The following is a 144,179-nucleotide window of genomic DNA, read 5'->3' as shown; positions in this document are numbered from 1 at the left end:
TGTTGGTTTTAATTAATTTTTTTTAATATTGTGCTGACGTGGAAAATTGTGGGAGGTTTAGATGCTTCGATAATATATATATATATTTATATAGATTATTATAGAATTTGAAATGCATTTTATCCTTACACCCATTAAAAAATATTTGGGTTCAATTATGAGTATTTATACTCAACTCGGACTTGACTCACTCAAGTTGGGTGGAAGAAGACAAGACATGTAGCCAACCGCCAACTACCATGGGTTGAGTTAGATCGGGCTCTAGTGGATGATCGGTCGGCTCGGTTAAAACCTATGAAGGAGCAATGATGAGTGGAGGAGAGTAGATCTTCACCAAATTTGAGCAAAGGTGAGCAAAATTTGGCTAGATCTGAACAAAGAAGAGTATAAATCGTCGAGTTTGAGTTACAAAGGGCCAAACTTGACAGGATTTGAGCCAAAACACTGTAAAATTTGAGCGGATTTGAACAAATATGGTCGGATTCGAGTGTGGGAAGGCCTAACATGGCTGAATCTGACTAGAAGGGAGTGAAATAGTCACTAGATCTAGGTAGATCAGCCTTGTTTGAAGCCTTTTTTAGTCGGATTGGGTGGCTTGGGTTTTAAAGGAGGAAACACGCCATTTGACTTGCCAGAGTCAGTTTTTAAGAGTTGGGAATCACAACCAAATGCCGAAGGGATCGAATTAGGCCGCTGATGGTTAGTTCCAGTTGATTTGGTTGGTTTCGTTGGGTGGCTGGGTTGCTAGCTGGAATAACCAAACACAAGTTGAAATACATAAAAAGAATGTTTGAGCCTGTAGAGGTAGGCAAAATAATTAAGCCTTAAATGTTTAAATTGATTTGAAATTATTTGATTGTTAGGATTTAATTTAAAATTCTAATTTATTTCAATGAAATTTATATTGATTATTGAGAAAATTTAATATTTAGTATTTGAATATTAAATTTCATAATTTAATATTATATTAATTTAATTTTTGACAAGTATAGTTAAATTCTTTATTACTTAGTATAAAATTCATATTAGGTTATTAAGTTTCAAAATATAAATTTATATTCTTAAAAATTGTTGAAACTTATTTTATTTTTTAAAACAAATTATGGACACATTTCTTTAGATAGAAGAAGGAAAAAAAAACACAACCAAACACCAAATTGTGCATCTATTGTGTATTTGCTTATCAAAATTAGCCTTGGTTTTAGCATATCAAGTTGTCAACTCTAATTGTAAAAAGGATTTTTTTTTTTTTAATATTTTTTATACAGTAAATATTGTAAAGAATTAGCTATATAACCGAATGGGAAATTCTGGGATGAATGAATGCTTTTGCAATAACATATATTGAGTGATGCTTTTGATAGCATTTAGAATTAGGTAATCATGCAATGATAGCAAAACTCATTCGAGGACAATTATAATGATTCATTGAATACAATTGAAACCTTAAAAAAAAAAATCAAATTAATGCGTGTATATATATATATATATATATATATTAATTTTGTTAGAATTTTCACTAATTATATATATATATATATAAATCTTAACTCCTTCAAGTCAATATTCCCTCTCATTAAATCCTCAAATTCTCTCTCATATTTTTATTTAGATGTAAAACATGTGGTATTTTAAAATCAAATACATGTCAGGTTATACTTACCTAGACAGGGTAAATGGGTGATAAAAAAAAAAAATACATGTCAGGTGTCGCATATCTAGACCTAATTAAAGATAAGCATATATAGATCTAATGGAATTGCCAAAACCAACCAACAAAATCGAATCCATTCGATTTTGACACATAGTTTGGTACTCTTCAATTGGTTTTGTGCACCAAAACCTGATCAGTATGGATCGAGTGTAGGCTTAGGCTTTCGATGATTATTCAAGCCAAATTGACTGCTACCTCAACCTTTTCTTTCTTTGTCACTGATGGCCCATTATTTCTATTAGGCGACCATTTGATGTTCAAATTTACAAATCTAATGGCATGTTCTCTAAATTTGCAAGTCTAACCCTAGTTCAGATATATATTTCCATGAATTTCTCATCAACTATAATTTGTTGGTTGTTGGAGTTTGCCAATAGTCTTGTACCTCAATTATCTCAATTATCATCACTAGCTTTAACACCACCGTTGTCTCTACCACCAATGCACCTATATCTATATAAATAAATAAAATATTAATGATGTTTCATTCAAGACAAAAAGAAAGAAAGAAAGATATTTCTTCTTAATCTAATGATCTATCCCTTTCTTTTAAAAAAATAAAAAGTCATTTGATCATTAATCTATGACACCTATACCAGTAAGTAGTTAAGTACCAGTCATGCAACTGGTTTTTCTCAAATAAGAAAACAAATTTATTGAAAGCTTGAATTTGTGTAAAAACACAACAACTGTTTAGACCCCCAAATTAAAAACTGCAGCTCGGTTGATTTTACTCTAGCTTAAACTAAGTGCGGAATAGAGTAAATGCAAGTGGATAAACATTATAACTACTTTAAGCCATATTCATCAAATCATAGCAGTAAAATGAAAGCTAAAAGAGTAGGGAAGAAGAATGTAAACACAAGATAAAACGGCGATGTGTTATCGAAGAGGAAACCGAAGTACTCGGCGAAAACCTCTCCGCCGCCCTCCAAACGGTAAATCGATCCACTAGAGAATAAGTTGGAGTACACGAATAACAAAAGACCCTCCAAGTCTAATCTACCCCATGTACTCGAGCTCTCCAAGCTCCTACTACCAACTAACTTTACCAAGCCTTGTCTTCTCTAGCTCTTCGGATCACGCAATTCAACCCGATTGCATCCACCAAACAAATGGCTTCTTCCAATACTTCCCAGCAGCACCAAAATCTCACTTTACACTCAGAATGGGTGTGATAAGTGTTTGGACTATCAATCTCTCAAGGATTTGGAAATGGAGAGGTAGGAGTTGAGAAAAACCACAGTGGATCATGTAGAGAATTGTGGATATGACAATCTCTAACTCTCAAAGGTTTTGTGGCTGGGTTTTCTCTCTGAAAAGCACTCCTCAACATATGTGGGTAATGATGGTATATATAGTGTGGGTGAGGATGTAGTGGAGCAGATATGACAAAATAGCAAAACAGAATGTTTCGCTGGTATCTCGTGGGAAAGCCTTACCTATGAGACACTTGCGAAAACCAGCTGTCACCATCTTGTCATGACTTTTCACATTCTAGTCATGAGCTAAGCACATACTGAGCTAAGCACATACTTCACTTCGCGAGAAGGCTACTTGTGAGCTACCCGCGAAAACATCTTTGGTCTTCACACTCTCTTAGATACATAACCCTTACAATAAAATCCCACAAACAATACAGGGTACAAAAGATTGAACATAATTACAATCAAATTTGGCACAGAATTAAAGCCAACACAAAATAGTTGTAAATCACAACTTTACATTTATTTTCAAATGTTTTACCAATTCTCAAATATATATATATATATATATATATATATATATAGATTGAGAAGACACAAATCTATATTAATAATTAACAACTAAGTTATTGTTGAAATTATATTAAGCATATATAACGATTTTCTTGTATGAACTTGAAAATAAAAATTAGATTTACCAATCTTATATTATTAAATATTGTATATAATTTTTTATTTAAAAATTGATTATTTATATTATTAATTTCAATAATAATTTAATATCATATAAACATATTTACAAACTTACCCAATCTAATATCTTTTATACACACAAAATCTACTTTCAAGACTATATAATTTTTTTTTTGTCAAGAGTCTTTTAGCTCAACTAACACATCCTAATATTTTCAATTGAGACACAAATCTTCTTTCCCATTGTAAATATCAAATTTTATATATTTAAAGTGAATGTTCAAAATGTGTGTAAAACACCCTTGAACGTTTAGACCCCCAAATTACAAATTGCCAATTCAAGCTTATCAACAAACAATGTATGTGCGGAAAATGTAAATAAGCTACAATAGAATTGATAACATAATCTAAACCAAATAAAATCACATCCACAGCAGAAATTAAATGGCAAAGATTAAGGGAAGAGAGATGCAAACACAAAGACAACACAACGATGTGTTATCAAAAAGGAAACCGAAGTCCTCGGCGTAAAACCTCTCCGCCGCCCTCCAAGCGGTAAATAATTCACTAGAGAATCAAGTTGGGATACATGAACAGCAAAAGACCCTCAAAGCCTAATCTACCCAGTGTACCTAAGCCCTCCAAACTCCTACTCCAACGAGGTTACGTCGAACCTTTGTCTTCTCTAGCTTACCGGATTCCGCTAAGGTCTCAAACTATAGACCATCCTCACCCCTAGGTTCTTAGAACCTAGGGAGATGCCATAAGACCATTAAGGATATTGGCCTTAAGATGTTAGTAATTCAATACTATTTTTTACTTATTTAAGTTTATTTATCATCAAAAAATAATAAAACTAACAATATTCATCCTAAGATAGTAGATAACAATAAATAACAATAACAGTTATTTATGTTTGATAAGGGTAATTCTGGAGGTTTTAGGAACTCAAGGCGAAGCTGACGGGCCTAATGAACCCGACAACCTTGCTTGTGCATCAATAAGTAACGACACCATAGGGCCGATGGTATCGTCCCAATGCCGACGGGTTCGCCTTGATTGAGACGACTAGAACACATAGATGGAATAAGAAGCTGACAGAAGTAAGCCTATGACGGGTTTGATGTGGCTTTACTTGGCCCCCACGCATGAATATATAAGGAAACATCTTGTGCTCCTTGACTAACCCTAATCGAGGGGCTTCCTACAAGGAAAGTATCCCACAAGATGCGCGCATTAATGAAGATCTTCCCCACAAGGAAAAGCCCTCTATGCCAAGAAACGAATGTCAACTCTACACTATTATAAAAACCCCAAAGCCCTCACAAACCAAGGTACGCATAATTTTCCCCAGCTCTGACATTCTAGAGTTGTGAAAGTTCTCTGACTTGACCTTCAGAGGGTATTTGGTCGATACCACACCGGTACTCTCTACAAGGTCTTCTTTGTTTTAGTTTCGTAAGTGTCTTGAGCACGTAAGGACTGTGTGACTAATTGACGATTTTTGGCATCATCAATTGGCACCATCTGTGGGAAAGGACAAGTTGTAAGCCATACTATCTCTTCCCAGACAAAGAGTTGCATGGTACTTACTCGCTCGATGGCAACCACCAACAATGCTCAAGGAGACGAACCACGCACCATCGCGCTCGAGAGACAGGTTTAAACCCTCACCACTGCCGTAGAGTGCCTCACCAAGCAAAACCATGATCTAGAAGAGTAGCTGCGCCAAAAGAACGCGGGGCTTAACACTCAGGAAGAGGACCAAGAAGGCACCAACGCTAAGAGAAGGGACCAAGAATGGCTAGAAGGTAGCAATGCCCCAAGCAGACCAAAGCGACAAGACATGAGTTGTCCATCCATCATGGATACGACTCCACCCCACATGGTCGCAGAGATGCAGATGATGAAGGAACGAATGGACTTTATGATGAACACCCTTAGAGGACGGGTGTCTAGCGACCTCGATGACCTGGTCCATCGAACTAATTCACCATTCACAGCATTCGTCACTTCATTCCCCCTTCCACTAAAATTATGTATGCCACAGTTGGAGACCTACGACAGATCTAAGGATCCCCTAGACCACCTGGAGTTTTTCAAGACCCTGATGCACCTGCAAAGAGTGGCGAACGAGATCATGTGTAGGGCCTTCCACATTACGCTGAAGGGACCCGCAAGGATTTGGTTCAGTAGGTTGACGCCCAACTCCATTAGTACCTTCAAGGAGTTGAGCGTCTAGTTTGCCTCACACTTTATCGGGGGACATAGGTATAAGAAGTCTACTGCATGTCTGATGAACATTAAGCAATGAAAGGATGAGACACTGAGGTCTTACATAACCTGTTTCAACAAAGAGGCCCTCTCAATCAATGAAGCTGACGACAAGATACTTGTGGCTGCATTTATGAATGGATTATGGAAGGGAAAGTTCCTGTTTTCTTTATATAAGAACGACCTAAAGACCATGTTGGATGTGCTTTATAGGGCCACTAAGTACATGAACGCGGAAGGCGCACTACTGGCCCGAGAAGAGAAGCCCAAGAAGAGTGAAAGACAGAAGGACGTATGATAAAAGATATAAGAATGATTATGGGAGGCATTGCGGCCTCTAGTTCATCCAAAAAGGCCCGTAAGACTTACCTCAAGATGTTTCAAAACGTCCAGCTAACGGGCTTCGCCCCAAAGATAGCGCGGATCGACAACCCCATCATCGAATTCTCAGAAGAAGATGCTTGACATCTCCGCCACCCGCATGATGATGCATTCGTGTTTAGCATACGGGTATAAGAATACAACACACACTAGGTCCTGGTTGACAACGAGAGCTCTGCTGACATCCTCTACTACCTAGCATTCCAACAGATGAGGATTAACAAAGAACAGTTGGTCAACTCCCCACTCGTTGGGTTCGGAGGGACTAAAGTATACCCCCTTGGTGCAGTCACACTACCCGTTACAATTGGTGACTATCCTTAGCAAATCACTAAAGATGTTACATTCCTCATTGTCGACTACTCGTCCACTTATAATGCCATCCTTGGACGACCTACCCTAAATTCGTGGAAGGCCGTAACTTCGACCTATCACCTGATGATCAAGTTCCCCACTGAGTACAGAGTAGGAGAAGTACATGGAGATCAAGTAGTTGCACGCAAATGTTATATAACAATGTTGGAGATGGACGATCATGTGCAGACAATGAACATAAAAGAGCAGCAAATGGTGGCAGAGCCCATAGAAAGACTTGAAGAGATACTTCTCGACAACTCCAGGCCAGATCGAACAATGAAGATCGACACCCTCGCCAGCTCAATGGTCTGCCAAGCACTCAAGACTTTTCTTAAAGAAAATCAGGATGTATTTGCCTGGAGCCATGAAGACATGCCAAGAATCGACCTTTCAGTCATGGTACATAGGTTGAATATGTCGCCTTCCTTTACACCCATTCGTCAGAAGAAGCGGGTGTTCGCCCAGGAACAAGATCGAGCTATAGTGGAAGAAGTCCGCAAGTTACAAGAGGCAGGATTCATCAGGGAAGTTTACTACCCCGACTGGCTGGCGAATGTGGTGATGGTCAAGAAAGCCAACAGGAAATGGAGAATGTGCATGGACTTTACAGACCTAAACAAAGCATGCCCCAAGAATAGCTACCCCCTTCCGTGGGTTGATGTACTAGTAGACTTTACGGCTCAACACCAGTTACTGAGTTTCATGGATGCTTTTGCAGGTTATAACCAGATCAAAATGGATGAAGTGGATCAAGAGAAAACTTCATTCGTTACCAGCCAGGGCCTCTTTTGCTATAAAGTGATGTCATTCGGCCTAAAAAACACGAGCACGACATATCAGAGGCTTATGAACAAGATGTTTGCACATCATATTGGAAGAAATGTCCAAGTCTACGTTGACGACATGCTGGTAAAAAGCCGAAGGGAGGACGATCATTTGCATGACCTCAGGGAAACCTTTGACACCCTTCGCTCTAACAACATGAAGCTCAATCCAGGCAAGTGTGCATTCGGGGTGACGGCAGGAAAGTTCCTAGGGTTCATGGTATCTTAGAAAGCTATTGAGGCCAACCTAGATAAGATCCGGGCCATAATAAAGATGGCACCCCCAAAGAACGTGAAAGAACTACGAAGCCTTAATGGCAAGGTAGCCGTGCTGAATTCGTGTCAAGGGCAACAGATAAATGTCTACCTTTCTTTCGCATGCTGAAGAAATCTTTTGAGTGGACGACCGAGTGTCAACAGGCATTCGAGGATCTGAAGGCCTACCTCTCTTCCCTGCCATTGCTGAGTCCCTCAAAACCAGGGGAAGAATTGTTCCTCTACTTGGTTGTATCCCCGGCCGTCATCAGTGTAGCCTTGATCAGAGAAGAAGACTAGGTGCAAAAGCCTATGTACTACGCCAACAGGGCACTTCATGGTGCAGAAGAAAGGTACCCATCAATGGAAAATCTCACCTTTGCTTTAGTTACAGCAGCCCGCAAGTTCAAGCCATACTTCCAAGCCCACATGGTGATCGTCCTGACTGACAAGCCCTTGTGGCGAGTAATGAGCAATCCTAAAGCCGCCAAACGAATGGCGCTATGGGCAATAGAGTTGAGCAAGTTCGACATATAGTACTGCCCGCGTACTACCATTAAGGGGCAGGCGGTTGTTGACTTCATTGCGGAGTTCACTAACATGGAAGGCCAAGGGACAGAAGAGTATCCTCAGTGGAGTATACACATAGACGAATCGTCCAACAAACAAGCTGGTGGAGCAAGTATTGTACTTCGTTCGCCAGAAAGGGACGAGATTGAATGCATGGTTCGTCTCAACTTCCCTACGACCAACAATGAAGTAGAGTACGAAGCTCTAGTAGCCGGACTAGATCTTGCTAAAGTAGCAGGGGCTGCAAATGTGGTTATTTATTGTGACTCCCAGGTCATCACAAACCAAGTAAATGGTGATTATGGATGTAAGGGCGAAAGGATGAAGAAGTACCTGGAGCAAGTAAACGGAAGGGTGGACGACCTACAGGCCAAGATTGTTCAAATCCCTAGAGGAGAGAATGAGCAAGCCGACCATCTTGCCAAGGCTATATCAGTAGAACACATGATCATTCTTGACAAGGTACTTTCCTTTGTTTAGTTTTCACCACTAAATTGATGTACAAGAGATAGGTTCTGAAAGCAATTGAACAACCCCATTAGTCTCTTACTTAAAAGACGACACATTACCAGACAGTAAAGAAGCCGCAAGGAAGCTGAAGGTCCAAGCAGTATGATTCGTTTTGATAAAGGACGTCTTGTACAAGAGAGGCTTCTCACGCCAGTACCTAAGGTGCTTGAGCCCCGAAGAAGTGGACTATGTCATGAGAGAAGTCCATGAAAGGATCTGCAGGAACCACTTAGGGTCGTGGTTATTGGTACACAAACTAATTCGAGCTAGATACTACTGGCCTACTATGCTGAAGGATAACCAGGCTTATGTCAGAGCCTGCGACAAATGTCAAAGGTTCAGCAACGTCATCAGACAGCCAACAAAAGAGCTCATCCCAATAACGGCCCCATGTCCTTTCGCTCAATGGGGATTGGACATCATGGGCCCATTCCCAATAGCAATGAGACAGCTGAAGTTCCTAATAGTCGTTATAGACTACTTCACCAAATGGGTAGAAGCTGAAGCCCTGGCCACCATCACAGAGAAGAACTTGCGAAGCTTTGTCTGGAGGAACATCATCTATAGATACAGGATCCCTAGAGTCTTGGTCTCAAATAACAAGAAGCAATTTGACAACGACTCTTTCAGGGACTTTTGCTCACAGTTGGGAATCAAAAACCACTACTCTTCCCCCGCCCACCCTCATGCCAACGGACAAGTTGAGGTCATGAACCAATCCTTGCTTTAAATCATTAAGACTCGGCTCGAAGGGGCAAAGGGTATATGGCCAGAAGAATTGCTAAGCGTATTATGGGTATACAGGACAACTGCCAGAACGCCTACAGGAAAGACGCCATTTCGGCTAGCATACAGAAGCGAGGCAGTAGTCCCAGTTGAGGTCAGACTCACAAGCTATAGGATGGACAACTATGATGAAAGAAGGAACGGCAAGGCCATGCGTCTACAGCTTGACCTAATGGACGAAGTCAAGACGGCTGCCGAACAAAGACTAGCGAAATACCAGGACCTCATGTCCAAGCACTACAACTCCAAAGTCAGGCGCAAAGACTTCAACGTCAGACCTCATCTTGATGACAGTAATGAGCGCCACTAGAGATCCCTCCCAGGGAAAGCTTGGTCCTAACTAGGAGAGACCTTACAGAATCACTTCATGGCAGAGGAAAGGCACCTACCACCTGGAGACGCTAGACGAACAGAAGTTGCACCACCTATGGAACACCGAGCATCTCAGGAAATACTACTAGTATATGACAGCATGAAGAGCGACACTCCTCATTTCCAGTTTATTTCTTTTAGTTAATTTTTACCTATAGTACTTTCTAAGCCCAAAAGGCAGGTTTTTATCCTTTTTAAGAAAAATTTCTTACCTATGCATGCTTTTACAATAATAAGAGGAGTTATTCAGATATGACCTGTGTACTTATTTGTCTCTACAAAACTACTTTTATGACCAAGTCCACAAGTGGATGAGTTTATTACAAAGTCTACAAAGTGGACAAATTGAATTATTTAAGTCCATAAGTGGACGGGTTCAATGAAAAGTCCAAGAAGTGGACGAGTTCATCCCATAAGGATGCCTTGAAATTGTCCACTAAGTGGATGAGTTCATCCCATGAGGATGCATTAAAATTATTCTAGTCCACAAATGGATGAATTTAATATTAAGTCCACAAGTGGATGAGTTCGTTGCTGGGTCCACAAAGTGGATGGGCTTATCCCATGAGGATGCAAAAAATTTATTCAAGACCATAAGTGGACGAATTTAACGTTAAGTCCACAAGCGGATGAGTTTATTGTTGAGTCCACAAAGTGGACGAGTTCATCCCATAAGGATGCACAGAAATTGTACAAGTCCACAAGTGGACGAGTTCCTTGTTAAGTCAACAAAGTGGACAAGTTCAATACCTAAGTAGACGAGTTCGCCAATCAAGCCTACAGGTGGACGAGTGCACCAAAGTAGACGGGTTTATCCTAGTTATTTACCAAAACCCCTTGAGACAAATACATCCTAACATATAAGCACAACGATAGGTGGACATGCATATCAAAAGATAAAAGGTCAACACATGATAAAAGAGACAGATGTAAAAAGATAAACCATAAATAAAGCAAAGTGTTTACAAAACAAAGCCCAAAAAAGGGGCACTTAACATTGTCTGAAAATTAGACGTAATACATAACAAGTTATCATTAAAAGTAAAAATCTAAACTAAGAAGGTCGGGGCATCCTGAGGGTTCTCATCGCCTTGGGAGGCCACGGCTTCTTGGGCTGCTTCTCCCCAGGGGTGATTGATGCTTTCTTAGAAGGATGGTCATCCTTCCTGTCAGCCTTCCTTTTAGGCGCCCCCTTTCCGACGACCTCAGGGGTTGACGAAGACACCCCTTCTTTCCCCTTCTCCACTTTCTTACGCGCCGCTGCCACCCTTACCAATGCCCTCTGTCTGACTGCCTCCATTTCTGCAAAGGACAAGTGACGGGAGTTAGACAAAGATGACAAAAAAGAAAAAACGACGGAAAGAAATAGGTAATGACTTATGCTAACGAGAGTAAGTATTTAATCTACGCATTGCAGGCGTTGGCTCTAGACCACCACAATAGGCATGCAGCATATCAAGGGTAATCAGATCCCTACACTTCCATTCCTCAAATGGGATTTCAAGAACCCGACGTATGAAGGCTTCTTGCTCGTCAGTTATTCATGGACAAACATTGGTTGAAAAAGGGAAACAACGACATTAAACACTTAACGAATAAGGAGAAAAAGTAAAAGGAAAAACCGATGATACTAAACCTGGATCTTTGACAATAGCCCAAGTATTGTCGAAGTCATGGGGCATTGTAGCCCATTGGATAACATACCCAGTTCATCCCCTAAACAAAGAAATATATGCCCTTCCAGTTCCTATTAGAATCAGGCATATCCGACACGAGCCTAAGTCCTTTTTTCCATGCAGTAAAGTGATATATCCTTTAGGACAAGACGATGTGCTGGGGTCTATAGCACCAGAAGAACTTGTCCAAAGAAAGCTGATGGTTCCCACCACTAAGACGACCCCATAAAATCTCAGCTCCTATAAAGATCCTCCAAGCATTTGGAGCAATCTGGCTGATGGACAATCCAAGAAAATTAGCCAACTGACTGCGTAATGCCATCAGTGGCAATCTTAGTCCTGCTGCGAACATGGCATCATACATGCCAATGTCCACAGTCTTCCCCGAGTAACACTTCTCAAATTTCCCAGGGAGATAGATTGGGATATGGTTAGGAATTTGGTAACGATCCCTCAGATTCTTAAAAATGTTGGCCGTCATCGTTGGTTTGAAGTCATTGACGGTCCACATTTTAGGGAGGATAAATGGACGGGTATGCCCATCCCCAGGGCTTCTTGAACTTCCACCTTCGAGGGTTCTCTCGTCAACTTCATCCTCGTCCCCGTCATCCTCTCCCTCCTCTTCTCCCTCATCACCTTCATCCTCACCCTCATCTACCTCCTCTTCCTCACCTTCCTCTCCATCACAACTTTCCACTTCCTTATTAGGAAAATGGGCTGACATTTCCCGCTCTGACGGCCAGGAAAGGCCCTCCTCAAGCTCATGACTTGATTGGAAGACCTCATCGTAGCCCACTCCCTCACGAACTGATAACTGCTCACCCATCGCTTCTCTAGACATCTATTCACTTACAAGCGACGGAGGTATTCTAAGAACCTAAGTTGACGGTCTTTCTAAAAGAGTTAAACGATCAACCTGAAAAAATGAAAGTAAAATATAGAATAAAATAGAAGAAAATGTGACTTACGAAGTTAGCAGACGGTTCCTCGAGAAGTGACGGCCTTAGCAAAAGGACGGCAACAAGGTTAGCAAGATGACTGTAGCAAAGTTCTCAAAGTGATGAGCTCTCTCTCTAATGATCAGCAATTATGAAATAGGAGAAATGAGAGAGGAGGTGAGATATATATAGGAAAAAGAATGCACAAGAGACGAAGCGATGCCCTTGCTCAGAAACAAGGCCAACCAGCTTATGCCACGAGTTCTGACATTTAATATTGACTACTCGAGGCATCATCAATCCCTTCCTTGTTAAAAAAAAAATTTTAAAAAAAAAAAAGGGCTACAAATCAAACTCCATAACCCGTCAACTAAAGTTGACGGGACCATAGAGTAGGGGGTAGCTGATAAAGGTAATTCTAGAGGTTTTAGGAACTCAAGGTGAAACTGACGGGCCTAATGAACCCAATGACCTTGCTTGTGCATCCGTAAGCAACGACACCATAAGGTCGACGGTATCGTCCTAATGCCGACGGGTTCACCTTGAATGAGACGACTAGAATGCATAGACGAAATAAGAAGCTGACGGAAGTAAACCTATGATGGGTTTGACGTGGCTTTACTTGGCCCCTACGCATGAATATATAAGGAAACATCTTGTGCTCCACGACTAACCCTAATCGAGGGGATTCCTACAAGGAATGTATCCCGCAAGATGCACTCATTAATGAAGATCTTCCCCACAAGGAAAAGCCCTCTATGCCAAGAAACGAATGTCAACTCTACACTATTATAAAAACCCCAAAACCCTCACAAACCAAGGTACACATAATTTTCCCCAACTCTGGAACTCTAAAGTTATGAAAGTTCTCTGACTTGACCTTCGTAGGGTATTTGGCCAGTACCACACCAGTACTCTCTACAAGGTCCTCTTTATTTTTGTTTGCAGGTGTTGTCTCAAGCACGTGAGGACTGTGTGACTAACTGATGATTTTTAGCATCATCAATATTTAACAAAAAAAAGAAAAAAAACTGCAATTAATTGATTAAATTACTTTGACAACCATGGGGGAGGTTGTGTTTTCATATAGAAAAATGCTATGCCCACAACATTTTTACAACAAATCTTAAGTGATAGGTTGTCAATGGTTGTTATGGGTGGGCAAAAAAGTAATTTATGTTGTGAATTCAAATTAAAACCAATAACAACTTACCACCTATGATTTGTTATGAAAATATTGTGGACATAGCACTTCTCTTTCATATGTCCTTCCTTACATAAGCAACGATATCCCTGGGCATTGTTGGGAAGGAGAACAAAGTTCCAATGTTGCCATAGACATATCTTGACAAACCTTCACTTGCTTCACACTTTTTTTTCCCACCACACATTCAAGCACCACAAACTAACTAGAGTATCAATTATCAACTGATGGGTTAATGTTGAGGTATATAGTGGCATAATGCACATATTGAACAAGTTTGGATCCATTAAGAATGCATAAATTCATGAAACATCACTCAGCAAATCATTACTTTTATTAGTTAAGTCCTCAACAATCAAACGTAACTTTTTGAGGTGCTTGAAAGTACAGGTTAAGTAGCATTCAATACCTAAGCAAAAGCCATCATCTGAAACCTAAGCAAGAGCCATCATCCGGATTGCTTTCATTTGAATTTTTTAAGGTTAATCACACAATAAATCCCAATTAATTAATTAGCCATTTGATAAAATGCATGGATATACACAACAAACCACAATAAATCCCACAAGCATACTCATTAAAACATGAGGACATGTTTACAAAGAGAAAACCCATAAAGGGTAAAAAAACTATAGGGCCTATAGCACCAACCAATCCACTACTATGAATACTTGTGATACATTACACTTTCAAAACCCTCCAAGCTAAGCAATGGAGATTGTTTGTTTTTAGACCCCTTAAAACACAATTGAATTAACCTAGTTAATTAGCCAAGTGATTACTTAGTCCAAATTCCAGATCTAGGTTAACACACAATCATATAATCATATCAATGTAAAGTGCAGAAAATAAAGAACACAAAGATATGATGACCCAGGAAACTAAACCGGTAAAAACCTGGGGAGGATTTAACCTAGCTATCCTCAAAGTAAACTTGAATCCACTATGAAAGAATCGAAGTTTTACAATAGCGACTTAGACCTCTAACATCCTATTGCTACCCACCAGTAGAAAACTTACTGACATGACCACGTGATAGCTCCGAAACCACGGACTCCTTCTTTCTTGGATTCTCCAGCAAGTACAAGCACTCATGCTTGTGTATCTTTAAGCTGTTATTACAGCAACTGAATGATCATCAAGTTCTTGAATCGAATTCTCCTTCTTGATAATCCTAAGTATGTGTGAAGGCAAATACCTCTAGATCTCACAAAAGATTCACACACACAACAAAAGGAGCAACCTAAAACATGGCTAGGGTTTTCCCTTTTATACTTAGGGCAAAACATAAAACCCTACACGTCATATGGGCTTAGGGCTAAGTTGGAAAATTCTGTAGAAAAATGTTCTGCCCGAATTTCGATCGGTCGAGTCTAATTCTCGATCGATCGAGCTAGGCAGAATCATACTATAACTTCTACAGCAACTCGATTCCAATTTTACATAAAACTCATACACTTTGAGCAAGTCTAAACAAGACTATAAAACTTGTTTTGATCATGGTTTGCCAACAATACAAATTAGAGTTCTAATACATTAGTTCCTAAGTACTTAGAACTTAACAAACTCCCCCTTTGGCAATCCATGACAAAACACAAACTAAAATGCTCAAAGTTTACAAAGAAAAGCCCATTACACAAATAATGCTCATTATAACAAATCCAACCTAACTACTATCTATCAGTTGCAAGTGTAGACGGTAGCACGACTGAATTAACCTGTATATTTCCTGAAACACTTAAACAAAACGCATAAACGCATGTGTGGAAAATACAAATAAAACACAACTAACTTCTTGATTTCACATAAAACAAAATAAAGACATATATCATGAATAACTCATAAATATAAATCAATAAGCAGTGAAACAAGAAACATATAAACAAAAACAATGTATCTCCCCCTATCAAAAAATACATCAAGAGCCAAAAAAATGTAAATACACAATGAAGCACCTAGATACAATCTAAATAACTCCACAAGCTCCAAAACATAAAAAACTCCTCCTAAAACAAAAATCTCCTCTACAAACACAAGTATACTCCCCCTTTTTGTGACGGAATGCCAAAGGACACTCAGAATCCATCATCAAAAGGAGGTGGCGAAGGCGAATGTTGAAGATGCTCCAGATCAGCTCTCAAAGTACGGATCTCATCAAGCATGTCCACCAAAAGCTGACCATGAGCCGCCTGAACGGTTATGACAGTCTCCAACGTATGTCGAATGTCAAAATCATCCGAAGCAGATGGTGAAGGAACAATAGCAGCAGCATCATCATCAACAAGATTAGCAGACGCCTCACCAGAAGTAGTACCTATAGTAGAAGGAGGAGGGAGTGCGGTACTAGAAGGCTCAACTTTAGGACGTTTAGAGCTCAATCTTAACTGAGCAGCCCTCTGCCTAAGAAAGGTGGCACCTATGGGAGCTACAATATGAATAGACTCAGAAGCAGGGAAATCCTCTAACCCTAAATGTAACAAAATCCGTTGAATGAAAACCAAAAAGAAGAGAGCGTGACCAGTGGAAGCACTCCTATGAACTTTGTTTAAAGAACGAAGAAACAGATGAGGGAAACTAATAGGAGCATCCATGACAAGAGCGTACAAAAACACACATCGCTCAAGAGGAATGGCGTGAAGATCAGAAATAGGCCACAAAGAATGACAAGCTTTCCTAAAGAAAAGATAATAAATCTCAGTGAGCTCAGGAGTGGTGACCCTAGGATCAGAACCCCACTGGATGGAAGACCCAGTGATGTATGACATGATGTCATCCAAGAAAGAAGACTCATCATAAAGATAGACAGGGTCCTAAACCACGGGTACCCTAAGAGCAGCAGTCACTACCGAAGGGGTAATGGTGAACTACACCTCGTATCCAACACTTAACTAGAGTGTTGGAATCATAGACGTGGGTAGAGAGGTTCGAGTAGAACTCTCTAATCAGGGTAGCAAGAGGAGGATGGTCTATGTCCAAAAGAGGCAACCAACCCCTACGCTCAAAATTAGCCCTAATGGCTATATCAAGCTCATCTAACAACACCTGACGCTCGGCCCAAATTTTTCTCTTAAGGTTTAGCTTCAAATACTTCTCTTCGTTTTTCAGGCTCGGAAACCTCTCACTATCAAAAGGTGGGTTAGAAGAAGTGGAGGCAGCCCTATTGGCTCTAGTTTTCCTAGGCATGGTGCTAAGGAAAGGACAAGACACACAGAAAAGAACCAAAAGGAACAATAAGAAAAAACCAAGGGTAGACTGCAAGCCAGCACAAAATATATATATATATATATATATATATATATATAGAAATAGCAATCTATATGATGCATTAACAGAAAAAATATCATGATGCATGCTCTAATGTAGTGATAACAAGTTCAATTTAAGTTTAGAATCACAAAATTGGCTTAAGCATAAAGTTTATAACAAAAAACCCCAAAATTTTGAAAAATCACTTGTTCAATTTGAACTAAATTGACCAATTGATCATCACACAAGTTATAAAATAGTTTATAATGATCAAAGTAATCAATCCAACAAGCCAATTTCAATAATTGAACTCAATTTGAACAAAATCCCCAAATCGGATAGTTTCAAGCCCTAGAATTTTCAATTTCTCACAATACATTAAATTGATCAAATTGAACACCAAAGATTATGTTTATAACATCCCCCAACAAAAACTCATTGATCAATTTCAATAAATATGGCTTGAATCAACAAAAATCCCAAAATCTAAGAGGTTCAAAATTTCCCCAAAAAAAAGCATGATTTATTGCATGAAAACATAAAATAAATGAAAAAGAAGGGGCAAAAGAGTCTTACCGGCCTTGTAGAAGGAAAACCTTGCAAAAAGTCTAGAGGAAAACGACAAAAATCTTGCTTGGAGCCTTTGACCGATCAAATAGAGAGAGAAAGAGTTTGAAAATTTTTGAAAAAATGTATGAACACGTGAGAAACTCAGTTTTTAAAAAAACTCTCTATACGATTTTCAACTCATCAAAAATTAGATTCGATCGGTCGAAAATGCTTCAATTGATCCAACATCAATCGAGCACCGATCAAAACAGACAGAGACTCATAGTAAATTTTTATCGCAATTTCGATCGATCGAAAAACAAGTTCGATCGGTCGAAATTCTGGAAAAATCAGTTTTTTGAAAAACACAGCATTATTTTGCAGAAACTCCTCAAAGCATTGAATTTTATGAAAAAAAAAAAAAATGCATGAGCATGAGATAAAATGCTTTTTCAAAAACACTTGTTTTGAACCCAATTTTCCCAAAATTAAGATTTTCAATCAAGACCCTTATATTTTCAAGCATCAAAAATGTTTTGCAAAAAACTCAAGGAATTTTCAAACTTGGTTGGCCAAACCAAAATCACACACAATAGCATGTACAAAGTTTAACAAAGAGAAACTTGTGTAGTGTGTGCAACTAGCAAAAACTTGAGATACATGTGAGATGATATGTGAATAGAAATCAATCATAGTTTCTACAAAATTCATCACATGAGTATGAAAGTGACTATCACCTAAAGGGTTACATCATATAACTCCCACATCTCCTATAAAACAAGCTTGCATTCATGTATATTTTTTTTAAAATTTGCCTCATATTGTACACACCAATTTTATTTAGAATAGAATTCATTATAGCCCAATAATGTACACACCAATTTTAATTATTTAAGCCGAGGCTACACCTTATGTTCTTTTTGTGCTACACTTTCTTGAGCACAAAATCTTACGATATGCACTAAGGTGTTCATGATTGGCTAGTAAACAGTGGTGAGATGGTTATTTATGCCTTTCTCTTAGGATTTTTTAGTCCTTACAATCAAAAGCATGTGACTTCAAAATCAAGATCATGTGATCAACAACTATAAACATCATTCCCACACAACATGTACTACAAAGTTTCAACTGGTAAAGTGCAATAAATAAGCTCATCCAAGCTAAACAAGGTACATAGACATGTTATGTAAAGATAAATTAGCCAACCTTGATTTCAAATCCAAGAAAATAATGCAAAACACAATTTGCTTCCCCTTTTTCCTTTTCCCCCTTTTTTTTTTCTTTTTTTTGAAAAGAAGAAACAAAAACAGTCCTAAAATGAAATGCATGAATGTTATGCAATGTAAGTCCTAGAAACAAAAAGAAAACAAAAAAAACAACAAATAACAATGGTCACAAAAGGTAAAGCAATGAAGCACAAGGACCATGTTAGAAAGACTCAATTTGATTGAGCTTTTTGCATCCAAAACTTTTTAGATGCACCTCGAGCATTGCAGTTCTTATTCACGTGAGAATAATTACCAACTCCAGGATTGGAATAAAGGTTTAGAGTTTTTACCAATTCACCAATAAGTACCATAGGATCTTGTGCTTGAGGCATAGGTACTTTTGGTTTTTTTGCTCTCTTAGCAGCTTGTAGCTTGTAATAGTTTGGACGAATGTGCCCAGACTTTTCACAAAAATGACAAACCCAAGCAGGCTTACCATGCAACTTGTCCTTAGAAAGGGTAGACTCCTTAGGTTTAGACTCTTTCAGATTAACCCTAATCTTCTTAGAAGGTGTGACCTCTACAGGTTTAACAGTCTCACTCACAACCTCACTCACAGGGGGTTCAGAGGAAGAAGAAGGAACAAAGTTTGTGGAATGGGGTGCAGGACACAGAGATGCTTTCTACAAAACCTAATCCAGATTTGTCAGAAGGAGACTTTTGAACACTCAGCATATGATCAAGTTTGGAATTAGCAGATCTATTAGTTTGTTCTCTAGCAACAGATAATTCAAGTTCCAAATTCTTAACTTTATCAAGCAAAAGCATATTCTCAATTTTCACATTGTTCAAAAATTCATTAGCACCAAACAGTTTCATAAACAAATTTTTCTTATCAAGCTCAAGAGATGCAATTTTCTTCAAGTCAAGATCAACATTCATAGCATCCTTTGCAGCAACTTTGCAAAGTTTATTATAGGCTTCTTGAAGATTTGCATCCTCAGAGAGTTCCCCATCAGAAGGGTTCTCTTCAACAGACAAGCTTTCACTGACTACAGCAGTAGCAATAAAAGCAATGAAATTTCCATCTTCATCACACCCAGACTCATCATCAAAAACTTCATTATCACTAAGGGTTACAGCCATAGCCTTACCCTTAGACCTCAAGTATGTAGGACATTCAGATTTCATATGACCATACCCTTGACATCCAAAACATTAAGGACCCATAGAATTAATAGAAGATTGACCTACTTTTTCTCTAATTTTTTCAGTGTTGTTAATCTTAGTGGGATCATTCTTCCTAAAGTTTCTAGGTTCAGCAATGTTCGTACCTCTTGCCCTTCTGTTATTGTTTTTAAGGAAATTCCTGTTGGGAAAATTAGACCCCGGTTGATAAAATTAACAAGTTTTAAACTCAAGTTGTTGATTAGATTAATTATGAATAAACCTTGTTAAAACAAAAAACCATCAATATCATGTCAAAATCATGCAACGGAAAAATAAATAAGACAAAATATGATGACCCAGGAAAACCAATGAAACAAACTAGTTTCACAGTAAAAAACCTGGGGGGAAACCTTCTCGAAAAGCAATTCACTATAGTAAAGAGAAGTTTCAGATCTAGTACAAAACCTTTGTCCCTAAATTCTAAAATCCCTGTAGATGAACTTACAACAGAAACCTTCTACCGCTTTAGAACCTCTGAACTCTTCAATATATGAACACCACCCTTTAATACACAAATCCCATTACGTGACTAACCAATTGTGCGGATCCCAGTACGCGACTTAATCACCAACTAGAAGAAGATTGTTGGCTGCAAAGTTCTTCACTTCATCAACAATGAAGATTAAGAAGCACTTGGTTACAAAACCCTAAAGCGTAAAGACGCAGTAGCTTCTTTCAGAGAGAATAAGACATCGGTCACCTTTTGCATATGTTCTCCTTTTATTCTCTTTTGTGACGGCCTCTAAAATAAGTCTTATATAGGTCTAGGGTTGTGAGAAAAGAAACCCTACACATACATGTCATCATGGGCCGAAAATCAGATCTAAAAATCTGAATTCCCATAACCTCGATCGATCGGGAGGTGTTGAGGAGGTGTCGAGATTTAAACTTCGACAGATACAGCTATTGAGAAGCTATCGAGGAGACAGGAGCTTTCTCGATCGATCCACCAGCTATCGAGGAGCTGTCAAGATTGTGATAAGAAACAACTTAAGAGCTCAATAGATAGCCTAGCTGTTGAGAGGAGTCGAGCAACTATCGAGCTTTAAAAAATCAACACTTCTTCACTTGATTCTTGGACAGACTTGCATGGCTTCAATACTAGACTTGAACTCTTGTTCCTTGAAGTATTAAATACATCTTAGATCTATCCAATTACAAGTAAAGTGCGTTTTGTCAAAGGATTAGCTAATTACACAAAATATGTCCCTAACAATTCCTAAAGTTCTTGGCAAGGTAAGTAATCTCTGTAGCAGAGAGATCATCATCAAATCCACCAACATCAACATCATCAACAGACTTAAGAGCTATTGATTTGAATTTGCTAGTTTTGAGTAGGTCCAACTCATAAGACTAAAGAGATCCTACAAGTTCATTAACAGGGATGGAGTCCACATCCTTGCTCTCAGTGATGGTAGTCACTTTGGGTCTAAAATCTTCAATTAAATATCTAAGAATCTTCCTAACAATTTTAGGTTGATCATAGATTTCACCCAGATTATCGGCAGAATTAACAATATCATTAAGCTTATCATAGAATTCATCAAAAGAATCATCATCAGACATCCTAATACTTTCAAATCTAGTTGTTAATTGCTGTAACTTATTGATTTTAACTGCCTTTGTGCCTTCATGCACAGTCTGGAGGATATTCCAAGCAGTGTGAGCAATCTCAACATTAGAGATTCTCTTAAATTTCTCCATAGAAACAGCATTAAAAATAGCATTCATAGCTTTGTTATTAAAAGCGGCTGCTTTTTTCTGAGAAGTTTGCCACTCACTCACAAGAGTAGTGGGCTTCTCCCATCTGTATTCAACGGAGTTCCAGACTCTCTCATCAATAGATTTCAGGAATGCTTTCATCCTTACTTTCCAATAAGCATAATTATTCCCATCAAAGTGAGTAGGAATAACCAGAGAGTGTCTGTGTTCCATGACAACAGGGGTTAAGGATCAGCTCAGAGATCAAAAGATCTACAACAAAAGAGCTACCCGCTCTGATACCACTTGTATGTTTTTAGATCCCTTAAAACACAATTGGATTAACCTAGTTAATTAGCCAAGTGATTACTTAGTCCAAATTTCAGATCTAGGTTAACACACAATCATATAATCATATCAATGTAAAGTGCAAAAAATAAAAGACACAAAGATATGATGACCCAGGAAACTAAACCGGTAAAAACCTGGGGAGGATTTAACTTAGTTATCCTCAAGGTAAACTTGAATCCACTATGAAAGAATCGAAATTTTACAATAGCGACTTAGACCACTAACATCCTATTGCTACCCACCAGTAGAAAACTTACTGACACGATCACGTGATAGCTCCAAAACCACGGACTCCTTCTTTCTTGGATTCTCTAGCAAGTACAAGTACTCGTGCTTGTGTATCTTTAAGCTGTTATTGCAGCAACTGAATAATCGTAAAGTTCTTGAATCGAATTCTCCTTCTTGATAATCCTAAGTATATGTGAAGGCAAATACCTCTAGATCTCACAAAAGATAGGGTTTTCCCTTTTATACTTAGGGCAAAACATAAAACCCTACACGTCATATGAGCTTAGGGCTGAGTTGGAAAATTCTGCAAAAAAACGTTCTGCCTGAATTTCGATCGGTTGAGTCTAATTCTCGATCGATCGAGCTAGGCAGAATCGTACTATAACTTCTGCAGCAACTTGATTCCAACTTTACATAAAACGCATACACTTTGAGCAAGTCTAAACAAGACTATAAAATCTGTTTTGATCATGGTTTGCCAACTATACAAATTAGAATTCTAATACATTAGTTCCTAAGTACTTAAAACCTAACAAAGATGTATTTGATCTCCCCACTCCTACTATCTATTTTATTTTTTATTTTTGGGGAAGAAAAGGCAATCACAAGGTCAATTCTTTCTCCTTACTAGCTTCTGGTTATGCAAGTTGAGCCATCATCTGCAAGACCAAGCTTCCTTTGTCACAAAGCTTCAATAAAGATCACCCAAGAAACCTATAAAGGGTTTTTCTCTTAAGGGAATTTGTTAGCTCTCTTACTCTTCAATATGAGAATTCTTAAGGTAATTTTGTAGGTATAGTAAGATTTTGTAAGGAGTAATTGGATAGGAACTGCATGGAAGGAAAGTAATAATTTCTCTCAAGCTGTGATTTTCACTCAACCTAAAATCAAGTGAGTTTCAGGTGAAATTCTTTGCCAATGATATTTTAAAAATTCACAACTTGCTTAGAATTTTCCCGTGATGCCATTTTTACTTGAGCTAAAAACCTGCAATAGCAACTATTTTTTTTTTAGCAAATGCACTCTCATCTTAAATACAATATAATACAACCCAAAAGTGCATTGAATACATCAAATTGATTGCAAAACAATACAATCAAATTGGTACCTGATATGCCTATTAGAGATATGTTAGAGATATATTAGTCCAATGTAATAGACCCAAGTCTAATCCTACTTTGTGTGCAAAACAAGTCTCCTACTTGTACTACAAGTTTATTAACCATAGTGTGTGTATGGTTAGTCTAGGGTTTAGCTTATCTATATATATATATAAAACCGAAGCTTTTGAAGCTTCCACAATTTTCCACATCAGCACAATATTTTTTTTTTTTTTTTTAAAAACATAAACTAAAAAAAAAAAAAAAAAAAAAAAATTTTCACGCACCATAAAACTTTTCTTTTACTCTTTAAACGCAAAACCCACTCAGTCAATACCCACCATACCCACAAACCCTATTTCTCCTAACCCCTTCTCCTTTCCCGTTTCACCCATAACCACCATAAGACAGCAGGCGGCAGCAGCAGCACCACCACCCACAACAACCGCAAACTCTCTGGGTCGAAGAAGAGCCTTTCTCTTTCTCACAATGTATCTGAGTTCCTTCCTTCCTCGCCTATCTGAGTTCCTTCCTTCCTGTCTTCCTCTCCTCACAGAACGTGGCTGCTTCGGTTGAGGTATCTCTCCATTCTTTTGCTTGATGATTTTTGTTTCCCTTATTACATTTTGTTATATGGATTGGTAGTAATGGTTTGCTGCTCGGTTTTGAACACACAACTCAGTTTCTGAGATTATAAGGAAGACAAACACACATTCAAAATTGAATCTTTATTATTGGTCTGAGAGTTTGGGTCTTTGACAGAGATATAATTGATTAATTGAGAGAGAGAGAAAAGCCCTGGAAAATTGATACGGATATGGACTCTGTAAGTCTCATCTATATCTTAAATTCAAGTAGAAATAAAACCGAACAGCAAATGAAGATTATAAATAAATTCAACAGTCGATTGCATTGCTGAAGCTATTTATTTTTTTGAAAAAAGATGCAAATGATATGGGAAGTTAATTTTTTTTGCCATTATGATTAGCAAATGATGAGTGTATCAAAAAATAAATTAAGCCACAACCTTGCTTTTCTGTTCTTTAAACAATGTAGATGTCAAGTTTATTCATTTTCTTGACTGTAGATTCTATAGAATATATAACTTTTAACTTTATACAATGAAGTTTTGCACAGTTCTAGAGTTGTTATATTTTTGAAAAAAAAAAAACTCAGACTTCTTGGCTTCTGCAGCAATTTCCTCAACTGGCAGACGGCCTATGATAGCAGCTATCAATCAATTATTCTTCATCTTAAATAGAAATGATTATAGACTTATTTAAATTTGATAAAGATTTAAATTTTAGGTTCAAATGTATAGTTAAATCTACCTCCAAACACACTGTATTCTTTACTATGTTGTTAATTTAATATGCAGTAGCATATTTGGTGATCAGCTTCTTCAATTACATCATTATAGTCCAATATTTCCAGTTGCTTTTTTTTTTTAGCAGCACATTCATTTCTTATTATGGTTTGTGTATTTGTCTCTTCAATTAGAAATAAAAATGAATTGCTTTGGAGGGAAATTCCATCGTTGTGAATCTATTCTGCTTTACTTGGAAATAGCATGACAATTGATGAGATCCTTTGCTGTGTAATTTTAATTTCTAAGAATATGTCAAAGGAGTTTTAGGGGATTTTTTTTCAGATAGTTGTCTGCAAACCATTTTTAAGGTTGCTTTGAATGTCGTGTAAATAAGAAAATACAGATCTTACTTTATTTACTTATTGTGTTTTTGGTTTGTGAGAAATTAAGAGTTATGCTTAAGTAAGCTGAAATAATGTGTGAGATTTAAAATCTTGATGAGATTTTGTAATTGAAACCCACAGTAGAGAATGTTTTTCATGTTGTTTTTTTTTTTTTTTCCTTTTCCTTTTAAGGAAGAGGGATGCAAATAAGGTGCTTGGTGAAGTGCATAACAGGAAGTACTCAGGTGTGTTTTTCACTAATCAAATCAATCACACTGAATTTATATATGAAATGGGAAAAAGCTACAATTTTTGTTGGGGTTTTTTTAGTTGCAAATGCTCGAGCATTTGAAGCGGACAACTACATATAAAAAGGTTGAACATGACTCAGTTACTCCAGGTAAGTGCCTAATTGTTATTTCCATATTCTTGAAGTGATTAATATTCTAGGTACCTGAAGGTTTTGAGAGCATGATTTTTTTTCCAAAATAATTTCTAGACCAAAAGGATTCTGATAATTTCCCTTCGCTTTGTTGGTGGCAGTGTTTGGTTAGGGCGGAAGGTTCAAAACTGTTATTCATAGTAGTGGTTTCTGTATCTGTTGTCTTTGGCTTATCTTCAATTGTCATGAATTTCATATTAGTTTTGTGTGTCCTGTGATATTGGTGTTGGTGAATTATAATTGGTAAGTGTTGATTGCTATTATCAGATATGTTGATCTCTTACTTCCCAGCCTTTGTTTATTATCAAGTATCATGGTCAATGTTTGATAGCAATTTCAAATTATCTATTAGTTAGTCTGATTGGGGGCTGCAAAAGTAGGAAATGAAAATTATGGAATTCTTCTTTTGTTTGTGAAGTTTTGCAAGGCAGGAAAGTTATGATGGGGGAGCTTTAGTTGTAGTGCTTGATAGAAGAATGAAGCAATCCAAGAGAGATCCTTTGGGATATAGTGTAGAGTCATATTGTGCAACTGTTACAATGTTGCTTGGGAAGATACAAATTCTCACCAAAACTAAATGGAATTATAGATTCTCACCAACATGTCTAACATTTGTTTGATTTGGCAAAAGCTTTTATATCACCAAAGCTATGAAGCTCAAGCTCCAATTCTTCCAACTACTAATGCCACTTGGAGAGCCTAAGCATTCAAGGAAAAAAAACAAAGAAGAATCATATTAAGAGTAGTATGAGATTTTAGTTGTAAAATAGTGTTCAATACATAATAGTAAGTTTATTGATTTTCATTTGTTCATCTTTTCCCGAAAGAACACCATCACTACAAATATATATAAAGGGCATTTTGTAAATTTAGTTATTGTTTTAATACTTTGAACCAAATTCTCATGTTGTACTTGCTTTATGGTTAGAATTGTTAGATACATATGTTTGATCGTTAGATACTCCTTTTTTTTGGTAAACAATTTCCACACCATGCTGTTGTTGATTAGTTATAAATTTAATTAAGCTATTTGTATCTTAGTGAGCACATATTTTCACGTTCTATGGTTCCATTAGAAACTTTATACTTTGGATGATATTTTTGCATATGAAAGAAAGCGTTACTTTACAATTTTAGCAAATTACTCTATGTTCTTGGTCTGCAAAAGTTTGTTCTTCCTCACTCATTTTAAAGGCTTTAATCATTTAATATAATGCTGTGAAACAAATGTCTTTGTTCTTTAAATTTAATGTAGTTGTGAATTTAATGTCTTTGATATCATTTTCATTGTCCTCACATATGTACGGTTCTGTTTGTAGGTTCAATTTCAAAGAAAGTAAAAACTAATTGTATTTTTGACCAATTTTTTAGTTGAACCTTTATTTTGAACTAGATTATTTATTTTCCTTCATTTTTAACTTAATTTTATTTAACTATCCCGTGCATCTCACGGGTTAGCGACTAGTTATATATACCCATGTTATTGTTCATTGTAACACAGGATTTGTACTACACTCTCATATAATAAAGATGTAGTTCTCAAGGTTTCCTCCATAGACGTAGGCTGTTAGACTGAACCACATAATCTTCATGTTCTTGTGTTATCTATTTTATGCATACACTTCCACATCTATTCTAACATATTTAACATAGTATATCAATGCTCATATTTAGTATGGTATCTAAGAAATACAAAGGATTTTTTTTTTAAAAAAAAATCGAATCTGATAGGGGCTTGAATTTGTGATGGTGCTGCAGAAAGAGGTTCACAGGGTTAATAGATATGGGGTAATAGTGTTAGAAGTTTGTGGTTAAATGATTAAATTTATCATATCTCAATAGCTTAAACTTTTGGGACAATCGGTAATTTAACCTGGTATTAGAGCAGGAAATCCTGAGTTCAATCCTTGTCTTCATTAAAAGGTAGTTTCAGCCCACACTTGAGGGGGAGTGTTAGAAGTATGTGGTTAAATGATTAAATTTACCATATCCCAATAATTTAAACTTTTTGGACAATCGGTAATTTAACAAATAAATCTGAAATGATAGTAGTCTTACAATACTATGCAATCTTCTAACAGTGGAGGAGAAGCCAGAAAAGACTAAGATAGTAAATAAAAGACCGAGAAAGATAGGACTGCAAATTAATGAAAGGCTTTGTGACAGTGGTTTGTGAAAAGGCAGTGGTCTTGCAGTGTGATGTAACGGTATTAGAGTGAGGCCGAAGAAGACAAATTTAGCGGAGAAACATTGAGAAAAACAAAGACTGCTCTTGAACATACTGTAAAGACAGAAAACCATGGCCACAAGAAGGTGGCTCTGAAACTATGTTTTATATTAGCATTGATATACCATGTTGAATATGTTAGAATAGATGGGGAAGTGGAAGTATAAAATAGAGAACACAAAAATTACATGGTTTAGCCTAATGGCCTACGTCCATAAAGGAAACTTTAAGGGCTACATCTATATTAAATGAGAGCAGCCCTTAAAGCAATATTAATATTAGAAAACACAAGAGCACAATGAGAATACAAGAACATAAGGATTTCATCATAATAGCCTACGTCTACGGAGGAAACCTTAAGGGCTATATCTTTATTACATAAGAGTGTAACACAAATCTTGTGTTACAATGAACAATAACATGAGAATATCTAGTAATATAAACCCTAGACTAATCATACATTAACTATAGTTGATAGGCTTATAATACAAGTAGTAAACTTGTCTTGCACACAAAGTTGGATTAAGCTTGGGCTTATTACATTAAACTAATATATCGGTAAAACTTAACACTAAGAACCCTTACAACAGCAATCAAGTTTTGCAACGGAACTTGTTGCTAGTGATGTTGTGGCTATGCACGGCCATAGAAACAGCACCAGGAATTATAGGAATAGAATTGTTGGCTAAATTGTTATGGGCTTCTTTCCACTATCATCTTTTCTTTGATTATAAAATATAATTGCTTCTTCTTGAAAATTGTAGTCTGTTTAGTAAACGTTGGTGTTTGACAACCACGCTACCATCACTATCACCTTGGGTCAGTGGCAACTCTAGGAATTTTGTCCAGGGTGTTCTTATTTCACTTTGAAAAAATTTTGGGTCATTTCGGTCTATTTCGGGTGTTTCGAGACATTTCGGTAAATACCGGCCGAAATTCAAAATTTGGCCGGCATGAAGTTTGTGCTTAAAAAAAAAAAAAAAAAAGTTCTTAAAACCAAAACAAATTTGCATTTTGCACACCGAAAAACCTCAAAAAGAAAAAAAAAAATGAAATGAAATGAAATGAACAAAAGTACCTATACAATAAACTATAAGTTCATTTGACATATTAATAAAATTATTAATTATTGTTGTTTAGTTGTTTCATTAATTTGTTTGTCTTTTATAAACTATAATTTGTTGTATTGTTATTTCATTAATTATTAAATTATTAATTGTTGTTTAGTCTAACATAATTTAATTTGTTTGTTTTTTATAATGTATTGGTTAATTAAATTATTAATTATTTATTTTCTTCAATTAATTAAATTTTCCCAATTACAAGAATCAGCTGCCAATCAAAAAATTTCACAATCAAAATACACATTACACTAAAAAGACAATTAATAATTTAATATCTTACCAACACAAACACACACACCTACACTAACCAACACCAACAGATAAGATATTAAGATAAAGACAAATTTAAAAAGTCAAAAAATCAGCCAAATATTAATAAAGATAAAGTTAAAACTTAGCAATTCAGTGGCCCAATCACAAAATCAGATAAAAACAAAGTATTAAAATTAGTATTAAAGAATAAAGAGAGAGAGAGAGAGAGAGAGAGAGAGAGAGAGAGTCATAATTTTCATTTCATAAAAAGTCATTCAGATAGAGTGAGAGAGTCAGAGAGGGAGGGAGCACCTGCACCGGAGCAGCCGAGCATCGGAGCAGCTGAGTAGGGAGGCCTGAAGGCTGAGGCCGCTGAGGCAGTGACGAGGTCACGAGGCGACGAGCGATCTCCGATGAGGGCAGTGGCGAGTGACGAGCGACGAGGGCGAGGGGCGAGCGAGCCGAGCGACGATGACGATCTGGACTGGACCGATCTCCAACAACGAGCGAGCTGCGAGTGACATGACCGATCCAATCTCCGTGACTCCTGCTGTTGGCAGTTGGCTTGAGCCTGAGGCATTGCTCTGAGGGACTGAGGCAGTGAGGCGTTGCTTGCTCTGTCTTCACTCTTTAGGTTTGCTTTAGGCCTTTAGGGATTTCTGATTTAGAAAATTAGAAGTGAGTTCTGATTTGATTTGCTTTGCAGCTCTGTATTTTTTTTTTTTTTTTTTTTAGAATCCGTGGGTTTGCCTCTATAATCTGTTGGGCTTGCCGAGTTGCCATGGGCTTGCCTCTGTTACCAAATTTTATTTTGGGCTTTCTTCATTTATTTTTTTATTTTTTTGCTTGAAAGCAGAACAATTAATTTTTTTTTTTTAATTCGAGGGTGTTCCTATAATACAGAGCAAGTATAAAAAAATTTGTAAAAAAATTTTTTTTTTTCAGGTTTTTTTTCAAGTCAGGGTGTTCCTGGGAACACCCTGACTTGCACGTGGCGCCGCCACTGCCTTGGGTCTTGTTAGAATTATGGTCACATTATTATTAAATTTATAATTTTCTAATAACCTAAATATTTGAGACAATTTATCATCATATAAATTTAAATTATGTTTGCATTTTCTCATTAAATATTTGAGACAATAAGTAATTTTATCATCACATAAATTTAAATTATGTTTGCATTTTCTCGTTTCAAAAGTTGGAATCTGATAGGCCACAAACTGAATGACCCCTTGTGATAGAAATTAATTAATTAATTAGCCAAGTTATTAATTAATCAATTTATCATGCAAAAGCGTGGTAGCACAAACAAATCACTAATAAACTAATTATGCAGCGGAAAATAAATAACACGGTGATTTGTTTACGAATGGGGAAAACCTAACGGCAAAAACCCCACCGGGTGATTTTCAAGTCACCACTCCCGAAACTTCACTATTATCACAACAAGCGGTTACAAGTAAAGGAATCCCAAGTACCTTACCAACCTATAGTTGAACCCTTACCCCAATACCTAATTGGACTTGTTCTGTAGTGACAGTTCCTTTTTCTGATGCATGACTTCCAAGTACGTGACTAACCAATTGCGCGGATCCCAGTACGCGACTTCAATCACCAACTAAGAAGATTGTTGGTTGCAAAGTTCTTCAGTCCATCCACATGATGAAGATCAAGAAGCTGCTTGGTCACAAAACCCTACGGTGCACATACACAGCAACTTTTTCAAGAGAAAGAGATGAATTAGGGCAAGAACTTCGTCTCCGGTCACAATTTGCTTGAACAAAGTTTGCTCAATACTTTTACAACTTGTGAACTCTTTGATGGCCCTTAAAACAATCATTTTATATTCTAGGGTTAAGAGAGAAGAAAGCCCAAAGACATATTCACGGATCCCAAGAAAATCATATCAGAATTCTGAAATTCTTAAACCTCGACAGATAGTAGGTGTCAAGCAGCTGTCGAGCAGGTGTCGAGCACACGGGGCTTTGAACAGCTTTTTTAAGCTTGATAGATGCAGCTATCGAGCCAGCTGTCGAGCTTTAATAAATTTGCACTATCAGCTTGTTTTCTTGGACAGACTTGAAGGCTTCAACACTTGATCTTGAAACATGGTTTCTTGAAGTATTTAAACACATCCTAAATCTACCCAAATACAAGTAAAGTGTGTTTTGTCAAAGGATAAGTCAATTATATAAAGTAGTGACATATGTTCCTTACAAGTGAAACACAAATGTCCTAACAGAATCCTATATGTTGAGCTCCACATATTAGGAACAGTTTGAAATTGCACATAAGGAGGTGTGTTAAAATTATAATTTAGTTATTAAATTCATTAATTTTTAATAATTTTAACTTTTAGAATTATTAGTAATTTATCACATCTCTCCACTCTCACCACATATAGATAATAAGATACATTAAAAACTAGTAATTGTTTATATTTTAATTTGAGATTAAATTCTATAAGAATGTGATGTAAAATTAATGTTTTACCTTTCCAATCTCAACATGTCACATCATTTTATCACATATTTAAAAATAAGTACAACTATACCCAATCAATTCTAATACTCATATAAAATCCAATTGAGATGTTGTATCTGTTTGGATACGGATGAAAACCCAGCGTTTTGCGTTTTGCGTTTCACTTTTTTTTTTTTAGAAGAGCACCACTAGTGGGATTATACACTGTTCAGTGGGTCCTGTGCATTGTTCACGGGACTCACAAACAGCTTTTTTCAACAAAACTTTTATTAAAAATGGGTCACATGGCACTATTCACACATTTAAAAATTATTTTGCTACAATGTTTTCAGTTTTCAATTTTCAGCAAAATAAGCAGTATCTAAACACACACGTTATTAGGTGTAGTAGGATGTATTGAATTTTAAGAAAAATGTCGATGTGGTAATCTCTTATTGAATGATGTAAAACATGGGTTTTACACCCCATGAATTCAGACTCTTATAAATTATATATTTCATCCAAGAGTATAATTAAATTTAAGATTGCTCAAGGGAAACATTAAATTAGACATAAACTTAAGAATCATCCTCTCCACTCTTGCTTGAGTGCAATTGTACAAAACTTGATTACCTGTGCAATCCAAACACCAGTATTCACCCCTCAAGCAATCTTGAGCTTAACTTGAGCCAACTTACAATTCTTCAAATTCTTTTGATAGTATATTGACAAACTTTCTTATTACTTAAAACCCTAGCTCTAACATATTGTAAACCAATTGATTTTTTCGCATGGAATTTACAAACCTAAAACCTAAGTAGGAAATAAAGTGAGAGAAAGTTGTTCTCCTGCCTAGTTTCTAAGTAGAAACTTTCTCTCAATTTGTTCTAACATGCTGATTTTTTGGTACAATCTTTCCTTTATCTTGATGTTGACAAAAAAGTTCGCTCTTATTAAGTGTCTGATCTACCTCTGGCCAAACGTTGGAGATGGAGATTGTGGTAGCGGAAGACAAAAAGTACAAGGGGGGCATTTGAGGTTGGAGGCCCTGCTCTTTTAGGAGCTAAATCGATTTTCAAGAGTGGTTCAGTGTTAATTGGCAAAGAACGATGAGAACAAAATTGAAATTGTAAGATGTGTGTCTGAAACCCAAAAGCGTGGCTGAGCCGCTCATTCCAGAGAAAGTGTCAAAACTAAGATATAAATGTCACATTCTTCTTGGAACCTAGGCCTCCCAATGAAAGATCCAGCCTTTTTTTTTTGGTACTACTGGACATGGCTTATTCTTTGCAACTTGCTTCATAAACAAAAATAGACTCCTCCTGAAGTTTAGTGGGGTGATCTCAACTCTCATTAGCCGTGGAATCACCCGGGACCATGTCATTCTTCCTTGAATACTATAGGGCTGCGAGATTTGCCAGTTGGCCCGTGGGGACGGGTGTACAAGTCTATTACAGACTTACAGTATTTATTGGCAGGGCGTGCTTAAACTTAAACTATTTACGTTCCAAAATTTTCATTTTTAATCTTTATGTTTGGATCCGTTTTCATGTTAACCATGTTGTGTTATTTCCATTAATAATTTGGCTATTAAATGTCTTTCATATTTAACTATTTCAAAAATTACCGTCTCTTTAAATTCTGTGGAAGGTAGTATACAGAAATTTCATTGTTGTAACCTTGTAGGCATAAAAATATATTATAGAGGGTCATATTAAATATGAATGACCAAAATAAAAATAATCCTAAAGGTCGTCAATAGGTGGGTTGGGCTGGCCCGGCCCATTTTTACTTGGCCCATAGGCACAATGGGCTGGGCATAATGAGCTATTAACTAGTTAACAGGTCGGGTCGGACTAGGCCGAAAGAGAAAACCTCAGCCCATGATCCTGCCCATGGGCAATGCCCATTTGGTCTTTAGCAAGGTGGGCTATCGGGTTGGGCCTAATGAGCTACCCATGGGCTTATGTTAGCATATTATTTTATTATTTTTATAAGGAAATAATCAATTTTTATAACGGAATAATCAATCTATTTTTTAAAATGAAAGAATTAAAGAATTTAATACTTAATTACAAATTTTTTTACAGTCAAATCTATTTAATTTTTTGTTTTATTGATAGAAACCTATTTAATTTTTTTATTAAGGCTTTAAACTATTTTTTATTTTTTTATTTTTAATAAAAAAAATGTCAAATGGTTAATTCAAATTTGCTAGACTACTAGAAAAATATATATTTAGTAAACTAAGTTTAGTACAATTACTTTGAGTATCTTAGTGGTTGAGAGAGTTCTCTTAAGAAATTCCTCTATAATATCTTCAGATCAATCCTTCATACACTTCCTATATATTTTTATTATGAATTATGAGTTATTGGGCTGGTCCAACGGGTTAAGCCAATGGGCTGGGCAACGGGTTGGGCAACTGGGCTAGCCCACCAGGTACCCATGGGCATAAAAACTAGCTCACGGCCTGACCCACTAGGCTAGTGGGCTACCCATGGACCTTAATAAAACGGGCCAAGCCACCCATTAGCCCGGTGAGCCGTCAGGTTTCTAGGTCGAGCTGTGGGCTATTTGATGACCCTTTAATAATCCCAAATTTTAACAGCAAAAGATGTAATTTAATCACCAAACTCTCACAATTAACTTAAGATTTGAGGAGTGAAAACATTCATTTCATCCAGTGAGGAAGATGATCATTTCCAACTCAACAATTAACAAAAATGTGAAATTCGGTGTGTTCCTAGACTTGGAAAATACTGAATCTACTGCAAAAAGCTTACAAACAATTCGACAAGAATATGATTGTGTCACCTCAACAATTTGTGATTGGTGATACATGTCAGTAGCTTGTAAGGTTTAGGCAATAAGGTTTGTAGTATATCTATTATCACTTATCTAGACTTGCTGCCTCCAAAGTTTAGTAAGGATCAAGGTACTCCAAAAGGCACGGTCCTTTAAAGCTATTTTTTAGTAACTATATGGAATAAAAAAGCGTGCAGCTTCGGGATGGAGATATCCAATAAAAAAAGTAAACAAATGAGAGAAAAGAAAGAAATAAGACAAGCTATAGTGGCCACATCACCGGTTTGAATTAGTTAGCCGACCAACCAATCCAATGACTCTTCCATTTTACGTCTTGAATCTCTTGATGTGATGCTCATTGAACACGTACCTGATATCATTGGCAGCATGAAAAGTGGAAACATCACCTTCGTATGTATGGGACAGCTTACTGTTATATTTACTTGATCCAAGCAGAGCTAATAGTAATATACTTCCTTGCAGCGTGTAACACTTTCAATGGTAGCATCCAAGCAAGTTGGGTAAAACGTGCAAATGAATGAATCATGACGACAACCGAAGTCATTAACAGCAATTTCAGCTACTGAACATGCCTAAATCAAGGGAGCTGGAAAAGGAGAACTAGCGGCTTCCCAGGAAAACAGTAAGGAGCACCTACCATAGCAATTATCGCCCACAATAGGACATGCACTCGCACTAACCTAGTCATGAGAACATAGACCAGTTACCACTCCCTGCTTTCAAATGTTAGAATGAGTTCCTTGGTCTCATAACCCACAAAAGACTGCCCTGGTTATTCCAGGGAAAAAAGGAATAATAACTCTAGTGCAGAATCTACTCACTAACAAACAAAACACACTCTCAACCTCAAGAATCAACATGATAGGTATAAAACCAATTAAAATGTTGAAACAAATTGGTTCTGATTACAGCTAAGAGAATTGCATACAACCAAGACCAAAAGCTCAAGTATATATATCCCACGACATTTTTCTATTACAATATAGCCACAAAGTTCCTAATAAAAAGAGAAATTCCCGCAATAAAAAAAGCCATAACCACAATCCAACTGTCTTTAAAAAGAACTAGATAATATTCACCCCTGCATCCAGAATTGCCAGTGCACAAAACAACTCCCCAGGAGCTTTATGCCTACAATTTAAGAAAACAAGAAAAAGAAGAACCAACCATCAAAAAGAGAAATGCATTATAATTCTGTACAATAATGCACAACTAAAAGAACATATTTCTCCCAAAAATGAAGAGGATAAAACAGGAAGCAAAAAGGTAGAGAAAATGATGGCTAAAATAAATTCCAAACATAGTAAATTTGACAATCAGTGTCAAAACTAACCTTGTTTGCAATGTTGCTAGAGAGCCAATCCAAACCCTCGTAAAGCCCCTCTCCTGAGGTTGCACAGGTGCTCTGGATGTACCTGAAAAGACCATGAATCATATTAGAACCACTTCGGACAAAAGATATTGTTATGAATTACAGCATTGCAACATGAACATAAAGCATACCAGTGACGTTGCCGGAGAGAGTGGAGGCCAAGCTTATCAGTAATCTCCGCAGCATTCATTGCATTGGGAAGATCTTGTTTGTTAGCAAATACAAGCAACACTGCATCTCGCAGTTCGTCCTAAAACCATATAGCATTAGATTTTAGGATGATCTTTCGTATACAAAAAACTGAAGCTGAATTTTTTTTTTAAATAATAAAGACTTTTCAAGAGTCTAATTTCAATGGGAAAAGAAGCTTTATCAAAACAAGAGACATATATCTTTGACAATGAAATTCATCCCTCCAAGTAATTTTTGCTCAGTAACAGCACAAACAGTTTGGCAAAGTCATTAATCTGGAACCTGCTCTATATCAAATACCACGTAAGACTCTTAACTACAACCAATATATTGGACCTTATGAATGAAAATTTCCAGGTACATTCAACTTCTGCCATGTGAATAGGGTTATTAATGATGCACCTACTTCTATAGCATATACCACCAAATTACAGAGCTAACCTAATGCTTTAGCTATCAATTATTTTTGGCAGAAAATTCACTACACAGAAATGGCAAACTGATAAATGCATCAATGACTATTCAATACTAACTGATAAATGCATTTTCATTATTTTCAAACAATCCTTAATTTACAAAAATCTAAATAGAACACAATAAATTATAAAGTAAACATCAGAAAACAATTATTGATAATCAATGTTACTCAAAAGTCAAAGCACATTTATTCCAAATGAAACTATACTACAATAAATAATATTGTGGGCAATATAAAAAACGTAACAAGTTGTTACCTTACATAAAATATAGGTCATATAGGCCGGAAAATTAATAAAATTCATGATGGATCACATAATCAGATAGTAAATAATAATTTAAAAAATCAATATTAAAGAGTTTCCATCATTACTAGCATGTTTATGATATATTATCATGCCATTGTATATACTATGAACATATTCACTCCAAATTCTATCCACTAATTAAAAATCCTTTTTTTATAGGTATGACTATCTTCAACCCAGTTTAAAACAACATTTTTACTCCCATCTGAAATACCTCATTCAACATCCTATGCAGTTCATCCCTCGCCTCAACAACTCGGTCTCTGTCATTGCTGTCCACCACAAATATAAGACCCTGTGTGTTCTGAAAGTAGTGCCTCCACAAGGGACGGATCTGTAAAACGAACAAAAAAAAAATCAAGATCAATCCATTATAAGGTAACTTTTTTAGGGAAAAAAAGGTGATCCCATCCAAAAGAATCAAACTTCAGGCCTTAAAAGCAAGTGAGGAACCAAAATCTAACGGTATTTATGGGCATAAAAATCCTTTCACTAGTTAAGGGTGAGACTGAAAGAAGGATCTCAACTCCATACCTTGTCCTGACCCCCGACATCCCAGACAGTAAAGCTGATGTTCTTGTATTCCACAGTCTCCACATTGAAACCTGTAAATGAAGCATATTTGCTAAATAACACTAATCCACCATAAATTTAATCAAGACTATATCATAAAAGTTTTCAAAATTTTTTTTTAAGTATCATAAATCCTGTCCACTTAATGGAAGCATAAAAAGGAAAGAATAAGAAAACAATCAGAAGAGCATCACCATATAAAACTGGTCACTTTATACATTCTCTTTTAAGTGATTTAAGTGAACCATAAAATTTTATCTTCATCAATTCTTTATATACACTTAAATACATTTAAGTGATTTAAGCATATATCATGATTGTTTCCAATCTACTGAAGAGTACTAGAATACTGAGAATTTTCATATACTCATGTAATTATGTTCCCCTACAACAAAAGAAAATCAAACAACAAACTTAAAAAGATGTCTCAGGCCTGTTGAACAACCTGTGTACTTCCATGTGCAACAAACACGACTCCTAAACTACAAAATATTTAAACACAAATGTAGATTAGAGCATCAAGCGCACAAGCCTCTTAGAACCTAGGCATAAAGTGCAAGAACGCACCTAACTAAAGTAAAGAGGTCAGGCCTTGGTACAATGGCAAGTCTCTTCCACCTAAAGGGATATATCCCAAGTTGAAGTCCAAACATTAGCCTCTCAAAAATGACAGGAGCAAGGTTGCCTACCAATCACCTCTCCCAAACCCCGCAAAAGTAAGAGTTTTATGCACTAGTTACAACCCTTTTTAATGAATAATAGCCTCTAGTAGAAAGATTCATGACATAATGGGGAAAAATGAAGTTAACAATTTTGCCCATTAGCTCAAATAAATATTGCAATTGCACAAATTTTGTAGGTTCAATTTTCTTAGATTTTTTTACGTAGGAAATTTGAAAATAATTATCAATGGACAATAAAATAGTAATTTAGTCATATAAAGTTTCGAGCATAACATTTTAAATAATTCTCATGATTGATAGAAAACAAAATTATGATAGTTATTATCAAAATGAGGTATGTCAATGAAAATAAATCCAAAAGGCAAAGTTCAAAATGCACAAGAATAATAACTTATCCTTGTTTGTGTCTTTTGATAAGCAAACAAAAAATTATTTTTTTCATATAGAACCTTAAGAATAGTATTTGTATAATAAATCAATGATCAATTTCATTTCCTTCAAAACCGAGTGGTTGAATTCAAAGATTCATATATATTATGTAGCAAAAATAAAATAAAAAGCATGCCTAAGGTGCATTTCACTAAACGGGTTTCATTTTGGCCAAGCAAAGGGCTTAGTTACACCTTGGGGTTTTGAGATTTAATCTTTAAGCGTGCCTAAACAACAGAAATACTTCCAAAAAAGAAGGCACACCATACAATTACTTCATCTAATTTCTACAACATTAAATGGGCCTTTCTAAAGTGGTGAGAACCGCAACATCAAACAACAGAATATTGAAGAAAAACTACCTGAACTAGAAATGAAAGAAGTAAATGTAAAGAGCATTATCATCACACTTAAAATCATGAACACATTTGAGTATATCACGGTATGCTAGAATCTCTCAACATTGGAAGTGTCACAAACATATATCAATTGTTAACAAAAACTACAAATGAGCACCGGAAAGCGAATCGATTGAGGAACTCACCAATGGTGGGAATGGTTGTGACGATCTCGCCAAGCTTGAGCTTGTAGAGTATGGTGGTCTTACCAGCAGCATCGAGACCAACCATCAGAATTCGCATTTCTTTCTTGGCAAAAAGCCGGCTGAACAACTTCGTGAATGTCAGCCCCATTTCTGGTCCTGGCTATGGATCCCTACACATTTTTTACACTCAGATTTAACATATCGCAATACCAATAATCATCATCAATCACAATTCGGATTTGATAAACTTTCCTCATGCAAATCTAAGCTGATAAATCTCATAATAAACATATATTTTCAACTGGATCGCACAGATCCGAGAGTAAAAGTAGTATCACCGCCATACAGACACATCAAGCACCATTAGCGAAATCAGATTCCGTTTTCGAAGAAAAATTACATGCATGCAGAACTAAAACACAACAGATCCGAATGAATTTCACAACAATACCTTCAGATCACAACAAAACCTTCAAATCGAACCCTAGAAATGAAGCGGAAATCCATAACAAAACCGAATGGAAAAAATTCACAGGAAAAAATTTCAAATCACAGAAGAAGAGATCGTATCGAAATCGAACGAAATTCAGAAAAACTTTTTTCAGAGGAAAATGAATCAAAAGCAAGCAAGCATTCACGATTATTCAAAGAAAGAGAGAAAGAAAAACGAGGCTTTTGGAATTTTACCTTCGTAGAGAGAGAGAGAGAGCTTCGCAGAGGGATCTAGTGAAAAAAAACGCTTAGAGAGAGAGAAAAAAAAATGAGCTTTACAGGAATGCGTGAAATGAGGAGTGGTGAAGATCGTCAACTAAAGGTTTGGGCTTTTATAAATCGAAAAACCAGGGGCCCTTCTGCTTTCTTTGCAGCAAATTTATTATTATTATTATTATTAATTTTTGGTGAAATGACGAAAATGACCTTGTGGATCGTGCGTGGATGTGGGGGTTACGCTGTCTGTCCAATGGGTGACAACCACGACACTAAAAAAGGGAATGCCCGGAGGACCAAAGAGGGTTCTCTTGATTTGGAAAGTTGACTGACGATAATGCCCTTAACTTTTGCGGACTTTTAGAGCATTCGTATTAAGGATACCAAAAGTAATATATGCTAAATTTTACCATCAACATACAAAAAAAAGTCACTCCATCAAAGATTTCAAATGGCAAAATTTTTGACACACAACTACAGTGAGCTTGTATCAATACAAGCTCACTGTAGCTAGATTGTAAAAAAAAAATAAAAAATCATTTTATATTTACCAACGGCTCTTTTTTATATTTCTGTCTCTCTTTCCTCTCTCTCACTTCTCTCTTCTCTCTTCCGTGGTTCATCATCTCTACTCGTCGCCGATCTTTGCTCGTCGACATTGAACTCTGCCTCTTCATTGCCAATCTGTCCTCGTCGTTGTCAATCTCTACCTCTTCGTCGTCGATCTGTCTTTGATTCACCAATCTATAATTATCACTCTCTCACACCGATCTATGATTATCTCTCTCCTATGCCAATCTGTCTTCGATTCGCCGATCTATGATTATCTCTCTCTCACGCCTTGGGTTCCAATTTGAGCATATTTTGGTGGGTTTGTGATTTGGTTTTGGATGGGTATGGTTTGTGGTGGGTATTTGTTTGATGGTTTTTGTGGTGAAACGATGGTGGTTGATGGTGGGTGGGTATGAGTTTTATGGTTTGGGTTTGGGTTTGTGATTTGATTTTGGGTTTTTTTTTTGTTTGTGATTTTGATGGTTAGGGGTTGAGGTTGTGGGCGGTGGTGGCTGTGGCAGTGGGTGTGGGAAGTGGGTTTGAGAGAAGACATACACAAAGGACAGAGGAAGAGAGAGGAAGAGAGAGATTGAGAATAAAAAATAATAAAGAAATAATATTTTAATGAAGTGGTAAAAAATATAAAACTTTTTTTTTGAGCAAAAGACGATAAAAAAATATAAAACTTTTGATATTAGATGTATTGTAAAGTGGTATGTTAAAATAGATAAAGTAGGATTTTGAGATGATAAATACTAAATTTTTTAGAAGTTTTGATGAGAATGCTCTTATTTAGTGTCCATTTAGGAACGTCTTATTTAGTTAAAAATTGAAAACTTTTTGTTAAAAATCTGAAAGTACTGTAGATAGAATTAAAAGGTAATTAGAATAATAAACTAAATAGTAAAAAAATATGGCTTTTTAAGCCAATGCCAAACACAACCTTAATAGGAAAATGTTAATAGACGCCACTTTATTAGTAGACCATTTTAGAAATTTATAGAAAAAAATAATAATAATATTTTGACAACTTTCTCTCTTTTTGATAAAAATTATGTCAAATCTTTCTTAAAATATTTTGTTAATAATTGCATGGCCCTAATTAATACAGTAAAGGGAGAGAATGTGAGTTGCCTGATGGATTTAATTGGTTAATGCGATGTCAATTTACCAGAGGAGTCATTGTGTTTCCGACTGGGAAAAAGGAGGAGAATTTTTTTATAAGAAAGTCGTTTTTTTAGTTCCAATTCAAAGTCAATTTTTGAAAGCCACAGATTTAAATAAGAAAGAGAAATGGGAGGGAAGCTCAGATGGCTTCTTCTTTTTTTTATAAGTCTAGAAGCTCAGGTTAAGTAATTAGAGAGAGGAAAAATGTTAGATGGTGTGGACTACTTAAGAAAATAAGAATCATATGCAATCACTATTACACTTTTGAAAAAAAAACATACACGATACATGCCATTTTTTTTTTGGGAAGAGGGGGGGGGGGGGGGGAATTACAGAGAGGTTTAGGGTAGTGAGATCCGCTCCAAAACTTAAGGGTCCATTTGGATGAAAGAAGGAGGGGGAGTAGAGTAAAGTTGGCTAAAAATAGACTAATTTTGAGGCAAATTTACTTTACTCTACTCTACTTCCTCTCTCTCTCCTTCAATCCAAACAGACTATAAGAGAGACAACAGTCTCTCCCTTAAGATTTGGAGAAAATCAATATATTAGTCCTATTAATAACAGTAACAAAATATTCTAAATTTTGAAAAGATTTCATTGACCAGACCTTAACTATGATTGTTGGTTAGTAAAAGCTTTTTAGGTAAAATATTGTCCTTCCTTGTTACCAAACTCCCAAAAAAAATAAACACTTCAAATAGAAACTCCAAAACATATCCGCAAATCTAGCTGTCTAGCCATACCATACACACTTTACCAACTTTCAAATTTTAGAATATTCCATTACTGTTACTAATGGAATGATCAATATGTTGTTTTAGTTGGAATCTCAAAGAAGAAAAGTATCATTTTTGAATTCAAAAAAAAAAAGGTATCATTTTTCCAAACCCATCAAGGGAGGTTTTTATAATTAACTATTTTTTAAGATAAAACACACTATTTTTCATCCTATCCATGGAAGTAAAAGGAAGGCATAAACAAACCCAAATTGAACCAAAGATGACTTCATCCTTGATACACATACAATCAACATAGGATTCATGTTACTTATTTAGCTTAGCCAAATCACTTCAAACTCAATCCAACTCAAACATACTTAGAACAACCAATCAAGAGTTTAGCTCGAGTAAGCCTAAGATTGGTCAACTTAAATGTGTGAGTAAAAACATGTACCCAAGAATCTCGCTTATAGTTACACTTACTACCTTAAAATTACCTCAACAACAAGAACCCTAAATAAAAATCACTCATAAATTGCTATCAAGTGTCATTATAAACCAAACTCTAGGTCATTATCAAGGTATGCATTGATTATCAAAAAGTTATCAACTTTCTTTCCCAAAAAGAGAGTTTACTTTAACATTAGAGAGTATGTGATCAATACAACATTGATAATTTGATATCTTTCCTACTTATTTTTTTTTTACAAGTATCCATTACCGTTGTCAACTATACTATTAATTGATCCATCAACCCCTCTCCTTTAGGCACAAAATCATGCAATATTAATTGGATCTCCTACTTTAAACCACTAGAATCCATGCAATAGATTAGAAACAAAATTTCTTCACTTTTTGATTTTTCAATACAGCCTCAGAGAGTTGCAACTCTACCTCTCTCTCCTATCCGCCCAAAGATAAATCATTTTGGAACTTAGACCTCAATAATAATGGTTACTTCATAAGTCAAAACAACTAATTCGGCCGATCCCAATTAATATGTCATCTATAGTCAACTCCAAACTTATGGATTTAAGATTTTGTTGTTATCATTGTTGTCATCCACAAGACCAATCTTGGAAAATGACTAAGAAATTTCTCTAGAAAGTACAGATATGAACACTCAAAAATGTTTATGCTGAAAATTTGCACGGAAGGTTTTGTTTGTCAAGACTACCCTTGCATCTTATTTCCCAAATGAGCCTTGCTATAGGTATCGAAAAATTCACCCCCTTTACCATTTAGTTCACTTGTATCCTACCATAATACACACAGCAATGGAGATTCAAAAAAAAAAAAAAAAATTGTTGAATTTTATGTGCCATAGACTTTTTATTCCCAAATATCAACAAAAAGTAGCCCTTTTGTGTGACATGCCTGAGAAAACCACCCTCCACCTCTTCACATAATGTCCCCTCGTTGGCTTAACTCCCATTGCCCATCCACCGTTACTACCTTCCATTTTTGAATGCTTCATATTACACTACATATACAATAAAATGTTATAACATTTTCATAATAGTTTAGATGTTAATCCACCATAAGTATAAATAAAGTTATAAAATACTATATCTAAACCCACCACAACTAAAAATAAAGGCGTTGAGAAAATATTGTGACATTTTATTTTTGGTACCTAGACTTTCTATATAATACTATATCTCTTCCAAACACAAGCTATTCTTAAACCTCCCCTCCATGTAGACCCAAAACATTTACTCTTTGTTGTCGTCCTTGGTGACCAACTGTTGTTTCACGAAAACATTGTAAAAGGTGTATCAACTTCCCCTCAACATGTCCTTGCCAATTGGATGAGAGTATATACCTTCCACAAACAATCATTAAGAGTTTACTTTTTCTTTTCTCCACCGCTCTTTCGCCACTCCAATATAGTCTCTTCCTTCAGGCTGGCACATAATATATTTTAACATTGCTGTAAGAAAACAAAGCGTTTTCCTTGCTGTTGTTTGGTGTAATCACAGAGGATACAACTCATACTTGGGTTGATTTATTTGTCTATAATGACTCTCTAGGCTGAAGCTAGAGCTGCACTACTTGCTGCCAAATGTGTTTCAGACACCACTAGATCATATTATTTTTTAGAGATGCTTTGCTTTTAAGGTCTGTTTGGATTCCGTCTATTTTTTGAAAACTGAAAACTTATTACTGAAAACACTGTAACAAAATAATTTTTAAATATGTGAATAGTACCGTAGAACTCAAAAATGCATTGATATGCGCATTTTTGTGTTTTTGGCTGGATCGTAAACAGTGCCATGAGATCCAGTCAAAAACACAAACGCTTAAAACGTGGAAACTACCGCTATCCAAACTCACACTTAATGTCATCTATCATAAATGACATTAACTCTTTTGACAATCTTTAAATTTTATTCTTCCTCTCGTGTATTTAGTTACCTGCTAATGTCTCACCTATTTTTTGGGCCCCTTTTGTAATAGATTTGGCCCCTCCCCATCTCCAATCTCCCAGACCCACTTCTTTTGGCAGGGAGAGTTTGATCTCATAATCATCTTTTATTTATCTCAAAAGTTATTACCAAAAAAGAAAAAAGAAACAAAACGGTGTATCACTAAACATATATTATTGACGCAATAGTAAAAATGATAGGATGAATTCAAATTAGATTTGTCACTTTATTTACACGTGTTACAGAGTTTCTATACATTTCAATAAAGTTATATCATACATATTTAGATTCAAACCTAAATAAGATAAAAAGAAAAATAAAAGAATTTAGATATACTGTGATATTTAGATCCTAAATCAGATAAAAAGAACAATTAAAGAATTTATATATACTGATAATCAACTTCACTGCCTTTTTTTTTTTTTTGGGGGGGGGGGGGGGGGGGGGGGGGGGGAAGGGGGGGGGTTGTTTTTCTCTCATCCTTCAGGATGACATTCAAGTCTGCAGCTTCAAAAGATCCATTTCAACCTTAAAATTGCGGCTACTAATCTGAAACTTAAAAGAGAAAGGAAAGTAAAAGAAGTGATTTCAGAAATTCAATTCGACACATCACATATTACCAAATTACTTCCCTCAAATTTTCACATAGGACCAAAGATTCAGTAAAAAATCTAGTAAAAGAGTCCAACTAGGGGGAATTTGGAAAACCCTAAACATGTGCATGCCGTAAGTGCATACAAAAAGAGGTCAGGAGAATATATACCCATACCAAACTAGTTGGTTGTGATGCAGATATAGTATGTGAAAAAGGTTTGAGATGGTCCTTATACCAAACAATATGACAACTATGGTTCATCCAAATAGAGAGTCACATATATTGCTTCAAATTCACTAAACAAGGTATACAAAGAAATAAATTACCATAATTCCTATACGGTTGTTAAAGATGATTGCTATCATATTCTCTATCCTTGTTGTCTGTCATTTTTAAGATCCATCCAGAGTATCAGCTGGAGAGCTGTCATATTCAACCAGTTAATTATAAACCCTAATAAAAAATGACAAGATTTGGTTATAAGTTCAACTCAGCTGAAGCTTGTATTTTCAGCAAAACATACAAATTAACTATAACTTAATTCATTAGTTATGCCAGAAAAACACAGGTTCATTTCCAGTAAACCTGTTTGGAAGAATATGCAAAAAGTGCAAACTGAAACTTAAAGACACTAGAAATCACCTGGCTATTTACAAATGCATTTACAATACCCAAATTGTTTCGGGGATCAGCGCCAGTATTGAGCCCACCGATGAATGGTCTCAACCATTTGAGGAAACAATGCACTAACACTCTCATTGATAAGATCCTGGAAAAAATGTATGCAGGCTTCATCATCCAAGTCTAAGCGGAACTTCTCCTGGAGCTGTATGACATCAACATTCCCAGTTAAAACACAAAACACAAACAAATGTTTACCATAATTAAAATGAGATTACAAACATAAAGAAACTCACCTTAAGGATTCCCTTCTCAGGGTCAGAGGCTATGTCAGGAATGTTGGAACCCGCCATGAGATGAAACAGATTTAAAATTAGGTTACTAGATTTCCGAAGAATGTTGTATGCCTCACAACAATAGGACTTGAACCTTGTATAATATTGACTGCAGGAGGAAAAAACAATCAGCAATTTGCACTCTTGTAAACTGATTTTGCAGCACCAAGCTAAGGGCCTTTGATGTCACAAGTTTAATGCAACTTCATCTGGCAAAGATGACATAAACAAAAACACCAAAGAGTTAAAAACTATTTACCTTTCAGCTCCACCCATAGCCTCAACCATTTCTTTGCAAAGCTTCATTGGCGGTGGAAACGGCTTGGGGTCACGGCCAAGAATGAAACCAAAATCAACATGGAATAAACGCCCATCATCTCTGAGGAGAAGGTTGTCTAGGTGCCTATGGAACAAAAAACCTAATGTCTTAAAATAAAAAATAGTGCTTCAAATTGGCATATTCCAAATGGTCCTAAGAACTGGAAATGTCAACATGCTTTCCTGGTGAACCATCCACCATTTCACAGAGCAGACAATAACAGGTACAGAAAATTGTCAATAAAAGGGACTGACTGCATTCTATTATAAATCAGGGATGAAAAACTCCGCGCTCAATTTAAATGTTGCAGCATAAAACATGTCCAATGACCTTATATATTCTACAAGCAATATCAACTGAACACTAGGAGTGGTTTGATCAAATAAGGGATCAGAACACTCCTATAAACATGAAACAAAAGCAAACCTAACTCTCATAGTTCAAGCCCAGCTCCAACTACTTCTTTGTAAGTGAAATGAGGTACTTATTTCGGTTTGAATAGGGGGTAGACCTTTTTTGGTTGAAGTAGCCATGACTTTGGTCATAGTCAGTTTAAACAAATAAACCCAGTCCACTTGCAGCCATGTTGATAAAAATTACCAAGTTTCATGACTTGCATCAGCACTAAGAAATACATGTAGCAACAGAACTTGAGACAGAAAATGGTTATATGTTTCTAATGATGAAGCATTTTTCACCTTTTAAAAAGAAATGGGATGAATTTTATATAGGGAAAAATATAAAGCCATTAAATTTTATACTAGTACCAAGCTGCACATGTAGATGGTTACAATGAAACCAACTGTAAACAATAGTTACCTGTCTCCAATGCCCAGTATATAAGTGATAACAGAGTAGCCAGCACAGCTTTTTATAAATGTTTCAAGACAGGTAGCTGTAATGCCAAATGGTCCATGCTCATCCGGATGAAACTTCTGGAGATAACTTATAATGCTACGATGCTCCGACAGAATCTGGATACCAAAAAAAAAAAAAAAACACATATCTTACTAACCCACTGCAAAATTTTACATGATACAAGGAGGATAACATATGGTCAAATATACGTGCAAGCATATCTCAAGAATAAATCAACACTGTGTAACTAAAAAAGACCAAAGAATGTTATTGCTAATCAACAAGGTAATGTTTGTGATAAATGTTCCAAAGTCACAATTTTATTTTTTGCAATGTTCAGATTCCATCTAATTTCCTTTGTGAAAATAATTGAAAATTATTAAAACATGTGCATGTGCTCGGATAAAAATTATGCCAAGAAATCAACTGCCCGGTCCACCAAAATTACAGCCACTTGTGTAATTTTTAAGCACGTAGTAGAACTGGTCTCATCATAAGCACCTAGGCACCAACAGCCTCTCATAACAAAGTCAACGTTTCTGAGGTCAAAATCATCCAAGTACGCTCAACACTAATAATTTAAAATCCCATTCAGGTTGCATTCATAAAAGTAGATACTCTGAAACATTTGTCTGTTCTAGCAGGCTATGTGCTAGTTACACAAAATCCCATATCAAGAATATGTATTTTAATATTATACAATGTCGGCGTGTAATTGCAACCTTGGTTCATCTTTATAAAAATTATATGATCAATAATAAATTTTCTTCATAAATGCAAGCATGCATATTTGATTATATAATCTAATAGTTTTTTTTCAAGACACAAATGATATCAGAGTTGATCATCATGCTCCAGGGTTTACAGCATGTAATCCCGCAATCCAAATGCCCTGGATCTTGCCTCTGATTAATGAACATGATTACAAAATACTTAATCATGTGACTAATATAAATAATTTAAAACTTCAAAATCAAGAATGACATCTATTTTCTGTTAAATGTCAGCAATTTTTGTGAGAAATTGCATCTTTTACCCATATAAAGTAACTAAAATTGACTAAAATCTATGACGCACTAACACGACACGGACATGGACATAGCAATACGATAATTTTTGAAAAATAAGGATACGACACAACATGGACACGGCAATTAAATAATTAATTAAATATTATATTTAGGCATATTTTTTAGACATAAAATACGTTTATGTCTAGAATTTAAATTATGTAAGAACTACAAATAAGTAAACTAACACCCAAAAGTAGTACAATAATACACATAAAATGTTTAGAGTACAAACCAAAAGTTTAAATAGGCTACATTCAACATCAAACTAAAAACATAAAAGGAAACCAAGCTTTAAACTTTCAAGATTACCATAGAACAACAAGTTCAACATCAAACTAAAAACATAAAAGGATAACAAGTTTTAAACTTTCAAGATTATCACAGAACAACAACATCATCGTCATCAACATAGTCATCATTCTCAACAAGACTTATCTTCATCTCTGGCTCATCTAGTGTGAGATAAGCAATCTCAAGCAACCCAGGTCCTCCTTTAGTCTAAAATAACCACAATTAAATATAAAAATACTCATATCTCTCTTGAAGATGTTTTCCTTCCAACATCACATATATACTTATAAAAAATCACAAATATTTAGTGGCAATATTTGTGAAATTCACAACATTTCCAAGAGACCAAAAAGGACAATCAACATTGATAGAATCTACCATGCCAGATTCTTATTATTTAATATTTAATGATCATCATCGAAATATTAAGATAAGAATGATGCCTTGGAAGTGAAATTTATAGAATACAAAGTAAATGGTATTGTACACAGTACTCATATCAATGAAGCAACTTCAGAGGACATAATACCTGTGCCAAAGAACGGGATGGTATGAATTCCAACATGCCTTCATCTTGTCCAGTTGCTAGAACCTTATACGGAGTTAAGTGCAGATCAAGATTTTCCAATTTAAGCAATCGATCCATGAGTGATACCATTTGAATAACCTACAGGAACCGCATATCCATATAACCTCAGTCATGTTATCACATGCACATCTGTGTGTCAAAGAAAGAGAGGGAATGTTTAATAGCTACCAGTTGGTCTTGACGAATATCATCTCCCTTCTTAAATATGATTTTGCAACTTCCACCATTTGCTGTTCGGAAAGTCAGGCGCAAGGGATGCAATGCACTTTTGAATATTGATGACTCGGATGGCACAATCCCAGTAATAAGGACATTTGGAGCCATTGGTGATCGAATCGGCTGAAAATGTGGCAAGCTAACAGAATTTAATATAACTGATAAAATTTGAGCAGCTTCCAAGAATTAATCAGATACAATAGGTCAAGTTGATTAAGCCCCAATTGTTTGATAGATGAGTTGAACAACAGGCAAAAAGATTGTTAAATTTAATAATACCTCTTCAAAATAGGTAAGTTCACTAAGAAGACCAGAAAGCAGCTGTCTAAGCTTTTCGATTTTCTTCTGAGTATTACCACGTACATTTCTTACATCTCTCATAATTGAACACAACTGAGCAGTCAATTCTGTCTGACGTACCAAACTTTGCCACAACTTAAATCCATCTTCATCTCCATTTACACCAGCTGCCAACTGTTATAAAGTAGACATAATTATAAGACTGTAGAGATGCTAAATTATACATTTCCAAAACCACAAAGACGTTCATTCATACCATCACACTTACATTGGGATGATACCATTTTCATAGACAGTTACATTTTATAGAGAATAATGTTCCACACAGCAATTGTCATGTATGACAATTAAAATATTTTCATAGAATGAGTATTTATAACTTCTATCCTTTTATATTCCTATGCTAGAAGCAGCAGATGTAGCTAAAGGAAGATATTTTCATGTTTTAGATTATTATAAGTTCTGAATACCCAAAGAAAGATTTGTTTGCATTTTATCAACTGGATACAGATAAGGGCATACATTACATATCCTGATAATAAAAACAAAAACCAATATGATACTTATCCTGATCAGAATAGACATAACACTCAAAAAATGAAAGTTTATGATCCCAAACCTTCATCATATGCTCTTCCAGAATTTCATGGGTACAATAGAAACGTTTGGCATAGGCTGGATCATGAAGCTCCACAGCAACATACCAGCGAAGAAAGCTAGCAAACTCGATATTGCGTAATGCTGTCAAAGTTCATGGGAACTCTCAGATGCCACAACAATTTAACTGCAATGTGTAGCACTTAAACATGTATACACACACACACACCCATGAGCACACACAATATACGTGAACATTACAGTGTGTACCACCTTGCACAAGGAAATGAGAAAGGCAAGATTTTATCACAAACGCGCATGCACATGCGTTGCACAAGGAAATGATAAAGGAGAGATGCTATCACACACGCATAATATGTGTACAACATGGTGCATACCACGTTGCACAAGGAAATGAGAAAGGCGAGATTTATCAGAGCGCTCAAACCGTAGAGCCTGAACCAATTGAAGTAAATAACACTGGAGCTCTTCATCATCAGCTCTTTCAAGAACACTAACAGCATATGCACGTACCTGTTAAGAGGTACTACAATTAGGCATTATCATTAAGAAATAAAATGTGTGAGATATTACACCCTCCATTCCAAATTGTTAGTCCTCTATTTTATTTTGGGATGCAAAAATGAAGTCCTATAAATTTCCTACTTATGGTTTACTTTATTTAAATGTTCAATACCCATATGGGACAGAGGGAGTCCTACATACATCAACCATGAATTATTACATCTATTTTTCTCTCTTAAATTGTAAGATTTCTTAGAAAGACATTATTGTAATAACTCTTAGTATTAACATTGATTGGCTCAGTCCAACTTACTGCAACCACATCAGAGGCCTGACTAGAGTAAGGTGAAATATTAATAAATCAGGATATCCTATCTGTGAAAATAAGGAAAAACCCTTTCTTGATCTTCTTTTCAGCTATTATGGGTGTCAAATAAATAATTCACATTGACTTTTGCAATGGCTCTACTGAGTCCAACATGCTTCCAATTAGAAAGCACAGAGCTATTATTTTTCTTTGATAACTACCTACTACAACTTTCCTGAAGGTGGAATATCAAAGAAAATACGTTAGTACCTACTATAACTGATCGGAAAAATGGCTGGCAGGGTGACATCAATCAAAATTGACACCTTTAATCCATTAGTTGAAGCACAAATGAAATTAGTAACCATATGTAAGCGCATGTATGTGTATGTAGCCATTCATAGAGAGAGTGAGAAAGGAATTCATTGAGAAAATTGTTAAACAAAGGCCTTATCTTTCAGACACGTACCTCTTCACTTTCAAAAACAGGAGATAGAAGCTCAAGCGCATCACTGACATCAATCATTACCCACTTACCCATCAATTCTAATGCCTGTTTTGCTTCCTGCACATACATTGACACAACAATCTTTTAGAATGATCTAGATCTTTGAGTACTTTGAACTTTGGTGATAGTCTATTTTAATTAATCAGAATAAAATTTTCTCATTAAAAAAAGTCATCTAAACTTGTTCCTTAAAGAAAATACAAGCATGAGAGAGAGAGAGATGCAATTTTATTGGTAAAAGATGGCATACAAAAATAAAAGTATAAACTGATGCATAATTTATATTAAAATTAGTTAACTATACAGTAATCTACAATGAAGTGTTATAATATGTGAAAGACAGTCAAATGATGGATAACTGGAGGCATACCATCAAAAGTGCAGTACCTGAGACCTGAAATTTATCCCATCTCCATTGGGGGATTATACATGATATGGCTAGGGGGAGCTTCCCCCGTTTTTGCATCATTGTGACTAGAATGGCAAATGAAAGAAACAATATAACGAAACTACTGGAAGACTAGCACACTGGATCTCTGCCCCTAAACCTAGTACACCAGGTTCCAAGTTCCATTTTGTGTCCATATCCTCAAGGTAATAATTTTGAACACAAGATTTCTAACTCAAGGGCATGAGGGAGCATATGCTATGGCACGAACTCCTTGTGTAAACTAACAAAGGCAGTGACATCACCTGAAAATTAAGGTGCAGTGAATGAACTACCTTTTTGTTCAAAAACAAGTCAGGACAAGTCCCTGCTTCATAGTTCAATCTTCTTGAACTACATTGATTTTTTATGCTAATATGTCAAGAAAGAAAGAAACATCTTAATTTTCATCTGATAATGAGTTTTTTATTTTATTTTTTATAATAAATATCTGAATGAGTATTTTTATCAGGGAATCACTTAAGGATACAGTCAAATCCTGAGCTTCTATATGTTTATATGTTTGAGGATATGAACATTCTTGAAATAACTTGTCCCGAGAATAGAAAGGAATAAAATTCCCGCTTATGAGGTCTTTCATACTGATCTTCCCCCAAAGAACACGGTTCAAAACCCACTTATAATTGCTAAATCAGCAGGGTATCAATCAACAATATAGCTAGAAGCTCTACGGCATTACAAGTCTCTTGCCTAAGGGGTAGGCTAGAGTCAATCCTATTTACTTTAGCAGTTCTCCTTTCCTGGTAAAGCTTTAAAGCACCTATCCACTATCAGCAAGGTTTCATAGGTGCATGGTGACTTCAAGTGATGATGATATTGAAAATGGTCTCAAGTTATGGCAACTTGTCAAGCACCATATTCAGACTGCTTCAAGTTAGTCGTATAGTCATGTTTTAAAAATTGGATTTTCCCTTCCTGATTTGTTTGATCATTGTAGTTTGGGTTCTTGATAGTACATTTCCAGTGTACGTGGGTCTGTTTTATTCTTAATAAAATTTTCGATACTTGCAACCAAAAAAAAAAAAAAAAGAAGAAGAATGCCACTACAAAATCTCAAAAATGTCTATAATGTGGACTGTTAATTAAAACAAGCATTTATGTCATTCAAATAATGATCTAAGTTTTCCACATTTGGAGGAACAAAAGTTAAAGATATAATAGCTTTTTCCATCTTATGCCATTACATGTAATTTGTAATTCTCTTAGAGGAAGCCTTACACACGAGCATTCACATCAAAAAATATATAGAAGATAAGTTAAATCAGAAGAAGAGTGTGAAAAGCAGATGCTGAAACAATCTTGATAAAAATCAGAGGATAAATGATACAATAAAGAAATAAGAGGATATAGATTAACCACTCTATCAATATCTAGTTCAAATTCTGACCACCACCTACCTTTCTACCCCTCTTGATTAGTGGGGGGACGCTTAAATGTACAGATGGGCCAATAATATAATAAAAGTTATACACAATAAAAGATGTGATGGAAAAACAAGAAATGAACGAAAGTAAGTCTTTAAAGCTTCAGTTATACAGTCCATAAATAATTGGGAAAAAAAAAAAGGGCTGACCTGAACATCACTCCATTCAACACATCGGAGAAACTTTGTGAGAGCCCTTTTCTCAGACATCAATGAAAAACGGAATTTCCAAAGTAGCTGCCTCTCATCTCCACTCAAAGTCCTTGTTGGTGGGTACTTCAGTATTCTTTGTATTGACCTTCAACAAGGAGTATGCAAAAATGATATATATAAAATAAAATAAGAATTTCAATGAACAAAATGATGGTAAAAAATGAAAAGAAAAAAAGAAAATCTAGCTCTAGCTATCATTTGAATTTATCCAAATGTAATAATGTGCTTTAAATGCATAACTCCAGCAAGATCCAAAATCATTAATTTTGAAGAATTTAAGTATTCTTTCACACAGGATTTGGCTTTTTGAGTCCCATGTATTACATTTTAAATACATTTCTTTTTCCTTTCAATTTGATACCTTTAGTAAAAAAAACCTTATTTAAAAAAAAATAAACATACTTTTACATAAATGCTTAATGTATTCCTAGTAGGCATGACACTTGGTTGTTTTCAGGTGATTTAAGAGCTATTTGTTCAGGACTGTATTACTCCACATATTAATATTTTTAGATTAAGGAAGATGATTTGAAGGTCTAAGTGCTAATTGCAGACTTTGAACCTGAAGTCAAACAAGAATATTAGTTCAAACCCTTCTTCAAGATAAAGAGGTCAGGCCTATCAAAAACTGGCCAACCAGGAACATCTTTCCAACTTGTTCACAATAGGAAATTAGTGTTAAAAAACAAATTAAATGCAATACCAAAACCGTTGATAACTTTAGGAAAGTACTTAAACATATAGAAAAATTTATGTTTAAACTTTTATATAAGACACTAAAGTCAGAGGCAAAGTAAAACCTGTTTAGCTTGGGCATAGTAGGGCCAAAGTTTGCCAGTTCTAGCATAGTCACATGACAGTTAAGGGGTCAAACATGATTTTCCTAAGCAAGGCTCAATTATCCAACCTAGTCAACCAAGCTTTATCCACCAACCCGCCTTAAATACATATCCACAAACAAACAACTTATTAGATAGTCCCCTCATATTTTATAAAGAATGATGAAGATGTTTACAGTTCTGATCACCTAGGGCTTCCTATAACACAAATATTATCACAATCAAATTCCTACTACACAAAACCATCATTTGCTTTGAAGTTCCTAGATTCAACCACAATCAAATATATTAAATTATTAATGTTGCAGCAGCCAAACTGCTTTCCATCAAGAAGCGAGTCAAGCATCTCAACATATATGCCTATACATGATTCCTTTTCTTTTTTTTTTCAAAGTAATAAGTTTCATTAAAAAAATAATCCAAAAAAAAAAAAAACCAATAATGTATAAGGAGGATATTGAGAAAAATAAAACAAAAGTAACCAATAATTTGAGTTTAACCCAATTGAATCTTGATGTAAGAATTTCAATAAATAAATTTTTGATAAGTAAGCTTACTTATAAATAAATAATAAATTCAAGCTTACTTTCTCTCATTAGAGCTTGGTTTAAGATCCCTGTCAATAATACCACGGGTTAAACTCCTAGCGAGCTTTAGTTGCTTGTGCTCAGAGGGATTTATCTTTCCCACTTCTGGGTCCCAAACAATAACAATTTCATTTGTTGACGTTAGAGGAGATGGTAATAAGAAATTTGCTCCTGATTCCTACATTTCCAACAAAAAAAGATTACTTCAGATTAAGAATAAAAGTGAAAATAAAGTTGCTACCATGTATAAATCTTGGATCAATAATTTAACCAAAAAATAATCTTGGATCAATAGAAGAATAGAAGATAAGAGTCAATCCACACTATAAATCTGAAATAAATTCAATTACATGGCATTTCAACAAAAAACCACAACCAAAATCCAAGTCGTTTTAAGATGTGATAAAATTTAAGATCAAGTTCACAGGTGCCTAATCTAAATGCAGGCATAATTAAAAACCTATGGGTTTTTGAGAGCTCCAAAGGATTGAGACAAGGTGATCCATTGTCTCCTTTGTTGTTTTTTTTGTTGTTGTTGTTTTTTTTTTTTTTTTTTTTTTTTTTTTGGAAGCCCTTGGAAGAATGTTGGATAAAGCTATCAACGAAGGTTGCATGTCAAGGTCGCATGTCAGGCTTTAGTGTGGGTAATTTAGGGGGAAGATCCTTGGCAGTGTCTCATCTCCTCTTTGCAAATGACACTCTAATTTTTTGTGATGCTGATCTAGATCAGATTTTGATTCTCCATATGATCCTTATTTGGTTTGAGGTAATTTTTGGTCTAAAGATAAATCTGGGCAAGTCAGAATTGGTTCCTGTTGGAGTGGTGCATAATATTGACTTATAGTTGAATGTCCTTGGCTGCAAGCAAGGTACTCTTCCAATGAAATATTTGCCTATTTGGGTCTTCCTTTGGGTGCTAAATTCAAGGATAAGAAAATATGGAACCTGATTCTGGAGAAGATGGAAACGAGATTAGCGGGATGGAAACATTTGTACCTATCCAAGGGAAGTAGAGTCACTTTAATCAAAAGCACTCTATCTAATTTACCCACATATTTTCTATCCGTATTTCCTATACCTGCTGTTATGGCTAACAGAATTGAGAAACTTCAACGGAATTTCTTATGGAGTGGCATTGGTGACAAACCCAAATTTCATTTGGATAAATGGGCTACTATTTGTTCTCCCATTTCTTCGGGTGGCTTAAGGATAAGAAAGGTAAGACTTTTTAATGAAACTTTACTTGGGAAGTGGCTATGGAGATTTGGGATTGAGAAGGATGCCCTTTGAAGGCAAGTGATAGAGGTGAAATATGGATGTGTATGGGATGGCTGGTGTACCAGATCTGTTAATGGTCCATATGGTGTTGGTTTGTGGAATTTTTTTTTTTTTGATAAGTGACATAAAGATTTTATTAAAAAAAATAACACAACCCAGTACATAGGAAATGTACTAAAGGGGCAAAAACATCAAGATACCAAGTTACAAAGATCAAGAAAAACAAGAAGGGAAAGACAAGAAAAAGATGGTAAAACTAAACACCATTCAAGTAGAGTAAAAAAGACAAGACTTAAACTCAAGAATGGACCATTCGCATCCCCAAAGCTTCTAGCATTCCATTCCCACCATATACACCACATCAAACAGTGCAGCACAATCCTCCATATATCTATATTGTGATGTCATTCGAAATTGCATGACCAAGAATCCAACAAATCCACTACCCTTTGCAACATCACCCAACAATACCAAACAAGTAAAGGACCATACTCCACATCTCATATGCTATAGATAATCTACAGATTCCCCGCACCTTTTGCACATATAACACCACTCCAGTACAACAATATGCCTCTTCCAAAGATTATTAGTAGTTAAAATCTTGCCTAAAGAAGCAGTCCAAGAGAAAAAAGCTACCCGAGGAGGAACCTTCAATTGCCACACCATTTTCCAAGAGAAAGATACGACAATAGAAGGGGAGAGAGTGATAATACCCATGGCCTTCTTTTTGACTCTATATTCTGTATGATACTGGTGATGGATCTAGGATGAAGTTTTGGCAAGACCGTTGGTGTGGTGAGACATCTCTTGCAATCAGCTATCCTGAATTGTTTAGATTTTGCTAAGATAAGGAGGCTAGTGTGGCTACACTTACGAAGTCCACTAATGGAGTCCTCTTTTGGGATGTAAGTTTCTTTAGGGGTGTGCATGCTTGGGAATTAGAGGCTACGTCAGAAATCACGGATACCATATATGGTTCTTCAGTAAGGGGGTTTGGTGAGGATAAGATGTGTTGGAAACCTGATAGATATAAGGGGTTCATGGTTAATCAGTTAATGATTATTATAGTATTTTAGTGGGCTCTAATGACTACTGTTTTCCTTGGAAAAGTATTTGGAAACAGAAGATTCCTTCTCGAGTAGTTTTCTTTGTTTGCACTGCTACTTTAGGAAAACGTTTGACGATTGACAATATACGAAAAAGGAAGGTTTGGATATTGGATTGGTGCTACATGTGCAAGTGTAATGGTGAATTGGTTGACCATCTCTTTCTTCATTGTTCGGTTGCTATAGATCTGTGGTCTATGGTTTTGGGTTTATTTGGAGTAAGCTGGGTTATGCCGCAATCCGTTGTGGGGCTACTAGCTTGTTGGCAAGGCAGGTTTGTTCATCATTGAAATAGTCATATATGGTAAATTGTTCCCCATTGTTTAATGTGGTCTCTTTGGAGGGAGAGAAATGGTAGGTGTTTTGAAGATAATGAGAGATCCATACTAGAACTCAAGTTATTTTTTTTAGGAACTTTATTGGATTGGTTGGTTGCTATGCGAAACCAATCATTCTCTTCTTTTCTTGATTTCCTTGATTCTTGTAATTTTTGTACTTGAATTGTTGACCACTTGTACACTCCCTGTGTACTAGGGTGTTCCTTTTTTGATATCAATAAAACTTATTACTTATAAAAAATAAAAATAAAATGATTCTATCCCAAAAAACATAAACTACTTGATAGAAGTAAACTCATAAAAAATACTAAGGATGCAAAGATACTCATGAGTCTCATGACACATGCACAGATAGTACAGTGTCAAAAGCAATTAAATAAATTATCAAGCAACAAATAAATTAGTGAATTGCAGATGGGCACTACCTGGAAAACAACCCGATGTTCAAAGCTACAGAAATCAACAATCAGGTACAGATGAGAACCTCCATTTTTAGAGCTTTCACGCTCTTTGATTCTCTCCTTAGCTTTAATTGTGAGGCGGTCCAACCAATCAACACGTTGAATCTGTCCCCTCTCGTACTTATTCTCAAGCTTTTCCAAGCGCTCCAACTCTCCACGCTCATGCCGCGGGACCTATACGAAAAAAACCACACTATAGAGAAAAAGATCTAACTATTTCATAAAATTAGCATGGCAAAGAGCTTGAAATGCGATATCCTAATAAAGTGATAAGAAAACCTTTCCAGGAGTAGCTGTAGGAAAGGACCCATCTGCTTCTTTTCCTGGCCAAAGCCTAAGCTTTTGCTTCCCTGTTTTGAGTTGTTTCTTGCTGTTAAAGAGAAGAATTGTTGCTCCACCAATTAATCCCTCATCTTTCTCACACGAAACATCCCAAACCTATATTCCCAGTAAGATTTAGGATAAAAGCTCGGCTATTAGGATCTCAATAGTGGGGGAAAAAAGGAAACTGATATGTATTATGAACTAATACAATAACCAAGATATATAACTGACTACACTATGATGGAAATGTAGAGCAACAAAAGGGTGAGCACTGAGTAGGACCACAGAAGATGTGGACCAAAAAAGAATAGTCATGCATCTACAACATTTACTTTTACTGCTAAAAATAAAACCTCTTGTTTACACTCTAGCGATTGCTAACAATGCAACAAAACATTCAAGGTACAGTAGAAGGCAGCCACTAAACTGAACCATGCCTTTGCCCGAATTCTTTAGGATAGCTAAATGAGTCTGAAAGGAGCATGTTCATAAGTTCACCTGACTTTATACAATGATAAATTGGAGATAACAACAACATAAGCAGATTATTGCCAACTTACTGTTAAAGCAAGTTGTGAGTGAACAGTTAAGTCTCGATATTTTGTGCTCAATGTTATGAGTTCATTCCAACAAGATGGAGGTCCGGTTGATTCCAACCTGGCATCAAAAATTAAATTCAATAGATATAAGACAGCAATAGGATTGATATTTTTTTAAAAAGAAAAATGCAATAAAATTCAATTGATACGTTAGAAGTAGCATGATTTCAACCCGTAAGATCTTGCATTCTACCAATGCCTAACAGCCTAAATAAAATTTAGGGGAAAAAATCACGAAATTAAAAGTCGATAAAACAGGAAATTAAATTACAAGTACAGCCAAACTCATGTTGAGGGGTGAAAGGGGAAGAAAGACGAGAAATGAAAAAAAAAAAATATATATATATATATATATATACATATACATATATATAGAATATGCACATTCATGTGCTTGCTTGTATACGTGGATGCCATTCTTCCCATATGACCAGCTGAGACAGACCTCACCACAAAATTGAAACCTCTTTTTTATTCCTGAGAATGAAAAGCACAAAAAGAATTCATGTAAAACCTTGTTCTTGTAGGAAGGCCAAATGGAGCACCATCAATGTACAACGTGCACTCAACATATAGCTCTGCCCTCCTCTCCTCTGTAGCGGACTCAGTTTCTGCAGGAGAAGTTAATAGCACACAGTTTAGCATAAAGTTGTAACGGTTTTAAAAAGCATTACTGTGTTGCGTATTGCTCACATCACTGATCTAAAGCATTTTCAATAGATTATCAAGCAAAACTACAGATGATAATCAGTCAGTAATATCATTCCAATTCAAATTCGAACTAGCTTGCAAAGACAGCGGATTGCAGAAAAGACTTGCAAATATTTCTTTATTAGTAATTACACATGCACCCAGTGGGTCTTGAACCCACGACCTCGCTAGAGCTTATTGACACTAATGATTTGCAAATTTGGGTACTTAAAAAAATTATTTAAATTAATATCAATAATTTAGTAGAATATGCATATTGCTCCATTTTAGTAAAAAGTAATTCATTGACCTATTTATACACTTAGTTTTTAGTATTTCTTAACTTAATTTTTGCTATTATGATACAATAAAAAAAAAAATTTAAGTTTTATTACATTTTTCAAAGAAGTAATTAACATTCAGTCATTTATTGAAATCTAAGTTGGGGCAATTGACATAAAATTAGAGAAGATTTGAAATCTAAGTTGGAGCACTTGGCACAAAATTAAAGTTGATTAGCTGAGTCCTTTATTGAGCTGAGCTTCTACTCTAAATCTAATTCGTTAGACCCAATAGCACATAGAAATAAATAAATTGTTCAAAGCACATGAAACAATAATAAATAAATAAAATTCAATTATCCCCAATAGACTGAAAATTTTCTGGGTAACCAAACGGAACATAAGAGATGTAATTATTGAAGAAGAAGAAGAAGGTACCTGAATTGGTTGACTTGATTGGGGGCAAAATACCTTCCAATTTCTCAATGGAAAAGGTTACTGGGAGATTTATGTCGCAGGACAAGAAGAACCGGAACTCGTTCCCGCTCATATTTGCTTGCTTGCTACCTCTTCCTCTTCTTGCTTTGATTCGTTATATTTGGTTTTTGATTTAAGGTATTTGAGTTTGAATTGGTTTTATTTTGGGCATTTGGGTTTAAATTGGTTTGTGGGGATCAAGATTCAAGAGATGTCTTGTTAACGTATAGAACCGAAGTACTTGCGTTACGTTTTTTTTTTTATGTATATATTTTTGGTAATTAAGGAGATGGGCCGTGGGCGGGGAGAGAGCCTGAAAGTCTGATGTTTAGCAGACCATCCCAGCAGCCCAACAAGCACCGTCATGGGCTAGGAAGTTAAAAAATATATATTTGTTTACAAAACTAAAATCCCGACAAGGGAGAAGTGAGAACCTTCAAATAAGTAAAGGGAGTGTGATGGTTACTTTATAAATATAAATTTTTATAGATGGGAGGCAAAGGTTAGTGGCGGAGTCAAGTTATGACCCAAGGGGATCAGGGTTCCCCCAAATCTTTTTTGAATTCATAGGAATGTAATTTACGAATTTGACTAGAAACTATTTCTTCTTTTCGTCTGACTTCCCTTTAGTACTTCACAAATTTATAAGTCCAAAAATACTTTACTATTTGCTCTAATTCCAAGGAGACCACATGTGTATGGTTTTAAAATTATACACTTCAAAAGCAAAAGGTGATCTCTACAATATTTTCACAATAAATTATGAGAAATGTTATGTCTATAATATTTTCATAATATTTTTATAACAAATTTTAAATGATAGGTTGTCATTGGTTGTTATGAATGGGTAAAAAAATACTTTAAGTTGTGGATTCAAATTAGAACCAATAACAACTTACTACATATGATTTGTTGTAAAAATATTGTGGACGTAGCACTCTTCATAAATTATAATTGGCAAGTTGTTATTAATTCTAATTTAAATTCAAGATTAAAATTAATTTTTTTGCTCATTAGTAATTACCAATAATAACCTATCACTTAGCATTTATTATGAAAATGTTGCAAAATATTGTAAACATGGCATTTTTTTTTAATATTAAAATGGCAATAATATTTTGTTGAAATGATAAATATACTATATTATATAGCATATGTAGTGGGGTAAACATTGGGCCTTATTATAAATGCTGGGCCCATTTCAAGCAGTGGCCTAAATGCAGGAAACAAAAACAACATAGAACGGCCTGTTCTAACAATAGATATAGAACCTCGGACTATTAATCAGGCCTAGTCCCTTTCCTAGCCTACTTCCAAGGTAGTGTCCAAACTATCAAGGTAAGTCCTAGCCTAGTTCCGAGGTAGTGTCTGAACTACCGAGGTAAGTCCTAGCCTAGTTTAGAAGTAGTGTCCAAACTACCAAGGTAAGTCCCAACCTAGTTTCAAGATAATGTCTGAACTACTAAGGTAAGTACCAAAGAAGATCAACTTCACCAAGGAAGCTGTTTGAGATTTCCAAATACTTCCACAACCCTTGCATTAAATGAAGGTCACCTGCCTACCATCACCGTATTTAATGCAGAGGGACAAGCCTGAATAGTAAAAAAGACCCTAGAAGTCTCCATCCATGATGAATAACCAAAAAAGGAGAGTCCGATAAGATCAGAAATTATTCAGGTGGACGCTTGAATAGTAAGAAGAAGCCCTGGAAAGTTTCGTTCATTATGAAAAACCAAAAAAAAAAAGAGCCCGATAAGACCAGAAGTTATCCAGGTGGATGAGAACAAAACATAAAAAAGAAGGAAATGACTCATATAAAGGAAGAGAGAGAACAAGGAGAGAGACACATAAAATACTAAGTGTGAAACATAAAGAGTAAAAATTGTAACAAAAAAGGAGGATATGAATAAGAGTTTTCCTTTTTTTTTACATACTTGTGTGAGGATGAGAGAAATTCTGAATTCTTGTTCAAACTTCCCATTACAGATTGTTATAAGCCCATAATCTAAATTAATTGTGTTCTTAGCAAAGTTATTAAGCTCGGTTTAATTTCTTGCCTCCACAAATATGATCTATTATTATAAATTTGACAAAAATATACAATTGGTTATTCACGTATTTGTTTTTATACCTTCAATGATCATAGCATTTTTCTTATAATTCTATTTTAAATTATTGTATATAGAAAAATCCTATGTACATAACATTTTAAAAATATTTTCACAATAAATTTTAGGAGGTGGGTTATTATTTATTGTTATTGATGAGTAAAAAAGTAATTTCAGTGGTGGTTTCAAATTAAAACAAGTAAGAAGTTGCCACCTAAACTTTATTGTAAAAGTGTAATGAAAATATTGTGAATATAACACTTTTCATTGTACATAATATAAATATAGCATATACGGAAGAAAATTTTATGTTCTCATTTTAAACTTGGCCCCCCCAAATACAAATCCCTAGCTCCGCCACTAACAGAGGTCGAGATTCAAATGTCTAGGAGGGAGTTTCATACATAATTATGTCAATTGCTTTTTAACTATATTATGTCACAATAGTTGAAGAGCAACTGATACAATTATGTGGCATTCTTCCTCATATTTAGTTACCTTTGACAACAATTAACACAAAAGCGAAAAAAAATTATATCTTTGTAAATTCACAAAAACTAATCTTAATCATTTAGATTTCTTAACTCATTATATAAATATATATATATATATATATATATATATATATATATTATGTATGGAACTAACATTGTAGTGATTTGAAATGTGATATTCTTGTTCAAATTTAGTTGCTTTTGCAACAATCAAAACAAAGGAAAATAAATAAATTTAATAACACACCATCAATGATGTAAAAAAATTAATTGAAGGATATTTGAATTTTTATTTTATTAAAACAATATTTGCATTCTTAAGTAGGCATAAAACATGCCTATATGTATCAGTCATTATATCATGTAAACACATATAATATGATCAAATCACTAACCACTATTATTGTCTTTATATCTTGTCTATAAAATAAAACACTAAAGATTACAAATTTTAGTAAAAAAAATTATTGAAATATTGGAGGAAACTAATAACAAGTTAGTGATATTTGTGTTAGTGCGATTTTAAAATGCACCACATATCGAGAGCTCAATTAGTTATAATAAAACCTAAAGAGCAAAATCCATTATTTTATCATTTTTTATTTTTTTCGTTTGGTCTTAACTTACGTGTTTTGTAAGAGTTTGATTTCCACAAGAAGAGTCTAAGTTAACTAAAAAAATCAAAAGAGTTTGATTTGCACGTGTTGAAGCTGAAATGGTAGTTCAACGACAAACAATGAAGAAGCAAAACAACAACAGTAACAAAGAGTTTAAGTGTAAAATGGCAAAGACGAAAAAGCTAAACGCACCGTTTGAATTAGTGGAGAGTTGGTTACTTATTCTGCTAGGTGTCATTGTATCATTGGTGGATAGTTTTGAGAGTTAGTTATTGAATTTAGGCGCCAAGTTTTAATCTTTGTTTTTCATGTATATAAGCAGTTGTAAGCTAATTATCTTGTAACTAATTCAATAACAGTTTCTTGATTAGTAAATGCAAGTTTTCTTTTCTCTCTCAAAGCTTTCTCCAAGTTCTCTGTGATAATCTGTTTTTACATGGTATCAAAGCAAATTTTCCTTCACTTTCCTTCCTACCAAACAAAGTTTTCTTTCTGAATTAGATTTTTTCTTAACATTCATGGCTTCAGATTCATCGACTGTACCTTCGTCTTCAATTGTACCACCTACAAGTGCAGTTATGGCAGATGAATCTGCCAATAATCCTTTCTTTTTACCAACAAATGAGAATCTTGGTTTAATTCTCACATCTCAACCTCTCACTAATCCGGAGAATTACATGAGTTGGGCAAGATCTGTGTTTTTGGCTTTGAGTGCTAGAAACAAGTTTGGATTTGTGAATGGTTCAATTCCAAAGCCAAATCCAACCTCATCTTTGTTCAATTCTTGGAGTAGATGCAACACTACGATCCTTTCATGGCTGACCAATTCACTTAGTCCTCATCTCAAGGCAAGTGTGATGTACATCAATTCTGCAAAAGACTTGTGGATTGATCTTAAAGATAGGCTATCTCAGGAGAACACACCAAGATTGTTTGAGCTTCAAAAGGAGATTTCACACTTGGTTCAAGATTCACTTTCGATGAGTTCCTATTTTACCAAATTCAAGACTTTGTGGGATGAATTTGTCAATTATCAACCTTTCACAGTTTGCACTTGTGCTTGTGTTTGTGTTTGTGGTTCTAAGTCATCTCAGTTAGATGCACAACATAAAGAACATGTATTTCATTTCTTAATGGGCTTGAATGATAGCTATGGAAACCTCATTGGGCAAATCTTGCTCATTGAGCCTTTTCCTTCTCTTAGCAAAGTGTGTTCTTTGATTTTGCAAGAAGAGAAAAGAAGGAGTATAGGAAATATTGTTAATATGGTTCAACAATTGGATGTTGTGGCAATTTATGTGAATAACAATAGATCTTTTCAAGGAAATCAAGGTCATAACAAAGGTGGTGAAAAAGGAAAGAATGAAAGACATGTTTGTACTTATTGTGGTTTTATTGGGCATAAAGTAGATAAGTGCTATAAGTTCCATGGCTACCCTCCTGGATACAAGCCTAAAGGGGGTAACAAGCCAATGGCTAATCAAGTTTCAGGCAATTTTGGGTTTGATGCTAATTCCACTATTCAATCCATTGGATTGCCCAATTTTGGAGTCCAATTTGACAGCATGTTTCAAAATTTGGTGAATACTCCTCTTGGTGTTCAATCTGGTTTTCAGAATACTGTTGCAAGTACACCTTTTGGTGTTACACAAGGTGCATCTGATAGTTCTTTTGGTGGTTCTTTTCTACAGCAAAGTCCTCAATCTTTTCAAACTTAATGCCCTATCTCTCAGGCTCAATGTGAGCAATTACTCACATTTTTAAAAGGGTATATAGGTGTAGGTTTAGGCATTGGCACTCAGACCAGTCAAGTTACATCTGTCATAACTCCCAATACCATTTCTACCCCACTACAGACATCTGCACCTGTCACACTTCAATCATCCTTGCCTTCTACTTCCAATTCAGCTTCTTGTTCTTCTAATTTCTCAGGTAATCCTTTTTGGATTCCACCTAATTTTTCTCATTCAGTTTTTTCTGCTCAAGTAGTAGATAGGACTGCTTATAAATCTAATTCTTGGATTATAGATACTGGAGCCACTAATCATATGATTCATTTAGTGACTCAACTTACCTCTATTACTTCAATTGTCAATACTTGTGTCTATTTGCCAAATGGGGAACAAGCCTTAGCCACACATGTGGGCAATGTGCATATTTCTTCTACTCTTGTTTTGACTGATGTTTTATGTGTTCCATCTTTTGGTTTTAACCTAATTTCAGTCAGTAAACTTACCAAAATTCTGTTTTGTTGTCTCATTTTTCTTGGTCATTGCTGCTTTATTCAAGACCTTGCTCAATGGAGCATGATTGGTCAGGGTAGAGAAAACAATGGCTTGAATTTGTTGGAGTCTTCCAGTTAGCAAAGCTCTTCTGCTCTTACTGTTGCTACTAGTCCTCTTTCAGGCACAGATTTATAACATACTAGATTAGGCCATCTTTCATTTTCTAAACTTCAATTGTTGAAAAATGTTGTAAACATTGATATTTCTAATAAAGCTCCATGCTGTGATGTTTGTCATTTCTTTTAACAGAAAAGACTTCATTTTTCCATTAGTAATCATGTATCTTCTACCCCTTTTGAATTGATTCATTGTGATCTTTGGGGTCTTTTTGCTACCTACATTGTTGGAGGTTACAATTACTTTTTTACTATTGTGGATGATTTTTCAAGATGCACTTGGGTTTATTTTCTCAAACCTAAATCAGATACTCAAGTTTTACTTCCAAGTTTTGCTAATATGGTTAAAACTCAATTTACAACATTAAGACCATTAGAAGTGATAATGGTACAGAATTTTACCTTCAAGACTTCTTTCACTCCAGTGGTATCTTGCACCAATTATCTTGTGTTGATACTCCTCAACAAAATGCCATTGTTGAGAGGAAGCATCAACATATACTTAATGTTGCTAGAGTATTGAGATTTCAATCTAAGGTTCCCTTGTGTTTTTGGGGTGACTACATTCTCACTGTAGTCCACTTGATAAATAGGGTTCCTTCTAAATCTCTAGGTAATAAAAGCCCTTATGAAATGGTTTTTCATACTCCACCATCTTATACACATCTTAGGAGTTTTGATTGTTTGTGTTTTATCTCCACCTCACCTAATCATAGGCACAAATTTGCACCTAGGGCCAGGAAGTGTGTGTTTTTGGGCTATCCACATGGCATTAAAGGCTACAAAGTATTAGATCTTAATTCCAATTCTGTTTTCATATCTAGGGACATTGTTTTCTATGAGTCTATTTTTCCTTATGCATCTGCTTCTCATCCTTCCACTTCTTACTTAGATGACTTTGTTTTTCCTTATGCAACTTCAGATGTTCCTTGTACCACTGACTTTGGTTCTCCTTTATTTCTTCCACTACTCATGATCATTCTAATTCCAATGACACTTCTATACTAGTATCATTAAATGCTCCTAATTCTGTTGTTTCTATCTTAGATCCTACCCCATTAGATGATCCTAATGCTAATACTTCCATACCAAACCCTATATCAAATTATGATTCTGTTATAATTCATATTGATCAACCTATACAGCCCCAATTAAGAAGATCCACTAGACCTCACATTCCTCCATCTTACCTATCAGATTATTCTTGTAAATCTGTTAGTGCTAAACCACAATCTGGTTTGCCATATACCATTTCAGATTTTTTTGAGTTATTCTCACTTGGGTCTTTCTTTTAAGTCCTTTGTTCTAATAGTCAGTGCTACTCTTTTAGAGCCTGCCTCCTTTCATCAGGCTGTTCAATATCCTAAATAGATGGCTGCTATGGACAAAGAGATTGAGGCATTGAAGGTGAACAACACATGGACTTTAGCTCCTTTGCCACCTAGTAAGACTGCCATAGGTTGCAAATGGGTTTACAAGATCAAGTATTTTCCTGATGGATCAATTGAGAGGTATAAGACTCATTTAGTTGCTAAGGGATTCACTCAGAAGCATGGTTTAGATTATTCTAAGACTTTTTCCCTAGTTGCTAAATTTGTTTCTGTTAAGATTGTTTTTTCTTTAGCTGCTGTGAAAGGGTGGTATTTGCATCAAATTGGATGTTAATAATGCATTCTTGCATGGTGACTTGGTTGAGGATGTATATATGTCCTTACCACCTAGTTTCCATAACAAAGGGGGGGGGGGGGGGGTTTGGTTTGCAAGTTGAATAAAAGTCTCCATGGTCTTAAGCAAGCTCCAAGACAATGGTTTGAGAAGTTTTTAGCTACCATTTTGCAAATGGGTTTTGTACAATCCAAATCAGGCTATTCCCTATTCACACATTCACAAGGCGCTTCTTTCACTGTACTCTTGGTTTATGTTGATGATATCTTGCTTACAGGAAATAATCCCACTTGTGTTACTGCTTTAGAGAAGTTGCTTAATGATAAATTTGGTTTAAAGGACCTTTGTTCATTAAGGTATTTCGTGGGCTTAGAGGTTGCAAGGACTGGTGCAGGCATTAGTTTAAACCAAAGGAAATATGCCTTGGAGATATTGAAAGATACAGGTTTTATGGGCTGCAAACCTGTGAAATTTCCTATGGAACAAAACTTAAGGTTGTCTAAGCATGAAGGGAAACTTCTTACAGAACTAGGGATGTATAGAAGACTTATAGGAAGATTGTTATACTTAACTTTGACAAGGCCTGATACAACATATGTTGTGCACAGATTGAGTCAATTTGTGTCATAGCCTAGAGAACCTCATTTGCTAGCAGCACACAGGGTTCTTCAATTCATCAAAGGTTCATTAGGAAAATGGATTTTCTTCCCTAGCAATATAGAGTTGCATATTAAGTCCTTTTGTGATGCAAATTGGGTTGGATGCCCTAATACTCGTAGGTCTCTCACAAGATATGCAGTGTATTTGAGGGATTCTTTGATATCCTGGAGATCAAAGAAGCAAGGAGTGATGTCTAGGTCCTCTACAGAAGCTAAGTACAAGGCAATGACTAGTGTAGCTTGTGCAATTACTTGGGTAATGCAACTACTTAAAGATCTAAAGATTGAACATCACAAGCTTGCAATGCTGTTTTGTAATAATCAAGTAGCATTGTGCATAGCTGCAAACCCAGTTTTCCATGAACGAACCAAACACATAGAAGTTGATTGTCATTTGGTTAGGGACAAAATTTTGGAAGGGAAAATAAAGACTTTTCATGTAGCAACCAATTCTTAAGTTGCTAATATATTTACTAAGGCTTTGGGTATGGCATTGTCTACAAGGTTGTTAGGAAAGTTGGGATTGAAAGATATTTTCCAACCAAAATTCTTGAAGGAAGCTAGTTCAGTTAAAGTCACAGAGTCTAAGACACTGGACTTAACGGGCAGTGTTGAAGCTGAAATGGTAGTTCAACGACAAACAGTGTAGAAGCAGAACAACAACAGTAACAAAGAGTTTAAGTGTAAAACGGCAAAGAAGCAAAAGAAAGGAAAGGGTTAAACGCACCGTTTGAATTAGTGGAGAGTTGGTTACTTATTCTTCCAGGTGTCATTGTATCATTGGTGGATAGTTTTGAGAGTTAGTTATTGGATTTAGGCGCCAAGTTTTAGTCTCTGTTTTTCATGCATATAAGCAGTTGTAAGCTAATTATCTTGTAACTAATTCAGTAACAGTTTCTTGATTAGTAAATGCAAATTTTCTTTTCTCTCTCACAGCTCTCTCTGAGTTCTCTGTGATTTTCTGTTTTTACAGCACGAGAAGAGTCTGCGTTAATTAAAAAAATCAAAATCTATTTATAGAATATCCATTAAAACCATGGGCTATATAACAAGATTCTTGAGCTCTACCTTTTAATGGAAAAAGATTTATAACTCTTCCAAGGAAAGAGATTCAAAATTCAAAGATAAAATCTCTAATTGTTGTGTTCTCTTGTTTGGTCTATATACCTAGCCATGATAATAAATTTTTCTATTTTACTGAAATTTGAGATTATTCTCGATGGTTAAAACCGAATGTTCAAAAGTTAATTCGAATTTATTTGATTCTATAAAGAAATAAAAGAGAAAAACCATAATACCCGATGCATGACCATTAACTAAACTAGTCACATACTCGTGCGTTGCGCGTGATATTTTTTTTAGAATGGTCTCATTAAATATTTTATTAATACTATAATTTTAGTTATTAACCATTGGTTTTTCAATAGTTTTTAAGTTAATAACCTTAAATATACATTTTTTTACCTTTATACACACGCGCGCGCGCGCGCGCGCACACACACACACATATAGTGAATCTTTACACATACCTTTAAGAAAACTCTATATATTTCACTTTTTTGGATGCGTAAAATTATAAACTACTATTCCATAATGATAGTGGCTAATTAATTTTATATATATTTTTTAGTGATCTCATTTGTAACGTTTCTTACCATTATATTTACTAACTGATGATTTGCATAACAAAGACGATAAATGAGAGGTAGTATTGTTCATTAGATTTTTGAAAGTAATAGTGTATGAAAATTATATAAATAAATAAATATATATATTATAAATAAGGTTAAATGAAATGTCAAAAAATGGATTTTTAAATTTTCTAACTTTATTTCTTATGTAATTTCTATTGCTATCAGAGAACATCTCTTTTTTAGTTAAGATTAATATGGTTTCCATAGTTAGAGTTTGATTAGTTTTAAATTTGAATTTAGTACTATGATTGTATTTAATTGTTGATTTAATTTTTTAAGTGAATTTAACGGTTTATGTTACTACACTGTAAAGTTTTTAATGTTCTTCACATGATAATCTCTATTTTATTTTTTACTTCTCCTTACAACCTCTTTGTTTTCCAATCAACGATTACTAATTGATGTTTGGTTTTTTTTCTTTATCTACTCTTTATTACTTTGTATTGGTTTTTTTCTATACCATCTCTCTCTCTCTCTCTCTCTCTCTCTCTCTCTCTAAATTGGCAATCTATCATTTTCCAAAATTTGATGATAATAATTATGACATTAAATATGCATTATTAGTTTTTTTTTTTTTTTTAATTTAGTGTTTCTAACTTGATTTGTTTTGTATTTCATTCTTCCTTTGATGCATTGGGTGTGAGAATGAGTGTTTCCTTAGCATTGCTCCACTTAATGTGGACAATTTTATTTATTTAATTTAGGCAAAATATTATATTTAAAAAAATTTTTAAATAAAAAAGTAGTGGAAATATAAATAATTTAATGATATATATGGGGGATGTGACTGAATTTAAATGTTAAATAAAATGATATGAGAAAAAAATAAAAATAAAATACATAACAATAAACACTAACATATCCAAATAATTATATGTAATATAATAATAGTACATTCTTATATACTGTTTTTAATTATTTATAATGCAATATGATAATATTTAACAATCAAAGTCATAAAAAAAAAATTAAAATACAAAATTAAATCCCATCAACCAAAATAGAGTTCTAAAGAATACAAAACTATATCAAGCTAAAATAGAGATGCAAGAAAAATAAAAATCCACCCAAAAATTGAGGGAGAAAGAGTGGGAAATATCCAATTTTTTGTGAGAGAAAATTATGTAAAGAATGGAAGAGTGAATGACAAATTTATACTAAGAAGATGATAATAAAAAGAAACAAAATAAAGGAAGATAAAAGGAAAGAGGAAAAGTGATATCAAGGTAGAATGTTTGGGGAGATGAAAAGGTAAAGAGAAGGAGAAAAGTTGGAGAAAGTGTAAATGTTAAATAAAATGAGAACAATTTGATGAGCACAATTTTCTTTTATTTGAATTTAAGTAAAATATTACATTTTTTATTTTTTAAAACAAAAGGAGAGAAAATATAAATAATTTAATGATAAGGAGGATGTGGTTGAATTTCAATATCGAGTAAAATAAAAGAGAAGAAAAAAATAAGAAAAATTAAAAGATATAACAATAAACACTAAATTATCCAAATTATGCTATGTAATGGAATACTATTTTATTTTTATATACTATTTTTAATTTTTTATAATGTAATCGGATAAAATTTAACAATCAAAGAGAAAATAATAATAATAATAATAATAACTTAAAACACAAAATTAAATTGTATCTACCTAAATTAGAGTTCTTAAAAACACAAAAATTTATCAATCTAAAGCAGAGATGCAATAAAAAATAAAAATCCACCAAAACATTGAGAGAGAGAGAGAGAGAGAGAGAGAAAACCTTTTTGTGAGATAAAACTATGCAAAGAATAGAAAAGAGAAAATAATAATAATAATAACTTAAAACACAAAACTAAATTGTATCAACCTAAATTAGAGTTCTTAAAAACACAAAAATTTATCAACCTAAAGCAGAGATGCAATAAAAAATAAAAATCCACCAAAACATTGGGAGAGAGAGAGAGAGAGAGAGAGAACCTTTTTGTGAGATAAAATTATGCAAAGAATAGAAAAGAGTGACAAATTTATAGTAAGAGGGAAGGGATAAGAAGAGACAAATAAAGAAAGAGAAAGGGAAAGATGAATAACAATATTAAAGTAGAGGGTAATAGGGAGATGAAAAGGTAAGGGAAGAAGAAGGGTTGAAGAAAGTGTAAATATTTAAAAAATAAGTGAATGTAAAAAAAATTATAGGAAAATTGGAAATAAAAAAGAAATATATATAGATGTTAAAACCGACAAAGATGAATATGTAAAGTCAATAATCTATTTATATATATATATATATATATATATATATATTTATATTGTAAAAAAAATAGGAATATATAATAAATAATTATTATGCGGTGAATGACGTGGCGATGAGGTGATGCAATAGGAGCTTAGCAGTAATAAATGCCATGCTTCAACTTTTAGTAATATATAGATTTTTCCTTAACTTATGTGTTTCAATGTATGAATTAGATTATGAAAAGGAATTTTTAACTACAAATATTAGTTTCAAAAATAATTATAATAAATTAATGGCTATGTCTTAATTTGCCTCTTTAACAAGGAATAACACAAGCAAAATCAATAATGGTCGAAACAGAAAATAAATTGGGACAAGTTATAATATTAAATTTCTACCATGTAACAACCAAAGAACTCCACAAAAATGGCCACAATACAATAATACCTGAGGTTGTCGAGGAAATAGGAGTGCAACATTTCTACCAATTTCCTGCATAATGAGAACACATTAGTTGAAAAGTATACAAGGAAAACAACAATGAGAAAAATGGAAGCAATTATAGCCAATGTGGCTATAAAAGTAAGCAGGCAATTACACTGACTTGATGAACAAATATTCAAGGTACTTGGAGCCAGCATGGCCATCATCAACTGCATTAAGAGCTGCTTTGAGCACCCGAATTGCAGTTGGGCTGTTTCTTAGAATCCCTTGACACCATTTAATCTAATCATGAAATGACTATATGATTTTCTTTGTGTAAGCTCCGCATCCCAGATGTATTATAAAACAAAATCCATAAGGATATCCATGTTCATGGACTCATAGTTCATGAGAAAGGGCATCTTACGGATGCTGTACCTCAACAATTTTCAGGTTTTCTTATACTGGAAATGAACTCACCAGTACAACAATGTTTATAAGTCCCATTTTATATACTTCGGAAGCTGTGTAGAACCTTGCCAAAAACCGCATCTCACGTGTATTTTTAGGGTCAATATGTTTAACAAAATTTGGTTTGCAAATTTATAAAAATTTAAAATATAAAAATAACTCACTTAATTAAAAACCTGCCAAATGAGTAAAATTATAAGTAAACCAATGACAACATAAGGAGCAAAGCATTAGAACAATAGTTGTTGTTGTAGTAGTTTTTTTTTTTTTTTTTTTTTTTTTTTTTTTTTTTTTAATACAAGATAAAAATTTTACTCTAACTTTATTTAAGTGTATATGCATGTGAAACTCTCTTTAAGAGACTTGAACTCTGACCCTTACCCCCCACACCCCACAAGCATTTATACTTGTGAAGTGACAATCGCATCAAGGGCTTACGGTGCTAACAATAGTTATTTACTAACATTAAGTGACATTTGGTGTTGTAAAAAAAAAAAAAAAAATTGTTAGTTTTGAAGTCCTAGTATTCCGTCCTTTAAAAATTGAACAGCTGAGTGGTGCCAAATAAGATATCTCTTGTGAACCATGACTGAATAGTTCTAGCACACCAATCAACAATTCAGATTTTCGGCAAATCCCTATGTTCAGAATTCAGCACTATTATTGTGAAACCAATAGATGTGCTGGTGCTCTCGCTCGACGGGAGCTCTTTTGACACAAGATTTTGTTGTTCTTATGGAACCTCCTGATATTTCCTTTTTGCTTAGTCTGGATGCTGCTGGTACCCTGTATGATCAAAGCATTAGCTCGATTTCTGTCTTCTTTTTAGCTTTTGAATGAGATCCCTCTTTTACCCAAAAAAAAAAAAAAAAAACCTTAGGACCAGTTTGACCAAAAATAGCATTAATTGCTCCAATGGTTAAATCACAGACCATGTGTAACACATGTCCTCCTCTAACAGCATAACCTGCCACCTGATTTTACTATTTAGGATAGGTGTGAACTGTGAACAAAGTAATTGATAGGTAGCAAGTCTGATGGTAAGGAACTGTTAACCTCATACTAAGTAACACTGAAGTGCACTAATATATATATATATATATATATATATATATATATCATAAAGTACACAGCTCAGTTACATCAGGAGTCCATGAGGTTGACAGCACTAAGTCTAGATGCAAAGTGGAATGAAGCAGAGTATACCATTGCTATCACTGGCTTTGGAAGACGACGAATCTGTACCTTGTAATGATTAAACCAAAAATTAGAAGACTGGCCATGAAGCATTTGATTTTTTTTTTTTTAATCAAGGCTCAAGGGTTACAATTGGAAGCAATATTTAGGGGTAATCATGAAGATTCATGCTCAACCAGGTTTTGGTTGGGGGATCAAGGCCTCAAGGGACTTATGCAAGCACTAAATAGAGTCAATAGGATAAATTGTGTTAGGATAAACCATATACCTATAAATCTAAAACATTAAGACGACCAAAATTTTCATAATCAGCATAACCATCCTTGGTTCTCAACACCTGGTCACCACCACTATAAAATGCCTTCGTTTCCTACAGCATTAAATCATTAACAACAGCAAATCAATACAGGTTCCATGGACATACAGAATATCAATATAATTTATACATTAGTGGCACCAACATCCAACATATTCATATTTTCAATCCTGCTTAGAAGGCAAAAAGACTATTTGTTTTCCTTGATAGATAGGAAACACAAATACGTCAATAGTTTTCAAACTGGGCATGCAGGTGAGTAGTCTTTCTCATGCCCAAAACTTGCAGACATATCTTCATTCATTTCATCTTGAAGAACAGCCCCCCTTCCTCAACACACAGACTAATGAGGAAAAACCAATCGAGGTTGTATCATGTTAGCTTAAAAATTGAATTAATTTTGCAGAACAAGAAGAGACTTGATCACTATCAGATTTTGTGGTATGACAACTATCATCCCACACAAAACATAGCTAATACAAAATAAATATGCAAGTAGGATCGGTACACAATCACAAGGACTTGTATTTGAGACTACTTTGCATTCACTAGAGACGACAAGAAGGTAGACATGAGCAAGGTGCATGGTTCTGAAGTAGTATGACAATAATAGTACTCAATAATTTCATAGTAAAGCTGGACAAAGCCGAAAATAATAGTACTGACTAAAGACAACCAGTGGGTGCTACTATTGAGTTTGATCAAAATAAACAACTTAACAAACTCATCTCTCTCTTTTTCTATACTCCAAAAGCATTACATGAAGGGCCAACACAGCATCCTTTAGCAATGCATGAGATCACGATGGTCATTGTGTTGCCAAAATGATAGGCACTATACATACCCATGTCACAAGGGCTAGAAATTGAAGTAAAACTGTAAAAGAATTTTATGTTTTTATATAACCACTAAATAGAATTAAACAATAATGGAACTCACTAACAAACAGACACTAGAATTGACAGATACTAAACAATCAGGTGAGACAAGCATATATAGACGAATGGCCGCAAAACATAGGTACAATTTCTTTTAAGTGTTGTACCTTAGTTTCCCAATTGGATTCAACAATGTGATTACATTGACCCAAACAACACAAAATGTGTTATCTTCTCACAAAAACAATTAAATTTAGGCAAAAAGCACATTTTAGTCCCTACATTTTCAGGCGATTCCCATTTTAGTCCCTGCCGTTACATCAGAAACGGATATTGCAGACGTGGTAAACGGCAAAGTTAAATAATAATAAACTAATGTCCACGTGGCCTAAATTAATAATAAAAAATGTTTTTTAATGCCACGTCAGCATCTAAATTAAAAAAATTAATTTATTAATTTTAACTAAATAAAAAAATTAAAAACAGAATTAAAAACTAAAAATCTTATGAATTGAGATCTAAGTGTGCCTTGAACAAGAACAACAAGAACACAAACCCAAATCCAAGAACACAAACCCAGAAATTATTTAAAAAAAAAAAAAAAAAAAACTAATCAAAGCCAGAAATTCCAATCTCAAAGCCAACCCACAACCACCAAAATAAAACCCACAACAACCCAGGCCAAGAAAATCAACCCACAGCCATAAACCCACTAATCACTATTTCCAAACCCAGCTATAGTAAACCAAAATCCCATCACCCAAAAAGTAATTCTTTTAGACAAAAAAAAAGAAAAAAGAAAAAGAAAAAAGTGGAACAACAATGAAAACAACATCAACAACAATAATAATATCTGCACTAAGACACTGTAAAATCAGATCGAAAATTATGACAAGCAAATAGGAATTAAGAATTACTTCGACATATTCCAACATTTTTTTTTTTACCAAGCTAAGATTTTCGGAAAGTATCTTTCAGTAGAAACGATGCCGATTTCACATGTTCGTGAAATGTGAAGAAATTTTACAAAGAAAAATAGTATTTAAAATTAAAAAAAAAAAGAAAAAGGAAAAACCTTGGACTTGAAGTTGGAGGGGTTCAATTGAAGGACTGGAGAAGAGGGTCCGTACAGTGCTTCAAGGAAGGGATGTTGAGATTGGCGCTGGGCAGGCGAGATCGGCGAGGTGGGTAGGCGAGATCGGCGAGGTGGGCACTCGACTCCATAGCCTCCGACCCCATACCTCGCCAATCTTGCCTACCCACCTCACCGATCTCGCCTGCCCAGCGCCGATCTCTCTTCTCCCTTTCATTTTTTTCTTTCTTCCTCCACTCCTCACTGATCTCGCCTGAGTTTTTACTTTCTTTTGCCGATCTCGCCTGAGTTTTTCTTTTGTGGTTGTGGGTTGATTTTCTTGGCCTGGGTTGTTGTGGGTTGGCTTTGAGATCGGAATTTTGGCTTGGATTAGTTTTTATTTATTTATTTATTAATTTCTAGGTTTGTGTTCTTGGATCTGGGTTTGTGTTCTTGTTGTTCTTGTTCAAGGCATACTTAGATCTCAAATCATAATATTTTTAGTTTTTAATTCTGTTTTTAATTTTTTTTATTTAGTTAAAATTAATAAATTAATTTTTTTAATTTAGATGCTGACATGGCATTAAAAAACATTTTTTATTATTAATTTAGGCCACGTGGACATTAGTTTATTATTATTTAACTTTGTCGTTTGCCACGTCTGCAATATCCGTTTCTGATGTAACGGCAGGGACTAAAATAGAAGCGTTTTTCAAGATAGGGACTAAAAGTGGTAAAAATAAAATTTAGGGACTAAAATGGGAATCGCCTGAAAATGTAGGGACTAAAATGTACTTTTCGCCTTAAATTTAACAATGTGATTCATTGACCAATGCATACTTTTGGTTGAATTTAACTGCGAACCTAAAATGTGAACATAAGGAACTATAAAGTCTATAATTAAGTTTTGTATGTAGATGTTGCAATCTAGACTAGCACGTAAAAAATACTTTGATGTGCAAAGTTAGATTAAGATACCTTCCAAGTAAGAATGATAACTCCCACTGAACTATCATTCCTCGCATCATCAAATGCACGACTAAGCTCCTTAATTGTCAGTGGCCGGAATGCATTTCGTCTCTCTGTCCTATTACTAGTTATCTGCTACAAACCACAGTGAGACAGTTACAAATTTAAGAATTCAGTTCCATAACAAATGCTTGACCTTTGCTATCCCTTCGCCAATGGCTTTCTCGTAGATAATGTCAGTGAAGTGAAACTCATTGCCGGACTCATCATCACAAGCAAGTGGGAACTTCACTATGGATCCTATGGTAGCTGTCGTTCATGGAGGTGTTACATAATTCAATATTTGAACCAAGTAATTGGAGGCAAATGATCGAGCGGAATGAAATGGTTGGTCACACAAGCCATTCTTCTTCTCGCTGTGTTCAAGTGCTTCTCTGCAGTGTGTGCCATTGAAGGAGATAGAATTAATTGCTCTGGTTTTTTACTTATTGAAAATGAGAGTTACTGTTGGGGTTGAGCTTGATGGCTCTTGTTGCAGAGAAGATGCTGGTTTAGATTTCTAATGACGGACATCATCGAATAAGATAAGGTGCATTGATGGAAATGGCATCAGCTTTCATCAATTTTATCTAAAGAAAAAAAAAAAGTTCAAATATTCATTAAACTTGGTGAAACCAATCAGATTCTAAAAAATAAAAAAGTGTTTCATGCATTTAGAAGACGTAAGACATTTTAGTCACTTTCAACTAAAAAAAAAAAAATCTAAAATTGATAGAAATGTACCGAAAATCTTTAAAATGACCGTCATACCATTAAAACCACAAAAATGACAAAAATACCATTGAAAACCTCTTAATTGTCTAAAACATCTTAGAAACTTTTATTGTGAGAAAAATACTCCTAAAATTTCTAAAATAACTAAAATACACTTAAAACCTTTAAATATTCTTAAAACATTTAGAGTCTATTTAGACACCCTTTATTGCTGAAAACTAAAAATACTATAGTAAAATAATTTTTAAACATGTGAATAGTGCCGTATAACCCAGTTTTAATGAAAATTTTGCTAAATTAGACAACTTGTGAGTCTTGTGAACAGTGCACAGGACCCACTGATAGAGACGCAAACGCGCTGAAATGAAATTTTAGTGCAATCCAAACCCACTCTTAAAATGACCAAATTAATCGTGAAACTTTTAAAATGACAAAAATACATTTAAAACCTATAAAAGGATGAAAATACCCTTAATTTTTTTTAAATGATAGAATTCCCCTAAAAACCTCTAATATAATATGTTTAAAATACCTCTAAAATCACAAGAAAAAAAAAGGAAACACCCTAAACTATCAAAATGATGAAAATATATCCTAAAACTTCCAAAATGATCATGGGCTCATGGTATGCCTCTAAACTTTACAAGGAACACAAAAACAATTCAAAGTGTCATTTTTTAAGGTTTTAAGTGTTTGTAATTATGAGAGAGAACCAAATTTTTTATTTAAACTTGTGATTTTTCATACATGCCAAATGCTAAAAATATTTTTTACAACAAAAACATCACATCGAAAACAAATTGTTTTCCTTGACAAAATACATTTTATACTTGAGACATTGTTACATGAGATGAAAATTAGGTGTAATTACTGGAAAAAAAAAAAACCACTTTTATCTATTTTATATAACCATTTTATTTAAAATTAATAAAAATTTTACCAACTAAGCTAACTTGAATATGCAAAAAAAAAAAAAAAAAAAAACCTTTAAAAACAACCAAGACAAAAACAATTAGGCGCATTTGGTATGTGTGTTTAAACAACAATTTTCAGATTTTTTAAAAATATGTGTAAATAAAAAAATGTGTTAAAATTCGTGTAATATTATTTTAAAACTCAAAACATATTATAAACAAATCTACCATAAACCCCTAAACAGTACATGCAGCGTCAAAATGGAAAATTTGAAATATATAAAGAGATGATAAAATGAAAACAACGCAGGCCAAAATCATACAACCAGAAATTGACATCTGTACTACAAGTCGTCGGTGGAGGCGTGATTTCACCGCCCATGAATTGAAGGCTCAATTCTCAAAGCCCTCAAACGGTGCCGCATCTAAGTGAAGCCAATTGTAGATCAAATATTATTCGAGTTCGACCTCACTGGCTTCTGAGTTCTGACTCTGAGAGTAGCGAAGAAGTCAAAAAACGGTGGAAAAATGTCACATCACCTTGTTCTCAACCCAGCTATTCGGTACTTCTCAATTTCAATTACTCCGAATTCTTTTATTTTTAATACCATCTATCTATATTCTAAAGAGAAGCTTTGATATATGCATGTATGAATTCGATTTTTAATTTTTTTTCATTAATTAATTAATTAAATTATGATAATGAATTCGCTCATTTCGTTTTGGTTCTCATATTTGATCTTGTTTGTTTATTATTATGTAATTTGTCGTGGGTCACGGTTAATTCAAGTAATAAAGTCTCTTATCGGGCTCGAAACGCATAGACACTAAAAACTAATTGATTTTTTTGGCTTCATGGTAAAGGATGTCATAATTTCAAATATTATTGTGCGTGTGTGTATAACGTATTTTTTGGACTCTGTTATGGATTCTTAACTGACTATACAAGATCAGTCACATGTATTTTTTTTGCCATTCTATTCTATTTGAGATCATAATCACCTTAATTGGCACGTTCTTTTTACTACTACTAATGTTATTTTAGGTATTTCTGTACTTTTTTGTTCCCTTGACTTGAATCAACTTACATTTGCTCTACTATCTTGTGTGTATAATGTATTTTTTTGGGATCGGTTATAGATCCTTAACCGACTCTTCATGATGAGTCACATGTATTTTTACTGCCATTCTCTTCTATTTGAGATCATAATCACCATAATTCGCACGTTCTTTTTTACTACTACTACTACTAATGTTATTTTGGGTATTTCTCTCCTTTTTTGTTCCCTTGGCTTGAATCAACTTACCGTTCCTCATTGGTACGTTAATCTCTCTCCTTTGCACGTTACCAAACTCTCATAAGCGGCTCTCTCTCATCTTTTCATCCATAGGGACCACCCTATTAACAATTAAGCGATTAAATTCATCATTTCCAATCTGCTTGCGCTTTTGGGATAAGTGCAGTTTATTGTGGTAGTATCATAATAGATGGTCTTGAGTTCATGATTAAATTCACCGTTTCCCATTGATTCATGAAAGTTGTTGTGATATTACATGTTACTTAACCATGGGTATTGTTTCACAAATGCATGTAGCTTTGTTTGCTCTATTTTGATGGTGATATACTTGAATCTGGATATGTATAGAGGATATTCTTTTATCGCAAATTTGGATAGAGAAATTTGTATACTATCTCATACTTTGGAAATCTATTATAACAAAGAAGCTTGACTTATACACTATTATGGGACTCCAGCTAAAAGCAATGTCTGTATACTCTCTCACAATCTGAATCTATATAACCATGCTAGAGAAGAATTCGTGTAAACTAGCACTGTCATGATATACATGATTTACCTAAATAGCTAATGGTGCGAAAGGGGTCTGGAACTCATGCCAACCACACAAGTAACTACACCGTGAAATAATAAATCTTTTTGAGCTCAACAGAGATCATGATCGGATTGAATCCGGTTGCTTGATGGCTTGCCTATCTGTAAACAACCAATTGGCGGCATGGTGGGAGTCCTCAACTCTCCAAAAGTCTGCCAGCAGAAGGGATCATACATGTGGTATTTCTCTTGCATCGGTTTTAGCTGTATGGCAGTTAGTGATACATCCACACATGGTAGACTGTCGCTACAAGCAAAGTGTACGGGCTTAACTGTGTATGTCCCTCTTATCCTTTCATAATTGATTCCTGATAGAGCTACGGCTGATGTTTGGTTGCTGCATTTGCTTTTGTCACAATAGTATTGGTCAATCACAATTGGGAATTCAACTTCAGAAACTTGAATGTTTGAGAACAGTACCCCCTGCACAGAGCCTGATCCTCCCTGCAAATTTAACATTTGAAATCATGAGTCAGAGATAAAGGTGGCGTATGTCTAGCATGTGTAACAAGTAACAACTTAGAGATTATATTTGGCATTAGGAACAATGTGTGTTCATCACTCAGATGGTGTTCTTGAAAGGTCCCCATATTTTGATTGGAATCATTTTAAATTATGGTGAATATCATTGTGTTCTTGGAAGGTCCCATGTTTTGATTTGTTTGGTAAGCATGGTTCAGATATTTGGATTATGGTGCTGGCTTGTTTGGAAGGAGCGGAATAGATGCACTTTTGAAGATATTGGAGAGCTCATTGGATCAATTGAAAACTTTGTTTGCCCATACTCTTTTTAATTGGTCCTGGGTTTGGGGTTTCACACAGTATTCTTCTATTTTAGAGTTTCAAGTTTCTCTTAGATTTTTCTTTTGAGATTGCTGTACTTTTTGATCCTTTGTGTTCATATTCGTGAACATAAAGTATATTTGATTTTCAATAAAGCTCATTACTTATGAAAAAAAAAAAAAAGAATATCGAAGTTTTCATAGTGGTCAAATTCTTGGAAACTATATGTTGAACTGGGTCAAAGTTAAGAAACGTGAAAGTTCTAAAATTCACTTGTAGTCAATAAAAATGGTTGAAACTCAAAACCTTCATGCTAACTTAAATTTTCATAAAAAGGGAATATATTGGCTGAGCCATTTTAGCAACCAACAAAAGATGAAGTGCTCAGCTTTCAATGTTTTTTGATTTTATAAAAGTTGGATCTGCCTCTTTAAGCAGAGTCTTGATTTGTTACTTCTAACTTGAGTTTTCCAATCATATAGAATGACAGATGGTATCCATACCTGCCATGTCTTGATCCTGACACCGTTCATTGTGTTGTGCATAATGACATCTCGGACAGTAATGTTTGAGACGCAGGCTTTGGTGTTATCCTTTCCTAGACTTCCAATGCTGATTCCATGCCCTGGCCCACAGTTGACATTGTGTATGTATACATTTGAGCATCCAGTTTGTATAGAAACACAGTCATCTCCTGCACATGTCATTCAGGCATTTTATAAGTTAAAGTCAGCTTATATACATGACTTAGTTATGTTCATTATCCTTGTCATATCTGACATCACATTTTATTTTACATTCAGTGCCATGTATAATATTTGGGCTTTTAATTTTATATGGATGCTGTCATTTCATGCTCAAAGGATTTGCTATGGAGAGCTAAATTTAGCTTATACTGGATGTAATGACCTTTTTTAGGTCCATTCTATGTTTTCTAGGTTGGCCCTGTTTTTAACTATAAATAAACAAAGGGAAGAAGGAATGGAAGCCAGAAGTTCTACTTGCTGATAAAAGACAAGAAAAGTTGAGAAAAATACAACAAAAAAATTTTCTTTTATCTGTAGGGTTCAAGACCTAATCCTATACTGGATGGTCCAGTAATGGTTCAGGGCATGACATGTGTCGTATAATAGGTGGCTGCAATGCTTGAAATGTGAGAGGAGCCATGTCCTAAGCTATAAGTGGTCAGAGATTGTTGCCCTTAGCAATAAGGCTATGACAAGATAAGATTGTGCCATGTTTGCTCATGATCCTATCTCACAGATGTCACTTACCAAATTTTTTTTGTCTGTAATTTCTATATTGGCATCAAATTATTTATCCTCAAATATTTGACTCTGCAGGTCATATTCTTCACCCTACCTCAGCATGTGGTCTACAACATTGACTAAACAATTATTGAATAACTTAATTATTCATGTAGAAGCAATTAATTACCGCAAGCGAGATTGCAGCTGTAAATTAGAACGTCTTTTGAGCCCTGTAGGTGGATTCCATCCGTGTTGGGACTGTCACCGGGAGATGAGACGCTTATATCATGGACCAGCACTCCCGTGCAGTAGTCAAACTTGAGGTGGCACTGTGGACTACTTTGAATTGTTATGCCTGTGACCGTCACATTAAAACTCCCATAAAACCTCAGTGCCTGTGCAATAAAAATGCATCATGTTAAAGGATTGTATGGTCATGGAATATGCTTGGAATTTAGAAGTTTTGAAATGGTTCTCACAGTTGGCTTGATGCTTGGCATTATCCTCCCAAGGTTGCTTCTTACCTACCACACAGTTGTACGAGATGCATAAATGATTAGCTTCTGATAATTGAGACAATAATTGCAGGGAAATATACAAAGTGAGGGAGATTGTTACCGGCATTGGTGGATTCTCTTCAACACTGCTGTTTAATGGGACAAGAAGTTTTATTTCATCATCTATAGGATCATCAAACGGGGCGTCTTGCCACCAGACTGAGCCTCTTCCATCAATGATACCATTTCCCTGAATTGTAATTCCTCTCAACTTTGTGAACTCAAGCCATTGTAAGAGACCTTTGCCCCAAGCATTGGAGTTTGTTGGAGCAATGATCGTCCCATCTAGCTGAGAAAAATATACTCTCTTCAGTCTTTAATTTCAATTGTCAGTCGTTGTTTATGCATTACTGGATGGTAATGGTAATGGTTATGGAAGACAAGATCAATTATCAATCACAGCTACTACTTGGGATGATCACAGGTGAAAGGTGAAAGCATTGTTATAGTAGTTAGTTGGCTGGATTATATATTTTTGTCTATGCAATTGACTATTTTCATGCAAGATAAAAATAATCATTCAGAATTTTACAAGGATGAAACTCTTTCTGAATTTTACTGGTGGATATTGTTTTGACAAGACATAAAGATAAGATTTCAGTTTCATCCTTGCTCTATGTCCTGTCATCCTGTGTAGTGTGTATATAGGATTTACACAAGTATCTACCATTGTACCTTATAAATTTGTAGCACAAACTGCCAGTGGAAAGGGTTTGTGTTACCCATTGTAAGTCCACATCATGTTCAGTTTTGGACACAAACAGGGCACAAACCTCACCGCATTAAAAATTGTCTCTTGTTCTACAAGAAGTTAGAAGATGTACTATTATAGATTTTGAAATTTGTACGCTGGAGTGGCCTTGAGGGGAAGGGGGACCTTGAGGGGTCCAAATGGAAAATTGGGGGGGGGGGGGGGGGGGGAACCCTAAACACTCCCTTATGCCAGTTTAGTAATGGAGATATCAATACTTGAGGGGATGTAGGCATGTAATAATTATCTTATATATTGAATATATGCATCTTTCATTTTGCTGCATGTGAATCCTATAGTCATGTGAGACTCATAAATTGTGAAAAGAATGATGCATATATTCGATACTTAAAATATTATCTAGTCTCATAAAATGTTTTAAGTATCTAGTCTCAAGAAATGTGAAAAGAATGATGTATATATTCAGATACTTAAAATACTATCTAGGAGACAAGAGATAGGAGACCATAGACATTCCTTTCAATGCATGAGAGGCCTTAGAAATGGGATAAGAGATCCTTCATGCTCATACCCCCCAAGTATTTGAATTCAGAATGTTAACCCAATAAAATTACTCCTCTATGGTAGAGAAATTTTATATTGTGTTGCTATTTACCTGAAACACTATGTTTGCTTGACAGTACGGACCAGAGAATGAGATGGGTCCCACGAGGAATTCATATTCTGCTGGAACGACTATCATTGATGCCTCTATTTTACACGCAGCTGCCCATGCAGCTTGGAATGCCTGCGATGCACCATAACAATTTTTTTATGTGTTAGTTGTATGACAGTATTAACAATAACTGATTTTCTAAATAATACGGTTGGTGTTCGTGTGTGCAGAACAGTATACAATAGTTGTTGGATTCGTGAGTTCGTGACCCAACCCAACTGTCATAACGGGAATCAATTTTTTTTTCCCTTTGTGGGCCCCACATCAACATGCTTTGGTTTGTTCTTATGTCTTTTAGCTTTTTGTATCTTTAATTCTTTTGGTTTATTGTTTAACTATTGGGACCTATACATTTTTTCGATCGAGAATAGTTACAACACACTTATCTATACCACCCTTAGTTTTTTTAAACATTGATTACTACGTACTTGTTAGTGTGTATTCCGTATACGCTAATTATTTTATGTGTTAAATATCAATATACTTCGAAAATATAGATAGTGCGTGTGAAATTATAGTTTATTTATATTACCCTTATTTGTTTGGACATTGATTACTACATACTAATTAGTGTGCATTCCGTACACACTTGCTATTTTATGTGTTAAATATAGACGATATGTGTGAAATTATGGACATTATATGTATGGAAGATACACTAACGAGTGAGAAAATATCTTCCCTATTTGGTTTTACAAACTCATATGAAAATTCAGTTTGCTATTGTGCCCCAAATGATCCTTAAAATCACCAAAGCAACTTGCATTGCACCTTAGATGAAAAAGCTACAATGAATTGCCCATTTTCTATATTTTTTTTTGTTCAATGGTAATTCTGTCATTCCCCTGAATTTTCTTGCAAAATTGAAAATTTTGTAATTATTTGAAAAAAAAAAAAATTCGCGAATATTTGCATGTAAACCATATATATTACAAAGCAACATTAGACATATTTTCTTTAGCATTTGATGAGAATTGGGAATCACCTTCGTGTCATCTGTGCTTCCATCACCTTTGGCACCAAAATCTAGCACGTTAAAGGTGGTAGAATGACCGGCAGGCGGGTTTGATGGGAACTCTTCTTTTGGTTTAGGAGTTGGAAGCGGCGGAGCTTTTGGTTTATGAGAGTGAGGAGGAGATTTTGGTTTAGGAGTAGGAAGCGGTGAAGCTTTGTGAGGAGGAGATTTTGGTTTAGGAGTTGGAAGCGGTGAAGCTTTGTGAGGAGGAGATTTTGGTTTTGATCCTCCACTATGGTGGTTATTACTACTTCCTTGACTCTTTCCTTTCTTCTTAAACAAAGAAGCCGAAATACCTCTGCTATGCCTCCAATGCTTGCCTCTTCTAGCATTGCAAGTTTCAAAATTTGATGAACAAAGTATAAAAGCAATGAAAAGCATGAATGTGAGGCTTCTTAAGCTCAAACCTCTCATCATGTTTAGCACAAATGTGTGTGTTTGTGTGTGTGAGAGAGAGAGAGAGACAGAGAGGGAGAGAGAGATTCTTCAGATAGCCAAAATGAGTGATGGTTGTGTTTAAATAGGAAGAGAACTCCAAAGCTGAACAGTATTGTGCAGACATAAGCAGAGATAAAGTTTTGATATTGGTATAGGCATTTACGTTTCATTCTTTAATTCCTTCATTTTTTTTTTTCTTTTCTCGTTTATTAATTATCTTGTTATCTTTTATGTGAATTTTGGTTGGAATTTGTTTTAGCTCAACAACAGGGTCCCATTTAGCCACATGTCGATATGTGATTGGCATGTGATTCATCCATTTTGTTTGACCCAACACGTCGTTAATCAATTATCAGTATATGCCAAGCTTTGTGTTTTATATTTTTGTTTTTTCTAATGATAAAGTAACTCACACACATACTAGATAGCAGTACTAGCAGGATCATGAACTTGCGGTCTCACTCTCACACAAATACTAAGGATTGGATGGAATGCCAGTTTATTGACACATATAGACTTTGTTATCATAATTCATAACAATGAAAGCCAAATGTACCTATCGTGGTATGAGAGTTTTCATTTTCTTTCCAGCTCAAAGCTTGACACAACAATCTTGATTAAGAAGAAAGTTCATCATAATAAACTAAAATTTGAAGGAAAAAACCTTTCATTCCATTATGAAAATAGTGTGGCTCACCAATTGTGGATTAGCAAATGCTTATTAATTAGCATATTCAACTTTTTTTTTTTTTTTTTTTTTTGGTTCTATATTTCTATTTAAGAAATTATGTAAATGAGTGAAGTGCACACAATTTCTTCTAAACCATACATCGATGAAGTTTTTTTTGCCCCTAAGTTTTATGTTTCCCAAATTTTCTTTGGCATTACTCATATGATATACATATTTTAATGTTATTTATATAATAATTTAGCATTGGATGTAAAAGCCAAAAAGCGGCACGTGAGTGGGTCTAATGTAATGAGGTGTCAAGGGCCGGCACTGATTATAACAGCTCTACACGGTCACATGCACCCTTCACGGGCTAAGACTTTTTGTACTTTGTCTTCTTAACCCCGCACCCATATGGCTAAGAAAAAAACTTGAGGCTGCTTTGTTATCACAAATGTGAAGTTTTTGTTTCTCCTCCCCTATTCCCTTTTGTTCAAGCAAAAAAATTCCTATTTCCCAATGATGGAAGAAAGAGAAAGAGAAAGAATGTAAAAAAAAAAAAGTAACTGAAAGAAACTGCCTCCGAGAAAATATGTGGCTATCTAAATTTTGATTTTTTTTTTACTAAAAAGTGATATTGTTTATAATAAATCATAAATGATAAGTTGTTATAGGTTTTAATTTGAAAAATTCAAACAATCAATAACAACTCGTTACTTAAGTTTTGTTGTGGATATAACATTTTTCATTATACTTTTATAACAAATTATAAATGATAAGTTGTTATTGATTTTAATTTAAAAAATCCAAACAGTGAATAACAACTCGGTACTTAAGTTTTATTGGGAAAACATTATGAATATGCTGTAACATTTTTTTTCCAATACATAAAAGGGAAAAATAGTATACAGCTCGAAACTGCCTATGGTACTTGAAGGAAACCTTCATGCGCCCATAGTTTTGCTGTATGATGTATTATTCATTCAATAATAGTAACCAAAAATAAGATACAAGTGGTATGGTGTATATGTCTAATCAATAATAATTTAATTCAAGAACTTTTTTTTTAAGAAATAGCCTTTTATGTTTTCAGATCACATGTTTAATATACCTGTTTGCAGAGTACAACTCTGATGAAGAGATACCGATTAAAAAGGACAAACAAGAAAGATTGTGATTTGTTCTAGCAGGATTCAAAAAGTGGTGTACTTTTATAACATCAATTATGTAAAGTACGGAAAAACTGTGGAATCGGGCTATCTGCTTTTGAAGATTGGGATTTGAGTGAATTGAACGAATAACCCTGAAATCTTTGTTCATCAAAAAGGACCACTTAAAGTGTTTCTTTAACCTACCAGGCTATACCACAGTCACATGAAAGTGCAGTCAGTGAGTTGGAATCCTAAATTAATCCGAAGCTAAAGCTGAGATTTCTTACAGCTCAGAACTCAGTAGCAGTGATTATGTTGCTACATTATACTGTGAGAGAGAACATAATCACATATATAATTAACTCAAAATCTTGTCTTCAACTCACTATTTTAGTTGTTTTTTCCATGCGTGTACAGAAAAAACAATTGATTATCGACTTTCCATGAATGATCACAGATCATATAGACATTTGTGATATGAGATGGAGATTTTGGTTGTTTACTATGAAGTGTTGCAATAAGAGCACTAGCATATGAGGATACAAAAAAAAAAACTCTATTCTACATCTTCAAACACCACTTTATTTATTTTATCATTTCATTTTATAACTCACCCAATATCACCGTTTCTATTTTTACATAAAACTCATTAAAATAATATAAACCATTCTATCAAATAATAATATAAATATAAAGTGAGTGAGACAAAAAGTGAGAGAGAAAGAAAAAAAATTGAATAAAATATATTATTTTAGTTTACAAACTCATAAATAGTAAATTCTACATATAAGAAACTATTCACACGTTGTAAAAAAATTTAGGTATACCGTATACATTCCTAGATGGAGCTCTTTTTTAGATGTTCGGTGGCTATTTTAGCAAATTGGGGGTTTTACTCCCGCAAAATGCTCTAAGGATTTAAGAAGGTTAGTCAAACATTAAAGTGTAAATGCAATATTACTTTTCCTGTTTATTTGAGAATGATATGAAATTTTGACCAAAAAGAAAGAATAATATGACATAGGTACCCTCTGAAATTAGAAGAAAAGGATGGGAATGCGCAGTTGGAATATTTTATGCAAACATCATCATTTGTGTTAGTTTCTTTTTGTTCACTCAGAGCTTCTGGAAAAATCACCAGGCCCTGTTTTCTGTGTGGAAATACACCTCATTTTTCATCGCCCTCCAAGGTTTCTTTCTTTTGAGTCTTTGACCTCTCTGCCACCAGTCACTTTCTCTCAATATAAGAATCCACATCAAACATGATCTCTCTCTCTCTGTGCTTGTGCTTCGACAAGAATCCCCATGTTTTGATTTGTGGGAATTCCAAAGGGATTGAACCCAAAAAAAGAAAAAGAAAAAGAAAAAAACCCTTCTTGTTGAATATTGTTGATGATGTTATTTTTATTTTTATTTGTAGTTGTATTTATTTTATACATTATTATTTTTTGTAGTTGTATAGTAGTAGTTTTATTAGTAATTGTACATGTGATTTGTAAATATATATAAGAAACAACATAAATAAATATAAAAAAATTGAAGTTTTGAGGCTAGACAATCTTTGCTGCTTGCTCAGCAATATACCAGACTTCTTAGAACATCCACAGCAATGGAGCTAAAAAGTTACTTTATCTATTTTTAGCTCCACCAAAAGTTACTTTATCTATTTTACCTACACACATGCTGCAGCAGTGGATTTATTTTAGCTTTTAACACAATAAAATAATATAAACATCACAATAAAATAATATAACTACTACAATAAAATAATCCATCTCACTATAATAAAATAATATATTCACTATACACAATTATCACAACCACACACTCCACCAGCAACAACCTTCATGTGACAACCACAGCCCACGGCAACAACCTTCATGTGACCACCACCAACACAGCCACAACCATAACCCAACACAGCCCACGGCAAGAAAAGAAAAAAAAAAAAAAAAAAAAAAAAAATCAAACCACCACCAACACAGCCACAACCACCAACACAGCCCACGGCAACCACAACCACAGCTACCAAACCACCACCAACACAGCCACCAAACCGCCATTTCAACCACAATCCACAATCACAACCAAACCCAACAAAAAAAAAAAAAAAAAAAAAAATCAAACACCCAAAAACCCAGCAATCCAAAACCCATGAACCCAGAATTCCCGCCGTCGCCGATCATGGCGTCGTTTTATTGTTGCCTTGACCGAGCATAGAGTTTCGATGGGTCCGTGGCGCGCTTGAGTTCGATGAAGGCGAGATGGGTCAGCGGCGTGGGACGGCAACTGGGTGACGACGATGAAGATCGATGATGAAGATTGACAATGATGAAGATCCAAAATGATGAAGATCGGAAATGGCGAAGCAGAGAGTAGACGAGGGAGAGAAAAAAAAATGAGAAGGAAAGAGGAAGAAAGAAGAGAAGCCGGAGAGAGAGAGAGAGAGAAAAGAAAGAAAAAGGAAAAAATATTTTTTTAATAGAAGAGGAGAGAGAAATTTAATAAAATAATATTTTTTTCTTTTAAATGTTATGAACAGTGCACATCTATTTATAAATGTGCACTGTAGTAATGGAGCTAAATTTTTTAGATTTAGCTCTACTGCTGCAGCAAGGTTTTTATGTTTGTGGAGCTAAATTTTAGCATTATAGTATTATAGCTACACTGCTGCAAATGCTCTAACTATATTATTATTATTATTATTATATATTAACAGTGTTCAGAAAGTTAGTTATTGCTTTTTTTCCTGTCAAAAATACCCCTAAATTAATTAACTAACAACTTAAATATGGGGTTAAAATAGTAAATTGGCAAAATAAAGTTAGTTATTGTTTTTTTTATTGTCAAAAATACCCCTACCTAAAATTTAAAAATGGGGTTAAAATAATAAATTGACAAAAATAATAAATTTATATTTCTACGTTGAAACGCCTTCTTACTTCTAATAAACTCCTATTTTTATGTTAATTTAAATTCTCACTTTTACTCTCTAACTCTACAAAATAGGATCACTCTTTTGTTAGTTTTAAAACTCCTCCAATCTACAAAACTCACCTCACGTTTTTTTTTTTTTTTTTTTTTTTTTTTTTGTGATTAGTAAAAGTAGAAATCTCAAATTATAATAAATGAAAATTATTAATCTTTACCCAAAAAATAGAAGAGCCTCTGAGCACGCACGTGGTCAGAGGCTAGTTATTATTATTATATAGGGTCAGAAATTTTATATGCATTGCCAGCATTGGCTATGATGATTTGTTGTCGTTAAATAAGACTATTTCCTTTTCATTTGGCGGTTATATACGTTATAATAACTATATTAATCTACAATAAATTTAAAAAAAAAATAAATTAAAGTGCTTCAAATGAACTTAAAAATGAAATATGATATTCTTAAAGTGAAATTTTTATACCCTATTTGAATTTAAATATTCTGCATTAGTACTTTTGAATATATATAATTATAGATCTCTTCTATTTCTCCTACACCATGGGACAGCTCATGCGTGTTTTAATTCTTAAACTCAGTCACTTTTTTAATTCACATTAAAAAAATAAAATTAATACCAATTTGCCTTGAGTTGCATCACTTTTATTTTATTTTATTTATTTATTTTATCTCTTGTGACAACAATGAGTGAATTATATGAAATAAGACAATTAAAACGATGGGGCTTCTGAGTACGACCTTCTTAGCCGTCCTTTTGTGTTTATATGCTCGTGAACTTTGGGTCCTCTCGTGAACTCCATGCATAGATATGATTAGGGTTTCCTAGTGCTCCATTATTAATTAGGGAAAATGTTTCAGTAACCAACCAAGGCATGAAAAGGTTCGAGCTTTTAGTTGTACTACTAGATTGGGAAAAAATATATATTGCTCAGAATATTATAATGTGACATTGATCTATACTGGCAAACAATAAAGAAAACGATGAAAAATTGACAATTGCGTTTAGTCACATCTGAGAACCAGTTGCATGAAAATTCCGTAACACTTTTTTTACACCTCCTTTTCTTCTATGATAATATTATTAAGATCTAAAACTATGAATTGGTTGGACTGTTGTCATATTCAGTGTCATTATGTATCTATTGCACCAATATCTAAAACTTTATATTATAGCGATGTGTGAGGAATTGTTAATCAAGTTTGTAACTATATTGAGACAAATAATCAATTAAAGAGGCACTTTTCAAGCACCTAAAAGTAATGCAGGGCGGCTTATAAAATGTGAGTATTCTTGGATTCTAAGTTTAAGTTTTGTTGCTAACAACCAACAATTTGTCATGATTGTAGCATCATATTGCCAAGAAGTGACAATATTGTCAATATATAAGCACCATGTTAAACTAGTTACAATTAGAGTTGTCGAATACTCTTTATTTACATCCTACCTGAATTAATACTGAATATGCATCTCATGGGTAGTAAAAGCATATTTTGTTATATTGATAAAATAAATAAATTATATTGTTCGTACCTGAAGTTTAATATATGTTTGATTGTGATTCCTTAAATTAAAAAATATTCCAATTTAGTTCTGATTTAAAAAAAAAAAAATTTAAAGAAACAATTTGGTCTCTTGATCTATTATTTTGTTTACATGTACTAATGGGATACCAACTTGCCCCAAGACATCTCTTTTTTTAACGGGAATCCCATTTTTTTAATTATGAATCAAATTCAACTAAGTCTAACCACATATTTCTTCTCCCAACCAGAAAAAGTCCAACCTTAGAGGATCAAAATGGAACTAACTTTTTTTTTTTTAATAATGGGAATCCCATTTTTTTAATTATGAATCAAATTCAACCAAGTCTAACCACATATTTCTTCTCCAAACAAAAACAAAAAAAGTCCAACCTTAAAGGATCAAAATCGAACCAACCTCATAATTAATTGATCAAATTTGATTCAACCCATAGATAGATTGACAAAATTGTTTCATTTTAAAATTTCAAAGATCAAATCCAAGCTTTTAAAATTTGAAGCACTAAAATCACATTTACTCCAAATTTGAGAGATCAAAAATAAAATGACCGCTTTTTAGAGAAAAAAAAAAACTTTACCCTAATAAAAACCATCAAGACTCATTTTTAGACATAGCTTACACTCTCTCTCTTAATCCTTGATAGTTTGTGGTTGAGCGGTGACCGTGAAGGCACGCTCATCAAAATGTCATCCACCAATCATATCATATGGCCCATAACATTTCCTTCTCAATATTTTAGGAATATATATATATATATTCATGCTGAAAAAAGGAACAACAAAAACAAAAGAACATGACCGTACAAGAAATGCAACTTTTGATGAACTTTTAGTCCTAGCTAGAAATGGCTAAAACTTAAAACACACACTCCCATATATTCAAATTAACCTTTTGGAAAAGTGGTCACGGATCATTCTAGAATTTGAAGCTATAGGAAACATACTGATAATTTTTTCAAAGCACAAAAATCGGTGCAATAAATTTGATCTGAATTCTGAAGCTTCTCTCAATGGTGGGTTTTCTCATCAGTGTTGTTAATTATTTTAGCAGATTTTAATTTTTAATATATAGTTGTGGACTTTTTTGTTGTGAATGAAGCATGTGACTACATTCAGCAAAAAAAAAGAATGAAGCATGTGAATATGTGAAGGGTTTCAGTTGGAAGACCGTTTTCGCTTGTATTTTATACGAATGATCTGATCAATTGGATTCCTAAATTTAGAAAGACAACAGTGTATTCGTCCCCACAAGTTTTGTTTGTATTACAAAAGCCTCAATTCATGGCCAACAAAAAGCCATCCAAGCAATATCACGGACCACCACTTTGAGAGCCCTAATATATTTCAGAGACTTTTTCTGTTTCTTCCTCTTCCACTTGGCCTATTTTTCAATCCATACTTCTTGACCAACAGTAGTGACCATCCACCACTTGACCCATATTCTCTCTCACTTAAAAAATAAATAAATAAAATTCTTTGTCTAAGTCACATTTTTCTTTTTTCTTTTCTGAATAACATTTTATTTTTAAAAAAAATGAAACATATTTTCATCATATCACCAAATTATCTCTGTAAATTATTGTATGTAAATTGTCTATACAATGTATACAAAGAAATACTTGACCTAATACTTTTTATTTTTATTTTTTTTTAAGATAGTTACAATATATAGGTAATCTCACAACTCAAACTTTTTCTCCCCTGAACCTCCAAGTACTGCATGGAAATATGTTAATATTGAAGCTACAAGACGTTTGATAGTTAACCTAATACTTGGTAGTTAGTAGTTAGTACCAAATCTACCTCAGGAAAAACCAAAACGAGGTGAAGGTGACAGTAGGAATAAACTCCAGGCATAGCAAGACACAAAATCAAGCCGAAATATTATGAGCTAAAAAATTTACTTCTCTATAAGTAAGTGACAAAGGACCCGTTTGGTAGCCTATTTTGAGCAACCTTTTGAACATTTCAAACACATTTACACACTTTTTTCACCCACACATATAGAAAAAACACTCAAACAACATTACTCAAACTTCTCTACCAAATACCCCCAAAAAGTCCATAATATTTTATTTTTTAAGAAACGAAAGAGTTCAAGCTAGGATTGACATGACCAGAAATTTAATTATAAAAAAATTTCATCCTTTTTCTTTTCTTTCTCTGTAGCCAAACATTACCCATAATCTAAGGCACATGCAATTTCACATTCATACAATTAGCCTTTTTTTTTGGTAATTAAGTCCCAATGACAACCACAATTTCGTTTATGATTAGGGCTCACTGTGTATACACATGCACCATTAAATTTTGGAAGTTGTAATTTTCCTTATTGACGAGATCTGGGGTCCTTTCAAGTACCATCTGTACGAATCCACCGTAGAGATTTGGCCAAATAGAAATGAGAGCTGAGATAAGAAAATAATTAAAGCTTATTGCAATTCTTAATTAATTATATGTTTGTTTGCCTAGTAAGCTTGTGTTTCTTTTTTCTTCTTCTTTTTCCAAAATGATAAAAGATCCAAACCCCAGAAGGAATTATGTAATCTAATCAATGTTACAAAAAAGTTTTGGCTCCAACCTATATTCCAACTGAGGTGTGAGGTCCAATAATGCCAATCCGATATCATTTGACTGTTTGTCGGATATAATTTCTATCAAATGACAGAAGAATTACATTCACAAGTACAATGCATTGAATTCAGGATCTCTTTCAAGCTTTGAAATTAAGGTAGGGATGGAAGGCAAGGTGTTTGATATTTATAATTAGAGTTCTATCGGTAGGTTTTGATCAGGCCGGTTTTAGGCATGGTAGAGTCAAGAATTTGTCCTTAAGTAGGAGGGCAAATATAAATAGTTATTTTCTCGTAAATTATCATGGAAATCATGATCAAGATGAATTACCCTTACGCGCTTACGCCGTCAACGAACTTGTGCTAATGCTAGGACTTGTCGTAACTAGTTGAGTAATAAGTCTATTGGTATTTCTATAATGTCTTATTAGCATGAAAATTGACATGCCAATTAAGAACATGTAGCACATATAATTTAATGGTAAAATTTTCAAAATATGAATTTAATAACGAGTTATTGGGTAGTGTAATATTGATTAGAATTACACCATGTGCAATTTGAACTCAATCTATATAGGAAAAGAGTAAGTTAATTAAATACTAATTGGTGAACAAACTCAAGCTTGTTTGACAACAATATGAACTAAGTAAGTTTGAACATATTATCTAATTTGGAAATAAACTCAGGCTTAGTTCTTGTTCAAAATAAATTCTAGTTTGGGTTCATTGTAAAAAGAAATTCTATTACTTCTATAGCAAATAAACGTAGCCCGCCCTTAGGAGTTTACTGTTATGGGTGTAGGCATTAGGGCTTAACTTTGAAAGGTAGAGATGGACGGCATGGTGTTTGATATTTATAATGAGAGTTCAATCAGTAGGTTTTGATCAGGGTTTTAGGCACGGTAGAGTCAAGAATTTGTCCCTAGGTAGGAGGGCAATTATAAATAATCCATTTTGTAGTAAATTATCATGGAATTCGTCAGCAAGATGGATCATCGATCACCCGTATGCGGTCAACGAACTTGTAGTAATCCTAGGACTTGTCACAAGCAAATTAGGAGATGAAATATATAATTAACTCAAATAATATAATTTCAAATCCCCCCATAAAAATTCAATTACAATTTAGTTAGCAATTAATTATTAGCATAGATTTTTTAAGGGATAAAAAATTTTAATAGTAGTATTTACTTTTTATTTATTTATAATAATTTGATAATTAAGGGAGGAAAAATTCAAACCCTAAATGTCTCATTTTGAAAATATCAAGAGGTGTCAACTAATTGAGCTACAAGTTTCTTAATATTTGTAATATTTGCTATATTTATATATATATGGGAAAAAAAATTCAAATACTAATTAGTGAACAAACTCCAGCTTATTTGACAAGAAAATGAACCCAACAAACTTGAACACATACTAATCTAATTTGAAAATGAGCTTGGGCTTAGTTCTTTGTTTGAAATAAATTTTAAAGTGGGTTAATTGTAAAGTTCCATTACTTCATAGCAAATACGCAAGGGTTTACATTTGTGGGTATAGGCATTAGGCCAGCCTTAATTTCTTGCTTTTATTTTTTACTTTTTACTTTTTTTTTTCTCTTTCAATTATTCAATCACTCAACAACTTTAATAATTATGAACTTTTGTTATTCGACTCGGCTAATTTACCGCCTAATTTTAGGCAAAACTCTTTCCAAATTTATACGGGGGAATCAGCATATGGACCCCCCAATGGGACGGTTCGGCTTGGTCAGTGGAGTCAGCACTGGCATTTTCTTGCACCCTCAATAATATTGTATCAGATTCTCAATAATAAGCATAAAAAAAACACACACACACGTATTTTCTTCAACATATATTTTGATAAAAGCAATTTCAAGTGCATTGCAAATTTTTCCTACATGCACAATGAACACATGAAGTATATGTACACGAATAGACAATGCATGCACACTTCTCAATTATGTTAGGTAACCTGGTTACTTTGGCAATGTGATCTTCACTGCCACACCAACTCAATTATATTAGGTGTCAGCCTCTCGTGAATGCTTGCACATAAACTTTGGAATAACAAAAAGCTATTTAATAATTATAATTTTTGTTGTTGCATATTCTAGTGCATATGTTGTTTAATAATTATTTTGTTTTCTGGGTACTTTGTTAGTACCCAGCTAGGCCAACCTGTCTGAAAAAAGAGCATAGAGTTTGTCTGGTGCCTTACATTATAAAGGATATGGACCTAAATTATAAGGGACAGTCCCAAATAAAATAATAGAAATTCAATTTTAAGACAACCACTAGACTAAGATAACAAATTTAAATGGTTATTCTGTCTTGGCCTCTTGGCAATCTCTACTAGAAAATTTTGTTCTTGTCTTTCTCAATACTTCCAATCCAAATCTCATCTATATGGTAAAGACTAAAGATGGTGATCAAATCCCATTTGAATATCAAACTTTATCCTTGAACATATCTTCAATTCTTTAAATCTAATTGAAGGAAACAATTGCTTGTCTTGTTACGTTTTAGAAGTAATCAATGACATCATTAGAAATAGTCTGTATTTATTACTTCCTTTTTGGCTGATTATGCTAAAGTTTGATTTATGCAATAAAACAAAACAAAAGAAATCAATGGTGTTTAATATAAATTTGATCTTCTGGACCACTATGTCTTTCTTATACACGAACTTATTTGCAAACTTTACTCATTTGTCACTTTGCAGTGATAAGGAGTCCAACATAGACATTGTTAATGTGTTAGTTGTTCTTCATAAAACATTACTTATAGCTTATATGTCATCAAAAAAAAAAAAAACTTGTAGCTTATATGTTTATCATATCATAAATGTTTTTTTTTGTTTTTGTTAGCCCCAAACGAAGCTTAATAGGGTAGAAATTGTTACACATGGTCTCAATAATCTGGAATCTATCCCTTATCTTGTACTGGGTACTCGAATATCTCAGCGGTCCCATTTGTCCAAATTTGCTGCCAATATATTGTCTGATTGTCCCCATTCAGATTTAGTACTAATTTAGCAACACAGCTTTATTGTCTGGTAATTGTTTAAACCTAGCTTTGAAAACATAGGATTGAAGATGGAGCCCGTATGGACGAGTGTCAGCTCTAGTTCTAGGCCACTTAGGCCAGGGCCTAAGGTCCCTCGGAATATCTCCAATAGATTCTCTAAAATCATCTTTGGAGGTTGAACCAACAAAAATCAACTCCAACCGCTAAAAAATGTAAAAAAAAATAGAATAGGTTAGCTACCTACAATACTCTCTACACATGGAGAGTTATTGTTCCTGTCCAAATGAATTTTTATTATTAAAATATTCAGCCTTCTCTCTCCACTAATTAAAATATTCAATCTTTCTCTCTCCCTCTCCCTCTCTCTTTCTCTCTTATTAAGAATAAAAGAATAAAAAAATTAAAGAAAAATTGAAAAAGTAATATTTAAATGTGATAGAGAATGAATAGAGAGTCTATTGAAAAATGCATTTAAAAAATTAATTAATTTAAACTGTTTGCTCTCCAAATAATATGAAAATTTGGCTAAATTGTTAGAGATGTTCTGCCTCAAAAATTTTTAAAAGGATTAAGGCCTCCTATTGGGGGAAAAATTGTATAAAAAGTAAGTTTTAGGATAATAATTCTATATATATATAACCCTAAAGTGTGTTTTGCATTAATTCTTTCTTCCACCGTCAAGAAGGCCCAAAAATATTTGGCCAACAACAATTCAACCCAATTAAAATTCCTAAATGATTTCACCAAAAGAAAATGATTAATTAGTGTATTGATTAAGTGGATTAGCTTGATTAAATCATTATTTAAATATTAAAAAAATTCACTTAAAATTATTACCTTAAATCTGAAACTGTATTGAACCAACCTAGGCACATTTTGTTGTGATAATGATAATGATAATGTTGATGACTATGCTGATTTTCATAGTTATAACTTATAACAATACTACTATCATTTGAGAGAATTTTGTTATGGTTGGACATTGAATTGTTAAAATAACCCTCATAAAAATTGGATACAGTCGTTTCATTGATTTAAAAGTATCATTAGGATTAAAAGGTTATTTTAATTAACTTAATTGGTGTCACATATCCACCACAAGTCCACAACAAATTACTATCGATTGCAAAGGGTTTTATTGAAGGTTATACCGAGACAGTTTATAAGATGATCCATTGAAACAAAAAATTCCCAAAAAGAGATGCTTAAATTAAATCTAATAATTTCTATAATAATTTCAATCTGTTAATCTGTAGAGTTAAATATTGGCTCTCTTTATCCCAAAAATATATACTAACAAACAAAAAAAAGGTTTGCTCCAACAATACTTTCGAAACTTTTGAAAATTTAAGGTTATAACTTACAATACATTTCAACATTTTAAGTTTGGGATCGCTTTTTAAATAGTTCCTCAACTTTCAGAACTTATAATTTACAGCATTGACTATTAAAATGAATAAATGATGTCAATGTGATCCTTCGGTAAAATACTAAATTTCAAAATATTATTTTCTCAAAAAAAAAAAAAAAAATCACAACTCAAATCAGAAAATTAACAAGATATATATAGCCTGAGTCAAGGCCATGGCCATCGGCTAATTAGGATGTGATGATGTTTCCCTACAAAATAGCCTTGGAGAAAGATCAAATTATAATCTGTTAGGCCATTTGGGTTAAGGTAGAGCTGGGCCAAGATTGGGTTTCGGATTTGTTTCTCGATTTGCTTCGGTGGACTGGTGACAGCCTAAGCCTGGATCAAATGGGCCAAGTTTTCACCACAATCCTTTTTCTTGGGGCCTGAGTATACAAAATCTTGTAGGCTATGTTCTCCTTTTGGGTCAGCACTCAGCACCAGCCCCTAAGTTGGGCCTAGGATGGAGATCAGCAGCTGTGTTATTTTCCCCTAATGGGCTTTTTCTTTCTGGTTTTTTTTCTTTGGGCCAAACTATACTACTGGTGACCTAACTTAAATTTTAAAGTGATTGCTTCCAATCCAAAGGGACCAAATTAAAAAGTTGATGCATTATTACTAAATTTTAGACACTAAAAATAGCCTTGGACTAAATTTTAGATACTAAAAATTTATTTTTGCCATTTTCCTTTTTCATTTATTGTTTTGGGAGATGGTAGACTATTGCAGTATTGCAAATAATATTTTCCATTTTGTTGAACTTATTTAGCTTATCTACAATTTTTGAAGTTTTATCATTATTTTTAGGTATAAGTGTATAACTGTACTTTTGTCTAACTTATTTTTCAAGCCCAATAAACTAATGAAAATAAGTTCTCCTAAACGAGCACATTACAAAGGTGACAAATAATAAACGACAAAATACCATGTATTACCACCAAAATGTAACACACACATATATGAATTAATATTCATAAAATTGATACATTTTTTTTTTCCAGTATTATCTGCATTATACAATCTCTTTCTATTTTCTCTGAATTAGTTTTACTCCAGTATTTGTATATAACTATATGATATAAAATTTTAAATTAATTTAAAATTTGCTTAGGCACCTCAAACTTCCTCCAAGAAATCTATAGTGGTGCACTCTAAAATCCATTTATCCAGTTTAGTATATACTATAATTGTTACTTAAATATCTAGAGAGAGCCAAGTTAGAGTTCAGTGTGAACAATTTTCTCTCTGCTAGTTTCTGTAACTTCAGCCTTTTCTTCCTTATTGATAATGATATATTCTTTGTCATCCGAAGATAGGCATTCAGCTGAAGGATGCACAATTCCATAGCCAAAGCCTGTGGCAGAGTTGCAGTAGGTTTCTACTGTACCATCCTTCATCTCTAAGTCCACATTGCTGAGGACTATTTTGCTACATGGAACTGTGTCACTGCAAGCAAATTTCATGGCCTTCGCGCTCCTTGTAGTTCCACTAACGTTCTTGTAAAAGATCTGGCTTATGTTCACAGCTGATGTCTGACAAAACGAGCACATATATATATATATATATATACAAGAAATCAAAATTGTTGGGATTTTGATTAAATGAATAAGTTGATTACATAACAAGAAATCAAATGGTAGATGTTTTATAAGTGAAGAGAGGGAATTTGGAGATTGTTACCTGGTTTTGACACGAACTTGGAGAATCACAGTAGAACTGATCAATAATGATGGGGTTTTCTACATCCTGCATCCTCACATTTTGGTAACGTACACCACGAACATAACCAGAACCTCCCTATAGCAGAACATCAGAGTGAAAGGTATTTATGTTATTCTCATCCCATGGGCATTTAGATATAAGCTAAACTTTTACCATGATAAAATTTATAAAACGGCCAATAGATTCATATAAACTCTAAATGCAATTTTGCTAGAAATTGTTCTATGAACATGTAGCAACGTCTAGAGCACTAAAATATCATGTTCTATGTTTGATACCAAAAACACCGCTTAAAATTTTGTTTGAAGCAACATTTCACTTAGATGAGTGTGGAAGTCTCTACAGGTATACTGAAAACCCATTTGATTTTTTCCTTAGGGGTCCGTTTGTTTGGGGGGATTAAATCTAGCTTTATTGGTATTTTCATTCAATTACCAATAATGGATGTTAAATGATTAACCAGCATGATGTAGAGCATTACCTGCCAAGTCTTAATCCTGAGGCCGTTGGTAGTCTCCTTGAGGAATGCTGTATCCAAGACAACCTTTGTGACTATACCGGTGGAGTTGTCCTTCCCAAGGCTTCCAATGCTAAATAGAAGAATTTTGCACCAATGTAAGTAACAGGCTACAAAAGTTCAGTTACAGTTGTGTATACTAAAGTGCGAGCACAATCTTCCATTTTTGCAAGGTCCTTTTGAGATAATGGGACTGCAAAACCGTAATTGGGTAATGTCAAATCAAGATGGTACCTGATTCCATGTCCTGGTCCACAATAGATTGTCTTCATCTTGATAGCAGAGCTAGCATTGACAATTGAGACGCAATCATCCCCTGGATATTGCATCACAATCGCTCTTTAGTTTCATCTCAATTCTAGTTCTTACTACAAAAAGATGAGACAAGGAAAGATATGGAATTTTAATGAAGGAAAAAAAAAAAAAAGGATAAAGTAAGAACCTGTTCCAATTTTGCAGTTTTCCAGAACAACATTAGTTGATTCAGTGATATGGATTCCATCAGTGTTAGGACTGTCTCCAGGAGCTGAGACTTGTACTCCCGAAACACGCACAGAATCAGACCGGGCAATAATGAAATGCATCTGTTGGGCATTCTGGATAGTGAGGCCTTTTACCTTTATAGCTGAGCTTGAATCTATAGTCAGTGCCTGCAATAAATCTTGGGGAGTCAAAATTCTATTTGGTGATCCTAGTCTAATATGGTCAGCATAAAATCTTATCTGGAAATATGGTTTTAACTTGTAACTAAGAGACAGATACTTACTGTTGGTGCCCCTTTGCAAGGCTGTAATAAAAAGAAAAAAAAGGGTTAATGTCATTTGTTGAATCAAAATACTTGGCATTAAGAGAAAGTATAGTGTAAGTTCTCAAATATTACGTTTGACTTGTTCTTTTTACAAGATGCTGCCCACCATTTGCTACCTGAGCCATCAATAACTCCACCCCCTTGGAAAAGGACTCCATTCAATTTAGAAAAATCAAGCCATGTTCTTGGGGACTTTGGGTCCCAATTTTTCGGTTCATCTGGTGCTATTATTGTTCCCTCAATCTGTACGCCAAGTCAACCATTATATGATAATGACGACAAAAACTATTAATAATTGTTATAGTTTTTTCAATGACAAGACCAATGATGTATAAAGACTTTATTTACAGAAATATGAATAACCATAAAGGATTATTGATACTTCAGAATTTATGTGATGGAGTGAAGACATTACCTGGATAACTAATTTGTCTGAGCATGGCCCGTTGAATTTTGTTGCATTAACTAGATAACGCCCTCCTAAAGGCACCAAAAAAACTGATTGTGGTGTTTTGCAGGCAATGGCCCATGCTTCTACAAAAGCCTGATGGTAAAAACATTAGAGAAGAAGCAAGGCACACCATAACAGCAATAATAAGAGGTTGAACATGTTGAAGTTGGTGAGACCAGACATTAACTCTCACATCCATCTTTAATTATAATCAATCGTTGATCACCATATTATAATTTGCATCAATCATATGATGAGAATGGTATCATAGCAGCTCTTGCCAACTAGTCTAAGCTTGAAATTTAAATATAGGCTTATACAAATATTCCTAAAGAAACACATATTTACCTGGGTATCATCAGAAACTCCATCTCCAACTGCGCCGAAGCTATCCACATTCACAAGAACCTTGCTACCGCGTTCACTTGTCCAAGACGGGATTGGTGAAGTTTCCGCCTCATATTCTTCCTCTATATCCAAGTTTTCTAGTTCTTCAAGCATGTCAATGTTGTCAAATACCATGTTTCCTGCAACTCCATGAGCCACTAACAGCAAACCAAGAAAAGAAAGCAAGAATAATTTATCCATGTTTTTGCCTGTTCTGGCTGTTTTGTAAGATTGATTGATTTGTATAATTTCAATGAATACATCGGCTTATTATTTATATATGTGCAGATTAGTTTAGAAAATGATGGATTTTGTGGGCTATATGGCTTGGCTTGAAAGTAGATGAAGATGTTGCATTCTCTACATGCCGACTCTTAAAGTACAAGATAATTTTCTATTTTTCTAGTTCTTTGCTTTACTCTACAACCAATACTCAAAATTCACCAGTCATAGTGTTTATGGACTCTCTCTCTCTCTCTCTCCATGAGAAATTAATAAAATAATTCTGGAAAGGCAATTACATTTTCTGGAAACCTCAAACTATTGCAATTAAGAAATTGATGTAGACGTACAATGTGTAGTATAGCCATATTTTAATGAACCCCCAGCCCCACTTTTTTTCACCCACGCACTACACACCATAAAAAGAAAGAAGAAAGAAGGACGAAAAGGTCAAGAAGTTAGTTAGACCGAACAGGGCAATCCAAAGTACAAACTGTCCGTTTGGACATGCACGCTTAAACCTTTAAGCAAAAGAAACTCCTCTGTATTAATTCCCTATACAAGATCCAGACTAGATAAACATTTCTAGATTGATGGGAAGATAGCCCCCAAGTTACCATCAACCGCCACAGTCCTCTGCTTTGAGGATCTGTAGTAGGTGCCAAATTTGATTTCTTGGTTCCATCATTAGAGGATGCTAATATTATCAGCTACTTTTTATCTCAATTAAACTGTGGCCAATCTTCCTTGTCACCTTCCTTGCATAAGCACTCTCTTTAATTTGCATTGACGTTTTAAATTCTCCAGTTTCAGAATAGAAATTTGAAGCTTGCAAACAAACTGCAGGATCCTCCGGTTCAAGCTCCATCAAGATTTTTGCTACTCTCCTTCCCACTATCTCATTACCATGGACCCTACAACTTTGTAACAATGAACTCCACATTACACTATCACCCTTTCCTGGTGCCCGTTGCAGCAACTCTTGAGCTTCATCAAGCAAACCTGCGCGGCCTAACATATCTACCATACATGAAAAATGCTGCCTTTCAGGGCAGATCCCATGTAATGATTTCATTGAATCAAACAGTGATCTTCCTTCTTCGACCAACCCTGAATGGCTGCACCCTGTTAATGCACACAAGAATGCCACTTTATCTGGTTTCAGACCCTTTTTGACCATTGCTTGAAACATTTCAAGACCTTCTCTTCCCATTCCATTCCGGGCATACCCATTAATGATAGATGTGAAACAAATCACATTCGGTGAAGGAATTTTGTCAAAAACCAGACGAGAAAGTTCGACATGACCACATCTTGAATATGCATTGATTAGGGAACATGCAACTGCAGTATCAGATTCAAAACCTGATTTTATTGCACAACAGTGTAGTAATCTGCAGCTAGCCAAGCTTATCGAAGGAGACACTGATAACGCCTTTAGTGTCGTGGAGAAAGTGACTTCATCAAGTCCTACTCCCTCATCAACCATTAAACCAAACATCTCAACCACATCTTCAGTGATGCCACAGTGCAACAATGAGGTCATTAAGGAGTTACAACACGCCAATGTTCTCTCCAGAACACTTTCATATACGGCTACCGAACTCTCAATGTCACCACATTTCCCATACATATCTATCAAAGCAGATTGGATATGCATGCTTCCATGATCAAAGCCTAATTTTAGAACATAAGAGTGAATTTGCTTACCAAATTGAATATTATTGGACCCACTAGACCAATTCAAGAAGCCTACAAATGATCGAATCGAAGGCCTCTTCCCCCAAAACTGCATAATTGAAAATAATTTGAGAGCATCAAACAATAAACCATTATTTGCATAGACTGCAACAATTGAATTCCATGAAATCACATCCTCCACTGGAATACTATCAAATGATTTTTTTGCATCAACTAAACTTCCACAAGCAGAATAAAAATCTACCAAAGCATTAGCTACGAATATGTTTGATTCTACCCATCCAACCTTAACAGTGAGGCAATGCAGCTGCTTTCCTTCATCTAAAAGTTTCTGGTTACTGCATCCACGAAATAAATAACAAAAGGTAAGACCATTTGGCTCCACACCATCCAATCCCATTTTAGAGAACAACTCTAATAACTTATCTGATCGACCCGGACCACTGGGTTCACAATACCCACGTAATACCAAATTCCATACGGCCAAATTTCGCTCCGGCAACTCATTGAACAACTTGAAAGCTACATCATCATGCCCCATATGCATATAAAGGTCAACAAGCGAATTTCCAACAAACAAATTCAAGCTAAATCCAAGTGTAATCACCCTGCAGTGAACTTGAATTCCTTCTCCATAAAACCCTGCATCACTACAGAAACCCAAAACAGAGGAAAATGTGGATGGGCTTTCTCTTATTCCTTCTTGAACCATTTCAGCATAGAGGTAAAGAGCCTGTTTTGGAAACCCACATCTGGCATTACCAGAAATCAGCAAATTATAGGTAACAACATCACAAAGTGGCATTTCATCAAACACCTTGAGGGCAGAGTTTAACTGCCCAGATTTGATTAGGCTATCAATTATTCGGTTTTTGGAGTAAACACCCTCATGAGCATTGCTTTCACAGTATGAGTCCAACACCAGAGAAGGGGTTGATGAAAGTACTGGTATGTGATATTTAGGTGTAGAGGTTGCTATGCTTCGAACAAAGGATAGGAGTTTAGTGCTTTGCATGGCCCATGAGACCATTTTACGTAAAATGGGAATATCCGGACAAATAATATACTGGTAGAGAAGAATTATGGAACACGAATATCATCCTCACAGAATAACGAGACTTTAATCACCTAAAACCCTCAAAATGATGTTTATGCCAATTTTTTTTTTTTTTTTGATAGGAATGTTTATGCCAATTGATTTTGATGGGTACCATGAATTAAATATTAACTTTGGACCCAATGAACAGGATATCCTAAGTAATGTTTTTAACAAGTCAAAACTCGAAACAGCTCACACAAAACGACCTTTAGGCTTTTGCGAGAAAAAAAAAAAAAAAAAAAAAAAAAAAAAAAAAAAAACGACCTTTGGGCTTTTGTCTTGTTCAACCCAAACTAGCACATGAAGCAGAGTAAACTTTCTGACATATATGGGAACTTGCAGCATCCTACAACGCCTATATAAATACCCATTTTTGTTTACTTTCACATTAATTTTAACCACATTGCTAACCCTCATCGCTAGCATTTACATGCATAATTACAAGACAAATTATTATGCAAAATTTTGGGTAAAATGTCAAGATAGAATTCCAACTAAATAACCCAATTCCCAACCACTCTCTTCTTGCCCTATAACGAGGGAGTTGATGTATGAAAACCTGTTTCAGTCTTCAATTGACAAATTATCTAAGGATAATACATACACATTTACAAAACACAATAAAATTCAAGAGAAAAAAAAAATGACAGACTTTGAGAAATTGGGCAGCAGTTTCTTGACATAACATACACCTGAATTTTACATGTTGATGACTTGCTCTGAATAGGTAGGACCACAAATGAACAAACAGCAGACCACAAAGTTCATACAGGTAGGTGTTTTACAACTAGATTGGTATTGACACAAATGATTCACATGCACCAGAAGATGGCAAACAAACAAGAAATGTTCAAATAAGCACTCATATCAATAACATGTAGATGCAATAGCTTCCAAAAGGGAGGCTACAAAACGCATCTGGGTTTCTTCATCGATTCTTGAAAATAGAGGCACATGGACAAATAAAGATTTGTGACCCTTCTGTTCCGCAAAACGGAGAGAATGATAATATACATAATTGCACACAAAACGGCCGGCGTCATCTGAAATTGTCACATCAAAGTCCTTCTTCTTCAAGAACTTCAGGATTTCCTCAATGCAGCAAGAAGTCTTCAACAACCAAATGATGAAAAGTTAAAACACAAACACAGGAAAAAAAATGGAGAGACAGAGCAGAGGCATGACAAACAAAAAGTTGAATGTTTTCAAATACTCATCACAATTTTATGGTAATTATAATTATTAGTGTCTAGTTTGCAACTGAAATGATATAGCCAGTTTGACAGTGAAACTTCCTGTAGGAATTGGCAGTGCCCCCTGCTTGGTTCAATTAGCCTAGTACTTATCAAATAGGTCAATTAATCTTTTGCAAATCTATAAACTCAACCATCATAGCCACAACTCTCCAATTCCCATGGGTTGCAAAACTGACAGTCTTAAACTACATATGGTCCACCTCCTGAGAAAATAAGATAAATATTGAAAATTCTATTCTCTCCAACATTTGGTTTGTTATTGATAATGAGAAAAGGAGAAATTTTGAGAAAAATGTCACATTCTCCTCTCACACCCACCAAAACTTTCTCAATAATTGGTAAGATTTAGAAAGCAACTGCAGGGGACGATGAAAAGAAGAGCCTCAAAAAAGGGCATCCCATTGACCCCTTTACGACAGGTTTATGGAAGAAAAGATGCTAGAATTTCACTCACTCTCTCTCTCTCATGGAATCACTCAGAGAAACCAGTGTGTGTTATGCTTTGATGAAGGTGAGAGTCAGAATCATCTGTTCTTAGCTTGCAACTTCACATAGAGGAAATGGAAATGCCTTTCTGATGATTGCAAGATGCCTTGGAGTTATAGGGATTGCAATGGTTAGTATTATTAAATGGTGCAGCATCAGAAAATTAATCCTTCCGTAAAATGGTACATACTGAAGCTATTACTGAAGCTCCTGGCTGATTATGTTGTAGCATCAGAGCTCCTGGCAGATTACTGAAGCTATTTTTAGTATTGCATAAATTGCACATATTGTATATGTTCTCTTTTATTTCCATTAGGTATCTTTTAGTTTTTGTTTAGGATTATTTTATCTTGTATTAGTCCTCTAGTCAACTAGGGGTCCCTTTAGGGTGCTTTTGTTGTTTTTCTGGGGTATGCCCTCTCCACTTCTTCAGTATAACCAAAAAAAAAGAGGGGGGGGGGGGGGGGGGGGGGAAGGGGGGTTTGGGTTTTTTTTTTTTTTTTAAATTATCATGTAGAATGTGCACAAATCATGTGTAGCAAAAAGTATGTTTAATTAAATTACAATATGCATTCCATATAGTCTATGTTAAACCTGTTCAATTTAAGCCTTTTCAGTTTCATTAGATAACTTAAAAGCTTTGGATCTCCATGAGTGTTAAATTGAAACCACAGATTGTGTAGCTGTGAAATGATCCTCATGTTTTATATGCAAGTATGACTTCTATCTATTCAGCAGGTAAAACAAAGGGGAGAGAGAGAGTATGACAGTGCTTTCTCACTATCTATACTTTAAAAAGCTTTTCTAGGATCTCCATGAGAGTTTCAAATTGAAACCAAAGCAGATGGTGTAACTGTGAATGACCCTCGCATTTATGTGCCAGTATGGTAGTACTATCTCATTCTAAATTCCAGTTAGCTCAACTAATAAAGTATCTTGTCGTTGAATAAGGAATCTAAGGTTCAATCCCCACCTACACCAAAAATCAATTGGTGTCTTGGCCTTATGATAAAGAGCAATCATCATGGAGCAGGTGTTATAGGTTGAAATTCTATCTAATCTATCCAAAAACAAATGGCAGTACTATCAAGACTCTCCATTATGATAAGTATCATAGTGCCCTAAGTCCTTTCTAATTTATCCTGGGCAGTGCACTGCTTAACTTTATAGAGCTTAAGGAATCTATGTTGCCTATCTAACAGTTACACCTGAGATATAATATCAATCCCAGGACTAAATAGTTATGAACAGTTAGCTCTTTTCTTTTCTTTTAGTGCTTTTCATCAAAAGGGATCAAGTTAAGATACTCATTTACAATAAAATTTAAACACAACATTTATGCGTTTGAGTATAACCCTATAAAATATGGTCTAGAATTTCCATCTCCAATGCTTTTTTCTTTTCTTCTCTTTCCTTTTTTTTTGGGAGGGGGTGGGGGAAGAGGATGAAACTGAAACTTAATGCAATGAATTGAAATATATCATAGATTTACTGCTACTTACAGAAAATAATTTCCCAAAAACTCTTCATAATGTTCAATATTCAGCAAACTTTTTTTCTCAAGCTCAGTGAAGATGCCAAGGATCGAACTGCGGAGATATACACACCACAAGGGTGGACATGCGGGTAGGCCAAAGGAAAATCGGCAACGTTTAGCATAAACATAAATTTAACATTTAATTTCCTCTCCCCAGTATGTAAAGCAGTGAACCAATATGGTGCCAATGTTGTTACTAAGAAAAACTCATTCTATATTAATTCTATCTAACAAACGATGAATGCCAAGATACATATTTAAATCAGAACATAAAGTACCTCTCTTGCTCGAGTAGTTCCTCCGTCTTCAGATACTATAGGGATTTGCTGCAGAAAAGTACAACAAAAAACATAACAAAGAGGATAAAGAGACAAATAAATAAATTGCTACAATGGCATCAATGAAACAGCTCTGAAACAAAGAACCATGTGCACCTGAGGTTGCCATCCTAGCTCATCTGGACAACGAAAAGTGGCTTCATTTACTGCCTGCTGCTCAATGGCAAATTTTGGAGCCCCACTATTCACCCCCAAGTGTAGCTGAAGAAGAAATGAAGATAAAATGTCTTTTAAATAGCAAAGCTCAATCCAGGAAACATTGAAGATTGTACTAACATAGGCTTCTGCTTAATCAGAATCCTTTTTAACTTATCTTTGCAAACTGTTCACAGAATCATAAAATGCCCTATTAATTATGGTTGAAAATTTTGTCTCCATAGGAAAGCAATATAAAGTGGCAATGATTTAGGGTGAGGGCAAAAGAAAAGTTACACAGATATCAATGTGATCATTATTTTCAACCACGTGAGACTGCAAATGCAATGGAGTGGCTAGGTCCAAGTATCAAATATTGAAAATGCTGCATTCAACTTTGAGAAGGTTCAGCAGTTAAACCTTCCTTCAGCACCAGTGTCCTAAGTATGCTAGACTTCGGATACCCCATATAAATGAACAATTAAGGGGGTACATTATGGTTCTTTTAAATTAATAAATGCCTATTTTTTATAAAAACCAGTTCTTAATACCAACTCTTATACCATATTAGTTCATTTAAATAGGGAAAAGGTTTAGCTCCAAATTGGTTTGGAACTATCTTCCTTCAACCCACTGTGTCAATTGAAGAGACCATCCCATGTATAGTTTTAGTCACATGGCTTTTTCAATGAAAAATGTAACTTGGTTAAATAATACACATGAATACTCTTATAAATAGCCACATAGTGGGTTGGAGGAGATAGCTCCAAATGAGTTTGGAGCTAAATTTTGTCCTTTGGATAGAGGTATTTGAAGGGAATGATTTAGGTTTCAGTTTTTCTGTTTAAACAACTTAAATAAAGTATCAAAAGATAATTTATTTTTCTTGATAAAATTTGTGAATTGGACTTACGTGTTATTAATATGTGGATGTGGATTTAAATGATTAGGTGTGAGATGTTATTTCCAAATCCATAACATCTCAAGTACATTTGTTAGAGCAAAATCATCATATGCTGTTAAATTTCATATCAATTAATTTACAAAAGCAATTTTTCTTTGATCTCTTGATTTTAAATCCTCAAATCCAAAAGCAACCTATGGCAATTGAACATAGTAAATATGAAGTAATCAAATAACTCAAAAACAATTATAGACCAAGGGCACTGTATGGTGATGATAAAAGTTAACAATTCTAAAGTTTTTGGAGATACCTTTCCATGATACACTTTAGTTTAAAAACTTGGATCAACGATAATTCATATCTATTAATTCTTTTCACACATTTTGCAAGTCTATATCTATGCAGAATTTTCAGGTCAGCCTAACAACTAATCCATTGCTGAGGCATCCTAAGACCTCTTCGGAAATTTTGTTTTTTAACCAATAAGTCCCACTACCCTTATTCGGTATTACTGAAGTAGTGAATCCAACTTGTGGGCCCTGAAAGCTGTTGTTGAACAATCAATTAACCTTGGAAACCAATGTACAAAAGAAATTAATTTCTTCCAGATAAATTTCCAAAATTACAACAGATTTATAAAATCATACGGAGCTGCATAATAAAAAGTAACAACTAACCCATATGATTTGCTTGTGGCTTGAAATATCTGTTTCTGAGATGCATGATTCCAAGGTCTGGCGAGCACCATCTCCAGCAGTCTCAAGTATGGTGCAACTCCCAAGAGTAGCACCAGGTGGCAACCCTCTCTTTTCAATGAAATCCTTCAGGTTGCTAACAATTGTTTCTGTAGGATTTTCAGCAACCCCTTGGAACTTCTTAAATCCAGTTACATGAATGGTAACTGCCTTGGGTCCTTCAGATCCCATATCCACGTTTCGGACACGAATACAGTTCCCTATTTTTATCAGCACTGTTACAAAAGCCTGTGTGTGCACCAACCCCTGTAAAAGCCAACCCAGATCATGATCACTTTTAGAGAAAAATATGCAAAAACAATGCACTATCACTGGATTTCTGATAATATGCAGAAGCAAAATTTGCATCAATAAACCTCCAGACATATAAATTTAAACATTATCCCTCTACTATGAGATTAATAGATAGAATAAATGCCCAATACCCAAAGTTGGTCCTACCAAGCAGGATCTTTGAAAAGATAAACTCCCAATCACCAAAGACATTTGCATGAAGTAACCATTCTCAAGACTCAAACCCGCATTGCTTGCTCAAGACAGTTCCTATTGCACTAGACAATGAAAGCATATAGACAAACACACCCCGGGGGGGGGGGGGTGGGCTAAATTCCTCCAACCTTATCATGAAATTGAATAAGGGATAGAATAGACATTTAACGATAAACAATGAAGCCCTTATAGAGGCATTTGCATTTAACAAAAAAAAAAATCCTATTTCTTAAAGCCATTGAATCATACATCATTTCACATTTCCTGCTAATAATATATTCCTTAATAGCATTGACTGGTTCTAGACTTCTAGTTCATCATACACACAAAAACTTGTCAGATAGTAAATCATGTAGGCCAGTACAAACGCATATAAATGGAACATCTACTTCAATTCTGTTAATGCTCATATGTATTTTGATATTCAAACCCTTGAACATTCACCCATTAGTGAATCCAAGCTTGCAAATTCACACATAGTTCTTACATAAAAAAAAAAAAAAAAAAAAAAAAAAAAAAAAAAAAAAAAACACGATATCATCTACTTGAAGAGTTCTGAACATACTACTTCTACTTGGATTATGAGAAACCAAAACATAGGCAGCCTACGATGACTGTTAGTATAATAGTTAATTGGTTCAATTCATGTTTTTGAGATAAATGGTTATTTAACATGGTATTAAAGTAGGTGGCCTGACTTTGAACCCGTCTACGTGGGGGGAGTTTCGACCCACACGTGATAGACACGATAATTAGCTTTTGGTACAAGTGATAGCTTTATCGCGAGATCACCCATGAAAATCTAGTCATTTGTATCAACTACTGAGGTTTTTAAAAGCTTAATTTGACTGAAAAAATAACATTTCATTTTCCTTCAAGAAAAGGAACATATGCGCGCGCACGCATAAAGAGAGATACCTCGTACAAAGATAAAATTCATAATTCTTTAAATAAACAGATTGAAATTTAGGATTTAAAATTAAAAAAAAAAACCACAAAAGAAAGAAAGAAAAAAGAAAAAGAAAAAAAGAAGAAGATTAATATTAATTCAGCAATAGAAGGAAGTGAAAGGCTATGATTGTAAATAAGAAAGGGGAAGATTGAGAAATACGGTACCCTTAGACCTTGCTCGCGGTGGTTTCAGGTGGAGGAGAACACAACAGAAACAGACCAGCTTTATTGGGTATATTAATGGCCATGTTTTTTGGCCTACATATTTATTTAATTATGGCTGAGCATTTAGTAAAATGCCATTGGGAGGTCCGTATATTGCGAAAGTGCCACTGCATTCTGATCGTCGTCTTCTTCTTGTTGATTAGCGCAACAAAGGAGTCACCCCCGCGAAGCAGACACGTCATCAGTCTTGGCTTTATTGATGACGTGGCATAATTTCATTGGATGGAAACATCTTGGTATTTGTCTCTTTTTGTTTTTGTTTTTTTCACATATATTATTTGCTGGCGGTTGTACTATAAATAACTCAAGTCAAACCGAGTACACATGTATGACTATTCATTTAATTTTAAAACAAATATTTAGATTATATATTCAAAATTGATTTTTTTTTTTTATTAAAGGTCAAAATCTATAAGTAATATGTGCTAATAAACTAAATTATAGTTGAAATTATATTATATGAGTTAATTAGGTGTGCGTTTGGATGTGGATTAAAATTATAAATTATTTTACTATTTAGTTTATTTTTACTACTATTTATAGGTATCACTGTACTTTTTGACACTATTCATAAGCTCAACTGTACTATTTCAACTAAATTTTATCTTTATTTACAGTATTTTCAGCAATAATTTTTTAGTTTTCAGCAAAATAAATGACATTCAAACAGATCCTAGGTAAATAATTTTTGTTTACAAATTTATAAAATTAGATTTATCAAACTTGTATTGTTAACATTATGTACAATTTTTACAATGAAATGGACTATTTATGTTATTAATAAATTACAAATAATAATTTTAACTTATTCACAAATTTAAACAATCCAATCACAAGACCATCTAAGTATATTTTAGATGTATGTACATATAAATATTATATATTACTTAAATCTTATATTTACAAGCTTGTTCACAAATGCATTAATATAATTAAGCTTAAGTTGTTAATAATTGAGCTTAAATATGAGCTTGAGCTTAGCTTGTTTATTAAAAATGACGAACATAAACATTTTCTCAAAACAAACTCAAGTTATTTAAATTGCTTGATTTATTTACGGCCTTATTTGATAATAGGAAAAAAGTTGTAACCTTTTCTCTCCCTCCATATCTTAATAATTTTTAAAAAAATTACAGGAAAGTTTACCTCGCACCATAAAAAGTACGCTTAGTATCATGTTTTAAATTTAATAATAATTAGCATGTCCAATTAGTTTCATTACACGAACACATCTATACGTTTTTTTTCCCCCATTTTTGCAGGTTGCCAATAATGAAAATTACAACTATATGAATGAGAGCCTCGCCACCACTAAGCTTCAAGCAAGTTTTTTCTTTTTCTTTTTTACGTAGATGCACTTAATTTGTCTACAAAATTTATATGTGATTTATTATTAGAACAAAGTTTAGTTACAAAATTAGTTATAACTTAAAAATACAACCTCATTCAATATCTTTTTATTGGATGCGAATTTTGACAAATTCACCATTAGATTACATTTTCTTCTTATAACCTTCATGCTTGTAAAATTTCAAGAAAATCAAAAACCAATAGCTATGTCATCAATCAATTATTTAAATTGCAAGTTATTGTAGTCTAAAATTATACATAAAAAATAATTTTTTAGATCATATGGTGAATAACATCCGATTGACATAAAATTTTACACACGTGCTAAAAGTGTAAAGAATATGCCATTCAACTATGATGTTTTTCAAAATATATGGCAATTATAATTTTTTTAAAAGAAAGTTGCAGCTTTAAACTATGTTGAGGTACAAATTTTCGGGCCTTGATTTTATTGGCCCACTCACAAAATACCTACATAAGCTCACACATTATTTAAAACCCACATAAATATTTCACATATATATTACCCAAATATTCTCCATATTATTGAGCTTTCACAAATACTCTGTACCCAAGCCTATAAATTGTCATGGGCCCTCTCACAAATATTACCTATTATATCTCACATATCATCCAACTAAAATTCTCCACAAAATATGCTCATCATATCACTACCAAAATTGGGCCGCAAATTACACTATCCCCACACAAAGCCCAACATCATTTGGCTTGTGGGCAAAACTCAAAGAAAGCCCAAATTTCAAAGTCCCACTACGATGTGGCTAATTCCAAAGTTCCATTACTACATGGCTAATTCCAAAAGTCCCACTACGACGTGGCTAATTCCCAAAGTCCCACTACGACGTGGCTAATTCCAAAGTCCCACTATGATATGGCTAATTTCCAAAGTCCCACTACGATGTGGCTAATTCCAAATATCCCACTACGATGTGGCAAATTTAAAACCCACTACGATGCGGCACTATTTACAAAAACCGCTATGATGCGACACTATTTACAAAGCCCGTTGCTACATGGCAATACTTTACAAAATCTCAAAATCATTTTTACAAAGCCTAAATTCTTATTTGACATCTATTTTCACAAAGCCCAAATTCCTATTTGACACTATTTTCACAAAGCCCAAATTCTTATTTGACATCTATTTTCACAAAGCCCAAATTCCTATTTGGCATCTATTTTCACAAAGTTCAAATTATAATTTGGCATTATTTTATAAAGCTCAAATATTATCTTGGCAATTCTTTCATAAAGCCAAAAAACTAATTTGGCAATTATCTTACACTATTTTTATAAAAGCCCAAATGCTAATTTGGCATCCATTTTACAAAACCTAAAACCATTCTAGCAATTATCTTACAAAGCACAAAATGACATTTTGGCAAAAACAATTACTTTATACTCAAAGCCCAAATGTTAATTTGGCACTTATTTTTGCAAAGCCCAAATAATCTTTTGACAACTATTTCATGAAGCCCAAATGCTATTTTGACACATATCTACTAAATTCAAATACTATTTCAACATTTGTTAAATTCCCAACTCAGGGGAAATACAAATTATTCATTTCTCAAAAGAATATCTCTTTGACAAAATTTTATGGGAACTATGTCTATTATTTCCATAACCAAACTATAAAACCCATGAATATCACCCATGGCAAAACTACTCATTTTGTAAGGTTAACAAAGCCCAAGCAAGCTTATCAACAAAATCCAGTTGGATCAAACCAGCCCATAAACAAATCTCAGCAATTGAAGAACACGTGAACTGGTCAGCCAAATCTCAGCAATAAATAAACAGTTGGAGCCCCTTCCCATCAGGTCCCAACATGTCTAATCTGTCAGAAAACAGACATGTGTCCACCAGGGGATGAATCCTTCCTCCACAAGCTGAAATCTCATCATCTCTCAAGTGACATAAAGCTGAAAGTGATATGACAAAAAGCTTGGAAAGCTGGGAAAGCTTTAGCCAGCTGTTACTTCTTTCTCATTTAGCTCATTAAGTCAAGAAAACAAAGCTGCCATGACCAGACCAGTGAAGCTCCTGAAATGACACAAAATCAGCTCATTTTCATACTAAAAATATGTATTTTCTAGTTCATGAACCAAGCACATGAACCCCAAATGGGGAAACTTAGGGAAATGTGGTTTGGAGGGCACCAAAGGGGATACCAGCAGAGTTCTCAACAAGGGCTCCAAGGTTGACACCTGGCTTGGGGTGGTCCAATCTGCCCTAGGAAACTCTAATTCTAGTTGCAGCATATCCAAGATCATTAGCCTATAAAGCATGCTTTAATCCATCAGCCAAAGCTAATTAACATTTAATGCTAAAGCCAGAAACCCAGCTGTGGTTACCCAAAACAATAGAAAACTTCTAAAGTTAAGCTTACTACTCTTAGTTAAAAATCTTAAGAACGATTCTCTAAGGATTTTCTGGAAATTGAGGAAGATTTAGCAAAGATTATTTGCTAATCACCCCCTGAAAAACCCAATATAAGTGGAACTCTCCATTAATGCTTCAACAACCAACAACACACACCAGAAAAAGTTTCTACCTTAACCTCTCTGTTTAAGCTTTCTCTAAGCTTTGAAAAAGCCTCTGAGTTCTTAGTTTTAAGCATAGAAACTAAGTCTCCCAGCTCCTAACTCACAAATACTTTCTCATAGCTCTACTTATAAACACTTACTTGCCCCAGCAGAATATTCCAGCAGTACTACTATACACTCTCACTCATTGCTCATACTACTCACAAATGATTATCTCTACTCACTACATATATTATATTCATGAGCATGTCATGGCACCATAATGATCTTGCTGCGCTAGCTGAGATCTCTCTCTCTCCCTTCATCTCACACTAAGTCTTCTCCATTATTTGTTATTATGGAACCGATGATATTTATCTACTCATTTACTATCAATGGTTATGATGTGACTGTCACTATAAAGTTTTCCCTCATATTGTTGTATTAGAAGATTTATCTCCAGAGCTAACGAATGATAAGTCTGAAAACATAGATGTTTCCCTTAGTGCATAAAGTAACTAATTTCGTTTTACTTTACTGCTAGGCTATTTTCTGCAGGAGTACCTTAACAGATGGGTCCTTTTCTGCATAAACATTTTTACCGTTGGGCTGTTTCCTGCAGAAATACTTTACTATTGGGTTATTTCCTACATTATGTTTTTCAACCGTGCTGACGTGTTCGCTGTAGAGATTGTTCATGGGCCACTCTTGACAATTCCAATCTAAGTCCAATGCATAAAATATAGTGGACTTCTTGGATCTTCATCGATAGCCTTTGGGCCGTGCATCAAGCCTATCGTGGAGTTTCGATTTAGACCCTCCGACACAACTAAAATCTTATTTGTCGGGAAGGAAACTTTTTTGCCTCCGACAAACTACAACTAAGTTTGTAGTCAAACTTTGTCCTTATTATTATGCTAGATGTGATATTGCATAAAAAGATATACTTTATTGTTTTGCTAGATTATTTACCAAATAAATCCATCTCAATCCACCACATTATTACTTAGCCAAAGACATTATTTAGCCTGAGTTTTAAAGAACAAAAAAAAAAGTCTTTATCAATTGCAATTTCTTTTTTCTACCTTGGAAGTGTACCCTGCAAAAAAAATTGGCAAACTAATAATGTTTAATCCTCCTTGATATATACTATAAGCTTGTTTGCTCACACCTAAGTGCAAGAAATCATAGCAATATAATTCTCAGAGTACCGAAGTTGAACCACAAGGAGTTAAGTAAATTTAAAGACAGTGTAATTAAATAGCAATTTTGGTGAAGAAGAAAAATATTTTTGCTTGGTGACTGTTAACAATAAAATAATGACTAATTTAAATTAGTAATATAAATATAAGGACATTGGGGTGTTTCCCTATATCAATAAGAAATTCTTTGTAATCTAAAAAACAATTATATTTCATAATTGAAAGTTCTTAGATTATGAAAATTCTATGATTCAGTTGAACTAAGACAATCCAAAAATGCATGGTAACTTAGATTAACAATGTGATTAAAATAGCTTTAAGAAAAACTCATTCACTTTAAAACCTGATTTCTAATTGAAAATATGAGAAATTCATTTAGGCAATAAGAAAAATGATTGAACTTATTGAAAGCATGGAAGAAATACATTAACAAAAATCTCATTGAACAATCAACTACTTTTCCATCTTGAACCTTTGGAAAAATCACAATGAATATTCATATCGTATAAAGGAAACATAACCCCTAACCCTAATTGAGGGTTTAAGATGCCAAGAGAGAATAAGAAAATATAAGTTTTGTGTCTCCAAAATCCCTTTCACGTGGCCCACATTTAAAACCCTAACATAAAAGAAAACAAAGAAATTAAATAAACTCTTGACTATTTAATTTCAACCACTTGTGGGTTAATTTTGCCCAAATAGATATATAATAAATATATATTTTAAGGCCCAACTTTATAGTGTATATGATATGATATATATTTTAGGAGAAAATACAATGTTGGTCTCTGCAATTTGTCTATTGTGCGTTTTTGGTCACTTAAGTTTCAAGTGAGTGTTATTAGTCTCTGAAGTTAAACAAAAATGAACATTGTTGGTCCCTTTATTAACTTAGATTAAATTCTTGCTTATATGTCTAACGGAATAATGACATGACACTTATTTTTTTCCATGTAGCAACTTATTTTGTTTAAAGAAAAAATAAAACAAAAACAAGACCAAAATTACACTCATAAATCGAACCCGTTCCAAATTGCATCCTAATTATTCACCATTCTCAAGAAACTTGGTAACGTCTCGGCGCATTGTTTTATCTAAATCTCTCTTATGTTCTTAGAAAATTTATCCATGTAATCAATGGTTTTACCATTCATCAATTTCAAACCATGTTATTCAAACAATTCACAATCCCTTGGTCTGATCTGGTAGCATACAATGGAAACTCTTAATTAATAACTAAAGAGTTTTGAAATCAATCTAATACAGAAAAACCATCTGGCAGTTCTATAGCCCTTGTTGAAAAATGAATACCAAATGGAATTTACGACTTGGAAGTGAAAAATAGTAAGGCAAATACCAGATAAATTCAAAGAACGCACATCCACTGAGACTTTGGTGGACGTGACTGCGTGTTGCTGCTCCGATGTGTGTTCCATCTCAACCGAGTATGATTTCATTTTGAGAAAGTAGTCAACTACCTAGGTCTTTCGGATTTGGGTTATATTGGGGAAAAGAAGCGAGTTTGGAGTCTAATCATATGTGTGATTTTTAAATAAAAAATAGGTTGCCACAGGGAAGCAAGTTTGGATTTTAATCATATGTTTGATTTTTTAATAGAAAAATAGTTTGCCACAGGGAAAAAAATAAGTGTCATGTCAATGCTCTGTTAGACACATAAGAAAGAATTTAATGAAAGTTAATAAATAAACCAATGACACTCATTTTTTAATTTCAAGGACTAATAGTGCCCAATCGAAACTTAAGGGACCAAAAGCGCACAATAGGCAAACTTCAGGAATCTACATTGTATTTTCGCCTGTATTTTAAGATAATTCTTTACTTTTTAATAATTAATATGCATGTGTGTTTCCACTTTTTTTTTTTTTTTTTTTTTAAATTGAATTTATTTCATATTAGTTTTTTTCCCCCTCAAAATTTTGATGGAATAGTAGATCCAAAGCACACGTACATTTCTATTAGTCTTTTTTCAGTGGTGTCAAATGATTTATAATGATTTGAACATGGAGGTGGCAATTCGCATTAACAGATCAAGCTAATGTCTTGAAGATACAACCTACCAATTTCCACTTTCTAGAGCTTTGGCCTGGATCCATCTTTATTGCCTAGAGCTTTGGCTGGTAGAAATGACTAGTTGACAACATGCAGTGAAAGGGAAAATGGAGAATTGAATCTTGGATGTCATAGACATAGTAGGAGGTGCTAACTTGTTGAGCTACAAGGCTCTTGGCTAAATAATTGTATTTTGGATTGTGACTAAGATTAGACTCAATTGATTTGAACATATGACAATATAGTATTGAGTTGGAGAACTACTAGATAATGTTGATGTGATCCTCTTTGTACAAAGAATGACTACTCGTAATGGACAACTTCTTAGTTGATTAACCTTGACAAAACATGATGTCATGATATACAATACAAAAAAAGAATTTTAAATAATTAGTTTTGTATTATACATGTCATTTGAAAATGTTAGATTCTCGTTTTAATAAATTTGAATTAATTTATAGTTTATATTATTTTCTCATTATCTAGTTGTATGAAGATATTAAAAAAGTGGCTTGATAATGCTCATGAAACACATTGCTTTTAAGTTTAGGAATATCTTCACTTCATTCTCTTTCAAATGGGTTAAAAACGAATTTCAATATTGTCTTTCAAATTGTCTTTTAAGTTTGTAGTAAGTCTTCCCTCCCTTTAAATTGTATGAGACGCATTATTATACTTATAAGATTCTTATGAATAACCCAAACATTGGAATTTTACAATACTGAAAATTCTAGTAGATTCATAATTAAACCTAATATATAAATAATTACATTTCTCAGATATCACATTCTAAGGAATTTGGATGTCAAAGGAAACGTAAATTCCCTAAACCAAACAGTACCAAAAGTTGTATACAAATAAATGAACCAAACATTATAAGTCCACATTCTAGTTAGGGCTGTCTATTGAATATAGACTTCTTGCCTGGTACGTATTACATTGGTGTAATGCAATTCTTATTGATTCATCAAAAAAAAAAAAAAAAAATCAATTTCTGTAGCTTCCAATTCAATTCAATAGAGGGATATTTCTTAAACTTTGTTTTCTTCTTTCTTATAAAATATTCATCCATCATTGATCAATTCTTGTAACCTCTCCCTCTAATGTTTGTGTAAGTGTTTATTATTATTATTATTATTATAATTTTAGTTACAAATATCGGGCAAAGATGATTGGAAGGATATCATGTTTAACCTTATGGAGTTCTTCAATATGTGAACTATCGCGCGTGCTGTCCAAAGAAGGTTGAGGAATAGTACTATTTATGGCCGTTTGTCATTTCGGTTGGCAAGAAGGCTATGAAATAGAAGGCGACAGGACAGACATCAGCGCAATAGAGCCAATCACAAAATCATTGGGCTTTTGATCCTACTTATACCGTATGCGGCATCTCTGCATCTCATTCTTGAACTTTATCGCAATGTGTTCAAGTTAGAGCTTAATGACGAAGTTGGATTGCTGCCCTTGAGGCACTCCATTGCTTGTATCCAATGGATCACATTATTTGGGTGTATTGTTCAACAACCAACCTCTCCCAAAGGCATTATGCAAAGTGGCATGGTGTTGCATATGTCTGTAATGACCTGTACACACATTGGTGAAGGAGAGGAGGCTTACTACATTTACTCCATCACACGTCATGACAGGCTGAATTTTCAGATTTAAAGCTGAGTCAAGGAAGTTTGGACATGAGGTTTAGTTTTTGATCATGAGCTTAAGTCCATGAGGACAAACCAAGAACCACTATCGCAAGTTTGAACAGCAGTCTTTCCAAACAAAAATAATGAGGGAACTACATAATTAACATCTGTTTTCTCTTTCCATCGGTACTTCTCCCAGCTCTCTGATTTGGTTTCATTTTCACAAAAATTGCCTTGGCTAATACATTGAATAGGGATTCGGTTGATAAAAACTCTTTCTGTAACTGAGAGTAGTAATCTTGAGGTCAATTTTCCAGTACTGGTTTTAATTCAAAATTCTATTTTAATTAAAAAAAAAAAAAACTAATACTATTTTTAATTCACTCCAAACATCTAACACCTAAGTTGTGATATAAATCTAATATTAATTGAAAGGAAAATGGTTGATTGCTATGTGACTAAGATAATGGGATTTGCATAAAGTATATGTAACTAATGCGTACTAATTTTACTATATATCAAATATGTCCAAAGAGTTTTGTAACTCAAACGGCAACTCCTAATATTTCCAAACATGTCTAGGTTTAAATTCTCCTTCTCCTATGTATATATCAAATATGTGACAATCAGCTTGTAATGCAATGGCATAGATTGGTCTCATTTATTATATAAACTAGTTGAATTCCTGCATGATTTGCAGTGCATGTTGTTAGTTTTCTCCAAAATTTCAATAATTTTACTTATAATATTTAGTGTTCTATTTTATAAACAAACTAAGCGTTAAATAATAAAAGATATTTAGTGTTAGGACTTTTTCTCTCCTCCTCAAAGTCATAATAGTTGTCACCTCAAAACCCTAAACTTAACTTCACTTTAAGCTTCAAAAAGAGAGAGAGAGACTCACGAAACCAAAAAAAAAGAGTTAGGATTAAGAAAAAAAGAGAGAAGAACTGCTGTTAGGAGTCTCTTTTCCCTGCTCAAAACCTTAGCAATTACCACCTTAAAATCCTAAATCTAAATTCACTTTAGGATTTTTTTTTTTTTTTTTAAAAAGAAAGGAATTTGATTTCAAGTTTCTTCCTTGATTAATGAATTTTATGTTGGATTTGTTTATATTATTATTATTAATAAAATTTCAATTCAACATATGTGGATATTTGTTTATATTGTTATTAATGAATTTTATGGGGTTTCTGATATTTGCATTTCAATAGGTTGATCTTAATTCTTCACCTCAAATGCTTTTTATTTAGGTTCATATGATTTTTTGTTTTCTTATTAAAAGCTATGATTTTTTGTTTATTAATTATTTGTTTGGATTCAACATAAAAAATAATGGAATTAGGTATTATAATTTTGACATTGTTCTATGTTTTGAATTGTCTATATTGTTATTTGTAGACACTCAATTTTGTACCCATAATTTAATCTTAGAAGATGACTAGAGTGACCATTCATATACCCAAATATTTAGAGTTTTATTACATGCATTAATTCATTCATTACATATCATAAAAATTATTTTAAGATTCTAACGATCGCGACAGTATGTTTGATTCCCAAATCGGATCTTCAAATTGAAAGATATCACGAGATCAAGTTTTCAGGGTCTGCATGCATTGTATGGGGTGAAGCCGATCACGTGTGATTAATTGAAATCAATTTTGATTGGTTAATGATTAAAATTAATTAAATGAATTTTTGTGATTGGTTAAGTATTTTTCTTTAAGTGAGATTTGTTGCACGAGATTAAAACAAATAAGCTGATAATAAAGTAGTAGATTTTCAGATTCACATTCCAAGGCACTTTTGGCATAGTAGAACTCAAAATTTGGACTAGGGTGTTTCTGGCAAAGTTGTAGAAAATCGAATTTCCATTCAGCTTTCAAAATTTCAGCTTAATTTGAATTTTGAGTAAAAATATATGATCAAAATACTGAAACTAGTTCTGATCTGAAAAATCAGCTTACTCTAATCCAAATCTCTTTTTTTTTAATATTTTCCCCATACGTTTTTTGCTTATTTTTTTAAGCATTCCAACCTCTATAAATAGAGGATGCCTCTCAAAATTCAGCACACTTTTTACACTTTCTAACCCCCCCCCCCCCCTTTTCTGGCTCTTATTTTTCATTTCCCCTTGCATTAAAGGCGTTCTGGAGGCTTTTGCCTTAGGAATTTCATTTTTATAAGTAAAGTATTTTAGGTTTCAAAGAGGTAAATAAACTTCTTTCAATTCTAAAATATCCTTTTATTAGAAGAGTACGCTCATGCAAGAGGTATTCTATTTCTTTTTTCTTTTCTTCTTTCATTGTTTTTTGTTATTTTTTGATGCATGAATATGTTTAGCATGTTTTTTTTTTTTTTTTTGGTTCTTGATATATAATTGTCATGCTCTACTTGAATTTTCTTTAACACGTTCTTAGATGATTTTTTATTGTGATTCATTTTCTTAAGTTTCAAAATCTACTAATGACTATCAAAGATTTGATTTCTTTAAACTCAAAAACTGATTTGAATTTTCAGACCTGATTTTTCTTTAAACTCAAAAACTGATATGAATTTTCAAATCTGATTTTTTTTTTTTTTTTTTAACTCTCAAAATTGATTTGAATTTTTTAAATTTGATTTTTTTAACACAAAACTGATCTATATTTTCATTAAATACAAATCTGATTTTTTTAACTCTCAAAACTTATATGTATTTTCATTAAATGCAAAATTGATTTTTTTTAACTCTCAAAATAGATCTATATTTTCATTAAATACAGATATAAATTTTTTTTTTTATACAAGATAGAATTTCTACTTTATCATAATCTAAGTGTATATGTGTGTGAAAGCTCCCTTATGGAGACTTGAACCCTGGCCCTTGCCCCCCACACTCCACAAGCACTTATACTTGTAGAGTGACCATCTTACGAAGGGTGTGCGGTGGTAGATATAATTTTTTAACACAAAACTAATATGTATTTTCATTAAATACAGATCTGGTTTTTTTAACTCTCAAAACAGATATGTATTTTCATTAAATACAGATCTAATTTTTTTTAACTCTCAAGATTGATTTGTATTTTCATTAAATACAAATCTAATTTTTTTTCTTAACTCTCAAAACTGATATGTATTTTCATTAAATACAGATCTAATTTTTGTTACATAATTGCAGATTTTGAAAATTAGGTTGAGGTCTTTTCTTTTTCTTAATATGTGATGCATGCATAATGAATTTATCTCATGAATGTGAATCCTCTTTCAAAAGTATTTTTTATTTTATTTCCAACAATGGATTTGATTTTTTTTATAAAACAAAAATCATATTTTTTTTTAACTTTTCAAAACGAATCTGATTTTTCTTGATAAAATCACTCTTTTTTTACTTTACACAAAAACATATCTGATTTTTCTTGATAAAATCTTTTTTTTTTTTTTTTTTACTTTACACAAAACAAATTTGATTTTTTTCTTGATAAAATCTTTTATTTTATCCTTTACAAAAACAGATCTGATTTTTTTAACAAACCAAGTCTTAATTTTTTATCCTCAAAACAGGTCTGAATTTTCTTTTAAAAGAGACATATTCATGAGGTAGATTTATTTAGATTAATTTTTGTCGAGTTTCTATCATGTGAGCTTAACATATCATTTAACATCATGCAAAAAAGGGTATATTGGTCATTAGAGTCTAGAAGACCAGATGGAATGGGTGCCTAACACCTTCTCATTCCATAACTTAGCCCTCGAGCTTAGGATTTTTGGATAGGTAGATTAGTGTCTTGTTTTTTTTAATTTTGGTAGATTGTAACTAGGACCAAAGCTTTGTATTCTTCTACATAGATTGTAACTAGGACCCAAAGCCTTGTATGGTTTGATTTACCAAAATTGTATTGTTCTCTATTCAATCAATGACATTCAAAGTATTCTAAATATGTATTTTGTATTTAGTTTTTTTTTCTTATTTTTTTGTATAAAAAAAATAAGTGGTGAGTCCACACCACTTACCCAAAAAGAGAGGTGCCCTTCAAAGCACCCAAATCTATTTTTTGAGAGCACCTGAAGTTTTACGATCTCTCACATTATTACTACGAGAAAGTCATATTGCTACTCAAATTTGAAACTTGGTGTGTCTTCCTCATATCATGGTCTTTATTTATATATTTGTAGTTTAAATTAGTTTTGAGTGTGTGTATATCTAACTATTGAGAATTTTGCTTTATTAATTTAAGAATTGTAAATTACTTGGTAGGTTTCGGTAACTATGCACTTGCAACTCAATAACATTTAATGTTAGACAATACTTCTAAATTATGGAAAAGTATGGAAGTTAAATATTTCTTCATTTTTTGTTAGAGTCAATAGTTTTTCCGTGCATCGCACGAGTCAGCGACTAGTATATTATAAAGTTGTGCTTAGAAGTTATGGTTATGCCAAGTTGATACTGTGTTTAATTGCCATGTAGTTGCACCAAATTGCATTAATTTTGTAAATAGAAACAAAAGCTTAATTGCTATGCTATATATTACCTAATTGCCATATTTATTACAACTTTTGTGGGGCCCAATAATTTATGGGCCAAACCCACTTACTCATGGGGAGTCCTAAGGCCCAAGCCAAAGAAGGCTATGGCCCAAGCCAAAGAAGGCTACGGCCCAAGCTCAATAACATAAAGCACAAAATGGCCCGGAGATGTTGCCGAGGACAGTTCAGTCCTCGGCAGACCCAAAATTCCACCGAGAAGAGGGGCAAAAACGGTATAGGAACAAACTTGAAAGGAAATCTAAAATATATAGGAGAAGCTGCCCTTACTACCCTTCCCATACAATACTCTGCACATAACAGAGCCTTATTCTTTGGCTTTATCAACCACCCCCAACGACTTTGGACTGGGACTGATGGGACAAGTATCAGTCTTGAAAAGGTCGACCCTACACGTGGACGAAGGAAAGCGAACGTCGGCTAGTATAAAAGAAAAAGTAAGTAATTTGGATAGAGGGGTTGGGAGAAAATTGGCCAGAAAAAAAGAAAGGCCTCCCATCCCACCTCCAAGAAAAGACTCCAGGGGCGAAAATACCCTAACCATGCATGAACACCATAAAGAACCCACCGCCGGGTATCCAAGACCTAGCCTTTCAAACCCACTCTCTACAAATGATATTGTCTGGGCCCTTTCACGTGCGAGCCCAACACTGCTGTGGTTCGTTGCGTATCGTGTCCTTACAATTGGCGCCGTCTGTGGGAAAGGCCTGCGCGTTGGCTCAGGCGACAGTGGAGTTAGGCTTTTGTCGAGCAAGAGTCTATGAGTATGCCTGTATGACCGGCGACACATTGTTGTTGTTCCAACATAAGTTCCCACTAGGGGCTACGCCCCGCAGTGCCAATGGCGTGGGCAAGTCTAGGGGCTTCAAACGTCAAGCTGACTCCATCCACCCTATTCGAGGAGCTAACCCTTAGAAAATACAAGTTTTGGACAGAACCAAGGCCTTGCATGGTCCGAGGACCCAAGCCTCTAGGGAAACCAACTACTTACAAAGAAAATACAAGTTTTAGACAGAACCAAGGCCTTGCATGGTCCTCGGACCCAAGCCTCTGGGGAAACCAACTACTTACAAAGAAAATACAAGTTTTGGACAGAACCAAGGCCTTGCATGGTCCTCGGACCCAAGCCTCTGGGGAAACCAACTACTTACAAAGAAAATACAAGTTTTGGACAGAACCAAGGCCTTGCATGGTCCTCGGACCCAAGCCTCTGGGGAAACCAACCACTTACCAAGAAAATACAAGTTTTGGACAGAACCAAGGCCCTGCATGGTCCTCGGACCCAAGCCTCTGGGGAAACCAACTACTTACAAAGAAAATACAAGTTTTGGACAGAACCAAGGCCTTGCATGGTCCTCGAACCCAAGCCTCTGGGGAAACCAACTACTTACAAAGAAAATACAAGTTTTGGACAGAACCAAGGCCTTGCATGGTCCTCGGACCCAAGCCTCTGGGGAAACCAACTACTTACAAAGAAAATACAAGTTTTGGACAGAACCAAGGTCTTGCATGGTCCTCGGACCCAAGCCTCTGGGGAAACCAACCACTTACCAAGAAAATACAAGTTTTGGACAGAACCAAGGCCCTGCATGGTCCTCGGACCCAAGCCTCTGGGGAAACCAACTACTTACAAAGAAAATACAAGTTTTGGACAGAACCAAGGCCTTGCATGGTCCTCGGACCCAAGCCTCTGGGGAAACCAACTACTTACAAAGAAAATACAAGTTTTGGACAGAACCAAGGCCCTGCATGGTCCTCGGACCCAAGCCTCTGGGGAAACCAACCACTTACCAAGAAAATACAAGTTTTGGACAGAACCAAGGCCTTGCATGGTCCTCGGACCCAAGCCTCTGGGGAAACCAACTACTTACAAAGAAAATACAAGTTTTGGACAGAACCAAGGCCCTGCATGGTCCTCGGACCCAAGCCTCTAGGGAAACCAACTACTTACCAAGAAAATACAAGTTTTGGACAGAACCAAGGCCCTGCATGGTCCTCAGACCCAAGCCTCTGGGGAAACCAACTACTTACAAAGAAAATACAAGTTTTGGACAGAACAAAGCCCTGCATGGTCCTCGGACCCAAGCCTCTGGGGAAACCAACCACTTACCCAGAAAATACAAGTTTTGGACAGAACCAAGGCCTTGCATGGTCCTCGGACCCAAGCCTCTGGGGAAACCAACTACTTACAAAGAAAATACAAGTTTTGGACAGAACCAAGGCCTTGCATGGTCCTCGGACTCAAACCTCTGGGGAAATCAACTACTTACAAGGAAAAACTACATTACATGGACCTTAGGATCTATCCGAGGAAAACTCTCCACTAACAATTGGGTTAATTCCTAAATTGCGAGGATTCTCAAGTCTGCTCTCGGATCTTCAGCACCAAAGGGATCGATGCAATATAGAGCAATATGTTGCCTAAAACCCAATCGGAGTTCCCTATTGCTCAGTCACCTCCTCGAATGAATTATTTAGAGATTATCATTCTCGGACGGTATTCTTGCACTTATTACAGAATATTCAACTGTTATGTCGGTTAGTTTCCTAAGTTTAACTTACTATGAATTATCGTTATAATGCCTGGTAGTGTCGGTAAATTAGAATTAGTTGGATTATGTTTCAAGGTTTCCTGCTCTAAGTATCATTGAAGAAAAACACACATGGAGCACACCCATTCACAAAGTAGTGTTGCAAAAAGAAAAGTATTCAAAACAAGTAAATAAATTTTCCTTTTTATTAAAATAAAGAAATAGTACAGCGTACAATGGAGAGCTGGAATCAGCTTATATTAGAGTTAACCACATAGTCGAGAGGAAAGATACAAGAGAATAAGATAAAGCCGAGGAGGTAGCACAGATGAGAGGTTGGCTACTGCTAATTCGAGGCTTGGTTCTTCCTCAACACTTTTACATGCCCTTCACTCAGGCAGTAAAAGAACCCAGCGCGGGACCTATACTGTTGAAGAAAAGGTGCAGGGAGAGCCCAGCCTCGGGCTAGCGCAGCCGAAGAAAAGGTGCAAGGAACCTAACTTGAGGCTCACACCGTCGAAGGAAAGGTGCAGGGAGCCGGAAGTTGAGGAGCCTTCACCAAAAATTTGCCTGCAACAAGGCAGAGGCGCTGATGGCGGAGAATCTTTCTTCTGACACACCAAAATTCTGGCATGAATAGAACCTGCTTCGGATTTTGACTAAAAGAAGGAGAAACACCCTTTCCCCTCTGTCGAAACAGAATATTCTCTCAGGAGGACACGGCGCCTCTGTGGCGGAGAGAGTTCCTTCTCCCCAACCCTCGCCTCAAACATGTTATACTAAGGGAGGATAGCACCGGATATGGGAGTTGTGATTTGGGAGGAAACTGAAGGATTTGTGCGTAGGTAAAGCAACTTTCTCTCCTATTTATTTAAAAAGATAAAGTGGTGGCATTTAATTCACACAGCGTCCCAAGGAACGCTACAGACAAAATGGCTCCGGCTCAATTTCCAACGCCACCTGAAACCATGAGATTAAAGGAGTCTCGTGAAGGCGCACCTCGAACACTGGGACGCCAAAGAGTACCGCGTGACCAAAGACTACAGAAATACCTCTTAACTTGTGGGCCTAGTGAATTCGCGGCCCAGGCCCGTTCTGCGTGGGAGCCCAGGGGCTACGGCCCACGCCGAGGGATAGCCATTGCCGAGGACAACCTCCTGCTCGGCACCTCATGAGGTACCTGAAGAAAGGGAGAAACTGAGTTCAGGGGCAGAATCAGGGCATTGTGTGGTCCTCGGAATCAAGCCTATGGGGAAACCAACTACTTGGACGACAAAACTAGGTTTTGGGCAGAACCAAGGCATCGCATGGCCCTCGGACTCAAGCCTATGGGGAAACCAACTACTCGGATGGGGAAAGTCCTCAGCTCAAATACTGTAAAAGGTTAAGGCCAATAAGAGTGTTAGGAAGATGGCGAGACGCCCCACTATTCAGTAGCCTAAGGGGGCTGTTCATTTTGCGGGTGATATGTCTTCGGATGGTTACTTCCTACATCGTATAGAGCATCCAGTTCTCATCTCGGCATGTTTTGGGGTAAGTATCGTTCTTCACAGGTCGGCATTGTTGGGTCAAACAATTCTATTAAAGTTATGGTGACATCTTTTTATTAGCAAGTATTTTGGCCTTAGTTGTCACTGATTCAAATGCTATATTATTGTGCCGAACAGCACTTGCAAATTTGTAAAAACATAGAGATAGAACATGCGAAGTAAAATGATAACAACTTTTATTAATATGAAGATGTATTACAACGTACATAGAGGGGTTTAAACAAGCCTATACAAAAGGTGAATTGCCGAAACAATACAACAAAAAAAAAAAAAAAAAACAACAACAACATCAACAATACAAATAAGTAAACGGTCAGATGTCTTTTAAACTCGTCTCCGAAGTCCCTCCTAACTCTGCCTCAGTATTGCCCATATTGAGAGAAGGACCTTCTTTAGAAAAAGATGGAGGAGATGAATGAGGAAGATGGAGGAGATGAGGAAGATGGAGGAGATGAGTAAAAAGAAGGAGGAGAAGAAGAGGGAAAAGATGAAAAGAAAGAAAAAGGAGCAAAAGAGGGAGAAGGAAAAGCACCAGGATGGATTTGATGGTGGAAAGAAGAAGAAAGAAAGGCAAAAGGAGGCGCCAGTGAACGAAGAGAGGAAGAAGCAGGGGCACTTAGTCCCTGCCCCAGTCCTGACTCCTAACACACTGGTGTCATGTTAGATATGCTCATGAGAGAGCGGGTGGTACTGATAATGTGTGTCCTCGGCTCAGTCACGCCGAAAGTGTGACGTGACGAGTCCCTGCTTCGGATTTTGGCTGAAAGGAAGGTGAGACAAATCTTGAGTCTCTGCCATCCTTGCCCTGACCGAGCCATTTCGAGCTTCGTTAGAACATGGTGTTTCTGGGAGGGGAATGGCTTTTTCATTGCTTATTACTATGGTGAGTGTATTTCAGGTTAAGGTATAACCAGAGAGTAAAAGTAAACTCCGGAAGGAATCTAAGGGTTTCAAATTTCGGGGGGATTAAAGGGATTCATCTGTGGGAGAAACAACTCTTGTTTCTTCTCTTTATATAGGGGACGAAGAGGAGGGTACTTAATGTGTTCAGATCTCCAAGGAAATCTGCAAACAAGAATATGCCCGTTCCGCTCCCCCACACCATCAGTAACCGTTAAATCTGAGATGTCTCGTGAAGATAAACTATTAAAGACATGTTTCGGATAACCAAACGGCATGAACGTATCGTGAATAAATCAAGAGGGACATCTCGTAGACCGGTACATCGCCTGGGCAGGTGGAGAATTGCCGACGTCAGTGAAAGGCTGAATTAAATGAGCCGTAATAAAGGTTCGGTGTTATCAAAACCCCCCTCTCCAACCAGGAGGCCGGACAGCAGGGTTTTGAGGGGCTATTGTGGGGCCCAATAATTTATGGGCCAGGCCCACTTACTCATGGGGAGTCCTAAGGCCCAAGCCAAAGAAGGCTACGGCCCAAGCTCAATAACATAAAGCACAAAATGGCCCGGAGATGTTGCCGAGGACAGTTCAGTCCTCGGCAGACCCAAAATTCCACCGAGAAGAGGGGCAAAAACGGTATAGGAACAAACTTGAAAGGAAATCTAAAATATCTAGGAGAAGCTGCCCTTACTACCCTTCCCATACAATACTCTGCACATAACAGAGCCTTATTCTTTGGTTTTATCAACCACCCCCAACGACTTTGGACTGGGACTGATGGGACAAGTATCAGTCTTGAAAAGGTCGACCCTACACGTGGACGAAGGAAAGCGAACGTCGGCTAGTATAAAAGAAAAAGTAAGTAATCTGGATAGAGGGGCTGGGAGAAAATTGGCCAGAAAAAAAGAAAGGCCTCCCATCCCACCTCCAAGAAAAGACTCCAGGGGCGAAAATACCCTAACCATGCATGAACACCATAAAGAACCCACCGCCGGGTATCCAAGGCCTAGCCTTTCAAACCCACTCTCTACAAATGATATTGTCTGGGCCCTTTCACGTGCGAGCCCAACACTGCTGTGGTTCGTTGCGTATCGTGTCCTTACAACTTTATACTAAAAATGTTTTTTAACTCTTAGATCAATTTTTTTAAGGTTTGATTAAAAGTGCCCTTAGGAAATTTGTTAATAGATTAATTTAGAAAAGTTTTAATACTACTTTCATAGAAATATAAAAAACTATTAGAAAAATCAATCACTTTATTCTTTTCCATAAAAAATTCTAATAATATTTCTTAAACTAATACTCTTAAAACATCAGTTAACTATTCCCAATTTTTTTTATTAAATTATTCTTTTCAGGTTTTTGTCACATGACATTACCACGTGCTCAAACATTACTGTTACAATTTATTTATTTTTTATATAGTTATTGATTAGCCATTTTTTATAATATAGTTTATGGTTTAGGCACATCAAAAAAAAAAAAAAGTTTATGGTTTAGGCTAAAGTAGCTTATGTTATGCAACTACTATCTACGATAAACTTAATAGGCGAAACTACAATTTTGGTCCCTCAAGTTTACCCTGTATGCACAATTGGTCCCTTAAGTTTAAAGCGTGCGCAATTGGTCCCTTAAGTTTTCAAAATGAGCAATATAAGTCGTTTTACTAACTGTCATTAACGGTATTACTTATGTGACTAATGGAACAATAACATGTCATTTTATTTTAATGATGTGGCATATTTTTAATTAAAAAATTACAAACTAAAATTACACGCAAGCTCTTCACGCACTCCTCCACTCACCAATTGTAATCGTTCACCATGGTCAGAGCTTTATTGAGAGCTTCAATGAGAGCTTGAAGCTTAGCAACTTCTCCACTCACCACCACACCGTTCACCATAGCTTCCACATTCTTCCTCGCCTCTAAGATCAGATTATCCCAAGAATCGCAAATGGCAACCCCAGCACCAGCCACATTTACCATTATACCCCTAACCATCTCTTCACTCACCAAGCCCTTGAAATAGAGCCTGAAACACTCCGAGTCAACCAAAGCCTTTGAAGACAAAGACGAAGACGATGGTGAAGACTTGGCTGTATGGTAGGGGTGGTGGTAATTGTCGTCGTATTTTTCCCATTGTTGGTCTGGGATGTTGTGGAAATCGACGGCGAGTTTTTGATCGTGGATCCGACGGTTGAGATCCTCCTTCAATTTCCTCATCTCCGCTTCGCTTTGCTCGCGGTCCTCGAGTTCTTGCACGAACTTGTTCATGTCTTTGAGCATGAGCGTTGTGGCGATGTCCAAAACGTCATCGTTAGGGGATTGTGGTATGAATACGACGTCGTTGGGTTGTGGATGTGGAGGAGTGCGTGGAGAGCTTGTAGTTGTGGCGACTAAGGCTTGTTGTTCCCTCTCTCCCCTCCTCTGTCTTGTGGCTAGGTTTTTTTTTTTTTTTTTTTTTTAAGCCGTGGCTAGGTGTTTACAATCGGTAGAAAATAGTTTTTTAATTTGGTAAATAATGTTTCTCACGTGTAATTTTAGTTTGTAATTTTTTTAATTAAAAATATGCCACATCATTAAAATAAAATACCAAGTCATGATTCCATTAGCCACATAAGTAACACTATTAATGGCAATTAGTAAAAGGACTTATATTGCTCATTTTAAAAACTTGAGGGACCAATTGTGCACGCTTCAAACTTGATGGACCAATTACGCACATAGGGTAAACTTAAGGGACCAATATTGTAGTTTCGCCTACTTAATAAGACTGAATAGCAATAAAATTTTAGTCAAATTAAAAATGGTTAAATTCCTTTTAAAAAATTATTAAATTTAGTTGGTTTAGTTAGGCTAAGCATGCAACTATAACCTATGAGAAACCTAATAAATTTGAAATGAAAAGCAATAAAATTTTACCCAAATTAAATTGGGTTAAATTTAGTAGAGATAAAAACAAATAACAATAATTCTCAAAAAAAAAAAAAAATAACAATAGATATTTGACGACTCCTTTTACATGAAGGAATATGAGGCCTTCTTCAATGGGTGCATTGAGAAATAGTGATTAGTTTTGTTTTGAGCATTATTGTATTCATTAATCATCTTCATTTTGTGCAAGTTTGACCTAACCAGTCCACTAGTGACTGGTGTCATACAATCCCTTAAATTTACAGTCAGTTCATTGGGATTTGCCTTTGTGAAAAGGTATATGGCCTTGATTGATAAGTGTTGGTCACCTCAAGCAATTCACTAGGCAAGAAAAAACAGTCATCCAAACATGTGTTATTGCATTCTCTTGGATCGCCTTTAACTGTATGTTTAATTTTCAAACTTAGTTTTTATTTATTCATTTTAGATCATATTCTCAAAATATCATTAGAATTGTTTGTAGTCATTACAAGAAAAACGGGTTACTGCGGTGGGTTTTTTGCGGCGGTTTCAAAAACTGCCGCTATATGTCACATATTGTGGCGCTTTTTTGAACCACCCCTGTACATGAGATATATTATGACGTACCATTAGCCGTAACAATAGATATAGTCTTTTGCGGTGCTCTACAGTAGTAGTATAAAAAACCACCGCAATATATGTGTTTTAGTGGCATTTTCTGTAGTTATAGCAACGGTATACTGAACCGCCACAATTTATGTCTTCTTGTGGCATGTTTTCTCAATTATAGTAGTGGTTTAAGTGACCGCCGCAATAGATCTTTTAATTGTCCATTTTTAGTCTAATTTTTTCCCTCTATTTTTTTCCCTTTCCCTCGCCTAAACTTATCACTTTAGGGCCCGTTTGCCATTTCATTTTTCTCATCTTTTTATCTCCCTCTAAATAAAAACCTCTCTCTCTCAAAATCTCTTGTCACACTCAAAATCAGCGATCAAACTTCCATTAGCGTTGCTGCTTGGCTTGTGTCATCTCCAACGTTGCTGTCGGCAGCGCCGTTCATAATTTCTCTCCCCTAAAACCCCAATATTGCTGATTGTTTTTCTAGTTTTGTATTGCTTGTTCATGGGTTTGTGTTATTTTAACCACTAGTTGCTGGAAAGCCTACCGCAATAAGCCAAATTTGCCTCTAAAAGGTACCTATACAGCGACGCTTCTTATTACCATCGCAATAGGTCTACTACAGCACTTAAGCTATGGCGCTTCGTAGCGCTACAAACAATAGTAGCCACTGCTAAAGGTCAAAAGTGCCTTTAGTGGCGCTTTTATTGGTTTTAGCGGTGCTTTTGAAGCGCAACAATAGCCCCTTTTTTCTTGTAGTGGTGAGTCATGATGGAATTTGAGAAATTGTGATATGGAAAAAAAAAATTACACTGTTTGTGACAATACTTTCATCTGAATTTCGATTAGATTGTGAGTATAAAATTTTTTACCCAAGAAAAAAGTTGTAAGTATAAAATTCGTTTTCTCCAACAAAGTAAAAGAATACTAGCGACTTCAATGTTGAGCCCTCAATTTTGGTGGTTTGCTTTAAAAATTTTACTTGTCATACCAAACATTTGAAAATATTTTGCTAAAAATGTTTTACATGTAAAGTATTTTACATTTGAAAATAATTTATTTCAAAACAAACTAAGCATTAAATAATAACTTTATCACCAGCTCATGTATAATTGACATTGTATTAATCATAAGTTATTACTTTAGCTAATTAAAATTAGTTTTGCACTATATGTAGAGGTTAGAACCTAAGAGCTACTGGCTCAAGTTTTACAAATCTTGACGTGGATGGGCATAGATGAATTTCACAAATAAAATAAACTGAAATAATTGGAAATGAATCGGAGAAGTAAAGATAACTAGGCCATCCAGGACCATAAAACACATTAATGCTTAAAAAATACATAAATTTGGGGTAATGATGCAAAGGACTTCAATCTAGATAGGTTTGCTGAAGGAGTTTCAAAAGCTACAAGGGGTCAAGTTTCATTTTTCCCGTTCCAATGGGGTCCTTGGATATGCATTGGACAACATTTTTCTATCCTCATCCTATGCTCGTGCTCCACTCCCAATTATAACCCTTCAACCACAATATGGTGCTCACATTATTCAAAAAAAGATTTGAATTCATAACAAAAGAAACATTTCATATGTATATTGATTTTTTTGGTAAAGAAACATTCCGTGCAATTCTACAGAAAACTTCATATTTGCAATTCTGCATATCCGCATGTATGCATTTCATTTGCAATTAATTGTATCTGTATGAAGACCACCGCACACCCTTGGTGCGATGGTCACTCCACAAGTACAAGTGCTTGTGGAGTGTGGGGGGCAAGGGCCAGGGTTCAAGTCTCTAGGAGGGAGTTTCACACATATATACACTTAGATTATGCTAGAGTAGAATTCTATCTTGTATAAAAAAAAAGTACAATTCACATTCACCAACAATTGAAAGTTTACTGCCCAGTACTATTATCTTTTCAAGTACAGTCCAACAAAAACAAATCCATGTATAAATCCAGGTACAACCTATGGAAAGCTTAAAGCTTAAAAAATGGTCCTAACTTCTACCCTAAAGCGAATCCATGCATGTATCCAGGTGTAGTTGAAAGCATGTAATGTCCAACGGTATACAGGTTGATATAAGGAATGTAACACTTCAATTACTTCAACATCTTCATCATCATGAATTTTAAAGTGAAATTCATTGTAGTAATATGTTAGTATGATATGCAATGCAGCAACACTTTTTATCAGCCTTGTCATGTATTTCGCAATTGCGTTATTTTCGTTTTGATGGTCACGGATGGCCCTTTGCCTTCTGCTTTGTAAGTATTGTGCCAACTGAAATGACAGTCGTCCATATGTGGCACTCAACTTCCTTGGAGCAACTTGAAGGATTCGATGTTGACGTTACAGACACTAATATAGGCCAAACTGCTAGAAAGAAACGCAATGACCATGAGAAAAAATAAATTATGGCAAAAAATATAGATTAGTTGAAATTGAAACCATTTGACGACATAAAACATTAGTTATTAAAGTAGATATATCTCATGTAGCATCGAAAGCGAAAGGTATGTTCATAGCTCATGCATACCTATTTTATCAAAACTAAAGGGCTGAAGGTAACATTTGAATTACATAAAGATATTTGTACCCTCTGCCAATAACAGTAGATTGGTGAGAAGAGTGTTGCTCAAAGCATTATTAGTCAATTTGGTGTCTAATCCAAAAGTTTTGTATTTGTTTTACCAATATATTGGACACCTTACATCATTGTAGAAAATAAAGCATTCACATAATGGGAAAGAAAAAGGGGGGAAAGAGTGACTGAGAGTCAATTACAATGCTCAACCACAAGACAGAAAATCAAAAATCCCTAGCACAAACATTGCAGCAATGAAATCAAATTGTCACCCAAAAATATTGCCAAGAGCTTTTATTTAGCAAACATTAAACAGTCTAAAAACAGGAACTTAAGTTTTTTAAAAACCAACACTTGCCTAAAATCTCGCCATGGGGGGAGGGTCGGAACTTAAGTTTTCAAACACCAATACTTGCCTAAACAATCATTAGACATGATTACCTATTGTGAGCCAACATTTTTTAACATACTGAAATCATATAACAGCACTACATAATACAATTGTTGCTATTAGGACACAAAGAAGAGTGAATTGTGAAGTCATACAATAGCACTACATAACAAAATTGTGGCTCTTAAAACACAAAGAAGTGGATGGGACAGCCAATAGGAAAATGAACCTCCTAACCAATGTTATGGAAATGAAACTATACCCTGGTTCATAAAAGCTTCTCAAAATCACACCCAGCAACAATTCAAAGACTAATAATTCAAAACACAGAAAGTAATCCCAATTCATAGATTCAAAGAAAAAAACCCTCAAGCTTCTTCTTTTTTTGAGGAACAAGCCTCAAGCTATTAGTAATGAGCAATATTAGCATAAAACTAGCAATACCCAGAACCCTTAAACTTCAATTCCAAAACCCAAAATCCCAAACACAACTGTACTAAACCTAAATTCAAACCAATAAACCCAAATTGATATATTACTCATTGAAATGAAAATGAAGTGAGAAGTGAGAAGGTATCTTCCTCTTGGGGACAGCCATAAGCTCCATAGATCTACCAAAGGAGAAACTTGGGAACTCAAATCTGAATACAGATGAAGCAACTTGCTTTCCAGATGAGTTTTAAACCAAAATACAGGAAAAAAAAAAAACCATAAACCATTTGGTCATGAGGCTCCAAAAAAACCCATCAATAATAAGAAATCCAAATTGGGGAAAAGGGAAAGTCATGAAAAAAAAAACCTTTGGATCGTGGCTCATAGCAGCTTCGGCGACGTTTGTGGCGGTGAGCTTCGGTGTGTGGTGTGGTGGAGGTTTGGGCAAGCTAAGATGGAAGAGGGAGGAAGCAAGGCTGTGGGTTTTCTGTATTTCATTCTGTGTTTGGAGATTGGAGAAGGATTTAAGTGATAAAGATGACGTGGCAGAAATCTATTCGCTGGCGTAAAACCAGTGTTTTACACCACAGCCTAACCAAATGTATTCTCATATATCAAATATGTCCCAAGAGTTTTGTAACTCAAACGGCACCTCCCAATATTTCCAAATATGTCTAGGTTTAAATTCTCCTTCTCCTATGTATATATCAAATATGTGACAATCAACTTGTAATGCAATGGCATAGATTGGTATAACCTAGTTGAATTCCTGCTTGATCCACAATGCAGTTAGTTTTCTCCAATATTTCAATAATTTTACTTATAATATTTAGTGTTCTGTTTTATAAACAAATTAAAAAGACAATATGAGTGGTGTAATAATTTGATCATACTATATGTGTTTATAAATTTTAAAATTGCATGATATTGTGAACTAATATAGATAAGCATGTTTCATGCCTACTAAAAAAAATGCAACTATCATTTTGATAAATAAAAATAAAAATATCCTTCAATAATTGTTTTTAAAAGCTAACGTAGACCACACCACATCAACACTTTGTAAAAATAATTTGTAAAATTGTTTGTGTCTCTAGCATTACTTTTTTTTTTTAATATGGCAAGAGGAAGCTGCAGATTAAGAAAACATGAGTTTTTTTTTTTTTTTTTTTTTTTTTTTGTGGTTCAGTAAGAGGGAGAAAAATACTAAAATAGAATAGAGTTTAATAATTTATTGTAATAAATAAGAGAGAACACTAAAACATGCTATATTAAATTATTAATTAAGTAAGATAATATTTTTTTGATCCATTAGATTGCTTAGAGATCTATAGTGGATATATATTTATTTATTTTTTTATTTTTTTATACAAGATAGAATTCTACTCTAACCTAATCTAAATGTATATGTGTGTGAAGCTCCCTCCTGGAGACTTGAATTCCGGCCCTTACCCCCCACACTCCACAAGCACTTATACTTGTAGAGTGACCATTGTTTTTATATTCTTGGTTGTGTATTATTAATTTTTGATAGATGCTACGTCTACAACATTTTTACAATATTTTTACAACAAATCACAGGTAGTTAGTTGTTATTGGTTCAAATTTCAAACTAACGCTAAGATTACTTTTTTGCCCTAACAATAACAACTAGTAACAACTTGCCACTTAGGATTTGTTGTAAAAATATTGTAGACATATCATTTCTCTTAATTTTTTTTCTTTCATTGGACCTTGTTTCCACTGTTGCAAAAGTAACTAAATTTGTGCAAGAATACCATATTTATAGATATACATATATAAAAGTATATTCATTATAAATTCAAAATATATTCAACTAATGACCAATTTAATCATTACTTATATAATAAAATTTAACAAAGCTAACTAAATAAATCAAATTAACTTATGTTTATAACATGCACATTCAAATTGATTAAACTCAGAAGTCATACATGATATATGAACCAAAATAATAATATCTTTTCGTCATCTTGGCTAATCAACTCCATCCAAGTCAATGTTATCATCATGTTCAACATATTAATTGCAAAATTATTTTTTCATAGACATTTTCTTTATTATTTTCAACATTTACTTTTTTTTTTTTTGGTTTTTTTGAGAAAATAATTTTTTCTTTATATTTTTTCTTGGCATTCTAGTTTTTTAGACTCAAAATAATAATAACAAAATAAAAAATAATTATATTTTCATTTGATACATTATTAATAGCATAGAAAATAAATTTGCACATATGAAAGTGAGTGTGATGAGTATAGTCTAAATTTTGTAGGTGAAAGAGAAGGGAGGAAAAAAACTCATGAACTTGCTATTTCATTAGACTCAATTAAGTTTCCCAATAATTTTATATTAACAAAGTCTAACAACTTGTTTAAATCAAATAAAATCACAAATTTTAACAAAAAAACCTATTTTAAACCCACATGTTTATGTATCGTATGATATGTACGATTCACCGATACAATACGATTCACATAATACGCACCTATGTATCGGACAATTCATGAGTATTTACGATACGAAACTTTTTGTACAGGATACTAACAACTATGGCAATTACAATATAACCCTATAGGGCTATAACCCAAATTTTTTTTTTTTTAGATGGGCAAGAAATTTCATTGCAGTAGATGCTTTCAAGTAAACAGAACAGCAGTAGTAAGTAATAAAGTGACAGACAGGACTGCAGTGCGTCGGTCAGAACAATATTTATCTACCCACTAGTCTATGTTTCTCCAAGCAAAAATAGTAATTGAAGATAAACATAAACAGCACAAAATCCCAAAATAATGAGAACTAACATAATTGTACTCGATTAACATTTGAGACAAATGATAAAGTTTTAATCATTCCCTGAAGATAAATTAGATTACTTTCCTAAGAATGATCTGATTAACTATAGTTTGGACATCAAAACAATTCGGTTCCTAATTAAAATGCCTGTAACAAAACCTGTACAAACTATGGTTCACAAAATTATTATTTACAAAATCATGTTATTTCCGGGACAGTTTCAACTACCAACTGCATTGCAAAAACATCATTTGTTATCAATCAAGTTGACATTTGTCTCTTTCTTTTCTTCTTCTTTTTACTACTTATTTGCTGGTTGCTATAAATAAATCAAGTCAAACTGAGTATAAATGTAAAATTATTCATTTTATTTTATTTTTTAACATAAATATTTAGATTATATGTTCAAATTTAGTTTACTTTCTCATTGAACGTTAGAATTTGTTTAGAAGTCAATTGATTAATTTGTTATTTTGCATATTAATTTAGTAAAACCAGGACCAAAACTTTTAACCACTTGACAAATATATGCTAATAAACCAAATTGTAATTGAAATTATAGTTAATTAGATAGAATGGTTTGTTTATGAGTTTATAAAATTAGATTTATGAACCTTATATATGATTTTTATAGAACATGATATATGATTTATATAAATATTTAAATTGGTCCCAAAAATATACCTAATTCCAAGAATTCAATTCGCCAGAATAGGTTTAAAAAAAAAAAAAAAATGGTCTGTTTGTCCATAACGTGTGACCCTCATCTATATATATATATATAAAACCGAAGCCTCTGCTGACACCACAATTTTCCACGTCAGCACAATATTTAAAAAATAAAAAATAAAAATAAAAACATTATAACACCTCAAAACCCTAGCAACCTTACCCTCAAAACCCTAGCAACCTTACCCCTCTCTCAAGTTAGAAATATAAAGCCACAGTTTCTGCAAACTCTCTCTCTCCAAACGTAAATATCAAATTCAACCCCTTTAATTTCTCTTTATATTTTTGAGGCTTCTATAGAGTTATAGTGAGTTATGCTGATTATGTTTTTTTTTTTTTTTTTTTTTTTTTTTTTTTTTTTTTTTTTTGTATAGATAGTCATAATACTCCAGTATTCCAAGAAAAGTTTGTGTTTTCGTTTTCGTTAATTGAAGGCCTTAGAGAGATAAGTGTTGCAGTTTGGAACAGCAATACAAAAGACGATTTCATTGGCAGCGGAAAGTAATTACTTTGTCTCATATTTTTGTTTTTTGAATTGATTTTGTGTGCTTTTTAGACCCTTTTGGATCAATTTTGTTAATTGGGTTTTTTTTTTTTTTTTTTTTTTTTTTTATAGGGTCCAATTGGGGAAGGTTCTTTCAAAGGGTTACGACGACCGCACTTGGTATTTGTATACTAATAGTGGGGGGTAAGTGCTATAAATTACTAATCCTTTTAAGTGTATAATCTGTTTCTAAAATTATCTATAATATTTTGTCTTCCGAAAATTTTATCTCTTTAATTTTATTATATTGTGTTTCTTAAGCTATAGACAGATTTTCTTTGTTTCTTATTTTCAATAATAAATCATTTTATTGCAATACCGGTAATTGTTTGAGAAATCCAATATGTTCATATCTCTATAGAATAGATAATAGTAGAATCCAATTTTATTACAACTACTTAAATTGAGTTGACTTAATTCCGTACAATTATAAAGTATAGCATGAAAGATAATGGAATTAATTGTTGTAATTTTTATTTTCTTTCAATGTTTTGAATTTCCATGTTTTTATTGTTGATGAGAAATTAAGGCTCAGTTGCACAATATGT

General features: G+C 34.6%; 6 protein-coding genes, 1 long non-coding RNA gene and 1 pseudogene across 14 annotated transcripts; 1 reads left to right on the top strand and 7 right to left on the bottom strand.

The window, feature by feature from the left end:
- Window positions 1-35,247: 35,247 nt before the first annotated feature.
- Window positions 35,248-39,832, bottom strand: LOC126718484 (ADP-ribosylation factor 2-like). Its single transcript, XM_050420704.1, has 7 exons — window positions 39,667-39,832; window positions 38,980-39,149; window positions 37,285-37,355; window positions 36,965-37,084; window positions 35,905-36,023; window positions 35,735-35,816; window positions 35,248-35,532 (listed from the first exon to the last, which is right to left on the bottom strand). Exons 2-7 carry the CDS (start codon window positions 39,125-39,127, stop codon window positions 35,527-35,529), a joined length of 546 nt encoding a protein of 181 aa, XP_050276661.1. The 5' UTR covers window positions 39,128-39,149; window positions 39,667-39,832; the 3' UTR covers window positions 35,248-35,526.
- A 5,178-nt stretch (window positions 39,833-45,010) lies between these two features.
- LOC126718482 (phosphatidylinositol 3-kinase, root isoform) lies at window positions 45,011-61,000 on the bottom strand. Of its 8 annotated transcripts, none has more exons than XR_007652935.1 (19): window positions 60,717-61,000; window positions 59,822-59,918; window positions 59,269-59,365; window positions 58,664-58,822; window positions 58,349-58,558; window positions 55,198-55,376; window positions 53,710-53,857; window positions 51,650-51,745; window positions 50,747-50,882; window positions 50,371-50,492; window positions 49,731-49,925; window positions 49,404-49,574; window positions 49,176-49,313; window positions 47,244-47,398; window positions 46,365-46,508; window positions 46,067-46,214; window positions 45,792-45,975; window positions 45,476-45,602; window positions 45,011-45,109 (listed from the first exon to the last, which is right to left on the bottom strand). XR_007652935.1 is itself a non-coding variant. In XM_050420703.1 (18 exons), the coding sequence occupies exons 1-17, from the start codon at window positions 60,826-60,828 to the stop codon at window positions 45,838-45,840; spliced, it is 2,445 nt and encodes an 814-aa protein (XP_050276660.1). In that variant the 5' UTR covers window positions 60,829-61,000; the 3' UTR covers window positions 45,011-45,109; window positions 45,792-45,837. The 8 variants fall into 8 exon arrangements, 4 of the variants coding, with proteins under 4 accessions (XP_050276660.1, XP_050276657.1, XP_050276659.1 ...); XR_007652936.1 differs by having other exon boundaries at window positions 45,011-45,103; XR_007652933.1 differs by having other exon boundaries at window positions 45,476-45,572.
- Window positions 61,001-69,512: 8,512 nt separating this feature from the next.
- Window positions 69,513-78,381, bottom strand: LOC126719827 (1,4-dihydroxy-2-naphthoyl-CoA synthase, peroxisomal-like; annotated as a pseudogene).
- A 2,911-nt stretch (window positions 78,382-81,292) lies between these two features.
- LOC126718480 (polygalacturonase At1g48100) lies at window positions 81,293-87,106 on the bottom strand. The gene is made up of 7 exons (XM_050420699.1): window positions 86,514-87,106; window positions 85,469-85,600; window positions 84,163-84,390; window positions 84,024-84,068; window positions 83,732-83,939; window positions 82,798-82,988; window positions 81,293-81,955 (listed from the first exon to the last, which is right to left on the bottom strand). Exons 1-7 carry the CDS (start codon window positions 86,958-86,960, stop codon window positions 81,563-81,565), a joined length of 1,644 nt encoding a protein of 547 aa, XP_050276656.1. The 5' UTR covers window positions 86,961-87,106; the 3' UTR covers window positions 81,293-81,562.
- LOC126718481 (uncharacterized) lies at window positions 83,878-84,718 on the top strand. The gene is made up of 2 exons (XR_007652932.1): window positions 83,878-84,056; window positions 84,133-84,718. It is a non-coding gene; the product is annotated as an uncharacterized LOC126718481 (long non-coding RNA).
- Window positions 87,107-101,222: 14,116 nt separating the features above from the next.
- On the bottom strand, window positions 101,223-104,532 carry LOC126718479 (probable polygalacturonase At1g80170). Its single transcript, XM_050420698.1, has 9 exons — window positions 104,157-104,532; window positions 103,773-103,901; window positions 103,430-103,600; window positions 103,316-103,336; window positions 102,992-103,199; window positions 102,784-102,865; window positions 102,514-102,622; window positions 101,991-102,107; window positions 101,223-101,842 (listed from the first exon to the last, which is right to left on the bottom strand). Exons 1-9 carry the CDS (start codon window positions 104,394-104,396, stop codon window positions 101,528-101,530), a joined length of 1,392 nt encoding a protein of 463 aa, XP_050276655.1. The 5' UTR covers window positions 104,397-104,532; the 3' UTR covers window positions 101,223-101,527.
- Window positions 104,533-104,864: 332 nt separating this feature from the next.
- Window positions 104,865-107,411, bottom strand: LOC126718478 (putative pentatricopeptide repeat-containing protein At3g05240). Its single transcript, XM_050420697.1, has one exon. The coding sequence runs from the start codon at window positions 107,146-107,148 to the stop codon at window positions 105,124-105,126; it is 2,025 nt and encodes a 674-aa protein (XP_050276654.1). The 5' UTR covers window positions 107,149-107,411; the 3' UTR covers window positions 104,865-105,123.
- A 458-nt stretch (window positions 107,412-107,869) lies between these two features.
- On the bottom strand, window positions 107,870-114,385 carry LOC126718477 (uncharacterized). The gene is made up of 5 exons (XM_050420696.1): window positions 114,234-114,385; window positions 112,551-112,874; window positions 110,931-111,035; window positions 110,775-110,822; window positions 107,870-108,327 (listed from the first exon to the last, which is right to left on the bottom strand). Exons 2-5 carry the CDS (start codon window positions 112,797-112,799, stop codon window positions 108,085-108,087), a joined length of 645 nt encoding a protein of 214 aa, XP_050276653.1. The 5' UTR covers window positions 112,800-112,874; window positions 114,234-114,385; the 3' UTR covers window positions 107,870-108,084.
- Between the last annotated feature and the right edge of the window lie 29,794 nt (window positions 114,386-144,179).

This window comes from Quercus robur, chromosome 3 (assembly GCF_932294415.1).
Source record: "Quercus robur chromosome 3, dhQueRobu3.1, whole genome shotgun sequence".
In the NCBI taxonomy this organism is placed as follows: Eukaryota; Viridiplantae; Streptophyta; class Magnoliopsida; order Fagales; family Fagaceae; genus Quercus; species Quercus robur.
The sequence above is the reverse complement of the archived record's forward strand: the minus strand, read 5'-3'. Positions and strand labels throughout refer to the sequence as shown.

Coding starts and splice junctions, on each gene's coding strand:
- LOC126718484 (XM_050420704.1), bottom strand. CDS start 39,127: ATGGGGCTGACATTCACGAAGTTGTTCAGCCGGCTTTTTGCCAAGAAA. Junction 37,085..37,284: donor ATGTCGGGGGTCAGGACAAG/GTATGGAGTTGA, acceptor TTCGTTTTACAG/ATCCGTCCCTTGTGGAGGCA. Junction 35,817..35,904: donor TCTCTCCGGCAACGTCACTG/GTATGCTTTATG, acceptor TGGTCTTTTCAG/GTACATCCAGAGCACCTGTG.
- LOC126718480 (XM_050420699.1), bottom strand. CDS start 86,960: ATGATGAGAGGTTTGAGCTTAAGAAGCCTCACATTCATGCTTTTCATT. Junction 82,989..83,731: donor CAGCTGCAATCTCGCTTGCG/GTAATTAATTGC, acceptor TGACATGTGCAG/GAGATGACTGTGTTTCTATA. Junction 81,956..82,797: donor TCAGGATCAAGACATGGCAG/GTATGGATACCA, acceptor TTAAATTTGCAG/GGAGGATCAGGCTCTGTGCA.
- LOC126718482 (XM_050420703.1), bottom strand. CDS start 60,828: ATGAGCGGGAACGAGTTCCGGTTCTTCTTGTCCTGCGACATAAATCTC. Junction 59,366..59,821: donor GGCCTTCCTACAAGAACAAG/GTTTTACATGAA, acceptor TTTTGATGCCAG/GTTGGAATCAACCGGACCTC. Junction 53,858..55,197: donor CCAAGCTCTAATGAGAGAAA/GTAAGCTTGAAT, acceptor TCCTTGTTGAAG/GTCAATACAAAGAATACTGA.
- LOC126718477 (XM_050420696.1), bottom strand. CDS start 112,799: ATGGGATCTGAAGGACCCAAGGCAGTTACCATTCATGTAACTGGATTT. Junction 111,036..112,550: donor GCCACAAGCAAATCATATGG/GTTAGTTGTTAC, acceptor TTTCTTCTTCAG/CTACACTTGGGGGTGAATAG. Junction 108,328..110,774: donor GAACTACTCGAGCAAGAGAG/GTACTTTATGTT, acceptor TGGTTGTTGAAG/ACTTCTTGCTGCATTGAGGA.
- LOC126718478 (XM_050420697.1), bottom strand. CDS start 107,148: ATGGTCTCATGGGCCATGCAAAGCACTAAACTCCTATCCTTTGTTCGA.
- LOC126718479 (XM_050420698.1), bottom strand. CDS start 104,396: ATGGATAAATTATTCTTGCTTTCTTTTCTTGGTTTGCTGTTAGTGGCT. Junction 102,866..102,991: donor AAACTGCAAAATTGGAACAG/GTTCTTACTTTA, acceptor TGCAATATCCAG/GGGATGATTGCGTCTCAATT. Junction 101,843..101,990: donor CAAGTTCGTGTCAAAACCAG/GTAACAATCTCC, acceptor TCGTTTTGTCAG/ACATCAGCTGTGAACATAAG.